This window comes from Arvicola amphibius, chromosome 1 (assembly GCF_903992535.2).
Source record: "Arvicola amphibius chromosome 1, mArvAmp1.2, whole genome shotgun sequence".
NCBI classification, from domain to species: Eukaryota; Metazoa; Chordata; class Mammalia; order Rodentia; family Cricetidae; genus Arvicola; species Arvicola amphibius.
In genome coordinates, this window is record NC_052047.1 from 100281551 (window position 1) to 100409685 (window position 128135).

A 128135-nucleotide genomic window follows, 5' to 3' on the forward strand; every position below is an offset into this window, starting at 1 on the left:
CTATCCACTTTACTCAGGCTTCAGCTACATTCTACCCTCCTGCTCTGGGGAGACATTGGCTCCTGGAGGGTCCTAAGCTGTGACCCGAGCCAGGTGACACAAGATCTGGATCTGGATGCCCACCAGCTTCACGGAATGGAGAGGATTGTATGGGGGGGGGCAATATAGGGGAAGGATAGCTGGGAATTGGTGGGAAGACAATTTTCACGCAGTGGACTCTTGGGGCCTTCTTGTGTACCCTCTGGGCTCCTTAAATTATCCTGTCCTTCCCCCATCCCGTTTTCCTTGACCTGCCTAAGTTCATCTATAAATCCCCTGACCCCTCTTAGACTCTTCCGATGCTTCTGGGTCCCCTCCAGACTTCTTTAGATCTTCTTAGTCCTTCCTAGGTTCTTCTGAACCCTCTGGTCCTTTATAGGTCCTCAAAGTCCCTCCAGCCTTTACCATTCTTTGCCTGAATGTCACAGGATGGAGATATGACTTGTGCCTACTTACAGTAGGTATTCATGGTGTCAGGGGTGTGCCCTGCCAGCTGCATGTTCTCATCTGACACAGATGGGCTCCCCTGACCCTGAGGACTCCAGAGATGCCCCTGAAACCCCTCTGGCCTTCACTTTTGAACACCAGAGTTGACAGTGCCGGGCTGTGTCCTGCCCCAGGGCACGTGCCTGTTCCAGATGGAGGGGGATCTTTTATGTTCACCCCGGGAAGATGTCAGCTGGGCAGGTCGCCAGAGCCCCAGGGCTTGTGGCTGAATGCAGGGGAGGAGGCAGCTCGGCAGCAGGCTGTCAGAGACCCTGCCATACTAGAAGACCGCTCTGCCAGTCCAGGGGTCACAGAGAGAGTGCTAGCGCTCAGGGATCTCAGCCTGTGTCTGCACTTGGGGGTCTTGTTGATCTGCTGTGAGCCTGCAATGGATGGGAACTAGACCTGGCTGCTGGTCCTGCCCACACCCGTTCTCACACCTGCCCCAGGGGTACTTGGCTCAGGGCCACAGTCTCACCTGTGTGTGCAAATGTGTGTGTGTGTGTGTGTGTGTGTGTGTGTGTGTGTACAAAGCCAGAGGTCAATCTTCATTCTTCAGGAGCTGCCCACCTTTTTCAACTATCTAGCTACTTTTTTGTTTTTGGATATATTTATCTTATTTTATGTGTATATGTGTTTGTGCCACATGCGAACATGGGCCTATGGAGCCAGAGGACGGTGTTGGCTCCCCTGGAACTGATGTTACTTGGAACTCTGGATTGTTTGCCACCACATGGACACTGGAACAATAAATGCTCTTAAAGCACTCAGCCTTCTTCACTCTAGTTTCTCTGCAATTGCAAACCAACTAGCACTACTTGGTGAGACCCTTCCAATCAATCAATGTCTGAGTGTAGTTGTGCACACCTTTAGTTTCACCTCAGCCCTATAACCCCCCCCCCACACACACACACACTATCTCATCACCTTTTTGAAAACAAACTGATGACCCTAGGAATGTGGTCATTTGTTCCGAGGGTTTCTGTCGCCTTCTCTCATCGTGCTCATCCCCAACCCCTCTGCCCACCCTCCCAGCAGTAACCAGTCATTTCTGATTTAGGATTCCTGGGTGTTTTGGATGGAGACAGAACTAGGCCAGGGAAGGGGTGACAGTAGGGAAGCTGGTCCCAGCAGCAATCAGCAACCAAAGTTGAACTCCTTGGCTGGCAGGATCTGGATAGTGGGCTTCCAGGCCTGAAGGGTAAGGCTCAGGAAAGGTTTGGCTCCCCAGGTTCTGATCCACACAGCCTGGGTGTCCATTCCCCAGCATCTGCATATTAAACAGTGGAGGGGCGCTCTGTGTTTTACTTTGGTCTCCTCCCGTCTGCTTCCAGAGGGCTGAGATGACAGGCATGCACTGCCATGCCAGCCTTGCCAAGGTGCTCCTCCTGCAGACACCACGGATATGGAGCAGCTGCTTCATAAGGAGGCCTTGTCTCTGATGGACTTTATGGAGTCCTGCTACCCTGCTTGACCTCCCTTGCTGTTCCTTCCCTGGGCCTTGGGTTTCCCCACAGCGGCACAATGGAGTCCAGGCAGGACAGCCTGGCCCTCCTGCTCACCAGCTTGGCATCCTTATGGGCTACGACTGGGCAGAAGAGCTGAACCAGGAACTGGAGAGGAATCGGCAGCCCTGGCTGCCTGGAGAAGTGAGCAGTCAGCTGCTGGGCCCCTGTGGGGGTCCAGCTCTGTCAACAGGCCTTTGTTTTATACCAAGGCCCTGGGCACCGTCTCTGCCTGCCAGTTGGGGGCTGGGATCCCTGTGGTTCCCAGGGAGGACCCCAAAGGCCAGTTTTAGATTATCCTAAATGTTTGACAGATCATCCTGTGCCTACCTCCTCTGAAACCGAGCCTGCTTCAGGACAGGGGTGATTACTCCTGCACTATCCTGGGCCAAGGGACGCTAAGCTTTAGTTGTATGGACAAGAACCTGGATGATGTGGGGTATGTCCCCTGGAATACTGCTTTGAAGGGGAGCCCTCAGTAAGCCTCACTTTCTAAACCCTCACTGTGCCGTTGTTTCTGGATCTAAGTCCCACAGGCTGAGGGCCCCAGAGGAAGAGAGCACAAGGAGTGGGTCTGCACCTGCAGCTGGGGGTTTGTTCAGACAGAACCCCAGGTAACCACAGGCAGGCAGAGCTGAGTGGATATCCTGGGTTTTCTAATGTCCGTGTGGACATTTGCACAGGCAGGACTCTGCCCTGGGGAGGTAGTATCCTGTTTTCCTAAGGGACACGCGAGAGCAAGGTGCCCAGGTATATCCAGTTGCAGGTGCGCACTGCAGATATCCCAGCCATTTTTAGTTGCATGGTTCCAGGGACACAGGTCTTACCAGCGGACACTTCGCAGCGCCCTCTGGTGGCTGGAAGGCAGGGATCCCCAAGAAACCCAGCTTTCCCCGAATGCCACTACTCTGGGCCGCACGCTGCGGGGGACCAAAGCTAGCTGCAGGGTCCATCTCTTTGGAGCCAAACTATGCAATGACATCCTACATACGCACCTGACCCCTGCCCAAAACTTGGGTGTGAAAGCCAGCTTGGCTTGAAGCTACCTGTCTATCCCGTGGATCCAGCAAGCACCCAGGCCCTACCCATCTCCTACAACCCAGCATTTCCCAGGAAGTGGGGGTCCAACAGCTGGATCAGTGCTAGGCCAGAGGGCAGCATAGGACGCCAGTGTGGTCAACAGCACCCTCAAGAGGCCAGCTTTTCTCGGATACCCTAGGGCAGTGTGGCTCTCAACTCCTGAGCAAGTCAAAGGTCCCTTTCACAGGGGTGGCGTATCAGATAGCCACATTCTGATTCAAAACAGTAGCAAAATCACTTAAGAAGCAATGAGGGGCAGGAGAGATGGCTCAGCGGTTAAAGAACACTGGCTGCTCTTCTAGAGGTCCTGAGTCCAATTCCCAGCAACCACATGGTGGCTCACAACCACCTATAATGAGAGCTGGTGCCCTCCTCTGGCAAGCAGGCAGGATACTGTATATATAAATAAATCTTTTTTTAAAAGATTTATTTATTAATTATGTATACAGTATTCTTAGTATTCTGTCTGCATGTATGCCTGCAAACCAGAAGAGGGCACCAGATCTTATTACAGATGGTTGTGAGCCACCATGTGGTTGCTGGGAATTGAACTCAGGACCTTTGGAAGAGCAAGCAGTGCTCTTAACCACTGAGCCATCTCTCCAGCCCCTATAAATAAATCTTAAAAAAAAGAAAAAAGAATGAAAATTTTATGGTTGAGGTCACGAGGAACTGCCCTAGGAATGACACCCTTCACTGTCTACATCAAAGCCCTGATTAACCACACCTCTCCAGTCCCTGACGGCAACACTCTCTCCCATCAAGATGGACTCTTGGAACCCCACACAGTGAACACACACATGGCGGGGTAGGTTTTTATTTGTGGGGTCCCAGCCATGTTGTTCATGGTGGGGATGGGCTGTCCCATACAGGGGACCAGGTGGTAGCTCCCTCCACCAAGAAGTCAGAGCTTACCCTTGTCTCTCCCTCATGGCCAAGGACGAGACCCCATTCCCCCACTCCACGGGGTTATAGTGACACGCTTAAAAAGTCAAAAACAAAACCCCCTAAGGAACAGATTCTCTACATAGAAACCTTGTTTAGTTTAAACTAGAAACGGGTGCTGTGGGCGGCTTGCTTCTTCCAGGTGGGCTTTCTGCAAGGTGAGGCTGTCTTCACCCAGGTTGGGGTGGGTAGGCTCGGGTTGGGACAAGAGGGGACACAAGAGTGGAGGTAGACACTGACTGGGGTCAGGTGCCCAGGTGCCCCCACCCTCCGCCTGCTCTGCCACTCAGGTGGCGTTCCTCTGGCGTACACTCTTGTCCTTGTCATTCATGTGATGCCCGCTGCCCTTCCTGAGGAAACAAAAAAAGAGCTCAGCACCAAGAGGCACAGGGCTGGCCTCAGCCCCACTGGAAGGGGAATCTGGCCATTGTTCCAACAGTGGGCACCCACCTTCCCTGAACCATCGAGGCCCATGAAAGATGGGTGCACACACTGAATGCTGGACCCCCCATTTTTACAGAACAGTGGCGGCTCCCCGAAGCACACGATGAGCTGGACTCACAGTGGGGCAGCACCAGGGTCATCCTCGTCCAGCGTCTGGTCCGGCTTCCGTCGCTTCTCATAAATGAAGATGATGGTGACCAGCACCAGGACCTCGGCCACGATGCCCAGGAAGGGCCAGAGGGCGGCCAGGCGGCTCCGCACGCGCAGTGTTATCCTCTCCTGGACGCTGCCCTGGTCGTTGGTGGCGTTACACACATAGGTGCCAGGGTCGCTGTTGATGTCGAGGTTGGTGATGGTCAGCTCTGACTTCTCCGCTGTGGATATCACAACGTACTTGCTCTCGGAGCCATTGGTGATGAGCTGGGGAGGAGGGGTTCGTCAAGGTCTGCCACAGCCTTTCCTGCACGCACGGCCTCCCGACCCTGTCATCTCTGAAACCTCATGTCTCACACAAACCCCTTTCTGTGACACCCCCATGCTGAAGCACTGTCTACACAGCCCTCACCTGGTCCCCAGAGTCAGAGGTCTTAAACCAGGTCCACTCGGCGACAGGAGGGTGGGACGACTCAGACTTGCAGACCAGCCTCACGTTCTCCCCCTCACTGGCGTGCTCCGACTTCTTTCCCACCTTGATCCGGGGCGGCCCTGTGAGGACGAGGCGAGAGCCTGGTGCCCAAGCCTGCAGACTGCCCCTGCCCCACACACAGCTACCTCTTGGCTACCCAGCTTACCCTCCACACGGATGTCACCCCTGCCCACGGGCTCAGGAAGAAAGATGCAGGAATAGTCCCCAGAGCGGTCATCTGTGTCCACCCTGTAGAAGAGAGTGGTTGAGGTAGGGAGCCCACAAGTATGGTGGCTCCCTCCCGACACAGCAAGGCCATGTGGAGCCCTGGCCCCCGAGAAGCATGGACTCACATGTACTGCATATACAGGTCAGGCAGCGTATCCTCCTGCAGCACCTTGTCACCTCTCATCCAGCGGTGGCCAACGATGTCAACACTACTGCTGTTCAAAGCGCAGGTAAGGTATGTCTTGGAGCCGACATCGTGGACAGAGGTTACGATGGTCCCCGCTGAGAGGCCACAGGAACAGAGTCAGCTCAGGATCTAAGGGACTTGGCCCTACACTACCCCATGCCCACGGGGGCTGCTTTTGGAACCACAGTGGACAGCACCCTGCAGCCCCCGACTCCTAGGGCGAGCTGGTATCCCACTAGAAATCACTTCCAATGAAAGGCACTTGCTGCCCAAGACCCCCGCCTGCTGCTCCCACAGCGATGGTTTCAAGGGTAGCACCAGGCCCAGCTCCCCACATAACAAAACCGTGTGGATGCTTCATGTTTCCTTCACTCAGAACTAGAAACCAGTCCCCAGAAGGTTCTGGGGAGCCTTCCACCTGACTTGACCCCTCAAATCTGCAGCAATCAGAATGAACACTTGGGCAGCAGACCCCACCCCAACTAGACAAACACCAGGAGGGCAGGTGCACAGACAACAGGATGGGAGCCCAGGATCCTCCTACAGGGGGCAGGACCAGCAAGGTGACAGGGATGTCCCCAGGTAAGGCAGAGCAGCACCTCGTTCTACAGAGAAGGAGTCAGGGTTGAGCGGCACATGAGGTGAACAGGGAACAGGTGTCCTGGCCACTCACGTTCAAGGACCACCACGCTCGCTTGGGCACGGACCCATTTGACCCTGGGTGGCTGGGTCAGGTGGTTGCGGTCAGGGTCACTGCTGGCCCGGCACTCGTAGGTGCCTGTATCCTCTGTGGTGAGCCCATCCACAAACAGTGTGCTGGCCGCATGCTGGCGGTAGGTGGCATGGATGTGAACGCGGTCCAGCCAGGCGCCATCCCAGAGCTGGGAGCAGCTGTCGTTTGGATCATTCCCTTCAAACCACCACTGGATCTCAGGGATGGGGCTGCCCACAGCCTCACAGTGCAGGACCACACTGCCTCCTGCCCACTGCTCCTGGGACAGCGGAGCCTTGAGGAAGCCAGCTATGGGAGAGGGTTAGCACCCATCACTACAGGGAGGGAAGACAGGAAGGACAGCCACCAGGGCCTACCACAGGGCCTGGCTGCGGCAAACTCCGTCTCCTTTCAGCTTGTGGGGAGAAGTAAGAGGTTGGTGGAAAACAAAACAGAAATGGCTGGGCAGTTGGCTGCCACCAAGTCTGAAGTCCTGAGCTCAACCCACAAGACCCACGTGGTAGAAGGACTTGTGCGCAATCGACAGACAGACAAGACAGATATACAAATGTAATTTTAAAAGGAAAAACAGAAAACAGGAGCCAGGTGTTGTGGTTCACCTGTAATTCCCCCACGTGGGAGGTGTAGGCAGGAGGGCTGCCAGTTTGAGACCAGAAGGGACAGTGGTTAAAGTTGTCTCTAAAATGAAAAAGACAGGACAAAGGGACCCAGGACACTCAGACCTGTATGCTTGCCTCAAACACACGTCCCAGGGGAAGGCAGGTCCTTGCATGCCTACACAGGCATGGATGTGGATGTGTCTGAAGGTACAAGCATACGGGTTTGGGCCCTGAGGCCCTGTATTGGGAGGTGGGGACCAAAGTAGGTACCTGTCACCTAGGTGGCCCCAAGGCACACACAGCACAGCAGCACTGCCAGTGAGACGGCTTCCTAATAACCTACATTCCAGAGCTGAGATCTCCCAGACCTCTGAGCGAGTGGGTGTGGCAAGAATCAGGGTAGGAGAGGCCACAACCTGGCCCTTTCCCTTGGTTCCCTTCCCTGCCCACCACTCCAGGATGTCTGTATCAATATCAGCTTACCTAGGGCTGCCAGTCAGGAAAGACGGATGCCCCCAGGACCACAGCCCCAGCAGGGTTTCTGAAGAGGCACTGAGAATCATCCATCAGGAACATGGCTGCCATGTTCCAGGGACCAGCTGAATGGCCACAAGGCAGGCCATTAGGACCCACTAGGTAGACCACGATCTAGTATCAGGAATGCTGGAAGGCCTGTGGTATTCCTGGCATATGTTACCGACCTCCCCACAGTGTCTAGACACAGGTGGGGTGTAGACCTCTGGAAAGGTACTTTTTTTTTGTTGTTGTTTTTTCGAGACAGGGTTTCTCTGCAGCTTTAGAGCCTGTCCTGGAGCTAGCTCTTGTAGACCAGGCTGGTCTCGAACTCACAGAGATCCGCCTGCCTCTGCCTCCCAAGTGCTGGGATTAAAGGCGTGCACCACCACCGCCCGGCCTGGAAAGGTACTTTATATGCTACTTAGGCGTGACCAGTAACTCTGATCCCAACCTTAGGAGCCTCCACAAGGGCCTTTGAGAAGTCAAGCTGGAAATCTGGCCACGTGACCTGCAGCCCGCAACTTCTAGCCCTCACCTCGGTCTAAAAACAGCACCATCCGCCCTGCCCACTCACAGCAGGGTGGGAGCAGGGCCAGACTGGGCTGTGGGTAAACAAGCCAGCACTCCAGGGTGCAGGAAGGGGGCACTACTCTGGAGGGCAGCCCACACCCAGTGTCCCACTACCCAGGGCTGACCCAGGCAAAGGCTCGTCACCTGAGGTGGTCACTGGGAAAGCAGGTGTACTCCAGGCTGTGTGGAACTGTAAGAGGCCCTAGTGTCCAACCCAGCCTCAGACAATCAGGAAAACAAAACAGGAATGCCCACGCCACACAGGCCCTCTAGGTGAAGCCCCGCCCCATGTGCAGCAGACAGTGAAAATGGCACATTGCTGCCTGACCTGAGCCCTGCCCACGCTGTTTGACTGTGGGGCTGTTCCCAGGAAGGGCTGAAACCTGCCCGCAAGCTACACTTTGCTCTCGGCTCCTGGGCATTGCAAAGGTCTGCTTAACCCCAGGCAGGAAGCCACTGGACCTGTGCCCAGGCAGGGTGGGGGACTCCAGCCAGGCTCCCCATCCGGGACAGGGCAGTTTATCAGCTGTATCCACCTTGCCGGGGGCAGCTATCTGAACCCAAGAGCCAGCCTCATGGGGCACCTCAAGATGTTTTGATGAGGAAGAGGGATGGGGGAAAAGCAGGTCAGGATTAACCCAGGGCACTGCTGCCAGGCACAGCCCCCTCCCAAATCCACTGCTGTTGGGGATGGAAGCCATGTGCCCCAATTCTCCGGCAGAGCTCGGGTTCTGCCCTTTGCCTGCTCTGTCTGGAATAGGCAGGAGAGCAGCTTGCAGGCTCCAGGCCGCTGTCTTCCACTATCAACCTTGTCGTGACCTTGAACACCAGCCTTCCCTACCTTAGGGCCTCAGTTTCCCTTTTGAGCCCCAACCAGGCAAAAACCTAAGGCTAGAACGGGCCAGATTCCAGGGCAGGAGCCAAATGAGTGTGTGTGCGGGGACTCAGCCACCGGGAATCTCAAGCAGAAAGATGAGGCCTGTGAAGCTTCACTCCAGGCGTGTCCGAGCCAAGGACCAGGGACAGCTGGGAACACCTGAAGAGACCTGTGAGACTTCCACTCTTAGGAACTCCCCACCCAGATAACAATGCCGGGGGCACAGACTACGCAACCCCAGTCCTCCAAGCCTGGGGTACACCATCTCCAGGCACCTTTGTACCCCAAGAAAACACAGGTTCAACTCTCATCCCCTTTCAGATCCACATCCTTCAAGACTTGGGGGAATTAAAGGCAAAGCTGCCCCCCACCCCATGGCCAACTCACTCTCATTCTTCCAGATTCCCCAAGAAGTATCGAAGCCCTGAACTCATTAAGTAGATACATCAATGTGACACCTTCCTCCGCTCCATCCCCCTACACTGTCCCCAAGACCTCCCCCCAGGTTGTCTCCCTACCTTTCCCCCTGGGTGAAGATACCAAGTGTTTGGTTTCCATTATCCTCACATCACCACAACCTCAGAGACACTGCCTCCCCAATGCCCACTCACTTCACTGCCACCCACAGACCCAAACTTGGAGACATCACTTCCGGGCACTTCTGGACCCCAAACCTTCTGAATTACCTCCCTGCCAAGCCCCCCAAGTTTGGATACACTGAAATGGTAGGTCCTTCCACCCTAGTCCCCCAACCCCTTGGGGGTCCCCCCCCAAACCTTTCAGGAAAGGCTTCCTCTCATCTACCCTGATCCTCCACAAAGTGGCAGATCTAACTCCCAAATTAGGGACTGTCACTCCTACCCTGTTCCTTGAGCAGGGACACCAAGATTGCAATTCCTTCCAATCCCAGGTCCCCCAAACTTGGGATCATTTCCTGACATGTTCCCTAGGTGGGGACCACGGAGGCAGCTTCCTCAGTCCCCAGGATAACTTCCCAGCCCTCTCTTTCAAGTGGGGAAACTATCGGGGTGGTGATTCCTTTTATCCCTGGGTCCCTAAACCAGGAGGTCGTCAATCTCCGGGGTCACCTCCCAGCGCAGCCCTGCTACCCAGGTGTTAACAGAGATAGCTCTGTCCATGACCACTCAACCTCAGAGGTGTTGTCCCAGGGCAGCGCCTTATTCGAGGCCAATTATCATAGCTACTGTATCGCCAAGCCCCAGGGTCACCTCCCAGCCCTGTTCCGGGAGTGAACAGTACGGCAGTTCTCTCCACCCCCAGTTGTTCCAAATCTGGGGTCATTTCCGCTCCTGTACTCCAAAACCTCTGGATTACCTCCCAGCCCATGCCCAGGTGGGGACTACCGCAAGGTGGCGGTTCCCTCTACGGGTCCCCCAACCTTAGAATGTCTCCCCAGAGCCCCAGACCCCTAATCTTAGATTTGTCTCTCCAGGGCCGCATCCCCATGATCACCTCCCTCCACCCTGTCGCCCAGCCCAGGTTGGAGGTCAACTCGAGGGTCACCCGCAACCAGTTATTCCTCCTCGAGTAGGGAACCAAAGCTGTGGCTCCCTACACCACCGGTTCCCCCCAAATCTGGGGCTCATCCTAGGTCCCTGACCCGAGTCCCAGGTCTTACCCGCCGCGGAGGCACCTTGGCCGCCCAGGAGCGCAAAGCCTAGCGCAAGCAGCAGCGCCGCCGCCATGTCGCCTCCTCCGAGCGCGACCCCGCTACGGCTCTATAAGAAGGACGGGAGGGCGGGACGCGCGCACGCGCGCAAGCACGTAAGCACGCACGCACGCACGCGGCGTCGCAGGTAGGGACGTCCGCAGCGGCCGCTCGGTGGGGGTGGGGAGCGCTGGCTCGTAACCACACAGGCCACACCCACGACGGGATGGGACCAGGTCCTGGGCGGCATCTGCTGGAGTGGATTCAAGTTTTCCTCTCTTTTTTTTTTTTCTTCTTGTTTTTCTTTTTTCTGTTTTGTCTTTTGAGACAGGGCCTCTCCATATGCCTTTGGCCGTTCTGTTTTTTGGGTTTTTTTTTGGATTTTCAAGACAGAGTTTCTTTGTAGTTTTTGGTACCTGCCCTGTCGTGTAGACCAGGCTGGCCTCGAACTGACAGAGACCCTCCTGCCTCTGCCTCCCGAGTGCTGGGATTAAAGGCTTGCGCCACCACCGCCTACTCTCCTTTTCATTTAAAAAAAATTGTAGTTGGGCTGGAGAGATGGCTCAGAGGTTAAGAGAATTGTCTGCTCCTCCAAAGGTCCTGAGTTCAATTCCCAGCAACCACATGGTGGCTCACAACCATCTGTAATGGAGTCTGGTGCCCTCTTCTGGCCTGCAGGCATACACACAGACGGAATATTGTATACATAATAAATAAACAAATATTAAAAAAAATTGTAGTTGAGTCGGGCTGTGGTGGCGCACGCCTTTAATCCTAGCAATTGGGAGGCAGAGGCAGAGGGATCTCCGAGTTTGAGGCCAGCCTGATCTACAGAGTGAGTTCTAAGAACGGGGTGGTTCCACAGAGACACCTTATCTTATCTCAGAACAAAACAAAAACCAACTGTGGGTCTAATGTGCTCCAGAGTCTGAGGTCTGAGGCCAGAGGATCGCTTACATTGGAGTTCAAGATCAGCTAGGCAGCACATACCCGGCTCTGCAGCTCCTTTGAGTGTATGCACACTCTGCCAGGAGCTTCGGAAATGTCCAGGAAGGACACAGCCACGGACAGAGGTGATGGTGAATACAGGAGCCTTGTGTTAGAGGCCCAGGACTCGATGGTAAAACACTTTGGGCCTTGGGACCCACTTACACTCAGCCTCAGCTGCCTCTCGGAGGTTTGGGGCCTCAGGACTGCTCAGAATCCTCAAAGCCTTCATGGAGAAAGCCTTCCAAGTTACGTGCAAAACGAGGGCCAGGGCAGGGGAGCTGCCAGCTGGCATCAAAGGGCCTTAGGGTCAAAACAAACAAGGTCTGGCCAAGTGTGGAATTCCTAACCCCCTACATGTCCAGGCCTCTGGGAAACTTAAAGTTGGCCAGGAAGCCTGGGCCTGTGTTTACACAGTGGAGCCCAGCCCCCTCCCAGGCTTTTCTGTGTCCTCTCTGACCCTATATGGCCTGCAGCCTCCTGACCTCCCAAGACCAGCTTCTAGAGTAGCCTGGATTAGCAGATAAAACATGGAAAGCCTTCAGGAATGGTGGTGTATGCCTGACATTCCATCCCGCACCGGAGAATCAGGAGTTCAGGGGTTTGGATACACCAGCAGTTTGAGGCCACCCTGGGCTGCATGAGATGTGTTAAAAACAAAAAAGCACCCCTGAGAGAAGGGAGGGAGGGATGGAGAGATGGCACAGCTCTTGAAAAGTACTGACAGCTTTTATCTCCCGCACCCACAAGGTAGCCTACAGCCATCTGTAACTCCAGCTCCAGGGGATCTGAGGCCTGCTTCTGGCCGCCTCGGACAAAAGGCACACAAGGGTGCACAAATATGCACACAGGCAAAACACTGTGCACATAAAATGAAATGAAATAAAAAAAGAAGAAAACAACTAAACACAAACTAATCCATGAAATTTGAATGTCATAATTTTAAAACTTTTTTTTAGGGTCTTTTTCATCCAGTGTTTGGAACTTACACATATTGAGAATTATCTGTTGTGTATTTAAAACTTGGGATTTGTTGTTGTTGCTTTGTTTGTTTTGGTTTGGTTTTCGAGACAGAGTTTCTCTGTGTAGTTCTGGCTGTCCTGGAACAAGCTCTGTAGACCAGGCTGGCCTGGAACTCAGAGATCCCATGCTTCTCTGCCGAGTGCTGGGATAAAAAGTATGTGTTACTACTGGGTGGTGGTGGCGCACACCTTTAATCCCAGCACTCAGGAGGCAGAGGCAGGCGGATCTCTGTGAGTTCGTAGGCCAGCCTGGTCTACAAGAGCTAGTTCCAGGACAGGCTCCAAAGCTACAGAGAAACCCTGTCACAACCCCCCCCACCCAAAAAAAAACTGTGTGCTACCACCACTTGGCTAAAACTCAGGATATTTTTCATTTCATTCATTTATTTATTTTACTGTACTGGAGATCACACACACACACATACACATGCACACCAGTCACCAGCCACTCACTCCCACAGCCTCTGACACAATCTGACTAGAGACGTCCAGGGGAATCCAGGTAGAGCCAGAGGAAGAGGGTCAAGTCCCCGTAGAGCCTGTCCCTGAGTCTGGGAGAGGAAGGAAGGACTCTCCCAGGCACTATCTACACAGACCAGGGTCTGGAACTCTGGCTGCAGATGAGAGACCACAGCAATTCTTTCTGACTTGCCCACCTGCAGAGGACTCTTTTGTGGAGTGGATGGGAAGTGGGAACACCAGGAGCTAGCCCAGCCTATAGAAAAGCTTTCCACTTGCTTACTCTCTGGGTGGGTGGGTGGGACAGCCCTCTGACTCTCCCACTTCCTGATCTACTCAGATATAACTGTAATATATACATTTGTTGTTTTGTTTGGCAACTTTTATTTTTAACTTTGTTTTTTTCAAGGCAGGGTTTCTCTGTTAGCAGTTCTGACTTTGTAGACCAGGCTGGCTTTGAACTTACTGAGATCCACCTGCCTCGGCTTCTTGAGTACTGGGTTTAAAGGCGTGTGTCAGCCGGGTGGTGGTGGTCTCAAAAAACCCTGTCTCAAAAAAACAAAACAAAAACAAACAAATAAAATAAAGGTATATGCCGCCACACCCGGTTTGTTTTTTTAACTTTTATAAGAATGTTTAATTTTTTTGGGGGGGGGCAATTTCAAGACAGGGTTTCTCTCTGTAGCCCTGGCTGTCCTAGAACTCACTCTGTAGACCAGGCTGGCCTTGAATTCACAGAGATCCTCCTTCTTTCACCCAAATGCTGGGATTAAAGGCATGCATTACCACCACCTGGCTTAAATTATTTTTATTATTATGTATTCGTGTATAAATGAGGTTTATTTAGTTTTATTTTGTGTGTGTTGGTATATATATATATATATATATATATATATATATATATATATATGCGCATGCCCCCTATGGGTGCAGTTACCAGTGCAGCCAGAAGAGGGCACTGAATCACCTAAAACTGAAGTTACAGAGATTTCTGAGTCACTTTGTGGGTTCTGGGAATAGATCCCCTTCTCTCAAATGCAGCGATGACATGTGGTGGTTTGACTGACGTGTCCCCATACCCTCGGGTCTGGCTTGGGAAGGTTTAGGAGGTGCAGCCTTGCTGGAGGATGTATATCACCATCAGTGAGTGGGTGTTGAGAGGAAAGTCTCACCCCATTTTCAGTTCACGCTTTCTGTTTGTAGTTCACTGTGTGAGCTCTCAGCTTCTGTTCCTTTCACCACGCTTGCCAACTAGGGCCATGCTGCCCCACCACAGCGGACTCTAACTGCCTGGAACTGTTAGCCCAAATCAACTGTCTTCCATAAATTGCCTTGGTCTCGGTGTTTTATCACAGCGACAGAAATGCGGTCCACACGGCAGGCATGCGCACCATGCTAGCTGTACACAGGCTCTAATCCGTGTTCTGTGATCGTTGCTCGAAGCCTGTGTGTGGTTCTGGGACAGCTGCTAGCAGTGGCTGGGTGATCTTCCCCTTGGCTCTTCTTCACAGTGTGATGTCTCTGGAATGGCTGTTTCCACCCCGCTGCATGTCGGGATCTGAGGGGACGGTCTGATGTCCAGTGCTGTCCTGGGGGACCAGGCTGTGCTGGTTCATGTCTGCCACCCTAGCACTGGAAGCTGAAGCAGGAGGATCACTGCGAGCTCGAGTGAGGGCAGAGAGGCAACAGAGCTCACTCTTGCCTCCAGTCGGGGGAGGAGGAGAAAGAAAGGAGAGAAAAACAACATGGGTCTGCACTACTGGGGAAGGGCAAGCACTCTGTCTCCATATTCTTTCTTGTTCGCAGAGGGGGCTTCCTAAGCCCCAGGCCTCCCACTCTTCTTGGGGTTGGGTGGGACAGCTGAGAAGGCTTGGGTAACACCAGTAAACATCTTGCCTGTCACATACAGGTCAGGCCCCTCTGATCTGTGTCCAGTTGGAGCTGCCCTAGAACCCTGCTAAGGGACTGAGGGCAGAGAGGAAGTGCAGCAGGCTGTGAGCATGCAGGCTGGTGGCTGAGATCCAGCTGGCCACTTCCTTCTTATGCCTTACCAAGCTTGCTAGAGGTATAGTCAGGGACAAAGGCCACCACATCCTTGGGAAGGGCCATGAGGGTTTATGGGTAAAAGTTTCAATGATTTTTTTTTAAGTTTTTCAAGACAGAGTTTCTCTGATGTGGGATTCCCCTCTGTGTGCTGTGAATATCATTGGGGAATAAAGAAACTGCCTTGGCCTGTTGATAGGGCAGAACTTAGGTAGGCGAGGAAAACTAAAGTGGGAGAAAGGAGGCAGAGTCAGAGAGAAGCCATGGAGCCTCCACTGGAGACAGACGTGCTGAAACGTTGCTGGTAGGCCACGACCTCGTGGTGATGCATAGATTAATGGAGATACATTAAACTAAGATGTAAGAGTTCGCCAATAAGAAGCTAGAGCTAGGGGGCTGGAGAGATGGCTCAGAGGTTAAGAGCACTGCCTGCTCTTCCAAAGGTCCTGAGTTCAATTCCCAGCAACCACATGGTGGCTCACAACCATCTGTAATGGGGTCTGGTGTCCTGGCCTGCAGGCATACACACAGACAGAATATTGTATACATAATAAATAAATAAATATTAAAAAAAAGAAGCTAGAGCTAATGGGCCGAGCAGTGATTTTATTAATACAGTTTCTGTGTGATTATTTTGGGGCTAAGCAGCTGGGAACCAACTAACGACCTCCTCCAACATTTCTCTGTGTAGCCCTGGCTGTCCTGGAACCTCTCTGTAGACCAGGGCTAGCCTCAAACTCACTGAGCTCTGCCTGCCTCTGCCTATGCCCCCACCTCCAGTTCAGCCTCAAGGATGTTAATCAGCAGAAAACCTAAAGTGAGCTGGGCCGGCTGGGAAACTGGCAAAATCCCTGGTGTACAAACATGAGGGGCTGGGTTCAGCTCTGCAGAGGAACCGAAGTGGCATCGAGGGCTGGAAATCCCAGTGCTGGAAGGGAGGGATAGGCAGATCTCTGGGAATGACTGGGCAGCCAGGCTAACCAATTCAGTCCCAGGTCTCAGTAAGAGGCCTCTGGAGGCGGATCTCTGTGAGTTCAAGGTCAGTCTGTCCTATGGAGGGAGTTGCAGCACAGCCAGGACTACACAGAGAAACTGTTTCAAAAAACAAAACAATGGTCGGGCACACCTTTAATCCCAGCACTCCCGAGGCAGAGGCAGGCGGATCTCTGTGAGCTCAAGCCCAGCCTTGGTCCACAGAGTGAGTTCTGGATTGTGCCATAGCTACTGAGAAACGTGTTTCAAAAACAAACAAACAAAAAAACTGACAAAATTAAAACAACTTTTTTTCTTTTTCTTTTTCTTTTTTTTTCGGTTTTTCGATACAGGTTTCCCTGTAGTTTCTAGAACCTGTCCTCTGTCCTGGAACTAGCTCTTGTAGACCAGGCTGGCCTCGAACTCAGAGATCCGCCTGCCTCTGCCTTCCGAGTGCTGGGATTAAGGGCATGCACCACCACCGCCCGGCTTTAAAACAACTTTTGTTGATACAACCCAAGGTTTCAGGGCTGTTTGTGAATGGCCAGAGGTAGCACAAATGCCCGTGGATGATGAGCCCAGCAGGGCTTGGTAGCTCACACTCTTGACTCCCTAAACTCTGAAGGCTGAGGCACAGGATTACCAAGGATTTTCAAGGTCACCCCGAGACAGAGTAAGGTGTTGTCTCAGAAATGATCAAGAGTGGGGTGTGGGGTGTGCTCTTTTAATCCAGGTGCTAGGGAGGCAGAGGCAGGAGCTGTTTCTGTGAGTTTGAGGCCAGATGGGTCTCCATAGGGAATTACAGGATAGCCAGGGCTACAGAGACCCTGTCACAAAAAAATAAAAATAAACAAATAAATAAAAGGAAAAATAAACAGAAAGAGAAGCTAGTGGGAGTTAATTAGACGAGTGCTGGGCTACCCCAGTCATCCAAAGTGCAGGAACAGGTGGATGTGCCTGTCGCTGGGAAGGTGGAGACAGGATAACAGGGTCTCTGCTGTAGCTCAGGTAGGCTTCAAATCCCTAAGTAGCACAGAAGGACCTTGAACTTCTGAGCCCCAGGCCTCTACCTCCCTCTTCTTTTTTTTTTAATTAGATTATTTTTTAAAAAAATACCTACCAGTTCAGCCGGGTGGTGGTGGCGCACGCCTTTAATCCTAGCACTTGGGAGGCAGAGGCAGGTGGATCTCTGAGTTCGAGGCCAGCCTGGTCTACAAGAGCTAGTTCCAGGACAGGCTCTAGAAACTACAGGGAAACCCTGTCTCGAACCCCCCCCAAATAAATAAATAAAAAATACCAGTCCAAATTCCCACTACCTCCCCTCCTCCGATTCCCTCCACACACCCTCCCACCCTCCTCTTCTTCTAAGATTTACTTTTATTTTGGGGAGGGGGCTTTAGAGGACAGGAGGTGTCTGAGCCCCTGGAAGCTGAGTCACAAGTGGTCAGTGAGCCATCATGTGGGTGCTCGGTTTCAAACCCAGGTCCTTCACAAGAGCAGCCAGTGCTCTTAAATCTCTGAGCCATCTTTCCAGTCCCCACCCCCTCCCGCCGTGCTCTGGCTGCGCCGCCCAGCCTGGTGTGGAATCCTTGCCCTGGCCGCCTCAGCCTCTGAGGGCTGGGATCCTAGGTGTGCCGGTGCCGACACCGCCCCAGCTTTGTTTTCCCTGCCATTCGCCTATAAAACCAAGTTAATCTGCTGATACCTTTGAAACCTATTTTACGAGCCAGGGCCACCCAGAGTCCAGAAGCCAGGTGAGGCAGGAGGGTTCCCTGGGGCATGGCGGAGAACAAGGCTGAGTCAATTCAGCTTTTTGGGACAAAGTGCAGGGTGGAAAATAAGTCGCCCAAAGGTGTTTGAGCTTCATGGCTGTAATTCCACCCTCTGACTTCTGGCTGGCCTTTCTCAGACTTCCTGTTCTTGCAAAGTCGTTTTGTGACAGAAACGAGGGGAACAGTTAAGCGGAGCCCGCTCCCCCAGCACTGAGGTCAGGCAGGTGTGAGCCACAGCAGCGACAATGTGCCTGTCGCCCCAGCACCCAGGCCTGGAAGAGGTCGTCAGGAGGTCATTCTCAGTTACATTAGACACAGGGAGTTTTAGGCCAGGCCGGGCTGCCCGGCACTCTATCTCCAGGGGAAAAAGGAATATTCTGGGAGCAGGCTGTAGAGATGGCTTACCCCCACTTTTGAGACTTCTGAGACAGGGTGTCAAATGGTGCAGGTTGACTTTGAAATGGAGGCAATCCTCCTGCCTCAGCCCCCAACTGCAGAGTGACAGGTTTCCCAGGCACCCTTGTGAATGTATCTAACACCATGGCGATGATTTCTCTCCGGCTGATCTGCTTTCTGTCATTTAACTTAGAGCCTAAGGAAGCCAGGTAGTCAGACGAGGGAGGGTCCTATACCTGCCGCAGTTTGGATGGATCCTGAAGACACAAAGGCCACATGTGTGAAACCCCACGACAGGAAATGTCCAGAACCCAGGAGGGACGATGCCCTGGGCCTAGTGGGGGATGGAGTGACCTCTCACAGAGATGAGCTTCTTTCTAGGGTAGAATGTTCTGGAACTGCTGCTGGATGTGCTGACACCCACTGGAACAACCCTTTAGCTGCTGTGTTGGGGATTCTGTGGGGAGCCTCTCCATCTCTCCAGCTCCCGTGAGAGAGCTGCAGAGGGCAGCTGGCGCCCCCTGCTGGCAAACTGTTGCCATTGCTCTTACCTTGGCACCCAGCAGGCCAGTGTTAGCCCCTGGAAAACGGAAGCTTACAGAGGTCAGAGGCAGTCAGGGCTGGATTTAACAGACACATCATCATTTATTGGTCCTCAGAGGTACACCTAGTCCCTTCCCACCCTGGTCAGCGAGCGTGTCCAGGTCATCAGGTCAACGACGGATGACCTTCCTGATCCAGGGTATGTAGGGGGCTACAGCGGTGGCCACAGGGGGCTTGAAGATGTCTGTGCAGCTTTTGGAGCTGAAAGACAGGATCCCATCCACCTGGCCTCTGCCACACACCAGGGGTCCTCCAGAGTCACCCTGTTGAAGGTGGTTGATAAGGATGAGTGTTTGTGCCTGCAGAGTGGACCAGGGGCCTGGGATGCCCTGGGACCACTTACAAGCCAAGCATGCATCCTTGCCTTCCTATCTTCCTTTCCCTTTTCTCTCTTCTCCTTTCTACTCCAGGGCCTTTGCTCTGGGCCCACGTGACTAGTCTGTGGGCTGGATTTCAAACCACAACTCTCTGGCTTTCTGACTTCTAACCTAGACGGCGTGTTTACTTTCCCAGAGCCTCGGTTTCTGCATCTGAGAAATGATGAGTGTTAGCCCCCCCACCCCGCACTCCCTCCCCCATGCCCCCCAAAGGTGTCAGAAGCCAGCTTGAGCTGCCGCCCAGACCAAGCCTGCAGGTCTCCTCACCTTGCATGGCGCCTGGCTCCTGGCTGCCGCCTCCAAGCACAGCATACTGTCCTCGAGGGCACCGTTCCAGAAGCGGCTGTTGTTACACATGCGGGTGTCCAGGACACGCAGCTCCAGCTCCTGCAGGGCACGGGCTAGGGGCCCACCTTGGTGGGTCCTTCCCCAGCCAGCGGTGCTGCACCGAGCACCTTCTGCCGGCCTGGCTTGATTCTTTCTGGGCAGAGCCAGCGGCTGGACATTCCTGCTGGGCCGCAACCATCCATCCAGCTGTGGGGACGGACAAGAGGGCACTGAGTGGCTGAGCGAAGTCAGGCCGCGGCAGCCCTCAGGCCCTCCATCCCATACCTTTAACAGCGCCAGGTCGTTTTCATAGTTGAGGTTGTAGCCAGGGTGCTTGATGGCCACCTTGATGTGGAAGGTGAGGCCGGGATCTCGCAAGTCATGGAGCTGGTGCAGGCCTAGCACCAGCTTCAGATGCTGTACCCTACAATGCAGAACCCGCTTGCGCACGACCGCCCACAGCCTGAGAACTGCCCCTTTCTCCTTCCCCATGCACCCACACCCACAGCATCCAGTCCACTCCTGGCAGATCATCTTCCATCTTCACGGATACCCTACCCCCACCCCTACCCCAGACCTCCTGCTCCGGCTCCTGAATCAGGGCTCCTCACTTGCAGTCAGGTGAGAGACTCTCAAGGGAATACCTGGACAAGCCATGCCTGAAGCCTAGACTTCAGGAATACATGAGCTAACTTCGTTGTTTTTTTCTTTTCTTTTTTTTTTTTTTTTGTTTTGTTTTATAAGATAAGATCTTAATGTATGATCCTGGCTTTTCTGGAACTAACTATGTAGATCACTTAGAGATCCACCTGCCTCTGCTTCCTTGAAGGCTGGGATTAAAGGCACACTTAAGGGTCCCTTCCTTTTGCTCAGAATTTTTCCCTTTAGTGTTGAGGATGAGATTTGGCATTAGGCTGGCACTCCCAGGATGGATGTATTTGGTGATGTCTCGATGGCAGACTGGGTCTCCTTGGCAGGCTGTCTTTCACAGATTGTTAGGGGTCACAGGAAGGAGGCATCCTTTCCACTTGCCCAGAACCAACAGCCTACGTAGCCCTGAGAGGGAGTCCTTCAGCGCCTTAAGATAGGGAGTCTTTGGAGGTTTGGGGAAAGGGGTGGGATACTCACGGTTCGGACAGGCAGTGGGCAGCCGTCAACACCCACTTTGGATGCACGAGGACTCCCCCGCACACATGGGACCCGGCTTTCTGTAGAGAGGCCATGTACGGGCGAGAGTGTGGAGCTGCCTCTCGACCCCCAATGATGTGGGTCCCAAACGTGATGCCTGCTGAGAAGTGAGACAGAGAGGGCAGGTTAGGGAAGCTGCACCTTTACCCTCCACTGAGCCTGGAAGCCCTGAATCTGGCAGATCTGTTGTCTGAAATCCCCACTGACCCTGTCCCAGACACGACGAGGCCCCAAGGCTCAGACTCTCTTCAGCTGTCGGTCCAGGCTGGAGATGAGAACCTGGGCTCAGTTTCCAGTGTCCACTCCGGGTAACTCACGGCTCCAGGGGATCTGATGCCCCCTTCTGAGCTCTGAGAGCACTACACTCACCACCACCCCATATTACGAAATAGAACATAGAACGAGAGGAAAGGTTACTGGTAGCCATGGAGGGCATGTATGGATGAGGGGCTGACCCCTCTGTTCCCAGTAGACAGGAGTGGGTTCTGATATTTGCCATAACAATGGAAGAACCTTCAGGACACGGTGCTGGGGAAAATCCGACACAGAAGGCCACACGGTGTGAAACTTCATAACAGGAAGTGGATTTGTGGGTGCCAGGGTGTGGGGTGAGTGTTCTTAGGGTTGTGGCGGTGCCTACACTCTTTTTGTTTGTTTGTTTGCTTTTTTGTTTTCTTTTTTTTTTTTTTGAGACAGGGTTTCACTGTGTTGTAAAGTCTTGGTTGTTCTGGAGCTCTCTAGATGAGGCTGGCCTCAAACTCAGAGATGTCTGTCTCTGCTTCTCGAGTGCTGGAACTAAAGGTGTGTGCCACCACCGCCCAACTGGTGCCTACAGTCTTGTGTGCCTTCTGAACGTCAGTGAGCTGAGCAGTGTGTGGATTATTTCTCTATGAACTTCACGGATGTGTTGATCAAGGACGCCTGGCTGGGCTCAGCGTGGAGAGCTTGCCCATTGCACACAAAGCCCTAGCTAAGTTCTAGTCCCCCACACCACAGAAACAAGGTCTAGTGCTGCATGCCTGTCATCCCGGGCCTGGAAAGGTGGGAACAGGAGCAGGGTTAAAAATGTAAAATATGAAGCCGGGTGGTGGTGGCGCACACCTTTAATCCCAGCACTCGCGAGGCAGAGGCAGGTGGATCTCTGAGTTCGAGGCCAGCCTGGTCTACAAGAGCTAGTTCCAGGACAGGCTCTAGAAAACACAGGGAAACCCTGTCTCGAAAAACCACAAAAAAATGTAAAATACGGCAGAGACAGACGGATCTCTGTGAGTTCGAAGCCAACCTGGTCTACAAGAGCTAGTTCCAGGACAGGCTCCAAAGCCACAGAGAAACCCTGTCTCAAAAATAAAAAAAAACAAAAAAAACAAACAACAACAAAAAAAGATAAAAAGCAATTTAAGCCGGTGGTGGTGGCGCACGCCTTTAATCCCAGCACAGGCAGGTGGATCTCTCTGAGTTTGAGGCCAGCCTGATCTACAAGAGCTAGCTCCAGGACAGGATCCAAAGCTGCAGAGAAACCCTGTCTCAGAAAAAAAAAACCAATAAATCAATAAAAAATGTAAAATAAACAAGGCGAAGGTGGTGCACTTTAATCCCAGCACTGGGGAAGCAGAAGCAGGTGATCTCTGTGAGTTCAAGGCCAACTTGGTCTACAGAGCTAGTTTCAGGACAGCCAGGGCTACACAGAGAAACTGTCTGAAAACAAAACAAAATTTAAAATAAATATTGATAAAAACTTAATGTGAACCAACTCAAAATCTCCTTGATTTTCCATCATGTGCTAAGGATCCTGCAGCACCCTGAGCCACATGGTCAGTACACGCCTATTCCAGACAGCCTTTGCGGCCCACCACTACTTCCTCCGGCTGGTTCCCATCCCAGGGCTTTAACACATAGAAGAGAGCCGAGTTCTCTGTTATATATGATTCCCGAAACTTTATTTTATAGAGACAGGGTTTTCCCTGTGTAGCCCTGGAACTCACTCATAGACCAGGCTGGCCTAGAAGTCACTGAGATCCACCTGGGTGTGCACCACCTTCCCCCAGCTCAATTCTGGAAGCTAAAACAAAACAAAACAAAAAACAACAACCAAAAAAAGGGAAGAAGAAGAAAAAAAGAAACCTAAACCAAGAATAAATGAAAGAGAAACCTTTGTGATTTCATAGTCCAGCATGCACTGGAAGGCTGACTGTATCTGCAGAGCCTTGCAGCCAGCGTGCACTGGGAGTCTGACTGTATCTGCAGAGCCTTGCAGTCAGCAGCCATAACTGAGTAGCTTTTCCCCCACCCAAGGAAGCCCCCACCCATGTGTGCCTTCTTCCTTTTCTTCCCATTGAAAAAAACAACAAACTTTATTCTGAGACAGCTTTTCCTGTAGCCCAGGCTGAGAGTGACCCTGACCTCCCAGTCCTCCTGCTTCCACCTCCTCGGTGCTGCGAGGACAGGCGTGTGGCACAATGCCTGGTGGAACATGCTGGGTGATACTTTGAAATCATGTTCCGGACTGAGGCAGGTTCGGTGGTGTAGCCTGAGCTACACTGTATCTCCATCAACTCTCCAAAGTTACTGTGTTGTAACCACACAGAGAGACCAGTGGCTAATCTGCAACTTAAGGAAGAGTTCTGATACTTGCAGAGTCAACTTCCTCCTCCTCTTTTTGCTTTGGAGAAGGTTCTAGAAGGTTCAAAACAATTATGAGTGTAAAAAATTGGGAGGGTGAGCCGGGCGGTGGTGGCGCACGCCTTTAATCCCAGCACTCAGGAGGCAGAGGCAGGCGGATCTCTGTGAGTTCGAGGCCAGCCTGGTCTACAAGAGCTAGTTCCAGGCCAGGCTCTAAAAAAGCTGCAGAGAAACCCTGTCTCGAAAAACAAAAACAAAACAAAACAAAAAAAAAAAAACAAAAAAAAATTGGGAGGGTGGTGGCACACACCCACACCTCTAATCCCAGCTCAGGAGGCAGAGGCAAACAGGTCAGCCAGGACTACAATATTAAGACGTTGTCTCAAAAAAAAAAAGTGTGTGTGTGTGAACATGTGCAGACGTGCACATGTGTATGGAGGTCAGATCAAGTTTGGTGTCTTCCACACGCTATACCTTAACTGTTTGTGGCCAGGTCTTTCCCTGAGCTTGGAGTTCAATGGTTGAGCTTGAGTCCCAGGGATCCTGCTTCCTGCTCTAGAGCTGGGATTGTAGGCAGAAGGCATCACCTATTGTTCTCCCCTGAAGATGCTCTCACTGTGTAGCCTTGGCTGGCCTGGAACTGGATGTCCTCCATCTCAGAGACCCACCTGCCTTGTCCCCACAGTAATCGGATTAAAGGTGTGGCCACCACTGCCCGGTAGGGGTGGGGTGGCTCTTCTTGTCAAGGTCTCACTACGTAGCCCTGGCTGACCCGAGTTCAGAGATGAAAGGTGTGTGATCGTGTGATGCTGCTACGTTGTGCTCCCCTGGCTTTTTTTTTTTTTTTCAAAGTAGGGTCTCACGAGAGCCAGCCTGCCTTAACTCACTAGGGCTGAGGGTGGCTCTGAACCCTCCAGTCTCCCCCTCCAGTGCTGGGATGACAGGCATGTGCCATCTCAGGATGGAAACCAGTCTTTGCGTATGCCAGGCACATGGCCCACTAATTTAAGCTATATCCTAAACCTATGGCAATCCTCCTGCCTCACTCAGCGACTGCTTTTTGTAGAGGCCATTCCTCAGGGATTTCTCAGTAGGCAACCCCACCTCTCCCATCCCCAGGCTCCTAAAGGCTGGCTTCCTCTTCATGCTCACCTGCCCACAGTGTCTCCAGAGCTAGCAAGAGCAGCAGGTGGACCTCCATGCTGGCACGGATGTGTGGTCTGAGGTGTTTCCCCACTTTCTGTGAGGACAGGTGGCCTTCCAAGTTCCGCCCAGCCCACCTAGTACAAGTGACAGCTCCTCCCTCACACCCTGCTCTGGGTGGTTTTAGAAAGTGTCTCTGGGGACAGCAACTGCAGCCGCCATCAAATCCCCAGTGCTCCTTTCCCTGTTGCTTTTACAAGTCTTTTGCTTCCTTGAGCACTGTTCTGGCTGGACTGACACTCAACTCCCACAGAGGCCACTTGCAGGGCCAAGTCTCTCCTCCCACCATGTGGGTCCTGGACTGGAACTCCTGTCCTCATGCTTGGTGGCAAGCCTTCACCTACTGAGCACTGTTGCTGGCTAGCCTGATCTGTACGGAGACCAGGTTGGCTTCACATTGTGTGTAGCAGATCATGGCCTAAAGGTGCTTTTTTTTTTTTTTTTTTGAGGAAGGTCTCACTATGTAGCTCTGGTTGTCTTAGAACTCACTGGGACTTGGCTTGAACTCACCAAGATTAGTCTGCTTCTGTCCCAGAGTGCTGAGACTACATGTGTGCACACCCCCACCCTCACTTAACATTTTTCTCCTAAAGATTTATTATGGTTGGTGTCCTTCCTGTTATTTATGCCTACAGCCCAGAAGGGGCAGCAGATCTCATTACAGATGGTTGTGAGCCACCACGTGGTTGTGAGAAATCGAATCAGGACTTGAGCCATCTCCCCAGTTCCTGCTTTCTTGCCATCTTAATTAGAAGTGAATTGTCCCCAACTCTCCAGTCTCCTTCTGTTACAAACTACTTTGTCCTTCCGTGACCAGCTATGACTGGCAGGGTCCCTTTAAGTACAGTTCAGTAGGCTAATGCTCCAGAGACAGGAACTCCGGACATAAGAGGCCTACTATGGGGAAGGGGCACTGAATGCTGCTTTTTTTTTTTTCAGCAGGGTTCCTCTGTATGACCACTCTGGCTGACTTGGAACTCACTCTGCCCCCCAAGTGCTGGGATTAAGGGGTACCCCACCGCCACCTGGCCTTCCTTTCCTTTATTTGCACGACACCCACAAGCCATCAGAGACCTGAAGTCCTGGGTTCCACCCCAGCGCATTGGAAATGAAGGGCAGGTCTGTCTCCGTGGCACTGGGATACGCTGGCACGTTAGAGTAAGACTCACCCTACCCTTCTCTTGGGGAGTCACCAGGCTGCAGCTCAGTCTCCCAGCCACAGGACCATAAGGACTGCTGGGAATATGGGCCCTCCACATGCCTCTGCATCCAGGGCTTCCCAGAGAAACCAACCTCAGGCCTAGTTCTCCTGACTGAAGGCTTGAAGTGGATGCAGGTGGATAGTGCAGCCGCAGCACCAGCTGCAGAGGGCATGACCTGCAGGCAGCAGGGAGCTGCTTCCGGACCTGGAGCCCACGCAGACCACTGAGCCCGATGAACAGACCAGTAAAAGCGCTTCTTCCTGCCCAGCCCACTGCCCTGGCGTCCTGGCTGTTTCTCCCAGCTTCTCAGAAAGCCATTTTATTTGGGTTTCACACACACCAAAGCAGAGAGGAGGTGGCTGTGGGGCTGGCCCTGCTTGGGCTGGGATGGAGTCTCTGCCTCCCTACGAGGCGGTTCCCAGCCTCCCAGGCTTGTCACCATCTGTGAGTTGAGTGGGATATCTGCCAGGCACCACGGGGTAAGAGGACCTAAGGGTCACGGGGACGGGAGCCGACATGGAACCTCGGTGAGGTAGTCTATCGCCTGAGGCCCACACGGGTCCTGCTGAGGTAAAATTTGTAAGTTTATTTCGGGGACGCGGGTCAGGACTCCTCGGTGCCAGAGTCGTCCTCTTCGTCCCCAAAGCAGCTGTCGGCCTCCTCCACGTCCCCGTCCTCATAGTAGTCATCGTAGAAGAGGTCCGAGCCCTCGTCGGGCGCCGGCGCCTTGGTCTTCACGCAGTACTCAGCCAGTGTGGTAGGCACCTTCACGCCATCACGCTCTGCGTCCACCTTGGTCCCCAAGACCTGCTTCCTGGGGAGACAGGGGAGGTGAGGCCACGGCCCAGGAATCCTGGGATTCCAAAGACAATGGATGGAGGTTGAGGAGCAGGTGAGAGGAGGGGACCAGGACACAACAGGTGGCTCACACCAGCTCCTAGACAGGAAGTAACCACAGCCTGGTGCAGGTCACAGGCAGGAAGTGCTGTGAGTCTAGGGCCAGCCTGGGCTAGCGGGACCTGTCTTAAATGACAAACAGGGCCAGAGACAACGCAGAAAGTGCACCTACTGTGCAAGCACAGGACCCAAGTTCAGTCCCCAGCACCCACACCAGCTGCACGGCAGCCTGCAGGCCCTGCAGGGAAGGTGACAAAGCAGAACCCCAGACTTTGTCCCCCGGCTTCTGTGTGTGCACCCATCCACACACCACACCGACACCAAACAAACTCTCTTAACTGCATCCCAAGCCGAGGCACTGACAAAGGGTGGTCCTGGAGGCCTGCGGTTGAGCCTGGGGGAAGTGACAGGGACACCAGCATGCCTTGGCTGTACTCTGAAGCAGCACAGAGCCAGTGTCCCTGCACAGGGGCAGTGGTTAACGAAATCAAGCCTGGGGGTGGGGCTGGAGAGATGGCTCAGAGGTTAAGACCACTGGCTGCTCTTTCAAAGGTCCTGAGTTCAATTCCCAGCAACCACATGGTAGCTCACAACCATCTACAACCATCTGTAATGAGATCTGGTGCCCCCCTCAGTATGTAGAACACTATGTACATAATAAATACATCTTAAAAAAAGAAAAAGAAGAAATCGGTCTGGACCAGAGCCTCAGACCCCCCGAGGGTCAGGCCACTCCAGGGTGCAGGTCCTACTGGGGGAGGTGAAGAGTAGGCAGACGCTGGTCGTAGCTCCCCAGAGAGGACCGAGAAGACACTGTTGGAGGAAAACCACGACAGCCTAGCCCTGTCTCAAGGATCTCAGTGGAGCCCAGGAGCAGCACAGCCTCCTCGTGGTCACAGGAAGTGGCTCCTGGAGTCAGACTGGTAAAAATAGCCTAGGGCTTCTGCTCTGGGACAGGGACACAGCAAGGAAGCAGCCAGGAGAACTGGGCCAAAGGCTGCCAGGAGGCAGGAGACCTGCAGTGAATAGACCAGATCCAAAGCCTCCATTGGCGCCTGTACCCAGGGGTACTCCGTGCAGGACAGAGTCTACTGCAGCCCAACAGACACCATTATGGCTGACATACCAAGTCCCAACTGCCAGGCTGACTGGAAGTGGATGATGGGAAGGGTTTAGTGTGCCCAAGGTGACCTCAAGCTTAAAACAGTTACAAATGACAGAAAAGCCCACAAAAACAGGCTATACCTAAAATGCATGGTGGTGGCGCACGCCACTCAGGAGGCAGAGTCGGGTGGATCTGAGTTCAAGGTCAGCCTGATTCTATGCAAGCGGCTAGTTCCGGGACAGCCAGGGCTACATAGGAAAACTTTGTCTCAAAAAAACTGAGAAAAGAAACCCCTGATGGAGGAGTGTTTATGTGTTACTTTCATTATTAATAAAGAAAACTGCCTTGGCCCTTTAAGAGAAAATTAGGTAGGTGGAGTAGACAGAACAGAATTGTGGGAACAAGGAAGTAGAGTGGGGGAGACGCTTCAGGCATTCGCCATAGTGAGTCTCCATGCTGCTCCTCTCCGAGATGGACGCAGGTTAAGATCTCTCCTGGTAAGCCACACGTCGTGGTGCTACCCAGATTACTAAATATGGGTTAAAGAAAGATGTGAGAATTAGCCAATAAGAGGCTGAAACTATGGGCCAGACAGTGTTTAAAAGAATACAGTTTCCGTGTAATTATTTCGGGTGTAAAGCTAGCCGGCGACTGGGCGGCGGGAACGCAGCCCGCCGCTTCACACTACAAACCCCACTGGGCAGCTTGCCTTCTTCCCAGCTGGGGATGGGCAAGAGGGTAGTGAGCCATAGGCAGCCTGAGCAGAAGACGAAGGGGACAGGGCTGCAGGGACTTCTAGACCATCCTCAGCACTCACATGCCCATGTAACTAATACCTCCACACAGGAGGAGAAGCAAAGGTTCGTTCTGTTCTGATGTATCTGTTAAAGACCCCAATCCAGGGTCTTGCTGGACCAGCACTGACCACCAAGCTATAGTCCATGTCAATTCTCAGAAGCCAGGCCTGCCTTCTGCAGGACAAGGCACAGGGGTCCCGCTGGGCGGTGCTCGTCCTGTCCACGGCTCCAGGCTGACATGTATGGCTTGCTTAGCACACCTGCTGATGGGCCTGGGCTGCTGCCTGCGTGGAAACAACACAGGCTTGTGTGCTTGGGTGTGTGGACAAGCACGATCCTCCTGGCACCGGGAGGGAACTTGAGGAGAACATGGGGTTCTAGGAAGGCCTGTCTCAGAAAAGAGAAGTCAAGTGACCGGGAATGTGGGTACTTGTGTGGACACTCAGCAGGGCAGGGTTTGACATTAGCCTAGAATCCTGCAAGTTCTATTCCACACCCAAATTTAGGGGTGCAAGGGAGACCACCTGACCCCCGAACAAGCCAGGAACAAGGTAAAAGCTGATGAGGGATATGGACGTGGCACACAGTGGGCTCAGTGACCTCCCCCTTTGCAGAAAGGCTCACACCAACCGTTGAGGATTGTGGCCTAGAGTGCTCTAGTTACCCATGAAGGTAAGCCAGATGACAAGTCAGTGCTCTGGGTGGGGGCACACAGACCCCCCCAGCTGGGGATGTAAGGCTGAGGAACGACTATGGAGCAGGGGAACAAAGGAGCTGACCAGGTGGGGCACACTCCACCACACACGTGAAGCACAGATGACTACAGCAAGCAGCATCTCTGTGAGGAAACCCAGCAGCTGTCCTGGCTGGTACTGGCACTCACCGGATGATGTCCGTGTACTCCCGGTCCTTTCCCTTGCTCTCCTTCCACTTTCTGTACATCACCGAGGCATCCACATTGGCGGGCGAGAAGGTGTTGGGCTCATTCAGCAGGGAGATCACACTCAGGAGGATGGTCCTGTGGGGCCGTGGGACAAGTTCAGCTCCCCGGAGACCCTGGGAACCCCTGACTAATGGAGCAACGAGGAGGGACAGGGTGCAGGGTGTCTCGGGGTGCCCAAGGTGCAAGGACACATGCAGTTCTCACCTGACATTCTGTGTGGGGTTCCACCGCTCTGAGGGCAGCTCCCCACTCTGAGGGTCATCAACTGGGGGATGGAGGATGGAGATGCACACGTCCCCTGTCTGCAAAAGTAACGGGTTAGATGAGCTGTGGGGTGGGCGCAAAGGTGGCAGAAGGTGTGGCGGGGTGTACCTGAGGCAGGCATCCGCAGTGCTGGTAGTGACTTACCTCATAAATGTTGGGGTGCCACATCTTGGTGAGGAACCGGAAGGCTGGTGGGGAATATGGGTAATCAATGGGGAACTTGAGGCGAGCCTGCAGGTGTCAGAAAGTGGGGTGGGTCAATGGTTCAATGGTGGTCCCCTGAGCACTGGCATCAGGCACTGTGCCCAGAGGATGAAGAATGGTGTCTGTGCCGTCCAGGCCCCACCTCTGTGACCTGGCATCCAGGTGACAGTTACCCGCTGTGAGCCAGCCAGGGGATGCGTCAGCAGGTCTCCCACCTCACCCTCCCCACTGCCCTGCAGACTCTCCAGTCGGTAGAGGAGAAAGGTCTGACATTTGCCCTAGTTTTGGGGCTCCCCTAGGGCAGCCTCTGGAGTGTCCCCTGGGCAAGGAGAACAAACACTTAAAGAGCAGTGGTCTGTGACCTCAGAGCTAGCCAGTATTTCAAGCTGGAGGCTCTGCCCCATGGCTCCTTCCAACTGGACTGGACATACACAAACCTAGTGCGGAGTTTCCAGCCCTGATCCCCTCAGGACAGCTGAGAGGGGAACAGAACCTGTCACTTCTACGACTCCAGATGTTTTTTTAAAAATGAGCAAACTGGCCAGGCAGTGGTGGCGCATGCCTTTAATCCCAGCACTCGGGAGGCAGAGACAGGTGGATCTCTGAGTTTCAGAGGGCAGCCTGGTCTACAGAGCGAGCTCCAAGATAGGCTCCAAAGCTACAGAGAAACCCTGTCTCAAAAAGCCAAAAACAAAAAACTGAGCAAAGGGAGGCTCAGCATCGGAAAGGCTCCTACCCATTCCTGGACAGTCCCATTCAACACGAGACAGGCTGGCCATCCAGAGGAAGCTCCTAACAGCTCCCCTCAGAGGGGCTCTATGTCTCAACCACCTACACCACATAGGAGGCACCTACGTTGGCAGATCTGACTGACATCCTGCAGAGTCTCTTCCCAAGCTGTCCTTAGAATAACAGGGGCCTAGGAGGCCCTACCCACCATCCTTTGCAGGTGGGGAGCAGCTCAGGTGTCCATGCTTGTCCTCCTGGCAGTGGAGACTCCAGGATATTAATAGCATCTGGACAGCTCAGAGGCTTCCAGTCCAGACCACAGTCCAGGGTGGGAGACAAGGGTACCCACACACCTCCCATTCTCCATATGCTGCACCCGAGAACCCTGACTCTCAAGTTACCCTGGCGGAGTAGACTACTACAGTCCCAGTCACTGCCCAAGAAGGGTGAGGACATCAGCCACAAATAGAGAGACAGGACCTACACGTGGGACCTGGGCTGGCTAGGATCTGTGCATCCACCTAATCCTCACCATGCTCCTCTTGGCCCTTTGAACAAGACCGAGTCTGCTAGGAGTTCCAGTCCACAGCAGGCAGGATGGTCCAACTGCACGGATGTGGGTCCCTACACTTGGCAACATCGGGTGCACTGAGCCTTAAGCCATCAGAGGGCAGATGACATGGCCTGCAAGGCAGAACTAGGCCTCCAAGAAGCTACCTGCTCTGTGGAATCTGAGAAAGGCCGCCCAGGACGAGGCGAGCAGAGAGCTCTGGGAGCCAGAGGTCTGGGCAGGAATCCAGGGTGTGACTCTGAGGATCGAGGTGGGTAGGTTGGCCCTTGCCTGCACTGTTCTCTTGGAATGTATTACAGAAAGCCTGGCTATGGCTAAAGATGGTTGTTGTCCAAGTAGGCACGGCTGCCAAAGCCCTGTCAGGGCCTCTGCTGGAACTGGAGCAGGTGGCGTCCAGGCTGTACATCTCTTCCCTGGGGACACACCGGCCAGCAGCTACCCCTGGTCCTGTGTCCTGGAGCGGGGAACAGGCTGAGCACATGCCAGCAAGCAGATGTCTCTGAAAGTTTGTGTTCCACGGTGTTGGACAGCCTGGGGATGCCAGGCAGCAGCTGCCCCTGGCTTTTTTTTTTTTTTTTTTTTTTTTTTTTTCGAGACAGGGTTTCTCTGTAGCTTTGGAGCCTGTCCTGGAACTAGCTCTTGTAGACCAGGCTGGCCTCGAACTCACAGAGATCCGCCTGCCTCTGCCTCTCTAGTGCTCTTGGTTCTTTATGTTCTGGGAACATGCTTGCCGGCAGAGGGTTACGAAATCTCCTGTGTCCTGTGACTGGGGATGCCCTGGGGAGCTGTCCCTGGGGAGCCCCTTCACTAGAGCATGCTGGGAGGGGTCGGGATAATCTGGGGAGATCTTTCCCCAGGGACATGCTTGGTCGAGTGCAGGACAGCCTGGGGACAGCCAGTCATTAATTGCCCCTGGTCCTCTGTTGGAGGACAGTCCAGTGACACCAGACCCCGCGGCTAGGTCAGCACGTGCTGAACAAGAAAGGAGGGGCCGCCTTGCACTGAGGGTCTGAGACAACCTGAGGGGGAGAGGGTACAAAGGGGAAACTGAGGCCCGTCTCACCTTGAAGTAGCCGCCCTCGTAGTAGGTGTTGGGGGGCCCGAAGATGGCTACTTCCCAGTTGTACAGGTCGCCCTCGTCCACCAGCGTCACCCGGAAGCCCTCCACCGGCTCCTCCTGCAGCCCCTTCAGCTCCAGCAGCAGCGCCTTCTGCGAGCTGGGCACCAGCTGCCTGGCCATGGCGGTGGAGGCGGCGGCGGCGGAGGGGCCCGGGGCCGGGCCGGGCCGCGGGACCGGCGCGAGCTCGCGGGACGGACCGGGTCGCGCGCCGGCAGGGGGAGAGCCGCCGCCTTCCTCCTCTGCACCGCCGCCGCCGCCACCCGGGGACCCCGAAGGCTCCACTCGCTCTGGCGCCGATGCCCGCCCGGCGCTTGCTTCGGCCCGGCCCGGCCCGCGCCGAAAGCGTCGAATGCGCCTGCGCGCCGCTGCCACCGGGCCTCGGATGCGCCTGCGCACCGACGCCGGGCCCCGAATGCGCCTGCGTACCTTCTTCGGTCCCCGAATGCGCCTGCGTGCTACACCCGGTCCTCGAATGCGCCTGCGCACCGCTGCCACCGAGTCGGAAATGCGCCTGCGCGCCACTGCCGGGTCTAGAATGCGCCTGTGCGACGCCTCCACCGGGTCCGGAATGTGTCTGCGCGCCCGCCCGCGGGGCACGCCGGGAACTGTAGTCTTCTTTCCCCGCCCTGCCTCGCAGGCGCCTTGCGTTTCCGAAGCCCGGGAGGCCGCCGTCGCCTCCGGCGGAAGAGCTCCGCGGGTGCCTGTGTGCGGGGTGGCGGGCAGGGCTGGGCTGCGCGGTGCGGCCCTGTAGCTGCAGCTTTGGGGGGGCTTTTTTTGTGACGTCCTGGGGGTGTGGCTATGGGCGGGTAGTTGGGCGTGGCTTGAATGGGGGCGGAGTAGGATTCACTTGTTACACCCCCTCCACGTGAAGCAGTGGTCTCTGCGGGCTTGCTTAGTAGGAGGGCAGATAGAATTGACGACTTGGGGCCCGCAGGCCTGGCTTTCAAGAGGTGGAATCTGAATCCCAGCGCTGGACCCTCATGCCAGGCTGACCTTTGACCACACCTTAGTCCTGCTTAAACAGACCGGAAACCAGTGGAAAGGCAGTGGGAGCGGGAACAGATGTGCAAAGTCCCTGAGGTTGTCCAGTGGCGACACCTACACTCCGTGCCTGGATCTTTGGTCGTGAGAGTTGGGGGTGGCAACGTAGTTAAACCTTGCAGGAGGGTCTGTGTGGTGTACTTGTGACCTCTAGGGGTAGGTGGTTCTTCTGGCTCAGGGTTGTCAGGTGACTCACCTTGCCTGTGGGCTTTCCTGCATCAACACCTGAGGCTGGGACATGGGCAGCTCCCCACCTACAGCAGCACCTACAGGTGCTCCATCATCCTGTCCTGGTTGGGGATAGCAGGTAGACCGGTTTGGGGACAGGGAAACAGTGTCAAAGGTGGGGCTGGTTGATGTGGCCGCACTTCACGTGCAGCAGAGCCAGGCCTTGGCTCTCCTCCCCCTGGGGACTCTGGGGTCCTTCTACTCAGCACTCTGGGTTCTTGGGCTAGAAGACTTACTGGCTATGCTCTTGAGAGGGCTACTGGTGTTCTCTGCTCCTCTTGTCCCTGTCAGACTTAGTGTCACCTAGTTGTCAGCTCATAGTAAATAGCCCAGGCTTTCCTCTCAGTGTGCCTGGGATTGCCACTCCCACAGCCTACACTGGGAAGCCATGATGGGCAGAGGGACAGGTTCCCCCGCTCCCTCCATGCCTCCAAGTGAGCCTGCATCTGGGCTCATAGACATCCTGAATGCTGGGTGTTGGCCTCTGGCGACTGGGGTCTCCTGCGGGTTCACACATGGATGTCATGACCCCAAGTCCCTAGTCTCAGAGAATGTCTGATCAGGACAGTCCAGGCCTCAAAGCCAGGAGCAATCAGATCCCTACTCCAAACTGCAGGGGTGGCTCATGAGAAGCCTTGGCCCTGGGCATTTTCTCAGAGCAGGCTCAGCAGGTAACAGGACCACTGTTTCCCTGTTGTGGAAAGTTGAGACCTCCCAGGAAGGAGAAGCTGAGGATAGTGTGCTTCTGGGAATTCTGCATTTATTTATTTACTTATTTACTTATTTACTTACTTATTTATTTATTATTTATTTATTAATTATTTATTTATTTATGTGTGTGTGTATGTATGTATTCATTCATTCATTCATTCATTTATTTGTTTGTTTATATTTGGTGGAGACAGGGTTTCTCCGTGTAGCCCTAGTGGAATTCCCTCTGTAGACTGGGCTGGCCTCTTCCTCCCAAGTGCTGGGATTAAAGGTGTGCTCCACCCCTGTCACCTAGTGCCACCACTGCTACCCAGGGCTCCTGTTGACTTTTGAGACAGGGTTTCTCAATATTGCAGAGACTGACTTTTAACTCACTCTAGCTTTAGAATGTGTGATTCCTTTGTCCCAGCCTCTTAAAATTCTGGGTTGCCAAGTGTTGTCCATCAGGCTCCACTTCTGTTATATTCCTGGGTCCAGCCATACCTGACTTTGTGGATGGGAACTTCTGGGTTTTGTTTTCTTTTGTTTTTGTGTTGAGCCACTTGAGTTGGGCCTTTTGTCAACTACCAAGTTTACGTTCATGGTTACCTTGGATAGATCCCATCAAAACCAGGTTTTTGTTTATCTATAAGAAGCATGGGATGAAAGCTGGGTGGTGGTGGTGGTGCACATTTGAATCCCAGCACTTGGGAGGCAGAGGCAGGTGGATCTCTGTGAGTTTGAGACCAGCCTGGTCTACAGAGTGAGTTCCAGGACATCCAGGTCTACACAGAGAAACAAAACAAGAAACAAAAAAAGAAAAAAAAAATGAGTCACAGGGCCAAGGCGAAGGCTCAGCATGAGAATATGAGTTTGGATCCTTGGCATCTGGTAAGAGCCAGGTGTGGTGGCACAGGTCTGTAACCCCAGCAGAGGCAGGAGGATCCCTGGGACTCACTGGCCAGCCAGCCTAGTGGAAATGAGAACCCCTATGTTAGGAATAGGAGGAGGAGCCATTGAGGAATGCCAGTGCGGGCCTCTGGCTTCTTCATGCACTCGAGATCAGGCAGGCACACCATCATGTGGAGCCATTGAGGAATGTGGGTGCGGGCCTCTGGCTTCTTCATGCATGCAAAATCAGGCAGGCACACCATCATGTGGAGCCATTGAGGAATGCCGGTGCGGGGCTCTGGCTTCTTCGTGCACGCGAGGTCAGGCAGGCACACCATCGTGTTCCACAGTGTGAGTAGGTTCCACATTGCTGAACTCAGCCTGACGCGGTCTGACGTCAGCTCCTTTGTGTTTGGAGACGTTGTGTTTCCCTGCCTCACATAGCCCAGGCTGGCCTTGAACTTGCTCTGTAGCTGAGGAATTCTGAACAGGGGCTCCACCCTGACTATGCAGTCAGTACCTCATTGGGAGATTCTGGGCAGGGGCTCTATTCCTTAGCCAGGCCCTCAGCTCTCTTGGAGTTTTTTGTTTGTTTGTTTGTTTTTTGTTTTGGTGTGTGTGTGTGTGTGAGAGAGAGAGAGAGAGAGAGAGAGAGTCAGAGGACAGCTTGCAGGAATCAGACCTGTCCTTCCACCAACTGAACTCCGGTCAGTTTTGGTGGCAAGTGCCTTTACCCACTGTTGAGCCATCTCACCTGCCCTTTGCATTTTGAGAGGTCTCACTAAGTTGCCTGGCTGTCTTGAACTCATGAACTCCTGCCTCACCTTCCCATCAGCGTGAGTGATAGCCGGCACCACCTTGCCCAGCCGCACTGATGCTTTCTAAATCCCATGATTGACAGGAGACAGGCTGGACCTGTTCCATCTCTCAGCATTTCTGGGACACAAGTCAATCAACACTGGCTAAAATGAAAGATCTCCAGAAACTTCCTCAGTGCCCTAACTCCATTCCCCTGGGAACTCACTAGGCAGGTAGGAGGGAGAATCAGTGCCCTCTCACCATGGCCAGGACACAGGAGTGACAGGTATGAGAACCACCTGTTCTCTGCTAGCCTAGGAAGGCTATCCTCCAGGGTTCAGTTCCTCTACTGTGATGAAGCCCCTGGGGCTGGGGCAGGGTGCACTGAACAGAGCCTGGATGGTTGGGATAGGGGTGGAGGTTGGGGGGACTGGCAACGAGCAGAGGCCCCTGCATCTCAACCCATAACTTCCTGAGCAAGGGCCCTCCCCCTTTCCACCTCCTGGCACCGCACCAGTCACGGTCTGGGGGCGTGGTCAGGGGTGGAGACCCGCCTAGAATCCTCCAGTGAGGACCTTAGGGGTGGAGTCCTTGCTGTGGAATAGAATATTTGTTTTACTATGGAAAGATGTGTCGCATCTTTGTGTTGCAGAATAATTGTTTAGCTGTGTAAAGGTGTGTTGCTGCTTTACCCTGCCTGCCTAAGGCGCCCGATTGTTCTAATAAAAAGCTGAATGGGCAGGCGGATCTCTGTGAGTTCGAGGCCAGCCTGGTCTACAAGAGCTAGTTCCAGGACAGGCTCTAAAAAAAAAAGCTGCAGAGAAACCCTGTCTCGAAAAACAAAAAAAAAAAAAAAAAAAAAACAAACAAACAAAAAAACAAACAAACAAACAAAAAAAAAAGCTGAATGGGCCAATAGCTAGGCAGAGGAGGGTTAGGTGTGGCTGGCAGGCAGAGAGAAAAGGGGAGCCAGTCAGACGGTAGCAGGTAAGGTAAACAAGCCTCGGGCGGCACATAGATGAATAGGAATAGGCTAATCTAAATTAAAGGAAAAGCTAACTAGAAACAAGCCTAAGCTAAGGATGAGCGTTCATAATTAACAGTAAGTCTCTGTGTCATGATTGGGGGCTGTCAGTCTAAGAAAGCCTGCTGAAAGTCCGGACATCAGCAGAGATGGGAGATCTTGAGAACTCCTCCTAATGATCCCTTCATCTTTGGTGGTCTGGAGGGACCTTGGGGGTGGCAGTGCTTGGCAATGGTCGGGGAGCTGCACACAGGCGACCAGCAAAGGCGGGTCTTTTCAGATTTTATTTCTGTGAGTATGGAAGACAGGCCAAAACAGAGGGGACTGAGCTGCAGACGCTGGTCCCCTCCCAGGGTGAGGCCCTGTGCAGGATGCCGGGACACCAGTTTGCCTCGCCTTCCCTGCGAGGTGGCAGGGCGTGCATATATTCTGGGCTCAACCCACCGGCTTGACCTTGGCAATGAAGAGGGCTGCAGCCTTCTCCAGGAACTCCTCTCGGGCCATGGGCACGCTGGGCCGCCGTCCTGCTGCTGCCCTGTCCAGGGCACGTGCCAGACTGTCGGGGCCCAGGCGGGAACCGGCCTCTAGGTAGTGTGTGGGCGCGGCCGCCATGTCTCCTGCGCCCAGCGCGCCCTCGAGCGTGTCCAGTACGGCCTGGCCCACTCGCCTATCGGCCACTGCCAGGCCTGGGTCTTCCAGCAGCTGAAAGAGGGCGTTGGCTCGCGCCACGAACTCCAGCAGCACGAAGCACGAGAGCATGCCGGCCCGGAAGATGCCCAGTGGCACAGCCTCGTGGTCCCGGCACTGGATCTTGCGCAGAAGCGGCGCCACTACCTCCTCGGGTGCCCCGCCGTCCCTGCACACACGCTTCAGCAGCTCACTGTAGGTGCGCCCGTCCAGTCCTGGCTTCTTCTTGCGACCACTGGCGCTCAAACACTCGTAGGCCACACTCACGTTGTTGTTGAAGGCCGTCCTGCAGGGATAATGGGTGTCAGGAAGCCCCCAGTATGGCCGGTCACCTGGAGTCTTTCCAGACCTCCCCGGACCCCAGCAATCCCACTCATTGGATCTTTCTCCAGAGTACCAGGCATGGAGGAACCCCCAAGTGTTTGTTTCCTTAAAATTTATTAAGGGGTTGCAGAGAGGTTCGGTCAGTAGGCCTGCACTTGCAGAGGATCTGGGTTGATTCCCAGCAGCACATGGCGGCTCACAACCATCTGGAACTCAAATTCCAGGAGGTCTGATGCCCTCTCTGGCCTCTGAGGCAGGCACCAGGAATACACATGGTACACAGACATACATGCAGGCAAAACAGCCATAGATATAAGTGGGCCATTTTCTAAGCCCAGCACTTGGGAGGCAGGGGGAGGAGGACCTTTGTGAGTTTGAGGTCAGCCTAGTCTACAGAGTGAGACCTTGTTGTAAAGCCAATTTATTATTAGTCATAAGCATGCATATGTATCTGTGATGTGTGAGTGGTCAGAGGGCACTCCATAGAGTTGGGTCTCTTCTTCACATGGCCTCCTGCAACTGAAAGAATTCAGGTTGTCAAAATTTAGCAAGCACCTTTTCTTTTCTTTTCTTTTTTTTTTTTTGGTTTTTCGAGACAGGGTTTCTCTGCAGCTTTTTTTTAGAGCCTGTCCTGGAACTAGCTCTTGTAGACCAGGCTGGCCTCGAACTCACAGAGATCCGCCTGCCTCTGCCTCCCGAGTGCTGGGATTAAAGGCGTGCGCCACCACCGCCCGGCAGCAAGCACCTTTTCTGGACAAGCCATTGGGATTTCTGTTTGAGACACAATCTCATGTAGCCCAGATGGATCTTGAATTCCTGATCCCCCTGCCTCCACCTTCTAGGTGCACCTCGTCCAGTTTATGTGGTGCCAGTGGCTCACGCATGCTAAGTGAGCGTTCTGCCAGCTGGACCCATCCCAGCACACAGTATGCATATAGTAAGTGCCCATTCGACCAGCCTGCAGACGTGCTGGGCTATCTGTGAAGGGGCAGGGGGGTGGTACGGCCAGTCCTCACTGCTGTCAGGTACACACCTAAGCCTTGCCATGATGTCTTCAAGCAGCCATGCTGTGGCAAGTCCATCGTTTATTTTGAAGCAGGATCTCAGTAGCTGAAACATGAGCCTTGTGCCCATGATCTCCCTGCCTCAGTCACCATGGCTTGTAAATAAAGTTTTATTGAAACATGAAGTAGCTAGCTGGTTCTGACATGGACCTGTGGCTAGGTCACATTCTCAACTAAGAGCTAGTGGGCAGAGAGGGAGTGTACTGGGTCAGATGGTTCCTTCTCTGACCTTAGGGTGGGGTCCCTCCTTGTGGATCACAAATCGAGGCTCTGATCAGGCTGGTAGTCTGACTGCAGGACCCAGAGAGTAACTGCCTTACAGTGGACCTTACTCTGGTCCTTGTGTGGCTACAGTGGCTGTAGCTGAGGTGACACTTACACTGGATCAGCCTTCATTTCGAAGTTGTACTTGATCAAAAGAGCCCTACGAGAGCCACAAAAATGACTCCCTAATAGCCTAGGAACAGTATGGTCAGTGTCCCTCTCCCAGCCACTATTATTAGCAGCACAGTAGCCAGGAAGGTAGCAGGGGTTTTGTCCCATGGGTCTGACTCCTGGCTTGGCCCCTGGTGGTCTCACAGGCTGGTGGGGAGGCACCTGATGGGGACACCGGCCATACAGAAGCATAGCCCCTCAGTTCCAGGGACGTGGCAGGGGCTACATGGGTGGTGGGTCAGGTAGACATCAGTCAGGGGGTCTGAAGTGGGGAGCAGTGTGATGGGGACCTCTGGGGGAGGAAGCGAGGCCTAGTTTTGTGACACCAGACAGGGACACAGCTGTGGCTTGGCTCCATTCCATGTCTCCTGCTGTCCTGAGCTGCTGACAGTTAGTGGTATAACACTAGGTCCTGGGGTGAGCAGTGACCCCAAGTTCATGTCCACAAACCTCAGAATGTGGTAAACCCACAGCTTTCATTGTTTCAGGTTAAGAGGAGGCTACGTCAGAGGATGGAAAGCAAGCACTCAGTGGCTGGAGGACACAGAGGCCACATGACCTAGTGACATGGTCACAAACCCCGCCCAGATCCTCAGGTGGGACTGACTTCAACTCACAATGTTCCTATTTTAAATTACTAAGTTGACCACTTTTTACCCCTGGGAGAGTCTCTTCTAGACAGATGCCCCAGGAAGCAGTCTGTTCCTGGTCCCTCCTTCCCTGGGGCACCTCAGGGTGCAGACCTGTGTGCCTGCTCTTCTGCTGAAGTGTTGTAGGATATTATTTTATCTATGTGAAAATGTGCTACATTTGTTTCTGTTGTGGGATATTAATTGAACTAGGCAAAGATGCGTTACATTTCTTTTTGCTGTGTTAAACGACGCAGTAAAGATGTGCTGCTTTGCCTGCCTAAGACACCTGACTGGTCTAATAAAAAGCTCAGGCCAATAGCTGGGTAACAGAATGAGTTGATGGGCAGAGAGAATAGGGGGAGGAAATTAGGAACAAGAGACGAAAGAGAGAGAGAGAGAGAGAGAGAGAGAGAGAGAGAGAGAGAGAGAGAGAGAGAGAGAGAGAGAGAGAGAGACAGAGAGAGAGACAGAGAGAGAGACAGAGAGAGATATGCCTGGAGGCAGAAGCCAGCCAGACATGGAGGAAGCAGGAAAGGAAGACATACAGAATGAAAGGTAAAAAGGCCCAAGGCAATACACAGATGAAAAACAGGTAAAGTTTTAAGAGTGAGCAAGAAATGAGCCTAAGCTTAGGTCGAGCGTTCATAACTAATATTAAGTCTCCGTGTGATGATTTGGGGGCTGGCTGGTGGCCCAGAAGAAAGCCTGCCACACCGATGCCTTCAGTCTTCCCGCTCACACCTCCACTGCCATCTCGGCTGTAGACTCTGTCCACCTTTTTGCTTGGGCTCCTCACCAAGCGGCCAGCAACCTTGCAGAAACACTGGTCTCCCAGCTTTTGTGCCTGTATCCATCCAACCATCCCTGCCCCCTCCCCGCCTCTCCCTGCAACATCGCCGCCCCCCCCTTTCCCTTCCTGGCCATCATCTGGGGACATTGAACCTTTCCCCCTGGCGCAGAGGTGTCTGCTTTGCTCGAATCCACTCCTATCCTGTCCTACTTGTTCCAGCGTCTCTGGGACTCTGAGAGGAAACCAGCAGGAATGTATGATCCCTGGACTTTCACTCTTCGGGAAAGCGGGGGTCACTGCTGTCCAACATCTGAGTCCTGCATGCACCCTTTGTAAAGCCAGTTCCATGCTGCCGCCCCTGGCTGATGAGACCTATTGATCAACTTCCCCACCCACTACGCAATGGAAAAGTGTCCTTCATTCATCTTCTCCACTAGGAACTATTCCCACTGGGGTACAGAAGCGCTTTCAGCTGCCGGGCTCCAGGCAGGCCTTCCTGCAGGGTTCACATCTGCGGGTGTGACCAGCTCTGCGGGTCTAGACCAGCTCTGCGGGTGCAACTCAGGACTGTACTGCGGGGTGGGACCTCAGTACACAGGTTGACAATTTCCTGGACAAGCACCGCAGCTATTTATGCTATAACTGCAGGAATGGCTTTTTGAGCCAGGTCCTCGCTGGGCTTCTTGACCTCCAAAACCCTGGGCTGCGAGGCTCAAAAGTAAAAAACCCCTAGACCATACTCATCTGAACGCGCCAGCTATAGATGGATTACAACGCCCAACCACAAGTTCCAGTACACCCCGCGCTCACAGCGGCCGAAATCTAAGCGAAGCCACACCACCCTAAACGGACCTGGTCCGGGAAAAGAGGACAGACTACTACTCCCGGATATGCCCCGCGCCGGCGGTGGGTTGAGCCCGCGCGGGGCCTATCGGGAGCTGTAGTTCAGGCACCCCGCCCGCCATCGGTCCGCACCTCTGCGAGTGGTGAGCCAGGCGAAGGTGCCACAGCGCGCGGCTCAGGCGCTGCTGCTGCAAGAGGAGCTGACCCGGGGGCTCCCCGGCGCCGCCGTTGGTTGGTGAGCGCAGGCCCATGTTCTCGAAGTAGTGCGCCAAGAAGGCGATGGGCTCCTCGGGCCGCGTCTCCAGCACCTTCAGTAGGGCCGCGCGCAGCATCTCCGTCACTCCCAGCTGCCGGAGGAAGTCCTCTTCGCTCTCGGCTGCGGCCGCCGCCTGAGACGCCGACGTCCGGCCGCTGTCCGCGAAATTGGCCGCTGGTGCTACTGCCGGCCGCCGCTTCTCTACTGCCGCCATCTTTGCTGAGGGCAGTGGAACCGGAAGCGCTGCCATAATTCACAGCACGACAAAGCGCCCTTCTTGGGCGGCCATTTTTGTTAAGGGCAGAGGCAGCGCGAGTTGGGGGGTTCTCTCTGAGTCTCGGTAGTGACAGGCACAGGCTACCGTTTCTCCTGTTCACTAACTGGTGTTTTCCGTTTACGTCTTTCCTGGTACTCCGTGACTGCATCTCTTAGCTTCCAGCTTGCCAGACTTCAATATGGTCCCCCAGGAAGGGCTTGGTTTCCGGCTTGAAGCGCGATTGCTTGCCATCTTGGTAGTGGGCAAGTTTTCCTAAGCATGGTCTCCTAGCAACCAGTCTCCCTGGGTACCTGAGAAACCCCACCAAGCATGCATGCGGTTCTTCCACCGGGAATCTAAAATTGCGAGCGGGAGGCTGGAGAGATGGCTCAGAGGTTAAGAGCATTGCCTGCTCTTCCAAAGGTCCTGAGTTCAATTCCCAGCAACCACATGGTGGCTCACAGCCATCTGTAATGGGGTCTGGTGCTCTCTTCTGACCTGCAGGCATACACACAGACAGAATATTGTACACATAATAAATATTTAAAAAAAAAAATAAAATTGCGAGCGGGATTCAGACCCTGTTACTTTTTTTTCGAGACAGGGTTTCTCTGTAGCTTTGGAAGCTGTGCTGAAAGAACTAGCTCTTGTAGACCAAGCTGGGCTCGAATTCACAGAGATCCGCCTGCACTTTTAGTAAACTTCACCGGATTCCCTTTCCTACCCCAAGCTGTTAGTTACCCTTTCTGACCACCAGAGGGGGTTGCTCTTGTAACTGAACTGCTCTGGCTTTCTAGTACCCTTGCATGTCCCTCTTTTGTGTGTTACCTCCATCCCCTTGGCGCCCCCCCTCCCCCGCATTGTTGCAGAATTCTGCTGGCCTGGCTCCAGAGAGTTAGCAACTAGCACCATTCCTCGCTAGGCCACACCTGGTCTAGCCCTGGAGTCAGCACCCAGCACTAATCCATCCCTTGTGTTACAGATACCCTTTGTCAGCCTGTGTGAATCTTGTCTGAGAGTTTCCCATGGGTACAAAGCTTATGCAGACCTTAGGGGGCCACTTGGGAGGCAGAGGCAGGTGGATGTCTGTGAGTTTGAGGCCAGCATGGTCCGTGAGAGCTAGTTCCAGGACAGCTAGGACTGTTAGACAGAGAAACCCTGTCTTGAAAAACAAATCAAAACAAAATTAAAAAAGAAAGAAAGAAAACAAAACAAAAACTTAGGAGGCATCCCAGAAAACTGTGGTACCTCCTGAATCAGGTATTTGCACTGGGCACTGTATTTTTGGAAGCTTCGTTCAGGTTGTTTTGAGCATATGGAAATCAACTGATTGAAGTGTAAATATGGGAAAAAATAAAAATGCCCTGGGGGAAGGGAAAGTGCTTCTTCATTTCACTGAGGCTGGGAACCCCAGACCAAGTTCATTCTCAAGTGTCTCTGGGTCTTCATTTCATGAACCTGCGTGAGCCCACACACCTGCCCCATGACATCAGCCACACTCCATCTTGGTGTTTGCCCAGGCTAACCCCACCCCCAGTACTTTTTTCAGGCCATTGGGTACCTCCTTAGTTACTCTTATGAAGCACGGGTGTTTCCTAGCCTCGCATCCTCTCACATCCTGCTTGGGCCTACCAAAGATGACGGACTGGGATGTGGGCCTGTCTCCAGGGACCCTGGGTGTAGGGCTGAGACACGTGCAAAGCTTCTCTATTTTCACAGTACGACAGGACACACCAGTGGCCAGACGGGGCCTTTATTCTGTTCTGGGCCAGAACACTGGAAGGAGCTTGCAGATGTGCTGACCACCAAGGAAAGGCACGTTTTGTCGTCCTGACTACCCCAACCCTAGCAGCTGGTCATCCTCCGGCCCCCTTGGTCTGGCACAGCTGAGCATCATAGGAGGGTGCGTGAGCTGGTATCTGGGTGGGGACTTGGTGGGTAGCATTTCCACAGGCGGTAGGCAAGGAAGGCCAGCGCGAGCAGTCCCAACACCAAGCTGCCAATCCACAGGGAGACGACGGAGGCTGAAAGAGTGGAAGAAAGGACGTGCTCAGGCCTGGCGCCTGGAGCCCCACTGTGGTTTAAAAGTGGACTTCCCATGTAATTAACGTGTTGTAAAATTCAGCCATTAAAACAGGTGTGATGATGCGTGTGGGGGCAGGAGGATCAGGGTCACCTTCAGCTATACAGCACGTTTGAGGCCAGCCTCTGCCATGTGAAATCAACACTAAAAAAAATTTTTTTAAAGATTTGTTATGTATGCACCCTTCTGCCTGCACAGTGGAAGAGGGCGCTAGATCTCATTACAGATGGCCGTGAGCCCTGTGGTTGCTGGGATCTGAACTCAGGTCCTCTGGAAGAGCAGCCAGTGCTCCCAACCCCTAAGCCATCACTCCAGCTCTAAAAACAAAACAAAACAAAACAAAAAACTCCTTTCTGGATGCCCTTTCTTTTTAAAGATTTATTTATTTATTATGTATACAATGTTGTGCCTGCATGTGTCCCTGTAGGCCAGAAGTTGGCAACAGATCTCATTACAGATGGCTGTGAGCCACCATGTGGTTGCTGGGAATTGAACTCAGGACCTTTGGAAGAGCAGTCAGTGCTCTTAACCTCTGAGCCATCTCTCTAGCCCTGTTTCATGGGATTTCTGCATCTCTAAAACTTAGTCTGAAAGGTGCTTTGAAGTCTAAGTGCTCTCACAGCCAGGAAATCATACAGAATTTAGGGGGAAACTGAGGCACACATGGCACAGAATTACCTCAGCTGGCGGGTCTTTTGTTTGTTTTGTGTTTTATTCGAGACAGGGTTTCTCTGTGTAACCTGGGCTGTCCTGGAACTTGCTTTGTAGAACAGGCTGGCCTAGAACTCACAGAGATCCACCTACTTCGCCCTGAGTGCAGGGATTAAAGTCGTGTGCCACCACTGCCTGGCCTCAAGTAGCATTTTAATCCCATATGTCTGTCCCTCCCAGGGCCCCAGCACTCACAGGGTTTTGGGGCCACCTGGCCGGAGACATACAGACTGGCTACCTGCCCCCCTGGGTCCACGCGGCACTGGAACCAGCCCTCAGGAATGCGACCTGGGGGTGGCATGCTTAGCCATGCCTGGGCCCCGGCCTCCCTCTTGTGGTAGGCTGCCAAGTCGCCAGGAGCCAGGGTCCAGCGCACGGTCACTCCAGGCCCACAGTGCGCCTCACAGAGGAGCTGCCAGCCCGCCTCTGGGTCCTGATGGATCTCGGGATGGCAGGTTCCAGCGGAGTTCAGAGTCCTAGGGCTAAGTGTGGAGCGAGGAAGGGTATTCGGCAGAGTTGTGCTGGGGAGCCCAGGGGAGCTGGTCTCAGTAGTGCGTGATGAGGTCACAAAGTAGGGCTTGGTAGAGGTGGTGGTGGGGGGCTCTGCTGATGTCCGGCTCTGTAGGACTGTAAACAGAATGTTCTTCCTGTAGCCCTGAGCCCTTCATCTGCAGCCCAGGAGTGGGACAGAACCCCACCCCACCCCCCACCCCTGTCACTCAAGTGACACAGGGCATCATAGTAGCTGGGGCCAGGAGAAGATAATACAAAGAACTTACTGGGCACCGGGTCCTTTGTGTGTCTGCTAGGCCACTGCATATTTTACTTATTTTGGTTTTTTTGAGACAAGGTTTCTTCATGTAGCCCTGGCTGTCCTGGAACTTGATCTGTAGACCAGGCTGACCTCGAACTCAGAGATCCACCTGTCTCTGCCTCCCTAGTGCTGGGATTGAAGGCTAGGCCACTGTTTATAAAGCACCTACTGGGTGCAGGTTTCTATGAGACTACTTGGTCAGTGTTTATAAACATCTATAGTGTGCCAACTCCACCAAATCCTTTCAGCCAGCATTTGTAGAAGACCTACTGAGTTCTGGCACCTACCTTGAGTCTACTGAGCAGTGTTTATAAAACACCTACTGAGCGCTGGCCCCACCCTAGTCTTTCAGGACAGTCTGACCAAAGCCAAGCATTTGGGAACAGAAAAGGATATGGATATCATTTTGGAGCTGGCACAGAGTAGGCCCTCATCTTTTGAATTAGTCTTTTCTCTGGTTGCCTCACGGGGCAGACACTGACCAGTTCTGTTGGGAATCTCCTGGTGGGGACGAGCAATCCTGGTCCCAGAGCCAGAGCAGCGGAGCCCAGGGACAGGTGGAACCCAGAGGGCTTACCTGGAAGCTCCATCTTGTGGGTCAGCGTTAGGTTGAGCAGCTGCATGGTGACCTGACAGTAAAGGGCAGGAGGGGGAAGGGTCTCCAGGGAGGGTAACAGCCAGCGCTGTGTCATTCGGAACAGTAGCGTGCCCTCGGCCTCCTGTGTCTCCTCCTCTTGCTCTGGTTCCAGGGCCTCGACACCCTCCAGCGTCTGGTTTCCCAGTAGCAGGGCGAAGGAGAGTCTGTCTGGGCCTGAGATGTTGTGGGCCGTGCAGGCCACTTCTCGGTCCTGTCCAGGTGCAAGGGTCTCTGGGGACACCACCAGCTGGTCTGGAAAGGCTGTGAATGGCAGGTGGGACCCAGGGTTGAGCTTAGAGGTCAGGGCTGGGCCAGGCAGAGGAGGTAGGTTTGGGGCGATGACGCAACTATGCGCCTTAGGTATCCGGGACAGGAAGGGTGGATACGTCAGCCTGCAGGATTCGGGTGCGGGAACTTGGGGGTGATGGCATCGGTGTGGTGCAAGATCCTGATACCCCTGGGTAGGTGGCACCCGGAAGGTCAGAATGGGCCTCACCATACACAAGGATCATCGTGCGGTGCTGGAGGGTGCGGCTCCCACAGGAGCCCACACACGTCCGGGTGCCCGTGTCTGTCAGCATGCCATGTATAGAGAGGATGCTGCTGCCAGGGAGGGACTGCACATTGCCCAGGTCGGTGTCCAGTCCACGCCACTGCACCCGGGCTATGTCCTCGTCACAGGAAAGGCTGCAGGTGAGCTGGAGGGATGTACCCCTGGCCACTGCTACCTCAGGCTCAGAGGGATCCACGTGAAGGGACTGGCCTGAGGGAAAACAGCATTAAAACCATGTTGGGGCAGCTTGGGCTCAGATTCCAGTCCTGACCCTTGACCTTGGGTTGAAACCCCAGGAATCTAGCCCTCTGCCACAGGTTCCTGACTAGAGAGCAACTAGAGCCCCACTTCCCCAGACCAACCTCTCAGATCCTGGGCTTTCCTCGCACCTCCAAAGCTCCTTCCTCTGTACTTCTACCCACTCATTTCTCAAAGTCCTCTCCCCATATCCCCACTCACCACTGCCAGGCTGGAAGGGCACCGTGACCAGGGCTAGCAGGAGGGCCAGGCTGGGCTCCATGATGTCCCCTCTCTCTTGTGACCGCCAGGGGAAGCGGTTTAAATAGCAGCGCGCTGGCGGCTTCCCGCTGTCTTGAGACCCTGCCTCTCCTCCCCCTTCTCCCTATTCTGTGGGAGTTTCCCAGGGGGCTTTCCCAGCCCGACCCCCACTCTGCAGGAGGCAGGGACCCGGGAACACAATCAGAACAGACGGGCAGGGAAGGCCTGGGAAGTTTCCAGACCCCAGTTTTATGGACGGGAAGGCTGAGGTTAGAGGCTGGGGTCACCATAGTGGGTCAAGTGCTTTGCATGGAAATTAGCCAATCCTAGACTGCTCCGCCCCAGCCGACTCGAGCTCAGCCTTCATTTCCACAGGTGACCACATGAGGGTGGCGGAGGCGCCTGAGCCTGTTCTGAATGATGGGGGTCCCCTGCGGCCACGTGCAGCAGGGTGGAGGGTTTCTCCTGGGACCGAATTCTACCATCAGTCACCCCCAGGCTGTGTCCTCCCCAGCAGAGTCTGGGGTCTGGGCCTGGCTTGCTTTGGATGTGTTTGGGCCTTGAGGCGGAGTTGGAGTTCTGAGAATATCTCTTCTACACTCCTTTCAGTTCTCTACCGCCTTCCTCCAAAACTGGCACTCTGTCCCTCCCATCATTCCCTCCTGGCCTAGGTCTTTATTGAGGACACCCCTCTGCGTATCAACACCCCCAGCGCTGCACTGCAGGCAGAGGAAGAAAGCTAGAGTCCTGTGTCCTTCCTGACCTTTGCACCTCTGCTCTGCACTCTCCTGTCTCCAAGGCGAGACGACACCTCCCATCCCCCACCCTCCTTCTGCCTTCCATGGCCCCTGTGGAGTCCAAGTCTTCAGACATATGGGGACTGTGTTTACCTAAGGTTTTCGTAACTTGACATAAGTAGCGACATTTGGAAAAAGAGAATTTCACTTGGAAAAAAAATGTTCCCACCAGATTGGTCTGTAGGTAACCCTTTGTGGGTTTTTTTTTTTTTTTTTTTTTTTTTGTTTTGTTTTGTTTTTTGAGACAGGGTTTCTCTGTGTAGCTCTGGCTGTCCTGGAACTAGCTCTATTTTTTTTTTTTTTTTGGTTTTTCGAGACAGGGTTTCTCTGTGGCTTTGGAGCCTGTCCTGGAACTCGCTCTTGTAGACCAGGCTGGTCTCGAACTCACAGAGATCCTCCTGCCTCTGTCTCCCGAGTGCTGGGATTAAAGGCGTGAGCCACCACCGCCCGGCTGGAACTAGCTCTTGTAGACCAGGCTGACCTCAAGCTCACAGAGCTCCTTTTGCCTCTGCTTCCAGAGTGCTGGGATTAAAGGTGAATGTCACAATCCAGTTGGGTTGTGGGGGTGTATTTTTGATTAGTGATTGTTAGTGGAGTCATGACTGGGCAGGTGGTCCTGGATACTATCAGGAAGCAAACTGAGCAAGCCATGGGGAACAGTCTAGTAGGCAGCACCCCTCCATGGCAGATGCATCAGCTCTGGCCTGCATGGGCCTGCCTTGGCTTCCCTTCATGGCAGCTCACCTGAGTGTGAGTTGAAGGAAGCCCTTTCCTTTCTAGGCTACTTTTGGTCATGGTGTTTGCCACAGCAACAGAGACCCTAACTAGACAGGGTGAGACTTTGCTCCTGCCATAACCCCTGACCCCTACCCAGCATGCAGACTGTCAGGATCTTGGAAGTAGAAACTGAGGCACAAGTGGCAGGGTGCGTGACAGATGGAGGCTGGTATCACAACAGAGAAACTGAAGTACAAAAAGAGTAAAGCACAGCAGGCTCAGGTGTGTTGATTCAGGACTGTGGCTGCCTGGGTCCCCTCCCCTCCCCCCTTCCTCACCCAGCATGCGACAGTGTCCGGAAGCTGTGCAGGAAGGTGACTCTAAGACATGGGCCCTTCCCGGGAAGCTGGGCCCTTAACCCGGGTGGGGGGCAGTGGGCCTGGTGAATGAGCTGCTTCCCAGCCCCTGACCTGGCTTCCTGCTATACCAAGGCCAGGTGGGAAGGGGTCAGCAGGCGCCTGGCAGGCTGAGGTGCAGTGGGCTGCAGGCGTGGTCCCTGCTTCCTTGAAGATCTCAAGGGACCCTCTTCTCAGCCCTGACCCCACCTGCAGGGCAGTGGAGCATCCCTGTTCCTGGCAGGGAAGAGGGTAGGGGCCAAAGCCACAGGTTAGAGGGCCAGAGGGGAAGGAGGAATGGGGAGACTTGGAGAAACAGAGGGCCGAGAGAGAGAGAGAGAGAGAGAGAGAGAGAGAGAGAGAGAGAGAGAGAGAGAGAGAGAGTGACAGAGACACAGAGAGAGACACAGAGACAGAGACAGAAAGGTACAGAACCATGACACACAGAGAGAGACAGAGAGAGGGGGACAGAGACAGAGAGACAGAAAGGGACAGAGACATCACAAAGAGAGAGACAGAGAGGGTGGACAGAGACAGAGAGACAGAAAGGGACAGAGACATCACACAGAGAGAGATCCAGAGGACAGAAAGACACAGATGACAGGGTCAGAGACATGACGTGACACCAGACAGACCGAGAATGATCAAGGACAGAGAAAGACAGTCACAGATCAGACTAAGAAACAGAGACAGAGAGACAGAGAGAGCTGCAGAGGCAGACGCCCAGACATACAGGGACAGACAGTAGAGACAGTGAGGGCACAGGGGCCTGGAGTGCTGGTGGCCCGGGGGCTGTCCATCCCCAGCAGGGCCAGGGGCCAGCAGGACTCTGTTGTGCTCTGTGGCACTTGGGGCACCTCCTGTCCTCACCCTTTCCCTGAGAGTCCAGGGACCGACCCCCCTTCCCGCCATTGTCCTACAAGGAGGAAGTCCTTCTAGTGCCACAGGAAGCCCTCCTCTCCACAGAGGTTCAACCTCCTCAGAAGACCTGACATCCTGGCTCCCTCGTTGACAGCATCAGGAAAGTTCCAGAAGGTAGTCTTGCTCCATCAGTGGCCCTTCTGCTCACTCTCACTCCCTTGTCAATTTTGCACGCTCGACATTCCTGGCTTTTCAGAGTGTGGTTGCCAGAGATCAGGGTAGCAAGAGACTGGCTGGGATCCCCGGCCCTGTGGAGCTTGAGGAGGTGGGGGCCAGCTGGAGATTGGACTTTGAGGGGACAATGTGGGGGGCTGGGGAGATGGCTCAGGGGTTAAGAGCACTGACTGCTCTTCAGAGGACCCGAGTTCTAAACACGCAGGCCAGGTAGCTCTGTAAATCTAGTTCCAGGGAGATCAAAGTCTGGCTTCTGAGGTCACTCACATTCACATGCATCCCTACCCCATACACACAGACACAGGGTTCGCAGGGCAGTGGTGGTGCATGCCTTTAATCCTAGCACTCAGGAGGCAGAGGCAGGTGGATCTTTGAGTTCGAGGCCAGCCTGGTGTACATAGTAAGTTCCTGCAGGACTATGTAGGGAGGCCCTAACTAAAAAAACAAAGTTAAATAAATATTAAGCAAATAGACAGACAGACAAACAAACAAACGAAAAAGAAAACAAACCTAAAATAGGGGCCGGAGAGATAGGGGCTTAGCAGTTAAGAGCACTTAACTTCTTCCAGAGGACTGGGGTTCATTTCTCAGCACTCACATGGTGGTTCACAACAATCCATAATTATAGTCTCAAGGGATTTGACACCCTCTTCTGGCCTCCATGGCCCTGCATGTATGTGGCACACAAACTTAAATACTCACACATAAAAGAATAAAATAAGGGTCTGGATAGGTGGATTTCTGTAAGTTCAAGGACAACCTGGTCTACAGAGCAAGTTCCAGGACAGCCAAGTCTTCACAGAGAAACCTTGTTTCAAAAAGAAAAGGGGGGGGGGGGCGTTGCTGTTTGTAGAGATGGCTCAGAGGTTAAGAACACTGATTACTCTTCCAGAGGACCCTGGTTCTGTAACTCCAACTCCAGGGGATTTGAAACCCTGATGCAGACATACATGCAAGCAAAACACCAATGCACATTAAAGTTAAAGAGAAAGCATCAAAAAAAAAAAAGAATAAAATAATTAAAAAAAACTTTAAAAACAACAAGCACACCCTAGTGCACTGTCCTGTGCAGACCACCATGGAGGGAGGGCTAGCCCTGGCGACCTACTGTCGGTGGTGGGACACCTGAGTCCAGCCATATGGCCCTTGGGTTCCTGGAATCACTTGTGTAAGCTGTGTTGGGCCTGGAGGGAGGAGCCGACAAATCACAAGCGATAAGATTTGCTCTGCCTGTGTTTGTCATTTGTAGAATGAAATGGAAGTCGGGGAAGTTTTCTTAGGGCCTGCCAGCCAGAGGGACTTCATGCTGCCTGCTGTATTTCTTCTGGAGGGGCCCTGGAGATGCCAGGAATCACAGAGACCCGGGAGGCTGGATGCCTGCTGGGGTGGATCTGGGCCGCTGAGGTACCTGGTCAGGCTGATAGCGACACCTGCTGGCTTGGGGTGGGTGGGCTGGCTGCAGTGTCTTCACAGATCCAAAACACCCACTCTTCACCCCACACTGGCGATCCCTCATCAGGGGTCTGTCCTGGGAGTACGTGAAGGGGTGTCTCAGGCAGTACTGGTCTGGGGAGCCCCCACAACAGACAGCTTGGTGTCCAAGACAAAAGACCTCCCCTGTAAGACACACCGCCAAGTCAGTGGCTTCTGTGCGCAAACCTGGGCGGAGAGGCTGGGAGGTTGGGGCCCCCTCTGGTGGCCCCTCACACCTGCTAGAGGATCACAGTGCTGTGCTGCAGTGATAACTGTTTGGTGGGTGCTGGCTCTGGCCAGGAGTGGGCCCAGGCAGGCGTGGGTAGGGAGTCCCAAGTGGACGGGGGCCCCTGAGCAGGACCTGATAGGGCCTGGCTTCCAGAACTGCCCTCCATTTGATTGAACAACCTGAAGCCCTGACCTCAGGTCTGTTATTGATTGTTTGATGCCAGGGGATGCCACGCTGACCCCTCACTTGAGGACATGCTCCAATAGTGGCCCTGACTGACCTCTCAGAATTCATCCGGCCGATGGTTGGACACAGAAATGAGAAGGTTTAGACATGAGGCATTGAGCCCTGATGCTATCCCTAACCTTCTACTCTGGACTCTGGCTGCCCCTCTACCAGCTCCTGACCCCTCACTTCACATCTTACCCACAAACACTGGGCCGGCCCCTCAGCTTTTGATCTACCTACCCAAGGCCACTACACCCCGCCCATGGGACAGGAGCTGTCTCTAGTCCCCTGCTCACTGAGGACACGCCTATGGGCTCAGCAGCACCCTCTGTTCACCTCTCCGCTGTTGGTTCCACCCTTCCCTGTGATCTCAGTCTAGCCCACCATTCTCTGGAGTCCTTTACCACCACTGTGACTGAACTCCAATTCCCATCATGCTGTGGGCCAAGTATGTGGCCCACAAAACTGTGGAAGTCGGGCAGCTGAGTTTGCAATCTTCAGCACTCTCAACCAAGGGGGCTTTGGAGCTGAGGGGACTTCGAGTCCCACTCAATTTGTCAGTCACAGATCTCACTTGAGGGGCTTTGGTCAGTGCCAGGGTGCAGGGATTAGAGTCCAGGGATGAGCTCATGGTCTCCCTGTGCCAGAAATGTGTTACCACCTCAGGAGTTGGCACTGTTGGCTGGAACCATGGTGACAGGCTGGAATCATGTTGCTAGGGGCTGGGATGATGTTGCTAGGCTGAGACAGTGTTGCTAGGCTAGGATCCTGTTGCTAGGGGCTGGGATTGTGTTGCCAAGGGTGGAGACCTGTTGCTAAGCTTGAGGTCCTGTTGCTAGGGGCTGGTTGAATGTTGATAGGTCTCAGGTCCTGTTTCTAGGGAGATGGGTTCTGTTACCAAAGTTACCGTGCTATTACTAGGGGCTGAGATTATGATGGCAAGTGACAAGGTTGCTAAGCAGCAGGCCTTGTTGTCAGGATGGAGTCAAGTGCCTCACTTCCTTACCTGGGGTGAAGATGCTGGGGAAATCTGATGTTTTACTTATTTAATTTTCATAACCAGGCTGGGCAGGAACTCACTCTGTAGTTCAGGCTGTTCTCAAACTCAATTCTCCTGTCTCAGCTTCCTGACTCCTTGCATACATCAGACACGATATAGTACTGGACACCAGGGTCCTGTTTGATACAATAGCCTTGACAGAGCCCTGTGGTCCTGGAGTATGAGAGTAGCTGCTAGGACAAGACATGGTCAGATAACTCAGGATGGATTTGTTAAGTGTTGTTCTAGTTACCGCAGAGACTCCGGGCCCAAGGATCTTATGCTCTGTGCCTTACTTGACAGATGGTGCTGGGATTAGCTGAGGGCATCGTACCTGGTAGCGAAGCGCGCTACCATCATTACACACCCGACCCCTCACTGGGGATTCTAGGCGGGGCTCCACCCTGACCACGTCCCCAGCCCCCCTCACTGGGGATTCTAGGCGGGGCTCCACCCTGACCACGCCCCAGCCCCCTCACTGAGGATTCTAGTCAGGGCTCCATCTTGACCACACCCCCAGCCCCTCACTGGGGGATTCTAGGTGGGGCTCCACCCTGGCCACACCCCCAGCCCCTCATTGGGGGAGTCTAGGCGGGGTTAGACACTTACACTCCTGGAGCTTTGGTTCTAGGGAGAGGAGGAGTCAGAGCCCCAAGTAGTCCATTTTCTATTACTATAACACCTGGGAAGTGGTTTGTTTTGACTCAGAGAGTTTTGGGAGTTCTTGATGAATTAGGATGTGTGCAGAGACGCATCCTATTCACCTTACAGCCAAGAAACAAAAGAGAGAGCAAGAGCTGGGACCAGCAGCACATACCTGCCATCCCAGCTCTCAGTGGGTGGAGGCAGGAGAATTGCCATGAAGTTGAGCCTAGCCTGGACTTCCTCAGAAGACCCTGTCTCAAAAACAAAACTAGACAAAACCAGGGCCAGAGAGTGAGTGAGTCCCACAAGCCCTTCTGAGGGCACTATGTCAGTACCTGAGAGGACCTCCACCTAGGCCCTGTTTTTTAAGTGTCCCCCATCTCCCCATGCTGGAACTCAGGGATCTTTGGAGGGTGCTCCAGGCTTAAGCCACAGTTTGCTTCCAGCTTGGAAAACAGGCTTTGTGAACTGGCAAGTGTGGTTAGTGTCTTGAGCTACAGCCTGGCTGAATCGGTGTGGGGTGAACTGTGGTGTAGACTGGGGTCAGGAAGGGACAGACAAAGGCCTGGAGGATGGGAGGAGAGGGCGCACCAGGCAGACAGCAGACAGGCATGCTAGCTGGGTTTCAGGGTGTTCTGGAAGAGCAGGAAACAGGAGGGGCTGCCAGAGAGGGGAGGATTTTGTGGGGACAAATGAGTCTGCCAGGTCCCTTCTACAGACCCCCTGGTCTTTCATTCCTGGAGAGGCTCATGTCCCCCTGTTCTGAACCTGAGGCTGGATCTCCCAGCAGAGCACAGGAACTGGTTCTGACCTGCATGGATGGCAACTCTTTCCGGGAGAGACAGGACAGGAGCCCAGCTGGGACAGGACAGGTTTTCTTTGTCAGAGTCCCATGGAACAAGGCCAGCAGGCAACTTCAGAGCTCTGTGAGCCCAAGTCAGCGGGCCTGGCTTTGGGGCAGAGGACAAGATGTGCAGTACCAGGAAGGTAGAGGACAGATCGAGGTGTCTGGGAGGGCAGTTTGTGAGCTGCCACCGGGAAAGTCCAGCCCTCTGAGTCACCCACCACAGGCCAGTGGCACAAACAACAGGAACCCAAGACACTCAGCCCCCTTGGAAGTGCCTGTCAGGCTGCACAGTCTCCCTGCCTCCGTCTCCCCAGTGCTTGGGTGATGGCCATGTACCGCCCTGGCCACCACCCTCCATCTCCTGCCCACTGCCTTGGGATAAGAGTGGATCTAGAATCTGTCTTGTCTGAGCACCCAGTCATCTGGTGTGGGAGGTCCTTCTGTCTATGTGCTGCTTTTTAAAAAAATATTTATTTATTTATTATGTATACAATATTTTGTCATGTGTGTATGTCTGCAGGCCAGAAGAGGGCACCAGATCCCATTACAGATGGTTGTGAGCCACCATGTGGTTGCTGGGAATTGAACTCAGGACCTTTGGAAGAGTAGGCAATGCTCTTAACCACTGAGCCATCTCTCCAGCCCCCTATGTGCTGCTTTTATTGGTTAATGAATAAAGAACTGCTTTGAGCCTATGGCAGGGAAGAACAGAACTAGGTGGGGAAAGCTAAGCTGTATGCTGGGAGGAAGAAGGGCGGAGTCAGAGAGAAGCCTTGTAACCCACCAGAGTTAAACGCTGGAACTTTTCCCAGTAAGTCACAGACTCATGGTGGCACACAGATTAATAGAAATGGATTAAATGAATCTAAGAGTTAGCCAATAAGAAGCTAGAGCTAATGTGGCAAGCAGTGGTTTAATTAATACAGTTTCTGTGTGATTATTTCAGGGCTAAGCAGCCAGAAACCAACAAGCGGCCCTCTCCCTTCCACAAACTGGCCACAATGTGGGGATCTAATACAGCATAAACCTGAGAGGGTGTGGAGAGGAATTCTAGACACAAAAGTGCAGAGTTTAACACAGCTTCTTGCTGCTTGCTGGCAGTGTGCCACAGTTCCTTTAGGAGAGGTTTTCCTGGTTCAGTAGTAGCAAAAAAAAAGAAGAGTTTTGAAATGTTGGCTTTCTGGGCTGTGCTGCTGGCTCAAACTCTGACTCTTCCTGGAGGTCCGGCTATGAAGCACTTGAATAGGGTTTGTGGGCCTGAGTGCTCGTATGCCTGCTTGGGAAAGTAGCTGCCTCCATGCCCACAGCTCACTGACAGTAATGGTACCCCCACCATTTTGAAAGTGGAGAGAGGCAGAGCCAGCATCCAGAGCCACTGCAAACAAGCTGTTTACCATTTTAAAAGCTCTTCAAGACAGTAAAGAATTACAGAGGCACAATAGGACAGATTCAGACATAAAAGACCTCTAAATGGGTCACAGTGTTGGATAAATGTATGTAGGCTTGGGAGAGAGAAGAAAAAGAATACAGAGAGTTGTAAAAAGAAGTAAATTTAAAAAAAAGATATAAGAGCTAGCTAGGAATACACTTGTGCCATTGGCCAAAAAAATTGTAATTAATATAGTTTCTCTGTGATTATTCTCATCTGAGCGACCAGGAAATGAAAAAGCAGTCCCTGTTTATATAGAAACAATAAAGATGGATGTACAAGAAAAAAAGAAGTAAATATTTTTTAAAGGAAAGTCTTTAAAGAGACAGAGTACAAACAGTCATAGATTAAAAGGAGTAAATAGAAAAAAATAGAAAAAAAGCCACATAAAATTTACAGAGAGTCTGGATTATGCTCATTATTGTGTTTCCGGCCGGGCAGTGGTGGTGCATGCCTTTAATCCCAGCACTCGGGAGGCAGAGGTAGGCGGATCTCTGTGAGTTCGAGACCAGCCTGGTCTACAAGAGCTAGTTCCAGGACAGGTTCCAAGGCTGCAGAGAAACCTTGTCTCGAAAAACAAAACAAAACAAAACAAAACAAAAAACCCCAACATTATTGTGTTTCTTTTGAATTTTCTGACTATGAAGGAACTAAGTACAGAGAGACATTTCATTGTATGGGCTGCTAAGCTAAATCAACATATATACCTTAAAGGTATCTTGATTTCAAAATATGAATCTAAGGATATATTGCTTTGGAAAAGAGATTCTGCTTTTGTTTCCACAGAGGATGAGAACCTGTGGAATCCTTCCAGACTAGTGTGGTTTGATGGATCAAGACCCCCTGAAACACTCCCAAAAATACTTTGCCCAATAAACAGCTGGAAGAAGTTTAGAGGAGAACTATGCCCATATTCCCAAATATTGTCTATAAATGTTTGTTTACATTTAAAGGGGGATATGATATAGAGTTTTGCATTGGTATGGATTTTGGTTTATTGATACAAATTTAAGATCAATTTTGTTATATGTATATTTCTGCTCTTGATTAAAGTATTATGTTTGTGCAGCTCATTTAAAATGTAATGTGTAATTAAGAAATATAGGTCAATAGATAATCATCTATAATAGTCAAGCTTGTAGTCATGTTAAGTTAGATTTTCTAGATGTACAGAGATGTATTTCAGATAAATGGGTATTCTTCAACCCTTTCAAAGACTACAGAATATGGAATTTAAAGTGTTTTAATAATTTAGGATTTATTATCACAATGAGTCACATCTGCTGCTGGCAGCACCAAGCTACTTCAAGAGAAAGATGGGCATCGCCGGGTGGTGGTGGCACATGCCTTTAATCCCAGCACTCGGGAGGCAGAGGCAGGCAGATCTCTGTGAGTTCGAGGCCAGCCTGGTCTACAAGAGCTAGTTCCAGGACAGGATCCAAAGCTGCAGAGAAACCCTGTTTTGAAAACAAAAACAAAACAAACAAACAAACAAACAAACAAAAAAAGATGGGCATCAAAGAGACTCCTTATGGAGCTGGTTAGCCATTTGGCCAAGAAACTGCTCTTGCCTGAACTGCTTGATGAACTGGACATACAGGACCCACAGAGAAATGACTGCTGAACTTGCCTAAAGGTGAGATGATCTTTCGGGGTTTCTGCTTCATGAAAGAGTCTGCTACTGCTAATATAGGTGGAACTGTCTTTGAAATTTCCTGCTTCATGAAAAAGTTTGCTGGATATATGGGCCAGTAGGCAGAGAAGATGGATGCCGCAATGTTATAGAAAAACTTTGGGTGATTGTCCAGGCAGTGAGACATCTCTGTCAATTCTAGAGTTTTGGAAGTTGCTTATAGTGCACTTCATGTTAACTTAGGTAATATTATATCCTTCTGGAGTCTTTGATGGAGTTGAAGAATGCATAGTTACAGTTTTCCTTAGTTATGATAAAAGATAAAGTAGATATAAATATTGTAACTGTAATTCTTGCTTGATACCTGTTTTGTTATATGTAATTTTACTATGTTAAAGTTAAAGCCTTCCTTTTTGTTTAAACAGAAAAGGGGAAATAGTATGGGAGGTTCTTCTGTCTATGTGTTGATTTTATTGGTTAGTGAATAAAGAACTGCTTTGAGCCTATGGCAGGGAAGAACAGAACTAGGCAGGGAAAGCTAGGCTATATGCTGGGAGGAAGAAGGGCAGAGTCAGAGAGACGCCATGTAGCCTGTTGGAGGCAGACACTGGAACTTTACCTGGTAAGCCACAGCCTCATGGCGATACACAGCTTAATAGAAATGGGCTAAATGAATATAAGAGTTAGCCAATAAAAAGCTAGAGCTAATGGGCCAAGTAATGATTTAATTAATAGTTTCGGTGTGATTATTTTGGGTCTAAGCTAGCCAGGCGGCCGGGATGAACAAGCGACCCTCCTCAAAAGCCATCCACCAGCTGGGTCCTTGGAGCCCGTCTCTGGCAATGTAGGTGTGTCCTGTTACATCTTCCTGAACTCAGGACATCCATCAGACAATGATAAGGGGTCTGCTTTGTTTTTCAGTCTCCTACATCTTCTTTGGGTACATGTTCATGTGTGGGTGCATATGTCTGTGTGTGTAAGTCAAAGGACAACCTCTACCTTTGTTCCGTGAGTATGGGGTGGAGTGGGATGGAGCTGTGGGAGCACATTCCAATCCTTCAGCCAATAGCCTTTGAGATACCAGCCCACCTGGGCGTGGACTCTGATACTCTAAAAGCAGTTGTGAAGTGTGCACCTTCTGGCTCCCGCTTCAGGCTGCTAGACTCTGTTCCTGTTCAGGCAGAGGACTGTTATCAAGGACAGTGATCTGTAAGTTTTCCCTTAAATAAATAACCCTTTATTATTCATATTTATAAACTGGTGTGGGATTGTTTTGTGACTTCTGTCATCATCATGGGGTTGGGTTGGACAACTGGCAGCAAAATTTGGACATTGGAAGACAGGCTGGTGGCAGTCCTTGCTTTTTTTTTTTAAGACAGGGTCTCATTTTTCCCTTCATATATCAAGGTGGCTGGTCTGAGCGTTTCCAGGGAGTTCTCCAACCCCACTTCCCATCCTGCCCTCAGAGCACTGGAATTACAGTTGACCTCCACCACAGAGATCTATGTGGGTTCTGGGGATTTGAATACACATCCTCATGATTGCTTAGTGTGCTTTATCCACTGAGCCATCCCCTTAGCCCCAGGAGTCTTTCCTTCCTTCCCTGACTGTCCTGGAGCTCAGAGATTTGCCTGCTTCTGCCTCTCAAGTGTTGAGATTAAAGGTGTCAGTCACCACAACCTACTGTTATTTATTTACTTTAAATTTTTTTTTAGCCAGGCTAAATCTCAGCACCTGGGAGGCAGAGGCAGGTGGATCTCTGTAAGTTCGAGGCCAGCTTGGTCTACAAAGTGAGTTCTCTTCTAAGACAGCCAGGACTGTTACATGGAGAAACCCTGTCTCAAAAAAAAAACCAAACCAAACAAAATATTTATTTTGATTTTATGTGCATGACTATTTTTGCATGCATGTATGTACCTGCATGTGCCATCTGTGTGTATTGCCAATACTTGCCAGAAGATGGCGTCATACCCCTAAAATTAGAGTTAACAGAAGTTTGTGGGATGCCATATGGGTGTAGAAGTGAACCCAGGTCTTCTACAAGAGCAGTAAATGCTCTTAAGCACTGAGCTGCCTCTGTGGTCCACTCAGCGGGGGTTCTGTTAACAGTGTGCCCTCGTTCCTTTCAGCACTCCTGTGGCCTCACTGTGACTCACAGGAAACCCAGACATTTCCTTTGCCATTGCTTTGTCTCCATTTGTATGCTCTGTCTCCTGCTAGTTGTTGGTTTTCTTTTTCTTTCTTTTCTTTTTCCTTCCTTCCTTCCTTCCTTCCTTCCTTCCTTCCTTCCTTCTTTCCTTCCTTCCTTTCTTTTTTTGAGACAGGGCTTCTCTGTGTAGCCCTAGCTGTCTTGGAACTCATTCTGTAGACCAGGCTGGCCTCGAACTCACAGAGATCCACTTGTCTCTGCCTCCCGAGAGCTGGGATTAAAGACGTGCACCACCACCTCCCAACATGTAGGGTATATTCTTGATTGATGATTAATGCAGGAGGGTCTAGCTCACTGTGGGTGGTACCATCCCTGGGCAGGTGGTCCTGAGTTACACAAGAAAGTAGGCTGAGCAAGCCATGGGGAGCAAGCTTGTAAGCAGCGCTCCATCATGGCAGTGGCTCTCAACCTTCCTGATGCTGTGAGCCTTTGATATAGTTCCTCATGCTGTGGTGACCGCTGACCATAAAAATATTTTGGGGGCTGGAGAGATGGCTCAGAGGTTAAGAGGATGGACTACTCTTCCAGAGGGTCTTGAGTTCAATTCCCAGCAACCACATGGTGGCTCACAGCCATCTGTAATGAGATCTTGTGCCCTCTTCTGGCATGTAAGCATACATGGAAGGAATGTTGTATACATGATAAATAAATAAATCTTTAAAAATATTTTTGCCACTTCTTCATAACTGCTACTTTTATGAATCACAATGTAAATATCTGTTATACAGGATAACTGATGTGCAGCCCCCATGAAAGGGGCCTTTGACCCTGAAGGCACCACGACCCATATGATAACACTTGCTCCATAGCAGTTCCTGTCTCCAGGGATATCTCTTAATGAAGGAATGTTTTTCTTTCTTTCTTTCTTTCTTTCTTTCTTTCTTTCTTTCTTTCTTTCTTTCTTTCTTCCTTCCTTTCCCTTCCCTTCCCTTCCCTTCCCTTCCCTTCCCTTCCTTTCTTTCTTTTTCTGTTTTGATTTTGTTTTTTTTTGAGACAAGGTTTTTCTGTAGCTTTGGAGCCTGTCCTGGAACTCGCTCTGTAGACCGGGCTGGCCTCGAACTCACAGAGATCCACCTGCCTCTGCCTCCCGAGTGCTGGGATTAAAGGTGTGGGCCACCACTGCCCAGATAAAAGAAAGCATTTAATTGGAGGCTTGGTTACAGTGTCAGAGGGTGAGCCCATGACCACCATGATGGGAACATGGCAGCAAGGCAGGCAGGCAGGCAGGCATGGCTCTGGAGCAGTAGCTAACAGCTTACACCTCACCTACAAGTCGGAGGCAGAAAGAGAGGGAGCCTGGGGCTGGTGAGGGTGTTTGAAAGCTCCAAGGCCACTCCCAGTGACACACTTCCTCTGACATGGCCACACCTCCTCTGACATGGCCACACCTCCTCTGACATGGCCACACCTCCTAATCCTTCCTAAACAGCTCCACCAGCTGGGGACCAAGCATTCAAACATACAAGCTTATGGGGGTCGTTCTCACTCAAACCATGACATTATACCCCCTGACCCCCACCATTGGGGGCTGGAGAGATGACTCAGTGATTGAGAGCACTGGGTACTCTCCCAAAGGACCAGTGCACATGGCAGCTCTGTCTGTGACTTCAGTTCTGGGGGGGGTCTGACACCCTCACACAGACACACATGCGGGCAGATCACCAATGTACACTAAAAAAAAAGTCCCCATAATCTTTTAGTCTCAATGCTGTCTCAGGGATCAATCTTCTGAGACTCAAGTCAGTCTTTATTGTGACTCCCTGTAAAATTAATACTTCCAACATACAATGGCATAGAACATACATTATTATTTCAGAAGGGAAGAAAGGGGACATAGCAAAAACAAACAAAAAATTGTAGGACCAAAGCAAGACTCAGAACTCAGCAGGATAAACCTCAAATTCTGTATCTCTTTTCCCAATGCTGTCCATTGGGTTTATCAGAGGTCTCCTCATGTCTCCCACTCCTTGCAACTTTGCTGACTGGAGCACGTTTTTCTCTCTTAGGCATTTTATGGCCTGTCTGCTGCCCCAGTTGGCTGGTGTCCTGGTGTCTCCAACATCGTGGGGTCTTCAATGCAATCCAGGCTTCATTGGCTTCATGCAACGGCTTCCCAGGCCTCCATGCAGGAACTCCCCTGCCCCACCCCTGGCCTCAGCAGCATTCTTTAAACACAGAGGAAGATTCCACAGCCCCTTTACTCCTGTATCTTCTTCTTTTTATTATTTATTTATTTTCAATAATTTATTTTAGTTTTATTGTATTGCTTTAGAGTAAAAAAAGGTGTCAGATCCCAGGGAAATGAAGTTACAAACGGTCGTGAGCTGCCATGTGGGTACTGGGAATTGAACCCAGGTTCTCTGGAAGAGCAACCAGTACTCTTAACTCTTGAGCCATCTCTCCAGTCCCCCCGGTTTTTAAATTTTTATTTTATGTACAATGATGTTTTGCCTGCATGTACATCTGCATGAGGAAGTTGGATCCCTTGGAATAGGAGTTACAGACAGTTGTCAGCTGCCATGTAAGACTGAATCTAGGTACTCTGTACCTGGTGTTTTTAACTAATGAGCCACCTCTCCTCCTCTCATGTACGCTTTATGACAAAGCCAGAACCACACGGCTGAAGCTACCAAGTTCTCCTGTCTGGGGGGTCTAGAACCTGCTCCTCCCTCCTTAAATTATGTTTGCATAACTTTTTCCTTTCACAGGCTGCAGGGCTAGCCGAGTGAGCTCTCATCTCTTCATTCCATTTACTCTTCCTCTAAACCTCTCATTTCTGCCTGGTGGTGGCGCACGCCTTTAATCCCATTCAAGAGGCATTCAAGAGGCAGAGGCAGGCGGATCTCTGAGTTCCAGGCCAGCTTCTTTACAAAGTGAGTTTCAGGACAGCAAGGACAGTTACCCAGAGAAACCCTGTTTTGAAAAAAATATAAAATAAAATGGTGCGGTCAGTTGTCACCATCTTCCCACTCTTTCACACCTTCACCCACCAACTCAACCATCCTCCCAGGATGCTCCACTATATTCTGTAATCTTCCATTATTTTTTTTTTTTTGGTTTTTCGAGACAGGGTTTCTCTGTAGCTTTGGAGCCTGTCCTGGAACTAGCTCTTGTAGACCAGGCTGGTCTCGAACTCACAGAGATCCGCCTGCCTCTGCCTCCCGAGTGCTGGGATTAAAGGCGTGTGCCACCGCCGCCCGGCTGTAATCTTCCATTATTGTTCACCATATCCAACCATCCCTCACCATCTCCTACCATCCCCCACCATCCCCAACCATCCTCCCCATCCCCCACCACCCTCCACCATCCCCCACCACCCTCCACCATCCCCCACCACCCTCCACCATCCCCCATCACCCTCCACCATCCCCCACCACCCTCCACCACCCTCCACCACCCTCCACCATCCCCCATCACCCTCCACCATCCCCCACCACCCTCCACCATCCCCCACCACCCTCCACCATCCCCCACCACCCTCCACCATCCCCCACCACCCTCCACCATCCCCCACCATTCTCCACTTTCCCATCCCTTCTTATGCTTTTACTTGTCTTTTTCTCATGTCCCCATCTTTCTCTCCTAGTGTTAATCTCTGCAGACCTACACAGACATGCTAGGGCCTATTCACCAGTCATCCACTAGAGGGTACCCGTGAGTTCCCTGTGCTGTGGGCTCCAGAATCCACCAGCCCTCAAGCCTTCCCCTGCCATGGGCCAGGGGAAGATTCCTTCCTGCCCAGACCAGGACTTTCATGCCCGTGCTGCTGTCTCTCTGCTTCCTTCCCCACTCTGTCTCTCTGTCTCTCTCTCCTCTCCCTCCCTCCATTCCTCTGCTCCCAAGACTTTCCTAAACATCCTTCCCTGGTCCCTATGGAGAAACAGACATGCAGGTTGAACCCTAGATTCCTGCACTCAGGGGCTTTCTGGTGGGCTTGGTCCAGGAAATAGCCTCGGGTGGGGATCAGAGAACTCTGCCTGGTCCTGAATCTACCTGGCTCTGGGTCTATGGCCAATGTCAGGGGAAGGATCTTGTCTTTCTGACTGGGCTGCTCTGGTTGTAGAGAGGCAGAATGGGGTTCTGTCCAGCAGGCTGTGCCCTACCCTAAGTTACTCCATATTGGATAAAAGTCGCTCCCTCCCCCCACTGTACATTGCTCTCGGCGACTCCACTACCATTCATTTTACAAGTAGCCTCTGGCTTTGTCCTGAGAAGAATGACCACAGCCCTCCCCGGGTGGACCCATAGCTGTAGCCTGTGTGGCTAACTCAAGGTCGACACATCTTGTATTCCTGGTGGTAGGACAGTACTACTCTGTGTTCATGGAGGTCAATCAAGGTTGTGGGGGACACACGGACATATTAAAGAAACATCAGGTAAACTAGGACCAACGATTTATCAGACTCATCCAAGCAAGGGAAGGTGCAAGCTCCTTTACCCGAAACCCGTGAAGTGAAGGACACTGGTGACCCCACATCTGGATCCCGTGAAGTGAAGGACGCGGTGGCCCCACACCAATTCATTCATCGTCTGCTACCTGGTATGTGTGTGTGTGTGTGTGTGTGTGTGTGTGTGTGTGTGTGAAGGACCAACAAGCTGAGGACTCTCTAACTGTTCCTGGGTGTTGATCCAGTTTTGTCCCCTGGTTGGTACCGTCTGTTGGATTTCCTGTCAGCCACCTGTTTGCCCATCTGGATCAGGATGCAAACCTGCTCTTCCCTGATCACTTTGACTTTTTGCCTTGTAGCAGAACATGGCACCTCACCTTCCAGCCCTGATCCCAGCAGCCCCTCCAGGACTTGGTCTGGTTCATTGTCATCCAATATAGACTCTGTCTCAGCTCCTTAAACTTCATAAACTCTGTACAGCCACTTGAACTATTTGTTTTTGAGACGGGGTTTCTCTGTGTAGCCCTGGCTGTCCTGGAACTCACTCTGTAGACCAGGCTGGCCTCCAACTCAGAGATCCGCCTGCCTCTGCCTCCTGAGTGCTGGGATTAAAGGTGTGCGCCACCACCAGTCGTAATTCGTACCCCTCTATAGCCCATCTATGTACACATAGAAATACAGGTGTGCCGGATGGTGGTGAAACGGAGAAATATAGGCACATCCTCCTCCGTTTCCTCCATCTGTGACCACAGATGGTGCTCTTGACCTCTTGACTGTGATCCTAGCACCAGGGAGGTGGAGGAGTTCAAGGTCAGCCTGGGCTACATTGTGAGTCCTTGTCTCCAACAAAACTTCAAGTCACTACATTTTAAAAAAATGCCCAGCAGCTTAGAGACAAACGTTCAGGCAGAAGTGTGTCCGAGTCCATTTGGTCAGCTTTCCCAGAACTCCCTAGCTGAAGCTGCTACAGCAGCCCCCAGCAAGGGTGAGAACACGGCACCGCCCTAGGCTGCTGTCCTCAATCCTGCCTCAGGACCTCTCCTGATTCGGCCTTCCTTCTCAGCATGCTCCACACCAGAACAATCTATTTCATGTATTGCCTAGCTTCTCTCCCCACGTCAAGAACACACCCGCCCTTTACTAGTTTATTCCTGTTTTGTTCACACCACCCTAAATGGAGTCAGGTATACAACACCAGGTGCTCGGTACATGCCTGCTGATGAGAACCTGGCCGAGTTGCCGAGTTGGGGATGTGCTGTACACAACCCTGGGCTCTGTGGAAATGGGGCGCTGCACTCTTTATCCATGCGGCTGGGGGTGTCCTGTTTGCAGTCCTGGCTCCCTGGGGCCTGCTCTGGCCCAGTGGCCCAGCTCAGTCAGCTCCTTGGGGACCTGTTCAGCTGACACTGGAGTCTTTCCTGGGCCATCCAGCCACCTGGCTGACACTTGATCTCAGCTCCTCTTCCAGGCCAGCGTCCGGCGACCAGCCTGGCTTGGGCCAGGCCCCGAGATCCTTGCGTAGGGACAAGGGGCTGTCTGTGTGGTGGTGGGAGGGTGTGGTGAGGCCAGGACTCTGCCAACACACTGGCTGAGCTGTGAGGATTGGGGACAGTGCCTGGTTTGTGGCTCCAGAACAGCAGGGCACAGGAGCCCACACCAGGCCCTGCTCGCCATGGGGACCCTCAGCTGCGACCCAGCGGCCAGGGTGGCCACAATACCCCTGGCCCGGCGGGTGGCTGAGGATCACATTCCAGAGACCGGGCTGAGGAAGTCCTGTGGAATGGTCACCCTGGAGAATGGTTTGTGCTGGCCTTGTGGGAGAGGGCTCAGCAGAGGCAGCATCTACAGGCAGGACCATATGTCCATATGTCGCCTGTGGGATCTGCTGGACCTGCACATTTGCCCAGCAGGGAGACAGGCTGGGAGCACAGTAGGGCAGGACTGGAGGGAAGGAGTCAGAGGGAGGGTTCCTGTGGGAACTGCAGTGTGTGAAGGGGCTGAGGCTGGGTTCAGCGGGGGGGGCGGCCTTTGTGGAAGTTTCAGGCTGTAGCCTGTGCTTCTGTTTCCCATCCTAGGGAGGACAGTGGGGTCAGATCTACACCAGGTCCCATCTCCCCACCTCTGAGGTGGTGTTTCTCTGTGCTGGCTTCACCTTTCCCTCCAGAATGATCTCTTTGTCTTGGGCTCAGTTTCCCTTCCTCAATGATTTCTATGTCCCCAGCCTTAGTTTCCCTAGCCGTAGTGGTCGCTATATACTGGCCTCGGTTTTCTCTCTTGTGAGTCTCTTTGCTTTGGTCCGTTGGCCTGTTTTCCCGCTCATGATAAGTATCTCTGCCCTTAGTGTCTGTTTCCCCACCTGTGACAGGGTCTATGCCTTTAGCTTTGTAAGCCTCAGTTTCCCCACCAGTGAGGGTCTTTGCTCCCAGCCTGTTTCCTAAACCTCTACAGTCCTGTGACTCATGACCAGCTCACAATGTGAGTGTCATCCAGGCCTCCAGGAGCCTTTCCTTACTTTGCCATGGAGATGACTGGGGACCAGGGTGGGACTCTTTGCCCAGCCTCTCAGGGTTGCAGACACCAGCTGTGATCTGGTCTTTGGGTCTCAGGCTCCGGACCTGGTTTGTACGTTCTTCCGTCCACCGTTGGTTATGTCAACCACGACTGCACCAAGACAGCCAGTCCCGCCTACTCACTGGCTCAGCGGCCCAGTGAAGGTAAGGCCAGCTGAGGAGTACAGGGACCTCTTTGGGCCTGCAAAGTTCTGCTGAAGGAGACCTCAGGGTGAGCAAGGCCTGGTAGGCTGTGCCACGTTGGGTAGGTCGTTGCCTTCTCATGAAGCTCAGGTGCCTCCATCACCTGAATTCTGGGATCACAGATGTATATCATCACATCTGGCCAGATACCAGGGTTTTGATGGGTCAGGATTGGGTGGCCAGGGTGCACGGTGTGGTTCAGTGGGTAGAGCCCTAGCCTACCATGCCTAAGACCTTAGGCTTGGTTAAAAAAAAAAGCCACAGCTCTGCTTGGTGTCCAAAAAGCACTCCGTGTGTTGCGAGTGGATTTTCTGTTCCAAGTGTAGGTTAGTGGCTGGCATAGAAGCAGTGAGCAGGCATGGGGATTCCCTCTCTCTGACATTCTGTAGCGTGTGGCATCTAAACCCCATGGCACGCTTTGAGTTCTCAGTGATGTTGACTGAATGTACCAGCCTTTAGACCCAGCCCTTGGTCCTGCAGCTGCTCTGAGACCCCAGGCGACTGGACAGAGGCCACCTAGGTTGGGAGCTGCTGTGAATACTTAGAGGCCATGAGACAGAAGGGACGGAGGATCCAGTGCGCCTCTCACCAGCTGGGACAGACGAGGGTCCTGGGTGGGCAATGCGATTGTGCTGGGATGGGACCGGAGATGGTGACAGTGGCTCACAACCTCCTGTAACTCCACCTCCAGCAGAATCCGATGCTGTCTCCCAACCTCTGTGGGCTCTGCACCCACAGAGCACAAATTCTCCCGACAAGTACACAGTGTCTAACTGAAAAATGAACTCTTAATTGGATGTGGTGGCACATGCAGGTGGATCTCTGTGAGTCTGAGGCCACCTGGTCTACAGAGCGAGTTCTAGGACACCCCACCCCCGAAAAAAGAGAAAGTTTGGTGAAGGGGGACCCAGGAGAAGAGCCCACCCGCTGCAGCCTGCAGGTCGGGTGGGACGTGTCCTGGCTGGCGAGCTGGGTTCTCTCATTACACAAACTGCATAGGAGATGGAAAGGAGGTTTGCCCGTGCCGAGCAGAGGCTGAGCGCCAACAGTTCTGCCTGCCACAGGCTGGCTGAGGTGACGAGGGACAGGCATCTTCCTGTGTGTGGCCCAGCACATATCGGTGACTGCGACCCCATTCCTCCTGTCCTGGGAGTCATTTAGATTAGCTCTGAGCTAGGGAAGAGCTGTTAGGTGAACAGGCGTGGGGGTGTTTCTGAGCCCACCCTTTAACATTAGTGACCACCATAGGGTTAGTAGGGAGACACTGTGTGTGTGTGTGCAAACACTGCCAGTGTGGGTGTGCACAGAAGCCCACACCTGTGTGGTACCTACGCACATCCTGGGACTCACTGAGGCTTTGAGAAAGACTTGGTGAAGCTTAGTTCTCACCTGCGGGCCTGGCATGGAGTGTCTAAAGTCCAGCAACCAGTGAACAGGCTAAGCATGGTGCTACAGATCTGGTCGTTTTTGGCAACTCAAAAACCGAGGCAGGAGGATCATGGGTTTAAGGGAAAAAGGATGGAGCCCCTACCTAGAATCTCCCAGTGAGGAGCTGGGGACGTGGTTAGGGTGGAGCCCCATCTAGAACCCCCAAGTGAGGGGCTGGGGGCGTGGTCAGGCTGGAGCCCCGCCCATAATCCCACCCCCAGTGATGGGCTGGGGGCGTGGTCAGGCTGGAGCCCCGCCTAGAATTCCACTGGTGAGGAGCTAGGGTGTGGCTGAGGGGGAAACTCAAGACTACCATTTATGACGGCCTAGGTTCCATTCCCACATATACAACTGTGAAAATGGTAACCAACTGTAGCCTTCGTGATCTCTTCCTTCCATACTGATGTGAAAATGTGGGTCAGGCAAGCTGAGCCATCTCAAGGGTGACTCCAGGTGACTCAGCGTGAGCCAAGGCCCTGCTGGGATTGGCGCGCCCCACACAGTCCCTCTGCTTGACCCCTTTCAGGAGAGTCAGCCCTTCCCAGGTTGGCTCTCTGTCGGCTCTGGGCCAGGTGTGGGGAGCCCTTAGCTCACGGAACCTTTGCGCTTCTGGGTCCTTTCCCCAGCACCTCTTCAGGATTCCAGCCCAGGACCTGTGTATTTCTTGGACTCCAGAGTTACTCGCTTTGGCCGTAGCTGTCCCCCTGCCTACTCCATGCAGGGCAGGGGCAAGATTCGAGGTGAGTACAGTGTGTGGTGGGAAGTGGCCTTTTACAGTCTGGGAGGCTGTTCTCTTCCTGAGCGGTTGGAGCGCTGAACTTCAGTGTTTGCAGCGATACGATCTGAGGAAGGCTCACTACTCCAGTCCGGCAGCCTTGAGCAGAGGTGGCAACACATGGTGACCCTGCTGCCTAGGGGCCCTTTTAAAAGCCCCTTCATTGTTTCAGAGGAATGCTCAAACACTTGATTCTGTTCTCTGCATGCTACCAGTCCATCCATGCATCTACCCAGTCATTCATACACCCACCTATGCATCCATACAACCACCCTCCACCAATGCACCCACCCACCCACCCACCCATCCACCTATCTACCCATTCACCATCCATCTACCCAGCAATTCATATACCCACCCACCCATCTATCCATTCTGTCCATGCACCCATGCACCCACCCACTCACCCACCCACCCACCCACCCACCCATCCATCCACCAATCCACGCACCCACCCACCCACCCACCCATCCACCCACCCATCCACGCACCCACCCACCCACTCTTTTGCCCATCCCGTCTTCCTGCTTACCCACTCATCCATCTCCCTGTGCTCCATGGCTCTGCTCAGTCTTCACTCACGGCCCGCCCCAGCTCTTTCGTCACACTAATGTTGGGACATCTGTAGTGAACTTCCTGGTAGACTCAGGCCACCTAGGGCTCCTTCTCATGGTGCCCGATCTTTAAGGACAATCCGGGTGATCATGGGGCCTTGGAGGAGTAGAAGGTACCAGCTGGTGGGCATGGGAAGCAGTAGGTGGATGTCTGGGCTCTGGGGTGGTTGGAGGAAGGGTGGAAGTGGGAGCCTCTGCTGGCTCCGACCAGGAGTATCAGGCAAAGAATGCATGTGTGAAGAAGTTGCTTGGGCTAGACTCTGGGTCTTCGTGATGTATGATGCAGGTCCGGTGAGGCCTCCATCTTGTGCAAATGCTCCTTCACTCCCCAGGTCTGGAGGTGACACCAGGCCCTGGAGCCTACAGCCCAGAGAAGGCTCCCCCGGTACGCCAGCGGAACCCCCCAGCTTTTACTCTGGGCTCTCGCCTCCGACAGAAGCCCCCGTACGCCTCTTTTCCGGCCCCCAATGCCTACAGCATGCCGCCCCTCTGGGGATCACAGATCTTTATCAAACCTAGCAGTCCCAGCTTCACAGTTGTGGGCCGCAGGCCCCCAGCACGCCCCGCTCAGGATCCCTCAGAGATTCCAGGCCCTGGGCAGTATGAGACTCCTGACCCCAACACCTACCGACAGCGTAGGCCGGCCTTCAGCATACTGGGGAGACCCCGAGCCCCTCGGCCCGTGGAGGAGACACCTGGTCCTGGTACTCACAACCCAGAACAGGTCACCGTGAACCGGGCCCGGGCCCCGGCATTCTCCATGGGAATCCGTCACTCAAAGCGGGTATCGACAGTGGCAGGGGACACCAAATGCTGATGGCTGCTGGGTACAGTTTCCCCGGGCAGAGGAGGTGCCGCCCGTCCGGCAGTGTGAGGTCCTTAGAGGCCACTTGATCTTTCTGTCCCTGGGGCCAGTGACCCAAGGCCCCATCCGGGGTCAGGGTGAGTCTTCTTCCAGGGCCTCAGTTTCTTTTCCTAGGTCAAGTCAGGCCAGGGAGAAGTATCCCTTCCCTTGGCAGGACAAGGGACTGTGTGTCCTAGAATTCAGCATCTAGGCCACTTGGGTTTCTGCAGATGAGGCAGGAGAATTCTCCTGGAGGTGACCCTGATACCTCTGCCCTACCTAGCCCACCCTCTAGAGTTGCTTGCCAATAAATTGTTCCTCCAACGGTTGTCAGCATTGTGCACATTGGTTTGTTTATTTATTTTTTTGAGACAGGGTTTCTCTGTTGCTTTGGAACCTGTCCTGGACCTAGCTCTTCTAGACTAGACTGGGCTCAAACTCAGTCTGTCTCTGCTTCCCAAGTGCTGGGATTAAAGGCGTTCGCCACCTGGCTTGCACATTGGCTTGCACATTGGTTTACGTAGCATTTCTCGCTAGGCCACAAAAGAACACAAACATTGCTCTCCAGATCCACAGCTCTACAAACCTCTTCCAGTCCAGATGGGGCTTGGCACCAGGAGGCCAGAGTTAGAGCCTGGATTTGGATTTTGGGACCTACTAGGTTCTTGGGGAGGGGTTCTGTGAAGCTGGGTTTTGAAGGGTGTGTAGGAGTTTAAACTATTGCAGTATGATTTACTGTCGTGCAGCAGGTTAAAGAGTAGAACCAACCCTCTCTACAATGGGGAGGACGCAGGATGGATGGCACCCAGACCCGGAATGCCGAGGTCTACACTCGACATAGCCAGATCCCACAGCCTCCTTCGCAGACCACAGCCCAGCCAGTCTTCCTCCAGCCGAGAGCACCAAGGGCTCGGTGGTATGCCTTTGTTGATGTTGCTAAGCGTCCGGGCGGGCGCGAGCGTGCGCTAGCCGGCCTCCTTCGTAGGCGTACTCAGTGATCTAGTTTCTCTCCTCATCGATCTGGCTGGCCTTGCCCCTCCTCCACACCCTGCCCCGCCCAGCCCTCTTCTCTTTGTTTCCCGGCAGGACTGTCCTGGGTGTGTGTGTGTGGGGGGGGGGGGGGGGCGGGGCGGAGATAGAGGTAGGGTGATGATGCCAACCCCTTTCCCTCACAGACCTCTTGGGGTCTGAGGGAGGCATCTCAGAGGTCCCTTGAGCCTGGGGTGAGACTGGTGGCGGGCCTGAGGGTTCTGATATTCGGGTTCTAATAACCCCAAGAACCAACGGTAGTCCTTGGCTTACAGCCGTGGCAACAGGCCAGGAGTCCGCAGAGGCGGCCTGTATTTACTCTCAGACCCTTCCAGCCGCAGCCCCGCCTGCGGCTGCGCTGTCCCGGGCACTTGATTCACTTCCAGCCGTCAGTTTCCCTTTAAACCTGTCCAGGCCCCAGACTTCAATTTACCCACTAAATAGTAAAACAGGGGAAGGGGACACCTCTGAGTTGGAGTTTCTGGACCCCTGCCTCTGCGCTGGCCCAGGCCCTATTTTAGGTTATGGCTGGAAGTGTCGGCGACTGAGACCCTCACATCCTGCCTCTGCTACCTTCTCCCTTCCCTACTCCTTAGTTTCCCCACTGCTCTGACTTCAGTTTCCCTACTCAGGAAAGAAAGTACGGTCCGGCTGGAACAGTGACTTAGGGGGCACTTAGGGAAGGGAGGACGATGCCTCTACAAAGCTAGGCCTCAGTTTCCCAACTTAGAAGAAAATCAGAATGTTGCTGGAACGGTGGTGACGGGCACCTCGGGGTTAGAGGATGGATGACGCACTGCACCCGCGACCCCAGGCCTCAATTTCTCCATTCAGACGAAGGGTAGAATGGTGCTGGAGCTGGGGCGAAGGGGCCCTTCGAGGTTGGAGGATCACGCCCCGCCTCCCATCTGCAGACTCTAGCCTCAGTTTCCCCACCGGTCAGAGCGTGACTTGACAGCCCCTTCGGGGGCCCCAGCAGGGCGTGCGGGGTTGAGTGCGGTGCTGCCAGCGAAGGGCTGGGGTCCTAAGAGCGCAGCCCCCCGCGGCTGCGCGCTACGCTGAGCGGTGACATCACCAGGCGGGGAGGAGCGCGCGGCTTCGTGCCAGGCTCAGCCGGGGCTCCTCGGCGGCCGCGGCCATGACGCAGGGTCCGGGTGGCCGTACGGCCCCCGAGCCCGAGGCGCCCACCACCTTCTGCGCGCTGTTGCCGCGCATGCCTCAGTGGAAGTTCGCGGCACCCGGCGGCTTCCTAGGTCGCGGTCCGGCGGCGGCGCGCGCGGCGGGGGCGGCCGAGGCGCAGCCCGAGCCAGGGGTCCCCGCGCTGACCGCCGTGCTGGGCGCCTGCGAACCGCGCTGCGCCGCGCCCTGCCCGCTGCCCGCGCTCGGCCGCTGCCGGGGTTCCGCGACGCGGTGCGCACGGGGGACCCCAGACGTCGCCGATGAGTGGGCGCGCAAGGGCGGCTTCATCCACAAGCCGGCTCACGGCTGGCTGCACCCCGACGCCAGGGTCCTGGGGCCCGGGGTCTCTTACATCGTGCGGGTGAGTGCGCCCAGCCTCCTTCCCGGCACGTCGGGTTCGGAGACCCCCTCCAGTTTGGTCCCGTATCTCGAGAGCCAAATGAGCTCTTCCCCACTACCATGGAACCCCGTCTCCCGGTGCGCGCTTCTTGGCCGCCCCCACCCGCAGGCTCTGGGGTCCGGGTTCCCACGGCATCACGTGGGGAGGGGCGGGGAAGAGGGCGCAGGTGGGGGAGGAAACACACGCATGCGCAGGCTATCCCCCCCTTTGCTGTTGGGTGAGAGAGTCCTTAGGTGAGGACCAGGGAGGGGAACGGAGTACCCTATCACTCTCGGAGTCTCAGGGAAAGCGACTTTGCAGCGATGTAGTGGGGACACGCAAAGACTTTGGATGGAGCGTGGAACCTAAGCTCGGTGCTCAGGGTTCTACTAATGAAGCGAATGGACCTGACTGTTTATCCCTTTTATTTTGGCAGGGGTGGGAGGAAAGAGGGATCTGAGGAGGGGATTTGGAGCCCCGACTGCCAGCTCCCAGCCTGCCTTAATACTGGGATGTTACATGTGTGCACCGCTCCCGGAGCTTTATTCTTTGTTCTGTTTTTGAAACAGGGTCTCTTGTAGCTCGGGCTGGCCTGGAAGTCACTATGTAGCCCCTTGCTTCCACTTGGGAAATGTTGGGGTGGCAGTCATGCATCCCACCCCCCATCTGTGTGGTGCTGGGGATGGAACTCAGAGTCTTCTTTATGCCAGGCGAGGTCTGTGTACACTGAGCGCCATCCCCAGTCGCCCCACCACCAGGTTTTTATTTTTCCGTAAGGGATGCGGTGTGGGGGATGGTCTCCCACTTGCCTACCTGTCACCGCGGGCATTTTATCTTCACTTTAAGCCTCAACCCCTGTGTGTGCAATTTGATCAACCACTTGAAAGTAAGCTGGTGTGTGAGGCTCACCATAGGCACCCTAGTCCGTTGTCATGCCCACCACAATTTATGAGATGACAAATGATCCCAGAATGCCGTTTGTTGGCTGTCCTGGACCAGGATGCTGAGCGGGTGTCTGCGTCTTTCAATGTGTCCTGTTTTCCCCACCGTGATCCACAATGTCACTTCCTTCTTGTGTGAACTGGGTTGAGTCCTCCAATGTTTATGCCTTGGGGATCTGCAAATAGGACCTGTTTTGGAGGTGACCTCAGCTGTGACTGGTGGGGCACACCTGAAATCCCAGCATTCAGGAGGCTGCAGCAGGAGGATTGCTGAGGGTTGTAGGCCAGCCTGGGCTACATAGCCAAAGAAAAAGAAGTGGGCATGGTGGTGTACACCTTTAATCCCTGCATTGGGGAAGCTGTGAGCTCAAGGCCAGCCTGGTCTACATAGTGAATTCCAGTTCTGTCTCAAAATGCTCAAACATACAGAAAGGGAAGACTCAAACAAAGGGGGAAGTATGTTTGTTGTAGGTGTTGTGGGTTCAGGGGAGGTTTCCCTGGAACAGGGTGGGACCTCATGCACTGACTGAGACACAAGTGGGGCCAGATATGGTGGCTCACACCTGTCATTCTAGTACTTGGAAAGTGGGGGCAGTGGGAGCAGGAATTCAAGGTTATCCTTGGCTAGACAGTGAGTTTGAGGCTAGCCTAGGCTATTCGAGACCCTGTTATAAGACAACTGAACAGCTTAGAGAAGAGTTAGAGGCTAGAACAAGAGATAAGTCTCAACCCAAGGGCCAGTGGAGATTCCTGGGGACCCCCAGATGCCGTGGAGCGTCAGATGGAGCGTGCTGTCTGCACAGACCAGCCTCAAGAATGGAGTGATAATACGCTCCCGTTGTGTTCTGTCCCTCACCAGCCGTACTTTGATGCAGTAGGCAGATAACTGATAACCCTCCTGCCCTTCGGCCTTGACACCGTGTCCTCTGGGTGTGTGCCTGCTGCCAGCTGTGGCACTGGGTCCCTCCCCGCAGTCTCCTCTCTCCTGTGTCCACATGGTTTGATGTTCAGCTGGTTCTGGTGTCACTGTGAGAAAGCGTCCCATCGATGCTGCCTTCAGCTGCCTCTCACCCAGTTCCTCCAGCCTGTCCTGTCTGGTGGATACATGTTGAGAGTTCACATATGGTCATTGTTGGGGCTCCAAATGTTGGGGTGTAAGCAGTGTGGTATTTTGATCAGCCCTTATGGAGCAGTGACATTATAGAGGACAAGGGATATCTCTGGTCTCTGTCTGCCAGGTCTTTGATTGCATAGGAGAAGTGGATAATTGATGGAGGAGGGTCATCTGTCTATGTGTTACTTTCATTGGTTAATAAAGAAACTGCCTTAGCCCTTTGATAGGACAGAAAATTAGGTAGGCAGAGTAGACAGAACAGAATGCTGGGAAGAAGGGAAGTAAGTCAGTTGCCATGACTATCCTCTTTGAGAGAGACACAGGTTAAGATCTGTCTTGGTAAGCCACCACCTCGTGATGCTACACAGATTACTAAATATGGGTTAAAGCAAGATGTAAGAATTAGCCAATAAGAGGCTGAAACTAATGGGCCATGCAGTGTTTAAATGAATACAATTTGTGTGCTGTTATTTCGGGTGTAAAGCTAGCCGTGCGGGAGCTGGGTGGCGGGACGCAGCCCGCTGTTCCTTCTACATATAATAAATACACAAGAAGACAGCTCATGGGAAGACTGAAGGTCTTGATGGGGCAGGGATGGTAAAATTGTGTGACGTCTGTGGGAGTTGTAGCTTCTCTGGTCACGGTGCTTTGGAACATATGTCTAAGTGCTGAGACTTGAACTTGTGGAAACCTCTGTGCAGGGGGCAAATCTGGAATTTTCTAGGAACAATGGAATGATGTGGGATGCCCGTCTGTGTGTGTGTTGCTTTTATTGGTTGATAAATAAAACTGTTTCAGCCAGTGGCTTAGCAAAATAGAGCCAGGCTGGAAGAGAGAGGAGATGGAGTCAGAGGAGACACCAGGACAGAACTTTACCCTGTAAGCCACAGCCTCGTGGTGACACACAGACGAACAGAAATGGGTTAATTTAAGATGTAAGAGTTAGTAAATAAGAAGCCTGAGCTAATAGGCCGGAGAGTGTTGTAGTTAGTATGATTCTGTGTGATTGTTTGGGTCTGGGTGGCTGGAACAAAAGAGCAGTCTCCGATTGCAGTGGAAGACCTCGATAAGATGGAGCCTGGGGTTTCCAAAGGATCATTTCGGGGTATTGTCAGAACAGTATCATGGGGCACAGAGGTGTTCAGGGATTCAAGGGGGACCTGGAAGGTGTGGGGAGAGCTGACAGTGATTTGGACTGGGTGACTGGGGGTTATGCAGAATGGTGTCCATGTTAGAAATAGACAGGGCAGAAAGGCGTGTGGGGCAAAGCAGCTGAGGCGTCTACCTGCTGCCCAAGCTGAGGCTTAACAGTGTAAGCACGGGGAGCCTGTCTGGCCTCCTGGTTGACAACGAGAAGGTCAGAGCAAGGAACAGCCAAGTCACACGGGGATGATCACAGCGGTCCATCTGAGCAAGGCTCTTGCCCCTCAGAGAGGATGCACCATCTTTATTTACAGATAAGGAAACTGAGGCACATGGAATTGGGCCCGAGGTTGCTCTGTCAATGTCGGTAAGAGGCTCTGTCTAACCAGCACCCACCATGTTCTCTCATATGTCCCTATGGCCAGTAGACTGATGACTCCCACCCCCCAACATTGGGTCCCTGTGACTATAACCTGTGACTGAAGGAACTCACAGATGAGTTCAGGTCAAACCCTGGCTATTTAGATTTATCTGGGGACCAGTGTCACCACACTGTGATGTTTTCAGAGCTGCAGAACCCGGTGAAGCAGAAAGCCGTCTGAGTCTTTCCTAGGAGTGGAGATGCCAGTGTCCTGGCCACTGCCAGCCTGGTTCAGAGGCTCAAACCTGGAGGAGTGTGTCAGAAGAGAGAGACTCTGGGTGAACAGCTTGCATTGGCTAGCCCAGCAGCTTAGTCATGCACCCAGGTTGTGAGAAATTGGGTAAAGGTGCCCCTCCAAATTCATGCCCACCTGGTACCCCAGAATGCAGCCATATTTGGGCATAGCATCTCTGCAGATGTAGGCAGTGGAGATGGGCTTGGACTAGAAAGGCTAAGTCCCAAATCTGGTCCTCAGAAAATCACGGAAGACATGGGGAAGGAGGCTGTGACAGATGAGGCAGAGTGAGCACCATAGCTGCCAATCAAAGGACTCAGAGGACCGTGGCCACGCAGAAGCCTGGGAGAGGCCGAAAGGGCCCTCTGTAGGCAGCTCATCTCCAAGCTAGACCCTAGAGGAACCGGGTCCTGGTCTTTGGCCTCTAGAATGTGGATGGAAGTATTATAAGCACTATCCTTGTGGGAATTGTCAAGTTGTTTCTGGAGATCTAATCATCCTCAGGGTCTTGACTGTCCTTGGCTAGCTCCTCTCCTGGTGTCTGGGGTCCTAGAGAAAGGGTTTTCTTTCTTTCTTGTGGGCCACATTTGTGGTGCTTTTCCTGACTGACCCATCAGAACAGGGCCACATGGTTTCAGAACCACACTGACTGGGGCCTTTGCACATTTGTGTCCTGAGGTGTGGCAGCTGATGGTTGCTTACTCCATCCCCTTGTAGCATAGCCCTCCTGCCCTTAGTGTGTGTGTGTGTGTGTGTGTGTGTGTGTGTGTGTTATGCACATATGCATATGTACTCTCACTGGCCCATAGCTCATCAATTGGGTGAGGTTGACCAGCAAGCAAGTCCCAGAAATTCTGCATCTCTCTCTGTCTCCTACAGTGGGATTATCAGTGTGTCAGTGTATCAGTGTATACAGTGTGGTTATCAGTGTATCAGTGTATACAGTGGGGTTATCAGTGTGTATCGTGATGCCCCATTTTTTTATGTGGATGCTGGGGTTGTGAACTGAGGTCCTCATGCTGTGTGGCAAGTACTTTACTTATGAGCCATCAGCATCCCTGGCCCCCCCTAGGAGGACAGAGTGAGACAGGTAGGGGCCTGGGGCACTGACACTGGCAGAGATGGGTTAGGAATGAGGGATGTGGGAGCAACTGGGTCCTTCCAAAGCAGGGATCCTGGATAATGCTCTCTGATATACCTTGTAGTGAGATACACCTGATAGGGAGTCCACATTGTCTGTTTATCTTATTCTTCTCTATCCAGGAACTCACCATTTGCCGTCAGTCAAACACCTATCTGTTCACCCACCCACTTACCCACCCAACAATCATCCATTCATGACTTATCTAACCACCCACTCCTCTGCCCACCCACCTATCCACCCATCCATCTACCTGTAGATGGAAGTTTCTGTTCCGTCCAGTCCCGCAACTGTGTTTAACATTGAGTCCCAGTTAAACACAGAGGCTTATATTGATTATAAACTGTTTGACCTATTGCTCAGGCTTGTTACTAACTAGCTCTTATGACTCAGATTCACCCATAATTCTTATCTATGTTTAGCCATGTAGCTTGTTACCTTTTCTCAGCAAGGCATTCTCATCTTGCTTTCTCTGCTTCTGGATAATGAATGTGTCTTTCCTATTCCCAGAATTCTCCTAGTCTGGTGGCCCTGCCTATACTTCCCGCCTGACTACTGGCCAATCAGCATTTTATTAAACCAAAACAAGTGACAAATTTTTAGAGTGTACAAGAGCATCATACCCCACAGCATTTATCCACACATCCACCCACCCACTCCACCCATCTTCCCACTCATCCCCCTTCTGACCATCCATTTATCTCATAGGTGAGGTCCTCAGCTCATTCTTGTTTGTAGCTCCCCTGTACCTCTTCGCCTCTGAGTGCATGAACCCTGTAACATCATCACAGCAGGGTCCATGGCCTTGGCTTCCCAGCCTTCTTCCTCTTGTCTCTTCCACTTGGTCTCTAACCCGCTTCTGGCCTGGCAATGCTGCTCCATTTGCCTGGGTCCTCCCGTACTGCGCCCTTCTCTTGGTCATTACCCCGTGGGTCCAGAAGATGTGAGCTCAGAGTCTCCTTCCTGGGCAGGTCCTGAGTGTCCTCTTTGTACCCCTTTTTGCATGTGAGCAGCCTGGCTGGGATACAGGTCACTTCGTTGCTCCTTGCATCCTTAGATAACTGCTAGGGATGCATGCAATGTCCCTGTGATTCTGAGACCCTGTTCCCTTTGCTGATATCATACTGGAAAAATCACATGGTCTATGAGGAGCCAATCATTGCACTTTGGAGTCTCAGTGTCTTCCTGGTCCTCTGCTTGGAGGCTCTCCTGGCTGCTGAGTCCACATACCTGTGAGTGCAAGCTGGGTGTGAGCACGCCCTCTGTGCTCCTTCATGTTGAGTCACACGAATGTTCTCATGATGACTCCCCCTTCCCACCCAGCAGTAGAATTTGGAAATGTCATATAAATTCACAAAAATAACCTGCCTCACTTTTACCACTGTGCGCCATTTTTCTCCACGTGCCATGTTTGTTCAGCTTCTTCAACGCAGTGGGCAGCCGACTTAATATAAACTTCCAGAGAGCATGGGCAGATCTCAGTGTCCGCGTGTCCCACACGAGGTAGCTCCTTGGGCTGCAAAGCTGTTTATTTGCTGATGGTGAATTCGGCCAGCATGGATCACCCGGCCCCCTGTGTCTGTGGAACAGTCTGCTTCCTCTGCTGGGAGTACCTTCAGGGCTGGGACCCCTTAGGAGAAACTGAGGCAGTAGTTACGAGTAGAGGGCTATGGTGGGTGCTGTGCTGGGAGGGTCGGGATGGTGGGTGCCTCAGCTGTCTCCTCCCACCCATGGGGGATCTACCATGTGGCATGGTGCTGATGGGCTGTGGGGTAAAATTCTAGAATTGGAGTCACGAGGTGAAAGCGTGCATACATTGATCTATTTTATTTTATTTTAATCGAGAGCTGGTTATGATGGCACGTGGCTGCAATCCCAGCACTTGGAAGGTGGAGGCTGGAGGTATAAGGTCATACTTTATATAGTGAATTTTGAGGCCAGCCCGGGCTACAAGAGCTCCTGCCTCTCAAACAGCAAAATTACAAAATAAGCTGGGTGTGGTGGTGCATGGACGTCTTTCCAGCACTCGGGGGGTGGGGAAGCTACAGAACGTCTCAGACCCAGAAGTTCGGGGCTAGCCTCTGCACCAAGCACGACTCCAGAATTAACCAACGAAGCCTAAATCACGACAGTCTGGGGACACGCCTGGTTGAGTTAAGAGCCCTTCTTCCTAGTTCCCACAGCTGGGTGGCTCCCGGGAGCCTTAGCTTCAGTTCCAGGGCATCTGGTACCCTGAAACGTTACATGCACAAACCCACACACGCAGCCCGTGGATGGGGGCTGTGCTATGGCTGCCAAGATGGGATTGGAAGGAAGTGGCAGCAATTTCTGGCCACTTCCTCTTCTAGCTAGATTGCTCCTTTCCTATCATCGACACAGTTCCCCTATGTAGCTCAGGGTAACCTCAAACTTCTGATCTTCCTGCTTCAGCCTCCTAAGTGCCCCCATGCTGGCTTTACTTCCAGAGGGGAAGCTAGGTGGTGGATGCACGGAGGTGTCCCTTTCCACTGAGATGTTTGTCTAGAAAGAGCCCTACAAAGTTTCTTCTTCTTTTGAGACCTGGTCTTTATATCCCAAGTTGGCCTCAGGCTCCCTATGTAGCTGGGCTGTGGTGGTGCATGTCTTTAACCCTAACACTTAGGAGGCATAGACAGGCGGATCTGAGTTTGAGGCCAGCCTGGTCTACAGAGTTTAGTTCTGTGACAGCCAGGGCCACGCAAAGAAACCCTGTCTTGAAAAACAAAACAAAACAAAGAACAAATTCCCTATATAGCTGAAGATGATGGCTTTCAACTCCTGACCCTCTCACTGCCTCGTGCATTGTGGTCATGTGTGTGCCACCACACCGCATTTATGGGGTGCTTGGGACAGAGCCCAGGGTCTAATATATGCTGGGTGAGGGCTCTACCAACTGTGGAAGGTGGTTGGCTGATGTTCGCATCTTTGCCAACCAGATGGTTCCTGTCTGGATCTAGTCTGTGGGTGGTGACTGGACTCAATAAACGCATGTGCCACCATCCCTCTGAGAGCCTGGACACAGAGATGGGTGGGACTCAGTGGTAGGTGTGGGAGGGTGGATCTAGGACATCAGACACAGAGTCCTGGGATGGTGGCTGAAGATGTCGGGGAGGGAGGAGAGCTCTGGGGGGCTGGAGATAAAATTACGTTCTCTGCAGGAGTCCAGCTTCTGGGCTGGCTCATCTGCTGACTGACCGCTCTCTCTCCCCAGTACATGGGCTGTATTGAGGTGCTCCGATCCATGCGCTCTCTGGATTTCAACACCCGAACGCAAGTGACTAGGTGAGGCCTTGGGATGGGCTGGGAGCTCGGGTCACAGTTGGCCTCTCGAGGGTGGCATGGTGGGTTGGGGGTGACCTGCTGGGCACCCCTGATAGTAGACTGGGCTCAGCACCGGCCATGCTTCAGCTTTGCGTCTCAGCTCTATCCCTGGTTGTTGTGCACGGCTGCCATGGACACTCCCCTGCCTCCATTTTCCCTCAGCCTGCCATACTGTGGGGTGTGACTTCAGGAGGATGATGGGAAGGCCTTTGTTTATTTCATTTGCTGTGAACTTAAAAACCAAGACACAAAGCTAGGTGTGGAAGCTCACACCTGGAATTCCAGCAGTCGGGAGACAGAGTCATGAGGTTGGCCATCACCAGCCTAGCCTTGGCTACAGAATGGGACTGACCAGGCTAGCCTAGGCTACAGAATGAGACTGTCTCAAAAAACAAACAAGAATAATAGATAGGATTTATTGCCCCAGCCCTGTCCACCGCAGTTCATTGCTTTAAAACAACTCTGCATAGTGTTTTATAACCACCTGATCTATCGAGTTCCAGAACATTCCATCACCCTAAGAAGAAGTCCTGTTTTGAGCAGTTATTCCATCCCCCAACCCACCCAGCACCTACAAATCCCATTCCTGTGGCTGGGCATTTCTGAGCATGGAATCCACTGTGGCCTGTGTCTCTGTCTTCCTTGGTGTTGCTGTGGCAAAGTCCTGACAAGAACAGGGTCTGTTCAGCTCGTTCAAGGGAGACAGTCTACTCAGCCCCTCCAGTGCGTCGTCTGCTCCTCATAATAAATATGTAATAAGACAATAAATAAAAAGCTAAATCTTCTTGAGGGATCATACTCATATAAGGAACAGAGAGAGGTGAATTAATAAACTCATGTTTATGTTCACTTTGCTTTGTCCACTTGTACACAGTCCAGGATCCCCTGGCTAGCAGATGGTGCCACCCATAGTGGACATTCTCCCCACCTCAACTCAATCGAGATAATCCTCTAGAGGCGTTCTCTGAGGCTTACCCCTAGGGATAGACCACCTGTCTCACTGATCCTCACGATCCCTTCAACGCTGTGGTGTATGTCAGACCCTCACTCCTCTTCAGGGCTGGGTAATACCTCTGTGGGTGGGTGGACCATGCTGTGTGTGCATTCACCCATGCTGGACACTGGGTACCTAGGACCCTTCACTTTCCACCAGCCTGGCGTCCTAGTTCTGCCTCTGGTCTTTTGTACCACCCATTCTCATCAAGGCCAGCCTAGCCTCTACCTTGCAACACCTCTCAGGTGGGTCTTGAACTCATTGTCTTCCTGGCTCTGCCTCCTGAGCAAAGGGAAAATCACTCCTGGCTTCCCTTGGCTGCTCTCCTAGCCCTCATCCCTGCTGTTTCTAAGTTTGGTCTCATCCTACAGGGAAGCCATCAACCGGCTCCATGAGGCCGTGCCTGGCGTCCGAGGCTCCTGGAAGAAGAAGGTGGGTGTGGCTTGTGGTCCTGCAGAGCTGGTGTGTGTCTTGGGAGACTGAAGGAACACTGTGGCCACTGGGCCCCGCTGGTCCCAGGCATCTGACTCAGGTGGCTCACTGTACCCTCCTCCCAGGCCCCAAACAAGGCGCTGGCTTCCATCCTGGGGAAGAGCAACCTGCGTTTTGCTGGCATGAGCATCTCAGTCAACATCTCTGTGGATGGCCTCAACCTGTCTGTTCCTGCTACCCGCCAGGTGAGAGCCACCGCCCTCTGCCCACAACCCCACCTTTGCCCAACTTACAACCCTGCCATCTCTTCCCCGTCCACGTCCTGATATTTGCTCCCTCTGACTCTAACCACACACCCACATCCTTCACCCCACAGCCCAGCACCATTCTTCTCAGTCCTACACTTTCAAATGGGGTTTCTCTGTGTAGCTCTGGCTGTCCTGAAACTTGCTTTGTAGACCAGGCTGGTCTCGAACTCAAGAATTCTGCCTGCCTCTGCGTCCCGAGTACTGGGATCAAAGGTGTATTCCACCACCACCACCTTTCAGTTCAGTCCTATAATTAAGTCCCCACATCTGGCTCTGTCCACATCCCAACCCTTAGCCCTGCCCCTGAGTGCATCCTGCCTGCCCACCACTCCCATGGTGCCATGCGCACTTTCAACCCAGTCCACAGCGCCCCTTGCTCCACCACTGGTGAACCAACACCTGGGCCTTGCTCTCTGCTCCACCCATCCACAAACCCTCCACCCTTAGCTCCACCTATCTCAAAGCCCTCAACCACACCCACCCATCAGGCCTATAATCTGCAAGACCCTTAAGATGTGCAGAAATATCTGCTGTCCACTGAGGTGGAGCCAGGAAGTGGGGGTTGTTGTGTGCACGAAGTCCCCAGTAGCCGGGACCTGAAAGGTCTGCTTGCTCCTTTGGTGCAGGGCAAATTTGTCCACAGGTGTCTAGAAGGGTGCCTGGGCTAGAGTGCTCAGAGAGATGTGGGAAGAGTCTGGGGTCTGTCCTGAGAGAGGTGACAGCAGTATTGCAGACTGCCAGGAGCTGAGGGGCAGTGTAGGGCCAGCTGAGCAGTTGTCCTGGCAAGATGGGCCATGGTTATATCTCATGTGGGGTAATTAGGATAATCTGAGAGGCAGAGTGGGCAGGCCCTGCTGAGGGACTCATGGTGGCTAACAGACAGGCTGTGGGAAGACCTTGACCCCAACTGTAAGCACCTGAACCCCAAACCCAACTCTTAATTCTGGTTACCTCAACTCTAGCTCCAACCTCTACCCCAACCCCTAACAAAATCTCACCATGTAGCCTTGCCTGGCCTCAAACTCAGAGATCTACTTGCCTGTGTTGGGATAAAGACATGGGTCACCATGATTGGTTTCAGCCGTACTTCTAACACTAGCCCCAATTGCAAGCTACCCCAACCCCTAACCTTAACTCTAACCCTAACCAGGCCATCAGGTCTGTGGCAGACCTGGCCCTCTTAGCCGTGCACACAAATTCTCATTTTGCCCTGGTAGAGCTGAGACCCAAGGGAGTCTTGAGGTGGAATTTTATCTGCTAGCCAGGCACAGGCTGAGTCTTATCAACACTGGTTCCCGCTATAGCCCCTCAGTGAGCATTCCTTCCATCTCTAAGCCTCCTGGCTGGTGCTGGCGCGGGCATATGCTGCAGTGCAGGAGGGTGTCTCACATCAGCTATGGGACAAGGCTGGCCTTCCATCAGACGCAGGCGGTACCAAAGAAACACGCTTGTGGGCTGGGGCTCAGTGGGAGCGTGGTGGGTGTGGTGTCTTTTCCAAGCTTCCCAGCTGAGAGTGAGGTTCCCCAGCTCCAGAATCCACTGGTTAGTGAGTGGGGGTCTGGAAGGTGGGGCTACTCTGCCCCCCACACAAAGATTGGGAGCCCGCAGCATGGAGGCACCCACAGATGCTGCTGATATAGTGCAGAAGGGAGACCCCTCCTGACACAGGCCTGGGGATAGAGCAATGAAGGCAGAGGGCAGGGGACCAGAGCCTAGGGCAGAAGCCTCAGTTGGATGTCCAAGCTCCGAACCTGGTGGGAGGGACATGGCGTGTTCCATCTCATCCTGAGCCCATGGTTCCTGGGGAAGATGTGGCCACTGAGACCCCAGTTTCAGCTTTCTGAGCTTTCTGAATTTGGTTATTTTGAGTCTTAGGAGCCTCTCTTCTCCCCACTCCTCCCTCTTCCCCACTCCTCCTTCCTCCTCCCCCCTCTTCCCCACTCATCTCTCCTCCCTTTCTCCTTCTTCCCCACTCTTCCTCTCTCCCTTCTCCCTCTAGGAGGGAGTGCTTTAATTCTGAGGAAAGCAAATCTCTGTACAACTTTAGGAACCCTAATGACAGGGAACAGATGGGGTGGGGTTGTGTAAATGAATAGAAATGAACACGTAGCTGGTTCATCTTCAGAGACCAGAGCCTGGGATGGGCTGCTTGGGGCGTGTGTGTGTGTGTGTGTGTGTGTGTGAGGGTGCTGCCATTTCTACACTCAGGTGGGTACACAATCATGTGACTCCAAGACCCAGGCTTCCTGTACCCTCTTTAGACCCTGTTCTAGTCCTCATGGGGGCTGATATCCAGGTGGGACTCTTTGGCCTTAGCAATGGTGGACATCAGTCAGAGGGACATCGTCCATCCCTCCATGTCCGCCTGTCACCCGCCAGCTGGCCGTGTGCCCATGTCTGCTTTCCTGTCCTCACAGATCATCGCCAACCATCATATGCAGTCCATTTCCTTCGCTTCGGGTGGTGACACGGTAAGAAGGGACGGCTGGACCTCTGTGTCCTGTGTCTCTGCAGCCTTCCCCGGACCCCACCTCCAGGGAGCTGAACCTGCCTGATCTCTCCCACTGTCTCTCCAGGACGTGACTGATTATGTGGCCTATGTAGCCAAGGACCCCATCAACCAGAGAGGTGAGTTGAGCAGAGCTCAGGAGCCTGGGCCGGGGGCAGGGATGTGCTGGGGGATCACAGGTGCGCTGACATGTGACCTCCACAGCCTGCCACATCTTGGAATGCTGTGAGGGTCTAGCCCAGAGTATCATCAGCACTGTAGGCCAAGCCTTCGAGCTACGCTTCAAGCAATACCTGCACAGTCCCCCCAAGGCCATAGTGCCTCCTGAAAGGTAAAAAGAGCCCAGGGGATGGCTGCCTTTGCCTTCTCTTTGCCCAGAGTCCCTTGTGTGGCTGCTCCATTTTCAGTGGCAACCTCCTTGTCCTCATCCCATAGCAGATGGGGGTGGGGACGTCTTACACCTGGGTGCTGCCTGCTGCTATAGTACAGACAGCTGCTGGCTTGTGTGGCAGTCTTCCCGTCTCACCAGTGCTACTTGGGGAAGGTGTGGGTGTTAGCTGGCAGTGGGGCTGGGAAGGGAGGACCAAGTGTCCTAGCCTTGCTCTGGGCCCCCAGGCTGACAGGGCTGGAGGAGTCGGCCTGGGGTGACAACGATGAGGCTCTGGACCACAATTACTATAACAGCATTCCAGGGAAGGAACCGCCCCTGGGTGGGCTGGTGGACTCCAGACTGGCTGTCACACAGCCGTGTGCCCTGGCGACACTTGGAGGCCTCGGACAGGTGAGTCTCCACTCCCCTATGGGGCAGAAGGGCCCGGAGCTATCCTTGGGGTAGGTGAGTGCGAAGAGAGCCTGGCACATGCCAAGGTCACCATGCTTCTCTTGTAGGGAATGTCACCTGCACGGAGAGATGCCCGGGGCTTGCCGTGGGACATGGATCCCTCTGGAACAGGTAGGTGGTGCTAACCTTACTGAGTCTGGGGTCCCCTGAAATGTCCCATCCCCAACAAACCTCTCTGTAATTGTGTAATTGTGCCCCACAGCTGTGTGCTCCCTGATCTACCCCATCCTGCCATCTTTATTGCCTCACACAATGAGGTCATTACATTTAGGGGCACACTCAGCTTCGTGCACTTCAGAGCTTCAGGGGCGCTGCTCTCCTGTGAGACTGTGTCTGCTGCCTGTACCCCGACAAGGCAGGCGTATGACATTATCATATCGTATGATGAGTGGCTATGACTATGGAGGTTTCCAGAATCATCTGTGTACACTCTAGCGCTTCCTGTGTCTCCAGAGGGGGCTCACTCATAGGTGACACACTGGGCTCTTGTCCAGGTGTCAGCCCCTGTGGAGTCTTTCCACACCTGCATTCCACAGACCTCTTAATCTTTTCCACGGCTGTATAACACTCGTCCACACAAAGCAGTGTGACTTCTCTCTGGTGTGAGGATTACCTGGTGTCTTCTTAATCTTCCCACCTGGGCTGTGGCTTTGGCTCACTCCTTCCTCAGCACCCCCTTGAGCCGTCAGTAGTGTTCAAACAGCTCTCAGGTCTTGTCAGCCCCTCTCACTCTCTGCTGTATTATTATGATGATGATTTTTGGAGACAGGATCTCATGTAGCCCAGGCTGGCCTTGAATTTACTCTATAGCTGAGGATGACCCTGAGCTCCTGCTCACAAAAACGAGGCTTTTTCTTGAGACAGAAACAGAGACAAAAGAGAACCATGTGAGACAGGGTCTCGTTCTGAGCCTTAGCTGGCCGTGAACAGCACATCCTGCCAGCTCCCTGTGTTACAGAGCCTAAGTGACAGCCACATCTGGGCTCTTGGAGGGCAGAGCCGTGTGTCTTGTATCATGCTGATGATGCAGGCAGGGTTTACACTCCCCGAGGAGGGCTTGGCCACAGCTGATACCATCTGCTCCCCACTTCCTACCTGGGGTTCTGAGAAGTGCCTGGAACCACCCTTGGACTGAGAAATCTGCTCAGCTGAGCTTAGATGGGAGAAATGAATGTCAGGCTGTTCATGAGGTTGGCACGACCCCCAGGGACCCTGAGGGGTGAGGCTGAGGGGATAGGGTGTCCTGCTACCCCTGCGTGGGTGGAGGCAAGTCGAACAGCCTTCAGGAGACTGAGATCCATCTTACAAGTAAATACAAAGAAGACAAGACAAAAGACAGCACAAAGATTCAGATTTAATCTCTTATCTCCCAGGTAAAAGCTGAGTGAGGTGGTCCCTGTCTGGAGTCCCAGCATTGAGGACAGAGACTAGAGGATCCCTGGGGCTCATTGGCCTTCCACCATTTTAGTTTAGAGACCTTGTCTCAAATAATAAGATGGGTAGTGAGTGAGAAGACACCAGCACTGACCTTCAGCCTCCACGTGTACATATATACATAGACACACACAAAAGAGGTGGAGGATTTGCAGAGAGTGGTAACAGCTCAACCACGTGGTGGGTCACGTAGTGGCAGGATCATGACAGCCACGGTCATTACTGTTTAAACAGAGGGTCAATGTGAGCATCTAGCTCTTTGGAGCTTGGAGTCCCTCCCCATCCTCTGGCTGTGGCATAACTGGGCTCTGCCTCAATCTTGCGTGTGTGGCCAGCCTTTGTCCCCAGCTGCATGGCTCTTTACTCGTGTGAGAAGCCTCGGTTTAGCCCCTGTGGGGTGACAGAGGTGGTGTCCCCGCCCGCTCCTGCCTCCCTCTCTCTAAGTCCTCAGGATTTTCATCTCACCTGCCACCCTCCCTCCTTCCCAGCCCCACCTGGGGATGGCTACGTGCAGGCAGATGCTCGAGGGCCACATGACTACGAGGAGCACCTGTACGTCAACACCCAGGGCCTGGATGCTATGGAGTCTGAGGACATGTTCGAGGCCCCTCTGCTGCCTGAGGACAGCCCCAAGAAGGACCTGTTTGATATGCGTGCGTGGCCTATTCCCCCTCTGACCTGGGATTGCATGGGGGCGGTCCTTGGGAATCCAGAGGGTAGAGGGTCCCAGGTTATGAACCTCAGTCAGCTAGGGACAGACTTCTGTGCCATGCCTAAGCTAGTCTGCTGGGTGAGGGTGAAGCCCCTTCTGTGGGCAGCCCAGCCTCTGCCCACAGACTCACAGTCTGAGGGGAGAGCCCCGACCTCCTGTCAGCGGGGGCCCGTCGGTTCCCGCCTACTTGGCTAGGAGACCTCTCTGTCTGTCTCAGTCTCAGCTCAGGGTCTCACGTGGGGGTGGGAGAGCTAGTCCAGCTCTCTCCTCAGAAGCCCCAGGAAGATGACTCAGTCTGATGGCCCTGCTAATCTTTCCTCCAGAGGGGTTTGTAGCACTCCATAGTCTCATGTTCCCTGGGCACTGTCGGTTGCTGACTCTCAGAGCCTCCCCAGGTCCTTTCAGGGGATCTCCCATTATTGTTGTCTTTCTTTGGTGCGTGTCTGTGAGCATTTAGGTGCCAGAAGACAACCTTGGCTGGCGTTGCTCAGTGCTAGCTAACCGCCTTGTTCTCTCAGTGCCTGGGATTTACTAACTAGGTTAAATTGGATGCCCAGTGAGGCCCCGGGATCCTCCTGTCCCCATTTCTTCTGTGTTGGAGTTACCGGGACACACTGTTGTTCCCAGCTTTTTACATGGGTGCTGGGAATCGAACTTTGGCCCTCTGCTTGGCATTGCAAGAACTTACTGAGCCATTTCCCAAGACCTCTCGGTTGCGTTCCTCCTCATCATTGTGACTGTGGCATGAGGTCCCACGTGAGTGCCTGCTGTGTGCCCTGGTACTGGTTACAGAGCAGCAGGAGAACAGGTTGGGGCGAGCTCCCTGCAGAGGCGACAGCCATTTACCTGACTTCCATGGGAAGGTGAGCTCCCAGTTAGCACTTGGTAGCTTGGTCAGTGGGGCCTACTGAAGCTCCTGTATCAGGCATGTGGGTGCCAATCTGTGTCCCCTTTTGCTGCCCCCTTTTCTCGGGAGGGTCCTGAGACTGGGAGAGGTCACTTGGCTCACCGGTGACAGCTCCACAGAAGTAGGCATGTGTGGCCACTTGCTGTTACCAATCATTGGCCATACCAATGGCATAATGTGGTCAGCAATGAGAGACATCTCTGGGGGTAGAGGGCTGGGGTGAAGGGAGTGCTGTGTGCCTCAGCTTCTTCTGAAAACGCTTCGACAGTGAGTGGAACCAGTAAGCCTTGCTGACAATCCCCAGACTGGGGTTGTAGAGGCTGCGCCTAGCACCAGGTTGGGTCTCGTAAATTCTAGGTCTGGGCTTTTAACTGAGCACCTGTCATTCCAGCTAAGTAAGAGAATGAGACAGAAAGACAGAATTTGAGGCTAGCCTTGACAACTTGGTGAGACTCTGTCAAGAAGTAAAACAAGGACTAGGGACGTGACTGAGGGGTAAAGTCCTTGCCTAGAATCCCCAGGGAGGAGCTGGGGCGTGGTCAGGGAGTGGAGCCCCTCCTAGAATCCCCAGTGAGGAGGGACTGGGGTTGTGACTCTGGATTGCACCACCTTGCAAGCCCGAGAGCTTGCGTTCTGTCCCAGCAATAGAAAAAAAAAAAAACAACAACAACAACCCGCAGGACCCTTTGAGGATGCCCTGAAGTTGCACGAGTGCACAGTCGCAACAGGCATCACTGCAGCTCCGTTCCCTTTGGAGGACCAGTGGCCCAGCCCCCCTACCCGCAGGGCCCCCATTGCACCTACAGAGGAGCAATTGAGGCAGGAGCCCTGGTACCATGGACGCATGAGCCGTCGGGCTGCGGAGAAGCTGCTTCGTGCCGATGGGGACTTCCTTGTGAGAGACAGCATCACCAACCCGGGGCAGTATGTCCTCACAGGCATGCAAGCAGGGCAGCCCAAACATCTGCTGCTGGTGGACCCCGAGGGTGTGGTAAGCTGGCAGTTGGGGCAGGAGGGAGGGCAGGGGCCCCGACTTCAGGGTTGGTGCCATTCTTTAGATAATGGATCCCTTACTGTGGCAAAGCTCATTGGCATTAGCTTCTAGAGAACTACAAAACATTTTTCAGTTATTTTTTTTTTCTTCTGAGACAGATTTTCTGTGTAGCCCTGGCTGTCCTGGAACTCATTCTGTAGACCAGGTTGGCCTCAAATTTACAGAGATTCACCTGCCTCTGCCTCCTGAGTGCTGGGGTTAATCAAAGAGGATGTTGAATCCATATCTGTGACTCATGCCTGACATCCCAGCACTGGGTGGGGGGGGGGCAGAGGCAGGAGGATTGCTGTAAGTTTCAGGCCAGCCTGGAACTTCAGAGTGAGAACCTTGTCCCAATACAACAACAGTAATACACTTTAAAGGGGTTTCTACTTTGGGTTCACATAAGCACCTCTGACCCCCAGCCTCTCCGAGTTCCCAGCCTGGGTGTCTGTCCCACATGCAGGATGGCAGTTATGGTTTCTCACTGCATTGTTTACCAACTCAGCCTTGCTGGAATCAGCTGCTCTGGCTCCTGCTTAGTCTCACTGTGTAGCCCCGTCTGACTGACACTCTCTCTGTAGACTTCAGCCTACTTTGGAACTCAGAGCTCTGCCCTGGAGTGCTGGGGTTAAGGTGTGTGCCACCACACCTGGCTCTTGTTCCTTGTTCTTTTTTTCATATTTGTTATTATTATTTTATGTATGTGGGTGTTTTGCCTGCGTGTGTGTGTGTGTGTGTGTGTGTGTGTGTGTATGTGGTGTGTCTGTGGTGTGTGTGTGTGTGTATGTGGTGTGTGTGTATGTGATGTGTGTGTGGCGTGTTTGGTGGTAGTGGTGTGTATTATGTGGTGTGTGTGTGTGGTTTGTGTGTGTGTCTGTGTGTGTGTGTGTGTGTGTGGTGTGCAGTGTGTGTGTGTATGTACAGTATCCTCCAAGGCTAGAAGAGTATCCCAGAGGACTGGAGTTATGAGTGCCCACGTGGCTGCTGTGACTCAAATCCCGGTCCTCTGCTGCTCTCAAATGCAGAGCCATCTTTCTAGTCCCCGTCTATTTATTTATTTTTCTAAACCACAGACTGCCTCTTGAACGGCAGCATGACTGACCTTGGGTTTCCTCCGGCGTGGATATTGCTGGTGCCGTGAGAACCCATAAATGGCCATTTCTGAAGCACCCCAGGCTGGGGAAGTCCTTCTAACTTCATGGGGACTTAGAGGCCTTTTCTAGGATCCTGCTGAGGAAAGATTGGGGCTTGGAGCTTTCTCAGCCACTGAAGCCATAGTTATTTTACTGTCTAGATTAGTAATTCTCAACCTTCCTCATGCTATGACCCTTTAATACAGTTCCTCGTGCTGTGTGACCCCAACCATAAAACTCTTCATTGAAGCGTCATAACTCTCAGTTGTCCACTGTTGTGATAGGCGGGACATCTGACATCTGACCCCTGTGTGAAAGGGTTGTTCCACCCCAAGAGGGTTGCAACCCACAGGTTGAGAACTGCTAGTCTGGCTGGACCCTCGTGTGATTTCGGGGTGTCTTGGTTTCCTGGGGTTCTGAAGCACATGACCACCAATGATACAGCCTAAAAGAGGGCGGGACTTGTCCTGAGGAGAGCTCTGTGCCAGCCCTTTGCCGGAGCCTGGGAGTGGTTGGTGATTTCTGCCCTCTTTGGCTTGCGGACACATCAGCTCCGTGTCTTCTTCTTCTTCCTTGTCTTGTGTGCATACGCAAGGCATCTTCCTCTTGGGGCTTCCTTTCTTTCTTGAGGCAGGGTCTCACTGTGCAGCAGTGTTTGTCCGGGAGCTTGTAGACCAGGCTAGCCTCTGCCCTCTTGAATGCTGGGGTTAAGGGCATACACTTCCCCCCTTGGTCTCTCACTGAAGCTGGAGCTCAGAGATTTAGGTTGGCTGGTGAGCAGGCTCCAAGGGACCCACCTTGGACTGGATCTTCTCTTAGCACTGGGGTAACAGGTGCACACAGCCTTCATATGGAGTTGGAGCTCCAGATTCAGGTCTCCATGCTGTGCAGCAGGCACGTTACTGACCAAAACTCCTCAGCTTTTAAACTTTTTTTTAAAAAAATATTTATTTATTTATTATGTATACAATATTCTGTCTGTGTGTATGCCTGCAGGCCAGAAGAGGGCACCAGACCCCATTACAGATGGTTGTGAGTCACCATGTGGTTGCTGGAAATTGAACTCAGGACCTTTGGAAGAGCAGGCAATGCTCTTAACCTCTGAGCCATCTCTCCAGCCCACTTTTCAACTTTTTATTGTTATTTTTGAGATAGAGTCTACGAGGCTGTCCTCAAACTCAAAATCCTCCTGCCTCAGCCTCTCTGAGCACTAGGCTCATGGGTGTGCCTTATCACACTGGGCCTATGGTTCTGGAGTCTTGGGGCTGGCTCTCGGGTGGAGTCCTACGCTCCAGCAAGCGCGTACTCAGCAGGTCTAAGCTGGTGGGGGCGTGGCCTGTGGGATGCCATCAGGGATGGGTGCTGAGGTTTCTGCCCACAGGTGCGGACGAAGGACGTGCTGTTTGAGAGCATCAGCCACCTCATAGACTACCACCTGAAGAACGGGTTGCCCATTGTGGCTGCCGAGAGTGAGTTGCACCTGCGGGGAGTGGTCTCCCGGGAGCCATGAGCCAGGTGTGTAGTAGCCAGCTACAGCTGCTGTCTTCGGAGTGTTCTGTTCACCACAGATGGCTTTAGTATACTCGCTGGGTTGTGCAGTCATTGCCGCAACTCATTGTGGAACATCTTATCATTCCAAAGGAAGCCCAGCCCCTAGAAGCAGTCACCCCATCCTTCAAGGTGGCTGCTTGCCCAGGTCTCCTGTCTGGTGGAGGGTGGGTTTGGTTTAGCTTCGGATTTTGGTGTCAAGGGGATGAAGGGCTGAGTGAGAAGGAGGGGAAGATGTGATGCCCTCAGGCTCTCTGGCAGAACAGGAGGAGGGAGGTGGCTGTGGTAGGGGAGGGCAGGAGGTAGCAGCTGGCTGTAGGGCTGGGTGGGGGAAGAAGAGGGGCACTGTGGAATTTTCCCTGAAGCTGCTGGTCAGGTCAAGCTGTTCTTCATTCCCATGGCAATGTCTCCTTCCTGTCCCCCTCAGGCCTCCTGCCTGGGGGCCAGGGCTGCAGGCAGAAGTGCTCTGTGAGATGGAGGGTGTGGCCCTGCGGGCCTCTCAGATATCTGTACCATGCTGGGGCCGGTGATGTCACCCAGACAGGTTCTATTCCAGCCTCAAAGCAGTGAACCGAGGTGCCAAAGTCAGAGCTGTCATTCTCTCAGCGCAGTTCTGAGACAGGCTGTGAGGCTGGCAGCTTTGTCCACACAGAGAGTTTAAGATACTGCCCGGGGGCACACAACGGCAGCTTGGGGAACCCCAAGGCCCAGGAAGCTGGGTGCCCATGGCTACCAAGGCCTTTTCTGTTCAGCAACACATAGGTGGCTGTTGTCATGGACACCCTGCCTTCACTTCTTTCTGTCCACAGGTGATGATGGTTCTCAACACAGCTTCTACCCCCAGAGGCCCTTGCAGTGGCCTTGAGGGCACAGCCCTTTTCTCGGACCCTGAAATCACCAGAAAAAGAATGGCTGTCATTTCTCCTTCCGCATGAGCCTCAGGAAGCCACCTATTCCCAGCTGCGCTCGGCTGGCTGGGCCAGTGAGATAGAGTTAGGGTCCAAACCCCTGGTCCTGCCTGAGCCCCCACCCTGAACTTGGGTGGGGTTGTATAAACCAAAGACTAACCGAGTCGCCTTTAACAAAGACACCCCAATCGCAGGCCCTGTGCCTTTGGTCCCTAGTGGGGCAGAGTTATCAGGCTGTGTCTATGGGTGACATGCATACCTCTGTGTGTGCCCTGACTGGCTCTGAGGACCCAGATGCATTGTTGCCTTTGGGGGGATCAAGGTGCTTTTGAGTTTCAAACCCCTGGTGGGGGAGCAGCCTCGGGGCTCGCCTGGAATGGTAGGACATCCAGGTGAGTTAGAGACCAAGGAGCCTCACTGAGGTATGGTATCCAGTCAACTCTTCCAACTGTCACCTCCCCGGACCTTCAACTGTAATTAAACACAGTGTTGAACATTGCCGGCTGTGTCTGTGTGGACCTGCCAGGGGTTCCCGGGTGGAAAACTGAGGCCGAGCAGGAAGCTGTGCAGAGTCCTGGGGCTGGAGCGCCCTTCCGCACCCCGTGCCCCAACTCTCAACAACCCTCCGATTTTATTCCAAGATAAAGCCAGCTTCTTTCTCAATGTTTCTTAGCCCTTTCTTGGAGTCACTGTGGCTTACCTGCTAGGGGCCCTGCCTGATGAACAGACCCTGGACACAGGCAAGGATTGGGCTTCTCTGTGGTGTTCTGGAGTACATGTTGGGAAGGGCATGGGAGTAAAAACCTCCTTCTGCCCCGAACAAGAGATACAATAAAGGTAGAGTTCTCTTCCTCAAATACAGAGTGGCTGAGGGTCCCATCCCCACCCACCCATCCGTCTCCTAACACCCATTCACACGCTTATCTTTCCATCCACCCATTCATATGCCCATCATCCATTTGTCTTTTGGTTCATCTATCCATTCATATGCCCATCTATCCACGTATCTACCCACCACTCATCAGCCCATCCATCCATCCATCCATCCATCCATCCAACCATCCATCCATCCATCCATCCATCCAACCATCCATCCACCATCCATCCATCCATCCATCCAACCATCCATCCATCCATCCATCCATCCATCCATCCAACCATCCATCCATCCATCCATCCATCCAACCATCCATCCACCATCCATCCATCCATCCATCCATCCATCCATCCATCCATCCATGTCTTTCCATCCAACCTTCAGCCCTGTCCACACCCACCCAACCTTTTATCCACTTACTCATCTACCCACATACCAACTCATCCATTCATCCCACCACAGTCTTCAGCAGGGATGTAAGACTATCTCAGACAGTGGTCATTAAGTCACCACTTTACAGATAACATCCAGGGAGAGGACTGTTTTGGAGTCCAGGAAATCTGGACAGCTTCGTTGCAGACCGCTGCTGATCCCAACATGGAGGGCATAGAGTTCTGGGCAGAGCGAGAACATGTAGAGAGGGCCTGTGTGTGTGTGGAGCTGGCATGCCCAGTGAACAGAATGGTGCCCAGGGGTGGAGGATACAGGACTGAGGAGGCGCCAGAGAGGGCTGCTGGGCTGCTTAGGCTTGAGGTCATAAACTTGATTTCCAGTGAGAAGAGCCACTCTGGCAGGGACAGGAATGTCTGAGGGTTGGACTCTGGAACCTGGGTCAAAGAGGTCTAAACTAGCTTCGTTCATCCATTGGTGAATCTTCATACACTAGGTTTTTACAAGGTCCAGCCCCACTCCTCTCTGAATCCCTTCTGGTGCCTCTCAGGACATGTACTCACACCGCCCTGAGTTTAGGGACGTCGGTCTCACGGTGCAGGCTAGGAGACGGATGCTAGTGACTCACAGAGACCCACGCATGGTGAGGGGTGACAAGGATGGCCGAGCCGCCAGGCCCCATTATCTTCTTGTCACTGAGCTGAGCCATGGGTGAAGGCAGCTGGGGCCAACCCTCCTGTTTAGGACTCAGGCTCCATTCTCCAGGAAGCTCAGGTGCTTGGCTCTGGGGATTCCACCCCCAGTCCTACCGTTCACACCAACTACTCAGCAAATACTTGCCCCGAGGATCTCAGATGAATGTGCCAGAGTTCTGAGTTTGAATTCTGGGGTTTTCTTCCTCTGGAGTGCCCATAGGTCCCTTACTCTGAGACAGGAGGCCCAGCTTCCTGTGGGCCTGCCACACACTGCTCATGTCTAAGTGAACAGGCTGTAGGGCAGGAGCCGTCAGGCCCCCCTGATCTGAGGCAAGACTTCTCTTGTTAGAGCTGTGTGGGTACAAAGATTGGCACCAGGTCTTGAGCCCCACACCTTCGTTGTATATAGCACTGCATTGTGTTTCATGTGTATGAGCGTTTTGCCCACGTGTATGTCTGTGAGTCATATGGGTACTAGGAACTGAACCTGGATCCTCGATGAGAGAATGTTCTTTTAAGCACTGAGCCATCTCTTTAGCCCCAGACAGGAGCAAAATGGCACACAGACCTGAGAAATGCCCCTCCCACTGACCCTGGGGGCTAAGGTTGTGCCGAGCAGGAGGTGGCAGACTCAGGACTGTAGGAAGAAGCTGGATCAATACCACCTGTTCTAGGAGCTCTCTCCAGCATGAACTGAGCCTGAGTCCTAGATAGGAGGGGGTTGGCCACATCTGCCTCTGCCAGTGGTTCTGCTCAGAAAGAGGCAGACGGCTTTGTTGACCAAGCGGCTCCTGGTTGCCATCTGCCAGCTGGAAGGGCTGGGCTCCCTCTCTGCAGGGTGGGGTCCATGGGGGCCACTTCCAGATATCTTTCCCCATGGCTTCAATTTTAAGCTTCCGAACATAACAGGGTGCAGGGGACAGCGGCTGGGCTCAGCTGTTGGAGTCAGCCTCTGGAGTCCTTAGCTGAGAGGGTTGGCCAACACCCTTCGCTAAGACACTTGATCACCTGCAGAAAGCTTGGGAAAAAATTCCAGCCAACATCTCTTAGGCTCTCGGGGACTCTCAGCAGTGGACAAATGTGGTCTGTGGGATCACTGAGGGACAGGGAGTTTGGAGGCACATGGCAGCAAGTGCATATGGCCACAAGATTCAGTCTGGCTCCTAGGCACTGTGACCCAGTAGGTACCCGTAGTTTGAGCCCTGGCCTTACCTTGCCAGGTCTCTTTATCTGCCATGACCAATGGCAGTTTCTTCCATTCCCCTGTAGATTTCCTGCCACAGGTTTTTGTTTTTGCTGTTGTTGTTTTGTTGGTTTGAGACAGGGTTTCTCTGTATAGCCATGTAACTCACTCTGTAGACCAGGCTGGCCTCACAGAGATCCACCTGCATCTGCTTCCTGAGTGCCAGGATTAAAGGTGTGCACCACCACGATCGGCTTGCTACAGTTGTGTCATGGAAAGCCACATACCCACACTGTCATTCTCCTGTGTGCTAGTCTGTGGGTACCTGTCTTACTGGGCATCAGGATGGCCATCAGATTGTCTCCAGCATCTGGGTCATTTGGTCATAGGAGGGTCCTAGATAAATGTAGGCCATGAAAGGTGCATTCCCTCAGGACCTGACACTGAGCTGTGGAAACCTAGTTAGTAGTGACCAGGCCTCCCTCTAGGTAGTCCTTCTCCTAGAAACTTTCACCTCATCTACAAACCGCTGAGCACGACTCCCTGCTGAGTGGCCATGAGAACCGAAGATGGATAAAGTCATTTAGAAGCTGATTGGGACTCAGTTCCCAACTCCAATCCTTATAACTACTATGCTCCTCAGAGGTGAGGGGCGGTGCCCAGACCGGAAGTGGCACAGCTTGCCTCAGCTGGGTTCAGTGCCACAAACCCTGCCCCTCAGCTCCCCATCCAGTCTGTATTCCACTCAGTCTAGTACCAGAGGCCCAGATCAGTGCTGTGGGGTCCTGCTCAGGACCACAGGCCATACAAGTTGGTATCAGGGGGTTCAGCCCAGAGCCCAAGACCAGTCCCACACAGCTGGATCCGCCCCTGGCCGTACGAGTGGGTTCCCCTTACCCTCTCAGTGTCCCCACCTTGTGCCAGACAATTGATCCAATACTACCGGCCCTGCACCCAGGCCCCGACCAACAAAGTCCTGCCTCTCCTGCCAGCCCCGCCCCTTCTTCAAACTCCACCTTATTTTAACCAGGAGCCCCGCCCGTCATCAACCCCGCTCCCAGTCTGGTCCTACGTGCAGACCCCGCCCTATTTATATTAGGAACCCCGCCCCCGATTCTCCACCCTCGGCCGGTTCCGGGAGGCCCCGCCCCTCCCGGACTGCGGGGACGCGGGCGCGCGGCCACATTCGGAGGAATACGGCTTGGTGGGCGGTTTCCCGCGCCGAGCGCAGAGCTGGCTCCTGCGCTGCTGCCTCGCTCGCAGCTGCGCCGGGCCCGCAGCCGAGCCCCGCGTTCCGGAGTCGCCAAAGCCCGCAGCAGGTGAACCCGGCGCGCTCCGAGGTGCCCAGACCCCGCGCACGAAAAGCCGGGGGCGCGGTCACCTCGCTGCGCGGGATCCAGGACCGCCGGCTCCCCCCCCCCCACCCCCAACGCAAGGCGCAGCAGCTGAGCGAAGCCACAGGTGGGTGGCAGCTGGGGGCGGGGCCGGGACAGCTCAGGCCTGTGGTTCCTGGGGGAGACCCCGAGCCCTTCAGGTGGGTGGGTAGGTGTGCGGAATACAGGCTGGGGCCAGCTGGCCTGGGAGGCTGACACTACTCAGGGCGCTCCAAGCGCTCAGCGCGTTCCTGCATCACGCTGGCCTCGACCCTGACAGGTGATGCCCACTGAACCAGATGGCAACCCCATGGGGCCCTGGCAGATGACCTCCCGCCCTGTGTAAAGTGCCGGCCCCTGACAGTTCTGACAATCATTTTACACCTGGGCTCAAATACCAACCTCTTGGTAACCCCAACAGGTCCCACCCTCTGACAGATGGCATCTGAGTACATCTGTCACCTCTGATCCCTATTTTTTTTTTTTCTCAGACTCCCTGGTCTCTTGCCTGTTGTCCTCATAAGAAAGACCAACATGTGGTTCTTGGAACGGCTTCGGGGGTCTGGGGACAATGGAGCCAGCCGCGGGGTGGGTGGCGAGGCAGGGGACAAGGCCTCCAAGGGCCCTCTATATAGTAACGTGCTGACGCCGGACAAGATCCCCGACTTCTTCATACCCCCCAAGCTGCCCTCAGGCCCTCCAGAGGCTGAGGGGCAAGCAGACCTGGGCCCATCCACTTCCGAGCAGAACCTGGCTTCACCTGGGCCCCGCCGAGCACCACGAAGCCCCCGGCTGCCTGTCAAGTTGGCCTCAGAGAGCCGGAGTCTGCTGAAGGCAGCCACACGACACGTGATTCAGATAGAGAGCGCAGAGGACTGGACAGCAGAGGAGGCCACCAACGCCGACCCCCAGGCACAGGGTGCCATGTCGTTGCCCTCTGTGCCCAAGGCTCAAACATCCTATGGCTTTGCCACACTGGCTGAGAGCCCCCACACCCGACGTAAGGAGTCCCTTTTCCACAGTGAGCACGGGGCCCTGGCCCAGGTGGGTTCTCCTGGTGCTGGCCGCCGGCGAACAGGTGCCAAGGCCAATGGGGGTAATGGGGGACCCCGGGAGGCTGGTGGGGGCCTGATGAGTCCTAGTCGCTACTTCAGCGGCGGGGAAAGTGACACGGGGTCCTCTGCCGAGTCCTCTCCCTTCGGGTCCCCTCTGCTCTCTCGCTCTGTGTCGCTGCTCAAGGGTTTCGCCCAGGACAGCCAGGCCAAGGTAAGCCAGCTGAAACACTCGGTGGGCCGCCATGGCTCCCTGTCTGCCGATGACAGCACCCCAGACACTAGCCCAGGTGTCCGTCGCCGCTTGACCCGCAAGGCTACCCCGGAGTCAGGACCCGAGTCTGGCCAGGCACCACGTGGAGAGCACACAGTGCGGATGGGCACCAGGGGCAGTGTGAGGCTGCTGGCGGAATACGAGGCGGCTCAGGCCCGCCTGCGTGTGCGCCTGCTGGCGGCTGAGGGTCTGTATGACCGGCCTTGTGATGCCAGGAGCATCAACTGCTGCGTGGGGCTGTGCCTGGTGCCCGGGAAGCTGCAGAAGCAGCGGAGCACCATCATCAAAAACAGTCGCCACCCCATCTTCAACGAGGACTTCTTCTTTGACGGCCTGGGTCCGGCCAGCGTGCGCAAGCTGGCCCTCAGAATCAAGGTGGTCAATAAGGGTAGCAGTCTCAAGCGGGACACAATCCTGGGGGAGGAGGAACTGCCACTGACCTCGCTGCTGCCCTTTCTGTGAGGTCACTGGCTCCTCCCCCTCCACATTGAGCTCATCGGAGTGGGTGGGGGCGGGGCCTGTGGCCCTGTGTTTCCTTGGGTCTCTCTTAGTGGATTGCTCTTTTCATAGAAGGAGATGGGCTGCAGGCGCAAAGCATTGCTCTGCCGGCCGGCACCCCTCCTCCCCCTTCCCATTCCGTGATACGTCTTGGCCCTTTCATCTTGAGTTGTGGGGTTCTTAGCGGTCCCAAGATCCCAGGTACCTAAGGCAACCGGTACCCAGAGATTAGTTCCCCGAGTGGGGGCTGGCCTTTTCCCCCTTCACTGCACAGAGGGTGTTTTCCCTCACAGTCTGGTTGCTACACTCTCTGCTCAGATGCTCCGAGAACCCCTCATCTGTCGGAGGTCATCCTCCCTGACCAGGCTGGCTCCAGGTAGACCCAGCCTCTCAGGTTCTGGGGCTGGTGTTCCATTCTGCCTAGAGCTGGGGAGACTAGAAGGCCAGAGTGCGTTAGGAGCCGAGAGTCGCAGTGTCTCTTGGCTGTTGATTCTTTGGCGCAGGATTCTCTTCACTCCTGGAACTTCTGTCTCAAGCCCACGACTCCCTCCCCACTTGGCAGGCTACAAACAAACTTCCTTTCCAGGGTGCCCCTTGCTCCAGAGTGTAAATAGGCTTTGGTGATGGGTGGGAGGGACAGGTCTGGGTTATATGTGGTTTCCCCGCATAGGAAGCCCTCCTGGGGTAGGATCCTGGCTCCCTGAACAGCGGCTGTGTTCTGCACAAACTAAGACTCTGATTAAATGGACTGCCTGTTGGGTCCTGGTGGACCAGGAAGGGCCCAGTGTCCTTCCTCTTTTGCTATCCTCAAACTCTAAAAGCCCAAGTCCCTCTAGAGAAGAACTGGGAGCTGATTCTTTAGGGAACCTCTAGGCACAGCCGAGTTGACTCTTCCCTGTGCCTGGTCCCCACTGTCTCTGTAACTGGGCTGGTCAGCTGGGGTGATGGACAGAGGGCGCACGGATCACCTGCTGTTTCCCGCTTCCCATCCCCTATGCTCCGTGGGCTCCCGTTTTCTACACCCTGCACTGTTCGATATCTTTGTGTTTGCAGTTGACTGTGTGCGACTCTTTAAGACGCCTCCCACGATGTGTTTGTTTATAATGCTGTTTTTAGTGTAGTAAAGGTGTTTGGGGAGTGAGGGGGTGCAGGTCTGCTTGCTTTGTGTTTAATAACAACATAGTTTCGCTGTGGATGGTGGTTGGTGGGGGGGGAGAGCCTTGGGTGAGGAAGGCCTTTCTCACACTCCTACTCTCTGTCGCTTGGGACTGCCGGACAGAGAGGGAGGGAGGCCCCAGCCTGTGTGATGAGGGACTCACAGATCCGAGTGCTGGGCCCTGTCCTCACCCTGCGTCCACATCAACAGATCCTAGTGCTGGACCCTGTCCTCACCCTGTGTCCACATCAACCCATCCTGTCCTCCCCATAGTCCAACTGTCTGGAGGGGGTTGAGAGCAGAGCCTTGTCAAACTGCGGTCCTCAGAGAGCTGTCTCTGTTTCCTCCATTTCCAGGTCCTGCCAGATGCCTAAACCAGGAACTGACCTGGCTCTTTCTGGCCCACTGAGGCTCAGGTCTCCAGGCTGCTTCCCCCGGGTGGTAGGCACTTCCTACAGGAAGCCCTCTGGGGCCTCTCAGCTGGAAACAGGGTTTTCTCTGCACTAAGTCACTGTGTGGCCATGCGTCTGATACCAGTTGGGACAGGATCATCTAGTCCTTGGGAGTCACCATCCCCATGCACACATGTATAGGACATCCAGTGTGCTGGGTGAGGATGCCTTAGATGGCAGCAGACTGAGGAGAGAAGATCCCACTGCCCCTCATCTCCTTGCTGGCTACTCTGGTCAACATGGGTTCCTGTGGGTGGGAGGGACCCATGCTAAGAGGGAGAGCTACCATACTGTGGCCTGTGGCCTGTGGCCTTGTGCTAAACCTGGGCATGAGTTACAATATTAGAGGAAAGAAGATGGGAAGTTTGTGACCACGTGTGGAGGCCTGGGCTGGCCGGTCCTTGGCTACAGAAGAGAAGCAAGCAGAGCCTAGGCTGGGTGTCCTGATGACTGGAGGCTCAGAGCCTTGGATTAAAGGCCTCCTAGATTTTCAGGACAGGGCACAGCTCCTGGTGTCCACCTAAGGCCCTGCGGCCTCTCTAATGCCCACCAAGGACCTCATGTCCCTATCTGCCCAGGACATGATCCCTGTGTCCCTCTGACCCCAGGACATGATTCCCGTGTCCCTCTGACCCCAGGACAGAATCCCTGTGTCCCTCTCTGCCCAGGACATGACTCCCGTGTCCCTCTGACCCCAGGACATGATCCCTGTGTCCCTCTGACCCCAGGACATGACCCCTGTGTCCCTCTGACCCCAGGTTAGGATCCCTGTGTCCCTCTGACCCCAGGACAGGATCCCTGTGTCCCTCTGACCCCAGAACATGACCCCTGTGTCCCTCTGACCCTAGGACATGATCCCTGTGTCCCTCTGACCCCAGGACATGATCCCTGTGTCCCTCTCTGCCCAGGACATGACTCCTGTGTCCCTCTGACCCCAGGACAGGATCCCTGTGTCCCTCTGACCCCAGGACAGGATTCCTGTGTCCCTCTGACCCCAGGCCAGGAAGCCATGTCCCTCTCTGCCCAGGATAGGATCCCGTATCCCTCTTTGCCCATTAGTCAGTTTGGCTCACTGCCCCAGGGCACATAAGTCCTCCTGCTGCCTTGGAATCCCCAGCAGCCGCTGTTGCCGGTGACCAGAAGACCAGTACCGCCGAGGCCGAGGTCCTGGGATGTGTTACTGGGTCCACTGGACATCTCCTGGGATTTTCAGGACAGGGCACAGCTCCTGGTGTCCACCTAAGGCCCTGTGGCCTCTCTAATGCCCACCAAGGACCTTATGTCCCTATCTGCCCATTCCAGAGCTAATGTCATCTCTCAGAAGCAAGTGTTGTGTGAGTCACCCTGATACCCTGTGTGACTCTGAATAGATCAGTTTGCACACTTGTGTGTTTGCATGTGTTCACCTGTGTCCATATGTAATGGGAATGTGTCCTGGATGGCTGTTTCACCCTGCGTCTGTGTCGGGCAGGGGCTTCCCCACACCAAAGCACATGAATGGTGTAGCATGAATTCTAGTTGCTTTTCATAAAAACCTGGAGCCAGATATTAGGGAGTAAAAACTGAGAGATCAGAGAAACAATGTGGCCAGCCACTAGAGAGACCTTTTACCTCTACCAAATACTCAGACCGAAGGGATCCCGTACTCAGACTGTCCTCTGACTGACTGCTCCAGACTGCAATTGTCTCCACCAAACGTCACACTGCATCTGAGCAGCTGTCTCCTCCCGCCCTACATTCCTCCCTCTGCCCAGCCCCGCTTTATGTCTCCACTTCCCTAGTCTGGGATTAAAGGTGTGAGCCACTGAGCCACCACTGTTTGTCCCCTAGTGTCTTAGCTCTGCGCTCTGGTCTCAGGTAAGCTTTATTTGTTAAAACACAAACAAGATATCCCTACACACAGGTCCTGCATGCCCATCCCGTCTCTCCTGAAGATGAGAGCCCTTTTGAACCTGGTCGCCTCTCTGCTTCATGCTGCCTAGGAGGACACGAGGGAGCACGGACAGTGTCCAGGGTTGCCTGGGAGAACTTTTCTCTGCCTTGTCCCCAGGGGACTCAGGTCCCTCTGGTCTGTGGTGATGACAAAGGCAGGTGAGTGTGAGCACACAGCCCTGCCCTGCCTTGAAGATGCAGTGGACATCCAGGTCCTCACAGGTGGAATCCGAAGCCTTTTAGTGGATTCCACGCACAGCGGACGTGCCTTCTTCAGATGGGACCAGCGTAGGAGGAAGAGGAACTGAGGGTGAGGGTTACATCCATGCTGGCTCCCTGGGTCCAGCTATGCTTGAAGTCCATGACTGGGCATCCTTGCAGCTGGGAAAGGCACTATGCCTCTTTTGTGCTCCAGCCTGATGAGTTTTGCCAAGAACAGCAGTGCAGTGGCCTCATGACTGAGGGGTGAGGTCCCTGTCCTGGGGAGCCCCAGGAAGAAGCAGACAATGGATAGAGCTCCAGAAGCCTGGGCTGTGGATGTTTGGAGAGCTCTGGAGGAAATGAAGAGGGCATGAGCCTCCTGCCCGAGATTTGTGGAAGGCACTAAACCGAGGAAGGGTGTGAGGAAGGGCCACAGGGATGTCTGGTTGATGCCCTGCTGGCCCTGCTCCCCAGCTTTCCAGGATCTTTGGAGCCCCACCTGCCGCCTCCTCAAGTCCACTCACTGGAAAGGCATGCTGTGGCTGCCTGAGGGGCCTCCCTTCGTCTCCATGCTCCAGCTTAAGCCTCTATTTTTCCATTGACTGTGTGGGGTTCCAGCTGAGCATGTGATTGGTTTGGAAAGCCTGTGTGTGGTCTAGAGTAACCTTGGGCTCACAGCTCAGTGCTCTACACTGCAGTGGTAATGAACACAATCATATTAGGTGGTAATTGCAGGTTGTCTGAGACAGTGGCTCCCTGGATGGTGATCCCCCACTTCCCTCCATGCTCTGGGTAGGAGGGGTCTTGGCTGTCTCAGCTGACTTTGGGTTTCAAGCTGCTGGAGTTGTGTGTGTGGGGGTGACGGCCGCATAGCAGTGAACGCGGTGTTTACAGGGTGGTCTGTGAGCTGCCAGCTGGCATCCACTTTACAATGGGCTGCTATAAGTGCCCAAGTTCAGGGCTGCAGATAGTAGGACTCAGGTTCAGGGCTGCTCTGTGTGCAGCCTTGGCCTGCATCCTGGGACTCTTCTGTCCTGATGGTGGTGTGGGAGGGATAGAGTCTGATACACATGGCACTGGCTCTGCTCACGGGAGGGCCCTGGTGGGAGTCAGTCTCTCCTGTTGTCGGGAGGGAGAGAGGGCTAGGCTGGGCCTGGCTCCTGGGAGAGAGGTCTGGGAAGTCTACTGGGAGTCTTGACTGACATGGGGAGGGCTTTGGGTCTCAGGTAATCAGTCTTGACTTGATCATACTGCCTTGGCCCAGAACTCACGTGCCATGCCATGCCATGCCACATCAAGCCACACTACGAGACCTCAGTCTAGGGTATAATAAGAAGGCAGCAGAGATGTTTTTGTCCCTTTCCAGGCTCTGGGTTTTCTTAGAAAGGAATGAGGTCAAGACTTGTGACCCATCGGCCACATGATACAGCCAGCTGTGTGCAGTCAGTGCTCAGCACATGCTGGCTGCACACAGCAAACCATGCCTTCTGGGCAGACAGAAGGTGCTCCGTCCGCATTCATTAGCTGGCATTCAAGTCTGGCTCCGGAGTCTCTGGTAGAAGGTAGGAGCCTATGGGGACTCACGTTCCTGGAACAGTGTCCCAGATGACACCCCCAACCCTCTCTCAATTTGGGCAGGTATGTCATGATCCCCATGGCCACGTAACAGCAGGATGCGCTTGTTTTTTTCCTCGCCTGCTCTTAATTAGGTCCTAAAGAAACCCAGGACAAATGGCTGACTGTGGTGCCTGTTAACATACAAAATGCGCACTGGGCACCAGGCTCCTTCTGCACCCGTGGCTCCTCTCTGCTCTTCTCACCCCAGCTTTCTAAGAAAAACTGTCATCTTGGCCACATGCTGTCTTGGTTCTTGATTCCTCTTGATCTCCTGCTCTTGGCTCCTGGTCCCCATCTCTTGCTTCTCTCTCGTCTCTTCCCCACCTTTCCCCTATTCTGCTGGCCATGTTCAATCTGCTGCTTTGACTCTCTGCTCTGTCCTCCTCCAGATGCCGATGACTGAACTCTCTGTAATATCTACAGTAGGAACCGTCTCCTCGACTATGCCTCCCAGTGACCGTGTCCTTGTTCTCATTCACTCTTTGCTTACTCTGGGAACCTGCCACCCTGCCGAGGGGAGGTCCAGGCAGCCAAGTGGCCAGCTGGCAGCACACAAGAACCTAACCTCAGTGGGACAAGGGCTAAGGGCCCCTGTGTGCCTGAGCTCCCGTTCAGTCCAGTGCTGTGTCACCAGAGAGGGTGAGACTAGGGGCTTCCTGGAGCGGGAGGGGACAGGAGAGGGAGCTGTGTGAGTAGCAGCAGGGAGTGAAAGGTTGGGTTCTGAGCAGGGAGAAGCCTCTGGGTATAAGGTTTTTAAGAAATATTATTGTTATTATTATTATAGCATTCTTGTTAGGTTTCCTGGGTTTTGGCAGCAGATGAATAAAAAGGAAAGGGCTTGGCGCCTCCGAGGTGTGGTGGGGGAGAAGGTTACTGTAGATACAAGGGAGACACAGCCAGAGGCAGGGGCATGACCCTGAGTCAGGGGAGAAGTGGGGGAGGGGAAGAGAGAGGCAATCAGGTGCAGCAGCCACGAGGTTCAATCGAGAGCAGTGTCACCAAAACGGCTGGATTATATAGGGAAGGCCAGCCTAGCCCCTAGGCTGAAGAATTTAGGGTAGGGACTAGATATGCCAGCCCGAAGGGCCCTGTAAGAGAGAGGGACTGAGGGTTGCTGGGAGAACCTGGAGGCCAGGTCTGCTTTGATATGTTAATGGACACCAGCCTTTTGTCCTGGGGTTGAAACCTAACAAGTATTATTATTTTATTCATGAGGCAGAGGCAGGTGGATCTCTATGAGTTTGAGGCCAGGCTGGTCTACACAGCAAGTTCTAGGCCATCCAGGGCTGCATAATGAGATTCTGTCTTGAAACAGATTTTTTTATATTTATGTATTTATTTAGTGTGTATATATAGTGTGTGTATGTGTGTGTGTTTGTATGTGTCTGTTTGTATGTGTGTTTGTATGTGTGTGTATGTATGTATGTGTGTGTTTGTATGTGTGAGTGCATATGTGTGTGTTTGCATGTATGTGTGTGTGTTTGTATGTATGTGTGTGTGTGTGTGTGTATGTGTGTGGCAGTCAGAGGACAACTCATGGGAGTTGGTTCTCCCCTTCCACCCCATGGGTCCCTGGGCTCAAACTTAGGTTGTTAGGCTTGGGTGCAAGGGTCTTTACCCATCTTGCCAGCCCAGGCAATGGGTTTTGATGATATTTTAAAGGATTCCTGCTGTGGGACAATGGTCTTTTACCATGTAAAGATTTATCAGTTGTATTGCTTTAATAAAACACTGATTGGCCAGTAGCTAGGCAGGAAGTATAGGCAGGGCCACCGGATAGGAAGTAAAGGTGGGGTGACCAGAACAGGAGAATTCTGGGAAGAGGAAAGGCTGAGTCTGTAGTTGTCACCCAGACACAGAGGAAGAAAGATGAGAATGCCTCGCTGCTAAAAGGTACCAAGCCAGTGGCTAACATAGACAAGAATTATGGCCTGGGCCAACTGTGTGTTAGAACAGCTGTGGGACCAGGTGGGACAGAACAGCTGTGGGACCAGGTGGGACAGAAATCTGTCAGCAGATTTCCCCCACCTACCCCGCTGCTGCCAGATGTCTGTGGGGCAGGACAAAGATGGGGTGGGGCTGGCCCTGTCTGATGAGGGGGTGCAGAGTTTCCAGGCTCCTGTGGTGTAGAGTACCACCATTATCTACTCCCAAACACACAGATCTGGGTAGAGGAAGCTCAGCTGTGTCTCCACAGCACCCCAGGGTGCAAGACCTGTGGCCTGTGAGGAGGCTGAGGAGTTATTGTGCTGCCGCCCAACTGTTAACCCTGAGAATTGCCTAATTAAAGCAAGCTGTATTTTGGGTATACCAGGACTAAGCAGCCGGCTGCCTTACCCTGTATGGGTCTGAGTGAGCAGCCCCTGCTGGTCTCTTGGGGTCCTTTAGGCCACAGAAGGTGCTCACAGTGGTGAGAGGGTTGGTGGTTGTGCATTATTAGGAAACATTATTAGGAAAGGGGGCGCAAGCAGTTCCTGTCAGACCTAAGAAACGGAACTTAATTACAAGTAGAAACCTTAACTTGCAAGAACCTGATGCTCTAGATTTTTCTTTTTCTTTCTTTTTTTCTTTTTTGAGACAGGGCTTCTCTGTGTAACCCTGGCTGTCCTGGAACTCACTCTGTAGACCAGGCTGGCCTTGAACTCAGAGATCCTCCTGCTTCTACTTCCCGAGTGCTGGGATTGAAGGCGTGCACCCCTGCCTGTCCAGGACCTTATTCTTAGCTGTCTTAACTATAAAGAGAACCCTTAACCCACAAGGTATAATTTTACTGTTTTGGTCTCATACAACATGAAGTGAGGGGCAGGTAGAACCCAGGATAGTCATGGTGGGGGGTAGAGGCCTCTGGGGACATCAGTGTTCTCATTCACGGGTGGTGAGCTCCCAAAGGTCAAGTGCCCAGAACCATATAATGTAACGGGTGAGCAAGAACTGAGCAGACAGTGTCTAGAGCAGTGGCTTCCTGCCTGTGGGCCGTGGCTCCTTTTGGGTCAAACGACCCTTTCACAGAGGTTGCTTCATCTCAGATATTTAGCAAAGCTACAGTTATGAAGAAGATAGCAACGAAGCACTTTTATGGCTGGGGGTCATCACAGCACCAGGAACTATATGTTACAAAGTCGCAGCATTAGGAAGGTGGAGAGCCACTGCTCCAAAGATTCAACACTCACAGAGATCACTTATACCACCCAGCACAAGGAAAATGCAAATGAAAATCATGGGATAATGCTTCATACCCACAGATGTCAGCCAACAAGGCTGCTGGGAAATGGGACCGTCATACATGACAGCTGTCTTGGAGCAGTCTGGGGGGAGGGGGCCCCTCAGGTAAATGCAGATCAATTGTTTCTGCTCACATGTACATGCGAAAGGGAGGAAAGCCATGGCAGAGCACAGAACTGTTCCTGTTATTAATTTGATCCCTGTTAAGAGACAAGCCATGCCCACTCCCTCCCCATCTGCTGAGGCAGGCTGATCTTCAGCTTCCGGCCTGAGCTCACTCTCTTTTCCATCTTCCTCTCGGAGAGGCAGCTTTGCTTCTGCCTCTCTCCCCACTTCTCTGCTTTCTCCCCCTCTCCCCCCGCCTTCCCCCTCCATAACCCCCTGAATAAATCTTCAACCTCACTCTGCAAGTCATGTCTATCCATGTCTCTGTCTCCTGCCCGCCTGCCATGTGTCTCCCTGCCTGGGACCAGCCACTGCTCGGGGACTGGCAGCCATATCTGCCTGGGACTGGCTGCTCCCAGAGCCTGCTGCCTGCCACCATATGGCCTGCCACCACCGCTCTGGCCACCGCTCTGGGACCGGCAGCCATCTCTGCCTGGGACCAGCTGCTCGCAGGGCCTGCTGCCTACCGCCACATGGTCTGCCACCACCATTTGGGACCTACAGCATTTCTGCCTGCCTACAGCTGCCGCCTGGGACTTCACAGCATTTTTTTTAGGAACAACAGTTCCTATCTGCATTGTTTCCACCTCAAGATGCAGAGAGAACTAGGCTGTCTCTACAGGGATGAGGGACATACAGGAGATTGATCCACATGCTGGAACAGTGCCCAGGTGTGAACAGGAGCAAGGCTATGGTAACACGGAAGGACCCTTGGTGTGCTACGATAAGTGAGATTCGGTACAAAAAGTTACACAATATGGTGTTGGCGGAGGCTGTTCATCCATTTCCCAGACACTCAGACCCAAAATAGCTGCACAGAAACTATATTAATTGCAATACTGTTTGACCAATAGCTTAAGCGTGTTTCTAGCTAGCTCTAATATCTTAAATTAACCCATTTCTATTAATCTGTGTATCGCCATGTGGGTTGTGGCTTACTGGTAAGGTTCCATCTGGCGTCTGACTGCTGCATCTGTCTCCTATAGCAGCTCCATAACTTCTGTCAGACTCCGCCTTCTTTCTCCCAGCATTCTGTTTAGTTTTCCCACCTAGCTCTGTTCCTCCCTATCACAGGCCAAAGCAGCTTCTTTATTCATTAACCAATAAAAGCAACAGATATACAGAAAGACTTCCCACAGTATGGTGATGTGGGATTCCCCTCTGTATGCTGTGAATACCACTAAGGTTAATAAAGAATCTGCCTTGGCCTGTGATAGGGTTGAGTAGAGCTAGGTGGGGGGAAACTAAACTGAATTCTGGAGGAAAGAAGGTGGAGTCGGGAGACTCCATGTAGCTGCCCTAGGGAACAGACATGCCAGAACTTTGCCACAGCCACGTGGTGATATGCAGATTAATAGAAATGGGCTAAATTATGATGTAAGACTTAGCCAATAAGAAGCTAGAGCTAATAGCCCAAGCAGTGCTTTAATTAATACAGTTTCTGTGTGGCTATTTCTAGTCTGGGCAGCAAGGAATGAAAAAGCAGCCTCCTGCAACAGTACGGGACTCTGGAGATGTGAGTTCACGGATGCCAAGGGTTGGGAGGACATGGGGAGACTGCTCATGGGCGGGAGTAGTTCTCTATGTGACAGAACAGTAGAGTGAAGACAAGGGTTGCATAACGCTGCAAAAGTGTCGTGGACCTGAACTGAGGTGTACGACAGAATTAGTTTGATATCCGAATTCTGCTGCAGTTACACAGCAGCACACTTGCTCTGCACAGCCCTTCTGGTGGTTAATATCTATCATCAACTTGGTGGCGTTGGAATCACCTATAAGCCAAGCCCTTGGCTGTGCCTGTGGGGGTTGTCTAGACTGGTCAGTCGAGGTGGGAAAGTTGCCTTGACTGTGAGTATCTTCATCAGGGTCACCACTGCTGTGATCATTGGGGAGGAGAGGGTTTATGAGGCTGACACTTCCACATGACTTCATCATTGAAGGAAGTCAGGACAGGAACTCGAACAGGGCAGATTTCTGGCAGCAGGAGCTGATACAGAGACCATGGATGGTGCTGCTTACTGATTGTTCCCTGTGGCTTGCTCGTCCTGCTTTCTTAAAGAACCTAGGATCAGCAGCCCAGGGATGGCAACACCCACAATGGGCTGGGCCCTCTGCCACTGATTACTAATTGAGTAAAATGAGTCTTGCCTACAGCCCATTATTATGGAGGCTTTTTCTCAACTGAAACTCCCTCCAGCTGTGTCAAGATGATTTAAAACCAGCCAGTGCAGCAAAACAGCCACATTTCCGTGTTTTGGGGCTCCTCTCTCTGCTTCCTGACTGCACACGTGATGCAGCAGTTGCTGCATGCTCCGACCAGCATGCTCCCCCATCATGGACTGTACCCTACAAGTGTGAGTCAGAACAAACCTCTCCCCTTAGACCGCTTCTGTCCATGTGTGTAGTCACAGTGGCAGGAACAGGGAGAGGACCGGAATGGCCAGGAGAGTCATTGCTTTCATAGACCTGACCATGGAGTTCTTGGAGCTTCGGAACAGTTTGTGGGAGGAATGTGGAAGAGTAGAAGCTGGGCCCAGGAAAGTCCTCAAATGTGAGGACCTAATGGGTTGTTTTGATGAATTTTTGGAAGAATATAAGGCTGGGGGAAAATCCATAAGGACTGTGGAGGCCTGGCTCACCAGATGTTAGAGGGTAGCAAGGGCTAAGGGTTTGTTCTGGCCAAGAGAGAACTTGGTGAGGCTGAATGCAAAGACTCAGAACTGGAGAGATTGCTCAGTGGTTAGAACACTGGCTGCTCTTGCAGAGGACCCAGGTTAAGTCCCCAGAACCCACATAGCGGCTCACAATCATCTGTAATTCATTGGGGAAGGCTTCTGTCCCTCCCAGTCCTGCAATAAACACACAGAAACTATATTATTTAAAACACTGCTTGGCCAATAGCTCCAGCATGTTTCTGTCTAGCTCTTATATCTTAAATTAACCCATTTCTATTAGTCTGTGTATCACCACGTGGCTGTGGCTTACCAGCAAGGTTCTGGTAGGCTCCAGCTGAGGCGAATGTTTCCTGCATAGGCTACCTGGCTTCTCACTGATTCCGCTTTCTTTCTTCCAGCATTCAGTTTAGATTTCCCCCGCCTAGCTCTATTCTACCAAGCCACTGGCCGAAACAGCTTTATTCATTAACCAAGAAAAGCAACACATATATAGAAGGACCTCCCACACCAGGAACTCCAGCTCCAGGTGATTCTATGCTTTCCTCTGGCCTCTGAGGGTGTTAGGCACACACATGATGCACAGACACATATGCAGAGAAAATAACTATACACATAAAATAAAAATTAAACAAATATACAAGTTAATGGATTCATTTATTTGGCAGAGGAGGTTTCAAGACGAGAGACTCAGCCTGTGGTCCATTTATAACATACATAAATGCTGGCTGCACAGTGCAGGTGTACAGTGAGGGAGAACACGGTTGGGTAGAACGATATTCAAAGTGTGAGGCTTGGTAAGGAGATGGGGATGCTCGGTTGTCTACTTGACTACATCTAGCACTAATTAAAACCCTAAGGGCTGGAAACGCCTGTATCAGGCTGGTTTTTGTTTTTGCAGGGGGTGATGGTGGTGGTTACCAAGCAGCTCTTAAATCAACCTGGTTCTCTTTATCTTCCTTTGGCCTCGGGGCTTATTACCTTTCTTCCTTCTGTAGATCTTACTTTCACTGCTTCTCTGACTGGCTGGTGTCTGCCTGAATTCTTGTTTCAGGCATGTCTCTCGTTCCCTCCTCTTTCTTCTCTAGTTCTTTCCTTTTTCTTTCTTTTGAGCCCAGATTTCTCCTTTCTGCCTCCCAGTTCCTTCTATCCTATTCCTGCCTTCCTATTGGCTAGTGAGGTCTTTATTAGACCAATCAGGTGCCTCAAGCTTGTGAAACAGATGCAACACATCTTTACAATATTAAACACACATCCTCACATCATTAAACAAATACAGCATAAACAAAAGTAACACAGCTTTGTCCACTTAAATATTCAACAACAAATGCCTGTGAAGGACTGACCTTCCTTCCTTCCTTCCTTCCTTCCTCCCTCCCTCCCTCCCTCCCTCCTTCCCTCCCTCCCTCCGATCCTTCCTTCTTCCCTCACTCCCTTCCTTCCTCCCCCTCCCTCCTCCTTCCCTCTCTCCTTCCCTCCCTCCCTTCCTCTTTCCTTCCTTTCTTCCTTTTTTTGTTTTGTTTTTCAAGACAGGCTTTGCTTTCTGTAGCTCTCTAGCTGCCCTGGAACTTGCCCTGTAGACCAGGCGGCCTCGAACTCACAGAGATTTCCCTACCTCGGACTCCTGAGTGCTGGGTCTCCACTGCCCAGAGGGATTTTTCTTAATTAGATCATTCAAAGTGGGAAGAACCACCTCTAATCCAGATCTTTGAGGTGGGAAGATCTGCCTTTAATCCAGGCCACACCTCTATAAAGGACATGGAAGAAGGAAGCTCTTGCTCTTTGCCTGCTTGCTCGCATTCTCTCTAGCGAGTTCATTTCCCCCCACTGGCATTGGAGCCGTCTTCTTCAGGATTCCTGACTATCCTGAAGGCCAGCTGAGACGTCCAGCCTCGTGGACTGAACAGCTACTGGATTCTTGAACCTTCTGCTGGTAGACAGTAGTTGTTGGACTAAGTGAACCACAGTCCACGAGCCGTTCAGATAAATCTTGCCCCCCATGGGTGTCATATTCATCCTGTAAGTTCTGTTCCTCTAGAGAATTAGACTAACACACCGAGGGAAAGAACACACACAGCTTAAAGTTTCCGCCAAGACACACACTGAAAAAGAGAAAGCCTTCTGCACTGCGGGACGATAGGCAGTGTGCCCTCAGGGCAAAGACCCATCAAAGGTTCTGATATATAAATGCAAACTTCTCTGAAAGCAGACAGCCTGCATCAAGAATGCACCTGAAGGAGTTCGCTGCTGGACAAACCCGCTCGGGGCAACTTTTCTTAAGACTCATTGCATCAAGGCTGCTACGTCGCAAGTGTGTCACAGCTAGCGGCAGAACTTGGCAGCATCACCCAGGAAGGCGGGTTTTCCAGGTATAAAAGGGGTCAGGGAGTCTTATACCATGATTCCAGAGAGTCACTGAGCCAGGCAATGGAAGGTAGGGTTGGAGTCTCTGCAAGAAGGCGTTGAGAGGCCACTGTGGTGAAAGCAAAGTCTGTGTTTCAGTAGAGACCCAGAAGGAAGTAGATGCCAGGATCATCTATGCACTAGCATAGGGGAGCCATAGGCATGGAGTGGGGTAAGCCCAAGAGAAAGGTCACATTGCTTCAAGCGGCTGAGCTGGAGGGATGGGGCTCCCAGGTCTTCTGGAGCTCAGATGGTTTTGTTATAAACCACAGATGCTGGACATGGGGCTGGCGGACTTGTTTGCATCCTGAGTTTTATTCTAATTTTGTTCTGGTAGATAATCACCATAGCCTGTCCTCTCCAGTCTGGGATGGAAATGTTTACTGTGCACTGTTGTGTATTGGCAGGATGCAACTGTGTTTGATTGTATGGGATTCTTCACATCTAGGGATATCTTGAACTCTCCAAAGTGTTGGAGCTGTTAAAGGCTATGAATGACCTTTGAAATTGGATGGGATGCATTCTTCATTTTGAGATGGCCACGAACCTATGGGGGCAAGGGGAGAAAGATTAGGATGTAAAAGTGGTATAAGTTTAGGTCAAATAGACAAGAAGTGTGTGAGCACCTGTGGAGCAGAGAGCCTCTAGCCCTGCTTGCAAGGGGTTGTGTAGATTAGGTAAAGTGAGGTAGGACGACCCACCCTAAGTGCTAATGGCACCTTTCCTGCCCTGGGGTCCTGTGAGCCAGGCTAGTGCTACAGCCTTTGATCCCAGCACTCAGGAGGCAGAGGCAGGAGGATCTCTATGAGTTTAAGCGTAACCTGGTCTACAAAGGGAGTTCCTGGACAGCTAGGGCTACACACTGAGACCTTGTCTCCCAGCAGGGGGGCAGGGATGTGGAGGGAGAAAGTGAGCTGAGTCCCAGAATTCATTATTCTGTTTCCTGCCAGGATACAATGTGGCCAGTGAGTGCTCCTGTTGCCATGGTTTCCCTCCATGATGGCCTGGGCCCCACAAAATATGAATAAAAATAAAGCCTTTCTCTTTTGTTTTTGTTTGAGTATTTAATATTTTCTTCATTTTTTATTTAATGTCTATATATATTTTGCTTGCAGGTAGGTCTATGTTCTGTGTATTTATAGTGCCAACAGAGGCCAGAAGAGGGCATTAGATCCTCTGGAACCAGAGTTAAAGGTGATTGTGAGCCACCATGTAGGTGCTTAAAACCTAACCTGGGTCCTCTGCAGGAGCAGCCTGTGCCCTAGATTCTGAGCAGTCCCTCCAGCCCCACAGGAGGGTGTTCCATTGCAGTGACAGTAAGCTGACGCAGCCCCAAGTAGAAGGTGTCCAATGACTGATCCTGTCACGAACTTCAAAATCCATTCCATAATTTTTCCTTCATCCTGCCACTGTCTTCCCATCTTTCCGCTACATTCTTTGGATCCTCCTACCATCCTCCAGCCATTGTCTTCCAACCATCCTCCCACTACCATTCCCCACCACCCTCCACCATCCCCCACCATTCCCCACCACCCTCCACCATCCCCCACCACCCTCCACCATCCCCCACCTCCCTCCACCATCCCCCACCATCCCCCACCACCCTCCACCACCCTCCACCATCCCCCACCTCCCTCCACCATCCCCCACCATCCCCCACCACCCTCCACCATCCCCCACCACCCCCCACCATCCCCCACCACCCTCCACCATCCCCCACCATTCCCCACCACCCTCCACCATCCCCCACCACCCTCCACCATCCCCCACCATTCCCCACCACCCTCCACCATCCCCCACCATCCCCCACCACCCTCCACCATCCCCCACCACCCTCCACCATCCCCCACCATCTCCTCTCACTCCCTGTCCTAATTTTCTCTTTCTTTCTTTCTTTTCTTTTCTTTTCTTTTCTTTTCTTTTCTTTTCTTTCCTTTTCTTCCTTTCTTTCTCTCTTTCTCTGTGTAGCGCTGGCTGTCTTAGAACTCATTCTGTAGACCAGACTGGCCTCAAACTCACAGAGATCTGCCTACTTCTGCTTCCCAAGTTCTAGGATTAAAAGTGTGTGCCACCACTGCCTGGTTAGCTTGTCCTGAGGTATTCAGGGGTTAGTAGGGGATGGGTTATCTTGGCTTGGGACTAAGGTAGTCAGGGACTAGCAGGAGATAGGTTAGCTTGGCCTGAGGTAGTTAGGAGTTTAGTTCTCACTGATGGTAGGTGAAGGGTTAAATATTCCTTCTGTTCTTTGCCCTCATAGAAACTGGGCATGCTCCCAGCAGCTCAGCCCCATGAGTAACAAGTAAGTTTTAATCTAAATGAGCCATGGGTTTTCCTGAAGCCTAAGCCCCAGTGGCCAATATGAGGCTGTACCCCGCAGCTCCAGCATCACCTCCAGACCAGATGATGGCCAGATATGCCATCTAAGCCCTTGGCTGGGAGTATTCCATTCTCCACCAGCCATCCTGGGCCAGGTGGGCTCTCAAGGACATCCACGTCTGGTTGGGAGGGGTGATGATGGCGGGTGTTGTGCCAGCTTGTGGTCTCCATAGCTACCGCTGCTCATCGCCTTACCCACTGTGCAGTCATCTGCACTCGGGATGCTTCTGCTCTGGGGTTCCTGGGCCCTGTTGGGGTCATGCATGTCTCTCTGAACCAGGGGAGCTCCCAGCATGGAGTGGGATGGTCACTTCTCCGAGAGACAGAAAGCCTAATGCCTATTAATAAACTTCTCTCAGATGGAGCTGCTCTGCGGCCACCCCTCACTGAATGAGACCTTGGTGGGCTGGCTGCATCCCCCTCAGGCCCTGGGCGCTGACTCACCCTGGCTCATTTTAGATTCTCTCTTTCCACCTCCCGCACTGGGACGACTTAATTTAGCCTGAGGCGAGAGCCTGGCGCATGGCGGGAAGCCCAGCTCAGCCTGGTTCCTCTCTGGGCGTCTCCATAGGAACCAGACTGTGCTGGAGATCGGTTCTGCCTCTGCCTTCCTGAAGCCTGGGCTTGTGGATGCTCATGGCAGCCATTGAGGGTGCCTTGGCAGCTCCAGGTCCCCTCTGACTCCTAAATGCTGACATGGAAAGCTGTGGAAGCCCAAGCTTAGCTCACTCCTGCCCTTTCTTCTTCTTTAGAGCGACTTCTGGGATGTTCTACCTGGGGGAAAGAATTGTAAAGTCTCAGAACAAAAAATAGTCCCCCAGCCGGGTGGTGGCGGCGCACGCCTTTAATCCCAGCACTCGGGAGGCAGGGGCAGGTGGATCTTTGTGAGTTTGAGGCCAGCCTGGTCTACAAGAGCTAGTTTCAGGACAGGCTCCAAAGCTACAGAGAAACCCTGTCTCAAAAAAACAAAAAAAAATAGTCCCCCACCACCATGATGGCGGGAGATACAAAATAATCCCACACTAGTTCAGAATTACATATAATAAAGGGTTATTTATTTAGGGGAGACTCACAGATCACTGACCTAGATCACAATCCTCTGCATGAATAGGGAACAGGAACAGAGTCTAGCAGCCGGAAGTGAGAGCTGGAAGCAAGATAGCAAGCCCAGGCTTTACAGCTGCATTTATAGTATAAGAGACCACACACAAGTGGGCTGGTATCTTAAAGGCTATTGGCTGAAGGAGTGGAAGGAGCTCCCACAGTACCTCCCCTTTTTGTTTAGATAAGAGAGTTCTAAACCCAATAAAAACTATATACACTAGGAACAAATATTAAGTATAAGATGAGAATTACAACCAGCATAAACAATATTAAGCAAGGAACAAATGCTAAATGTTTTAATAAACATTCTGTCCTAAGGAGTCTAAGTCTTGTATTGGAAATGGTTGGCTAAATCATAAGAGGAAGGTAACTATGACTATCTAATCTTCAACCCATCAAAAGTCTGAGAAGGGAGATAATATTACTTGAGTAGGCAGGAAGTGCAATCAAGCAGCTTCCAAAATGTGCAGTAGATGAGACAGCTGGCTGCCTGAGCAATCACCCAAAGTCTCATTTGCAATGTTGAAGCAACCAACTTTGGCTAAGGCCTAGAGTAACTGACAGACCGTTTTCAGAGGCAGGAACATTCTCAGAACCGTCTTACTCTGTCTTGGCAAGGTTTGCCAGTCTTTTTCCTTGTACCATGTTTGTCCGGACCAGACAACATTCACTTTGTCAGTGGTCGAGGCACGGGCAGTTCCTTGCCCAAAGGCCAGTTGTGCCAAGAAGAAAACAAACTCCAAGTGGAGTGTCTTTGGTCCTCAACATTCTCTCAGGAATAGATCAGTGCTGCCAGGAGCAATCGTGTCTCACGTCAACAGAACCCTAAGTTATTTAAATGCCATGTTCTACAGATCTTTGAAGTATTTGAATATTACCTATCTAAGCAGAATACAATCTCTATGTGTCTAAAGGACCTAATTAGTCTGACTAAAAGTATTGTAGTGTGGAGCTCGGCGGGCAGGCCTGCTTTTCATCCCGCCAGGCTCCCGGCTGCTGGCTAGCTTATGCCCCAAAATAATTACACGGAAACTGTATTCTTTTAAATACTGCCTGGCCCATTATTTTCAGCCTCTTACTCACATCTTGCTTTAACCCATTTCTAATAATCTGTGTAGCACCACGAAGTGGTGTCCTACCGGAAAGATTCTAGCGTATGTCCATCTTGGGCTGGAGCTTCATCGTGTCTGGCCTCTCTCTGAGGAGAGGCACGGCGGTCTGACTAATTTAGGAGAGGCGTGGCATCTGACTGAGCCATCTACCTCACTTCCTTCTTCCTGTTCTGTCAACTCCACCCACCTAAGGGCTGGCCAAGGCAGTTTCTTTATTAAAACAGAAGACCCTCCCACATCAAAGTATAACAAACATGAATGACTATTGAGCTATAATACTTAATACCTATATAACTTAAAGATTAAGACTTCATATTAGAATATTAAACAATGTTTAAACAACTGTGCAGTAAAGGAGGACAATGACATAAAAATGTAAACAATGTATAAATACCTTGATCAGAGGTAGAAATATATAATGCAATATGATAAATATATCCTAAAATTGTACCAATATACAAAATGTCTTTAACAGAGGTAGAAACATGTATGCATACAATCTGACAAAATAACTTTGTATAGGTGTACAAATATTGTAAACAGAAATAGGAGCATATTCAATATAACAAATGTAATTTGAATTTGTGTCAATATATAAAAATCTATACCAATGTAAATTGTCCATAAAGAATAGCTCACAAGTATTCACTCTATTACTCACTATTATTATTATTAGTGTGAGTAAGTTCACACTAATCTACCTATTATCCCCATATAATTTTCCTTCCTTTTTTTGAGATCTTTGGGCCTACATAATTTCCATTCCAACCCTGAACCCTACACAAGTAATAATTCACCCCTAAATGGTGTTCCTAACCGTGAGGACAAACTTTGTTGGGAGAGGAGACATTGTTTTCTAGATTGCTTCCTGTTGTCGTGGGGGCGATGTTCTTTCTATGGGATCCTGTAAAAGTAAAATGATGGTTAAGTTTCAAAGTTTCAAGATCGCTGTTTTGTATAATTGCAAATGGTCTCTGAGTAGTCGATAGGTTTTTTTTTTTTTCTTATTTGGAGTTCTGGCCAGAATGTTGTAGAAAGGTATACCATTTCTGCAGCTGGTACCCCCAAACCAGTCTCACAGTAGCATTATCAGCATCATGATGTCATATCAACCAGGTGGAGTCGTTGTTGTGGGGCCCCATCTTTTTCCTGGAAACTTTAAAGACTTCTATAGGCGAGTCTACTGTTCATTGTGGAAAACTTAGACATTATTTATGTATTCAATGAAGGATACAATATAAACAAAATGTGCATGGAGAAAAGTAAGATATTTCCTTAAAATCTATCTTCTTTCTATTCCATACCAGATGGCTCCTGACATGAGACAGAAATTCTGAATTTTTCTTTTAACAACATGCTTGGATTTAGAGAAGGATAACCATTGTCCAACTCCAAAGCCAGCTCCTATTTTTAAGTAGAGATGTATATGTGTCCAAATAATCAAATTTTACCATGCAGATGATACAGCATTATAAGGCAGATTTCTCTTTGCTTGTTGATTCTTTCTGGATAGCCATCTTTTCATCTTTAGGCATCTAGATGTCCAGGTCTCTCGACTCTTTGAAGATGAGTATTTTCCTGCAAAGACAAGAACAGAACCCTGCCCCAACCCTTATGAGGTTTCCTTACCATCTGTGGATGAGCCGTCATTTCTCTTTCTCAAGAGGTTTCTCTTTTACAGACCAAATCTTTATCAGTTTTGATGGTATCCAGAGCTTTTCTTCTCCTGTGGAGACAAGAGTGAACCTCCTTCCCCAATGTAGCACATCTCCTGGCTTCCATTGTGAGGTCAGCACATCCTTAAAATACATTGGCTGATTTAATTCAGAAGTTTTTTTTATTATCCATGTCTCTCTGCTGCTGTTGTTCCTTTCTCATTAGCATTAAGAAAATCCAAGGTTAATAAAGCATTATGCAATTTATTTCTGGGGGTATTTTCCATCCATTTCTGTTTGTTCAGCATATCCTTTATAGTTCAATTTGATATTTGTATAACTGACCTGTAGCATTGTTCGGTATCCCTGTAATATGCTTTATATTATAATAAGCAAAAAAGTTTTTCATTTTCTTAGACACATATGCTGGACTATTGTCTGTCTTTATTTGTGCAGGTATACCCATGTTGGCCATAACTTCTGATAAATGTATGACTACTGAATCGGCCTTTTCTGAGCTCACGGCAGTTGCCCACTGGAAACCTGAAAATTGTCAATGGTGTGGTGTACATATTTTAATTTTCCAAATTCTCTAAAGTGGAACACATCCATCTGCCAGATTTCACTTCTTTGAGTACCTCTTTCTTTAAATTTTTGCTATTGACATGATGTTTCTTATGAAATTCTGAGGCCCTCAGCACACTTCCAATCAATAATCGGTCAATTTCTGCATTACCTTGTGCTAGAGGACCTGGCAGACCCGTGTGGGATCAGATGTGTGTTATGTATATGGGACAAAGCCTATTCCTGATTATGTCTTGCACCTGGATAAATAATGAAGTCAACTCTGTGTCATCTGGTATAAATTCAGCAGTTTCAATATGCAATACAACTCTGCATATTGTGAATCAGTAACTATAGTAAGAGGTTCTCTAAAATCCCTTAGCACCATGAGAATAGCATATAACTCTGCCTTTTGGACAGAATTATGAGGACTTTGTTCCAACTTACTTAATTCTTCTGATTTGTAACCTGCCTTCCCTGATTTATTTCCATCAGTATAAAATGTACAGACGGGCTCCAGTTATTGGTGCATCACGTACAATTCGGGAAAGAATCCAAGAAGTTCTCTTTATAAGGTTAATTCTATCACTTTTGGGATAATTGCTATTAATTTCTCCCAAGAAATTAGCACAAGCTCTTCACGAGTCCTTTCTTCCCTGCCTTTCTGGTGCAGGAGTTTGAACCTACAACCATATGCGAGCTAGGCAAGTGCTCCTCACTGAGCTGCAGCCCAGCCTGCAGCCCAGCCTGAATCTCCATCAGCTGACTGTACATGCTTGAGATATATCAGGGTAGCCAGCGGGGCTCACACGGAAGCCAGAGGGGCCCAAACGGAAGGCCTCCCGTAGAGTTCCTCCAGGGGACCCCTGGACACCAAGCAGGTGGTGGAGGACGGTGACATGCCTGCACATATGCACCAGTCTTGCCTGGTCACCAGAGAAAAACCTGGAGGCTCACACAGAAGTTGATGGAAGTTTAGGTCCCCAGGCAGCAGGGTCCAAAAATCCCCACCATCCCATGCGCTGCGTTTCCTAGTTCTGATCACTCTGTGGGACCTCAGAAGAGGTCCCTGTTCTCAAAAGAGCACGTGGGTACTGCTGGGGCAGCAGGACCTCCAGCGGAGTTTCAGGGGCGTAGGGAAGCCACGCAGCCCCACGCTTGTGCTAATTGCTAGGCCATGGGTGCGCCTTCCTGGGAAGCTTAAGACTGTTCCAGAAGAGAATAAATGGCAGAGCCCAGGAGATGAGGACAGGAGCCCACTTGCTTTTGGTTAAAGAAATTCTGGGAACGTCAGGCTTTTGTTAGAACCAAGCAGTCCCTTGGAGACCCGAAGGATTGGAATTTTCGCCTTTGTATTGATGGTTTCAACCCTGCTCTTCCACGGGGCACCAGATCAAGATATCCTTGATCTGTGGGACACCCGCGACTCTTCAGAGAGTCGACAGTCCCAGGAACGATGCTTTGGTCCTAAGCTCTGTTCAATGGCGGTTTTCATCCACGCAGGCCGTTGGGCACCCCCCTTTCTTGTTTGTAAACGCTGCCCAGCTGCAGGGAGACCTCGGCTCTAAGCAGGGAGCCTTTTCCTTGTAGTAGGGCACCGGTGGCCGTGAGTAGGCAGCCACCTAGTGGTCATTATGAGCATCGCCACAATCTCGACTTGATGCATCGCTGAGCTGGAGCTGTCCAGGGGAGACCCTCCATCCTCAGGACCTTTCCCCAGACTCACATAGCGGGAAACGTGGTATCTGCTTTGAAATGGAGAACCGGAGAAGTGCCAAGGACCAAAACTAACGGTTCCACAAACTGGGAACCAAGCATCCACAACAGATATTCTCATTCTGTTTTGGGGTGAGTAGGAGGCGTGGCCATGCTAGAGGAGGTGTGGCCATGCTAGAGGAGATGTGTCACTGGGAGTGGCCTTGGAGGTTTCAAACGCCCTCACCAGCCCCAGGCGCCCTCTCTTTCTGCCTCCGACTTGTAGGTGAGGTGTAAGCTGTTAGCTACTGCTCCAGAGCCATGGCTGCCTCCCTGCCTGCCTTGCTGCCATGTTCCCATCATGGTGGTCATGGGCTCACCCTCTGACACTGTAACCAAGCCTCCAATTAAATGCTTTCTTTTATCTGGGCAGTGGTGGTGCACACCTTTAATCCCAGCACTCGGGAGGCAGAGGCAGGCAGATCTCTGTGAGTTCGAGGCCAGCTGGTCTACAGAGAGAGTTCCAGGACAGGCTCCAAAGCTACAGAGAAACCCTGTCTCAAAAAAAAAAAATCTTTCTTTTATCAGCTTCCTTGGTCATGGTGTCTCTTCATAGCAATAGGCAGTAAGACACCTGCCAAGGCCAGACGATGGTGTTCGATGCCGTGGAGCTGGAGTTACAGGCACTGTGAGCTGCCACACGAGTGCTGGGAGCCAAGGAGGAGCAGCAGATGCTCTTAACTACAGAGTCACCCCCTACAGAGTCAACCCCCCCCAGAGTCACCCCCCAGAGTCACCCCCCCGCAGAGTCACCCCCCAGAGTCACCCCCCCCCCTCAGTTCATCTGTTCTACATAGCCACACCTGAAGTTACATGAACAATTCTCAGGGGAAAGGGGTCTTGAGGAGAAACAGTTAAGCAGTCGTGCTTCCTCTGGCTGAGCCTGTGGTGCCTCTCATCATGGCGACGACAACACACAAATAAGGGGGTGGACTTTGTTCCCCTCTGGGAACCCCAAGATGGAGACTGCACCTCCATTCACCACCAGAGTGTCCAGGGCCTGCAAGGGTTCCGTTCTACTTTTTATGTGTGTTAGCCAGGGTTCTCGGGGGACATGAGGGACAGAATGAACATCTGTAGCAAAGAGCATTTATTAGATGAGCTTACAGAATCTTCAGAGGCTGAGGGAATGTCTTACCAGTCCCAATCTGGCACTGAGGGCCTTGAGGGGTCCTGGGGAACCACCAGTCTTAGTCCACCCTGGAAGGCTAAAGGAACAGGGTCTGAAGGCAGTGAAGGAAGGCGGTGGCAGAGCTCACGACAGAGTAGACACATTTGCCACAAGAAGCAAAGGGCAGCAGGCAGCCCTGCCTTCCCTGAGACCTGCTATCACTGCACGGACTGGAAAGGACTGCCACTCTGGGGGAGTGTTCCCCACACCAGTTAATCTCCCCTGGAGAGGCTCTGATAGATCAGCCAGGCCATCTCTTCGATGGCCCCAGATCCAATCATATTGACAGTCAAGGTTTCAGAGGCTGGGGTAGCACCCTGGGTCTGGCATTTGCTGTGATCTTTGGACTGGCATTGTCTCCTAAAATCCTGTCTTAGTCAGGGTTTCTATTGCTGTGAAGAGACATCATGACCGCAACAACTCGTTTTTCTTTTTTAAAATTTTGTTGATTTTTATTGAGCTCTACATTTTTTCTGCTCCCCTCCCTGCCTCTCCCCTCCCCTTCAACCCTCTGCCAAGGTCCCCATGTTTCCAATTTACACAGAAGATCTCATCTCTTTTCTACTTCCCATGTAGATTAGATCTATGTAAGTCTCTCTTGGTGTCTACATTGTTGTCTAAATTCTCTGGGATTGTGGTTTGTAGGCTGGCTTTCTTTGCTTTATGTTTAAAAACCACCTATGAGTGAGTACATGTGATAATTGTCTTTCTGGGTCTGGGTTACCTTACTCAAAATAATGTTTTCTAGCACCATCCATTTGCCTGAAAAATTCAAGCTGTTGTTATTTTTTTCTGCTGTGTAGTACTCCATTGTGTAAATGTACCACATTTTCCTTATCCATTCTTCTGTTGAGGGGCATTTAGGTTGTTTCCAAGTTCTGGCTATGACAAACAAAGCTGCTATGAACATAGTTGAGCACATGTCCTTGGGTATGATTTCCTGAGCATCCCTTGGATATATACCCAAAAGCGATATTACAGGATCTTGACGAAGGTTGTTTCTGATTTTCTGAGAAATTGCCACATTGACATCCAAAGAGGTTGTACCAGCTTGCATTCCTGCCAGAAATGCAGGAGTGTTCCCTTTCCCCACAACCTCTCCAGCATAAATTGTCATCAGTGTTTTTGATCTTGGCCATTCTTACAGGTGTAAGATGGAATCTCAGAGTTGTTTTGATTTTCATTTCTCGGATGACAAAGGATGTTGAACATTTCCTTAAGTGTCTTTCAGCCATTTTAGATTCCTCTGTTGAGAGATCTCTGTTTAGGTCTGTACTCCATTTTTTTAAATTGGATTATGTGATCTTTTGGTGTCCAGTTTTTTGAGTTATTTGTATATTTTGGAGATCAGACCTCTGTCTGATGTGGGATTAGTGAAGATCTTTTCCCATTCTGTAGGCTGTCATTTTGTCTTGTTGACCATGTCCTTTGCTTTACAGAAGCTTTTCAGTTTCAGGAGGTCCCATTTATTGTTTCTCTCAGTGTCTGTGCTGCTAGGGTTCTATTTAGGAAGTGGTCTCCAGTGCCAATGCGTTCAAGTGTACTTCCCACTTCCTCTTCTATAAGGTTCAGTGTGGCTGGCTTTATGTTGAGGTATTTGATCCATTTGGACTTGAGTTTTGTGCATGGTGATAGATATGGGTCTATTTTCATTCTTCTGTATGTTGATATCCAGTTATGCCAGCACCATTTGTTAAATATGCTTTCTTTTTTCCATTTGATATTTTTTGCTTCTTTGTCAAAAATCAGGTGTTCAAAGGTGTGTGGATTGATATCCGGGTCTTCTATTTAGTTCCATTGGTCCCCCTGTCTGTTCTTATGCCAATAACAGGCTGTTTTCAGTATTGTAGCTTTGTAGTAGAGTTTAAAGTCAGGGATTGTGATGCCTCTAGAAGTTCTTTTATTGTATAGGATTGTTTTGGCTATCCTAGGATTTGTGCTTTTCCATATGAAGTTGAGTACCATTCTTTCGAGATCTGCAAAGAATTTTGCTGGGATTTTGTTGGGCATACCATTGAATCTGTAGATTTCTTTTGGTAAGACTGCCATTTTTACTATGTTAACTCTGCCTACCCCAAGAGCATGGGATATTTTTCCACTTTCTGTTGTCTTCTTCAGTTTCTTTCTTCAAAGATTTAAAGTTCTTGTCATACAAGTCTTTTACTTGATTGGTTAGAGTTATTCCAAGATATTTTAAGCTATTTGTGGCTATTGTGAAGGGTGATGTTTTTCTGATTTCTTTCTCATCCCATTTATCATCTGTGTACAGGAGGGCTACTGATTTTTCTGAGTTAATCTTTTATCCTGCTACATTACTGAAGGTGTTTATGAGTTGTAGAAGTTCCTTTGTAGAATTTTTGGGATTGCTTATGTAAACTATTATGTCATTAGCAAATAGTGAGAGTTTGACTTCTTTTTTTCAAGTTTGTATCCCCTTGATCGCCTTTTGTTGTCTTATTGCTCTAGATAGAACCTCAAGGACAACTGTGTCTTGTTCCTGATTTCAGTGGAATCCCTGGGAGTTTCTCTCCATTTAGTTTGATGTTGGCTGTTGGCTTTCTGTATATTGCCTTTATTATGTTTAGGTATGTTCCTTGTATCCCTGCTCTCTCCAAGACCTTTATCGTGAAGGGATGTTGCATTTTTTCTAAAGCTTTTTTGGTATTTAGTGAGATTATCATGTGGTTTTTATTTTTAAGTTTGTTTATATGGTGGATTACGTTGACAGATTTTCATATGTTGAACCATCCCTGCATCCCTGGGATGAAGCTGACTTGATCATGGTGGGTGATGGTTCTGATGTGATCTTGGATTCAATTTGCCAGTATTTTATTTTATTTTATTTTATTTTGTTTTTTTGAGACAGGGTTTCTCTGTAGCTTTGGAGCATGTCCTGGAGCTAGCTCTTGTAGACCAGGCTGGCCTCCATCTAACAGAGATCTGCCTACCTCTGCCTCCTGAGTGCATGTGCCACCACCGCCCAGCGATTTGCCAGTATTTTATTTAGTATTTTTGCATCAATGTTCATGAGTGAGATTGGTCTGAAATTCTCTTTCTTAGTAATGTCTTTCTGTGGTTTGGGTATCAGGGTAATTGTAGCCTCATAAAAAGAGTTTGGCAATGTTCCCTCTGTTTCTATTGTGTAGAATAATTTGAAGAGTATTGGTATTAGTTCTTCTTTGAAAGTCTTGTAGAATTATGAGCTGAAACCATCTGGTCCTGGACTTTTTTGGTTGGGAGACTTTTGATGACCGTTTCTATTTCTTCAGCAGTTATAGGTCTGTTTAATTTACTTATCTGGTCTTGATTTAATTTTGGCAAGTGATATTTATGCAGAAAGTTGTCCATTTCCTTTAAGTTTTCCAATTTTGTGGAGTCCAGGTTTTCGAAATATGACCTGATGATTCTCTGTATTTCTTTTATGTCTGTTGTTATGTCCCCCTTTTCATTTCTGATT

The 128135-nt window shown here is 52.3% G+C and overlaps 8 protein-coding genes across 11 annotated transcripts; 3 read left to right on the forward strand and 5 right to left on the reverse strand.

Moving 5' to 3' along the window:
• Nucleotides 1-3911: 3911 nt before the first annotated feature.
• On the reverse strand, nucleotides 3912-10613 carry Bsg (basigin (Ok blood group)). Its single transcript, XM_038311897.1, has 6 exons — nucleotides 10474-10613; nucleotides 5478-5634; nucleotides 5291-5373; nucleotides 5065-5204; nucleotides 4618-4919; nucleotides 3912-4405 (listed from the first exon to the last, which is right to left on the reverse strand). Exons 1-6 carry the CDS (start codon nucleotides 10538-10540, stop codon nucleotides 4342-4344), a joined length of 813 nt encoding a protein of 270 aa, XP_038167825.1. The 5' UTR covers nucleotides 10541-10613; the 3' UTR covers nucleotides 3912-4341.
• Nucleotides 10614-18815: 8202 nt separating this feature from the next.
• Gzmm (granzyme M) lies at nucleotides 18816-24500 on the reverse strand. Of its 2 annotated transcripts, none has more exons than XM_038331456.1 (5): nucleotides 24421-24500; nucleotides 20590-20749; nucleotides 19747-19885; nucleotides 19402-19668; nucleotides 18816-19020 (listed from the first exon to the last, which is right to left on the reverse strand). In XM_038331456.1, the coding sequence occupies exons 1-5, from the start codon at nucleotides 24467-24469 to the stop codon at nucleotides 18868-18870; spliced, it is 768 nt and encodes a 255-aa protein (XP_038187384.1). In that variant the 5' UTR covers nucleotides 24470-24500; the 3' UTR covers nucleotides 18816-18867. The 2 variants fall into 2 exon arrangements, with proteins under 2 accessions (XP_038187384.1, XP_038187392.1); XM_038331464.1 differs by having other exon boundaries at nucleotides 20590-20746; nucleotides 24421-24469.
• Nucleotides 24501-25976: 1476 nt separating this feature from the next.
• Cdc34 (cell division cycle 34, ubiqiutin conjugating enzyme) lies at nucleotides 25977-32521 on the reverse strand. 2 transcript variants are annotated; one of them, XM_038331473.1, is made up of 5 exons: nucleotides 32247-32516; nucleotides 29824-29910; nucleotides 29620-29717; nucleotides 29356-29490; nucleotides 25977-26487 (listed from the first exon to the last, which is right to left on the reverse strand). In XM_038331473.1, exons 1-5 carry the CDS (start codon nucleotides 32421-32423, stop codon nucleotides 26277-26279), a joined length of 708 nt encoding a protein of 235 aa, XP_038187401.1. In that variant the 5' UTR covers nucleotides 32424-32516; the 3' UTR covers nucleotides 25977-26276. The 2 variants fall into 2 exon arrangements, with proteins under 2 accessions (XP_038187401.1, XP_038187406.1); XM_038331478.2 differs by having other exon boundaries at nucleotides 26240-26483; nucleotides 32247-32521.
• Nucleotides 32522-37318: 4797 nt separating this feature from the next.
• On the reverse strand, nucleotides 37319-42256 carry Tpgs1 (tubulin polyglutamylase complex subunit 1). Its single transcript, XM_038341125.1, has 2 exons — nucleotides 41883-42256; nucleotides 37319-37948 (listed from the first exon to the last, which is right to left on the reverse strand). The coding sequence occupies exons 1-2, from the start codon at nucleotides 42254-42256 to the stop codon at nucleotides 37411-37413; spliced, it is 912 nt and encodes a 303-aa protein (XP_038197053.1). The 3' UTR covers nucleotides 37319-37410.
• Nucleotides 42257-44155: 1899 nt separating this feature from the next.
• Madcam1 (mucosal vascular addressin cell adhesion molecule 1) lies at nucleotides 44156-47580 on the reverse strand. Of its 2 annotated transcripts, XM_038315877.1 has the most exons (5): nucleotides 47520-47580; nucleotides 47004-47270; nucleotides 46448-46768; nucleotides 45252-45683; nucleotides 44156-44286 (listed from the first exon to the last, which is right to left on the reverse strand). In XM_038315877.1, the coding sequence occupies exons 1-5, from the start codon at nucleotides 47578-47580 to the stop codon at nucleotides 44156-44158; spliced, it is 1212 nt and encodes a 403-aa protein (XP_038171805.1). The 2 variants fall into 2 exon arrangements, with proteins under 2 accessions (XP_038171805.1, XP_038171811.1); XM_038315883.1 differs by lacking the exon at nucleotides 45252-45683.
• Nucleotides 47581-66354: 18774 nt separating this feature from the next.
• On the forward strand, nucleotides 66355-71069 carry Odf3l2 (outer dense fiber of sperm tails 3 like 2). The gene is made up of 4 exons (XM_038317748.1): nucleotides 66355-66481; nucleotides 67289-67396; nucleotides 69490-69603; nucleotides 70585-71069. Exons 1-4 carry the CDS (start codon nucleotides 66355-66357, stop codon nucleotides 71067-71069), a joined length of 834 nt encoding a protein of 277 aa, XP_038173676.1.
• A 2194-nt stretch (nucleotides 71070-73263) lies between these two features.
• Nucleotides 73264-94754, forward strand: Shc2 (SHC adaptor protein 2). Its single transcript, XM_038346288.1, has 13 exons — nucleotides 73264-73665; nucleotides 81908-81978; nucleotides 83383-83443; nucleotides 83569-83688; nucleotides 86169-86222; nucleotides 86328-86379; nucleotides 86465-86591; nucleotides 86876-87041; nucleotides 87149-87212; nucleotides 89024-89188; nucleotides 90835-91145; nucleotides 93705-93838; nucleotides 94681-94754. Exons 1-12 carry the CDS (start codon nucleotides 73264-73266, stop codon nucleotides 93831-93833), a joined length of 1722 nt encoding a protein of 573 aa, XP_038202216.1. The 3' UTR covers nucleotides 93834-93838; nucleotides 94681-94754.
• Nucleotides 94755-98269: 3515 nt separating this feature from the next.
• Nucleotides 98270-101085, forward strand: C2cd4c (C2 calcium dependent domain containing 4C). Its single transcript, XM_042055457.1, has 2 exons — nucleotides 98270-98298; nucleotides 99789-101085. The coding sequence occupies exons 1-2, from the start codon at nucleotides 98270-98272 to the stop codon at nucleotides 101083-101085; spliced, it is 1326 nt and encodes a 441-aa protein (XP_041911391.1).
• Nucleotides 101086-128135: the final 27050 nt, after the last annotated feature.

Bases quoted from the DNA above. Each gene is read 5' to 3' on its own strand.
- Bsg (XM_038311897.1), bottom strand. From the start codon at position 10,540: ATGGCGGCGGCGCTGCTGCTTGCGCTAGGCTTTGCGCTCCTGGGCGGC. The intron at 5,205-5,290 runs GTAAGCTGGGTA...TCGTCCTCACAG, and splicing joins GGGTGACATCCGTGTGGAGG to GGCCGCCCCGGATCAAGGTG. The intron at 4,920-5,064 runs GTGAGGGCTGTG...CCTCCTCCCCAG, and splicing joins CCTCTGACTCTGGGGACCAG to CTCATCACCAATGGCTCCGA.
- Shc2 (XM_038346288.1), top strand. From the start codon at position 73,264: ATGACGCAGGGTCCGGGTGGCCGTACGGCCCCCGAGCCCGAGGCGCCC. The intron at 81,979-83,382 runs GTGAGGCCTTGG...CTCATCCTACAG, and splicing joins ACCCGAACGCAAGTGACTAG to GGAAGCCATCAACCGGCTCC. The intron at 89,189-90,834 runs GTGCGTGGCCTA...AACAACCCGCAG, and splicing joins GAAGGACCTGTTTGATATGC to GACCCTTTGAGGATGCCCTG.
- Madcam1 (XM_038315877.1), bottom strand. From the start codon at position 47,580: ATGGAGCCCAGCCTGGCCCTCCTGCTAGCCCTGGTCACGGTGCCCTTC. The intron at 45,684-46,447 runs GTAAGCCCTCTG...TTCTGTTTACAG, and splicing joins CCACAAGATGGAGCTTCCAG to TCCTACAGAGCCGGACATCA. The intron at 44,287-45,251 runs GTGAGTGCTGGG...CCACTCTTTCAG, and splicing joins CCAGGTGGCCCCAAAACCCT to CCTCCGTCGTCTCCCTGTGG.
- Gzmm (XM_038331456.1), bottom strand. From the start codon at position 24,469: ATGGAGGTCCACCTGCTGCTCTTGCTAGCTCTGGAGACACTGTGGGCA. The intron at 19,886-20,589 runs GTGAGTATCCCA...TCTGCATTGTAG, and splicing joins GCCCACTGCCTGTCCGAACC to GGTACAGCATCTGAAGCTGG. The intron at 19,669-19,746 runs GTATGGGATGGA...CCGTCCCCACAG, and splicing joins ACGACCTGGCGCTGTTAAAG to CTGGATGGATGGTTGCGGCC.
- Tpgs1 (XM_038341125.1), bottom strand. From the start codon at position 42,256: ATGGCAGCGCTTCCGGTTCCACTGCCCTCAGCAAAGATGGCGGCAGTA. The intron at 37,949-41,882 runs GTGCGGACCGAT...TTATCCCTGCAG, and splicing joins CTGGCTCACCACTCGCAGAG to GACGGCCTTCAACAACAACG.
- Cdc34 (XM_038331473.1), bottom strand. From the start codon at position 32,423: ATGGCCAGGCAGCTGGTGCCCAGCTCGCAGAAGGCGCTGCTGCTGGAG. The intron at 29,911-32,246 runs GTGAGACGGGCC...TGACACCTGCAG, and splicing joins ACGAGGGCGGCTACTTCAAG to GCTCGCCTCAAGTTCCCCAT. The intron at 29,491-29,619 runs GTGAGAACTGCA...ACGGCCCCACAG, and splicing joins AACCCCACACAGAATGTCAG to GACCATCCTCCTGAGTGTGA.
- C2cd4c (XM_042055457.1), top strand. From the start codon at position 98,270: ATGGCCATCAGATTGTCTCCAGCATCTGG. The intron at 98,299-99,788 runs GTCATTTGGTCA...TTTTTTTCTCAG, and splicing joins AGATTGTCTCCAGCATCTGG to ACTCCCTGGTCTCTTGCCTG.
- Odf3l2 (XM_038317748.1), top strand. From the start codon at position 66,355: ATGGGGACCCTCAGCTGCGACCCAGCGGCCAGGGTGGCCACAATACCC. The intron at 67,397-69,489 runs GTAAGGCCAGCT...TCCTTTCCCCAG, and splicing joins GGCTCAGCGGCCCAGTGAAG to CACCTCTTCAGGATTCCAGC. The intron at 69,604-70,584 runs GTGAGTACAGTG...TTCACTCCCCAG, and splicing joins GGGCAGGGGCAAGATTCGAG to GTCTGGAGGTGACACCAGGC.